The following is a 140,102-nucleotide window of genomic DNA, read 5'->3' on the forward strand; positions in this document are numbered from 1 at the left end:
GATCCTCGGATTGAACGTCAAGGCAGTGCAGGGAAAACAGGTTCCTCTGGAATGGACTGACACATCTGGGGGACTCTTGGAATGGTGGCACGACCCTGGAGTTCCTCTCGCCTTTCCTGAGGAGAGCGCCTCCTCTTGAGATGCGACGGGAACGCCGGGAATTCTTTCCCTTTGAAACAGGGAAAGGATCCCTCATCTCGAGCTAGGAGGCGGAAACGGGGCTCCCCTGGATGTGTGCGGGACCCACGTGCTTCCTCTCGAGTGCAGACGGGTATGTCGGGGAACTTCTTGAGTTGCAGCATGGGTGTGAAGCACCCTTTGGAAGTTCCAGTGGTTAGACGTGATTAGCCTCGAGAAGCCTCAGCGGAAATGGGCCTCATCTCGCCTGGAGGGCAAACCTCCTGGATTTTCTCGAGTTGCGGCAGGTGCTCTCGCCTTACGACGTGGACCACCGGGAACCGCTCTGGTGGCCTCAGAAAAGGCCAGTCCCCATGCGAGTTCCTCGGGGGCGTCTCAGGATTCCTCTCCCGTCGATGCCGGGGCCTAAGACCTTGTGTGGAGTCGGGGCCGGAACCTGAGGATTCCTCTCCAGTGCTGACATGGATCTTGGGGTACTTCTGGAGTCTCCCCAGGGGAGTCAGTCCTCGTCTCGAATGCGGGCATGCACTTGCGCTTTCCTCCAGAGCGGTAGCAGCAGTGTCACGCAGTCCGCCGCGTGGATCAAAGGATCTATGGTTTTCCCTCGAGTCTTTCCCACGAGGCTTTCACACGAGGCTTTCGCACAGGGCTGTCCCACGTGCACACGTGGTGGGAGTCAATCCTCGGCTTGAACGTCAAGGCAGTGCAGGGAAAACAGGTTCCTCTGAAATGGACTGACACATCTGGGGGACTCTTGGAATGGTGGCACGACCCTGGAGTTCCTCTCGCCTTTCCTGTGGAGAGCGCCTCCTCTTGAGATGCGACGGGAATGCCGGGAATTCTTTCCCTACGAAACAGGGAAAGGATCCCTCATCTCGAGCTAGGAGGCGGAAACGGGGCTCCCCTGGATGTGTGCGGGACCCACGTGCTTCCTCTCGGGTGCAGACGGGTATGTCGGGGAACTTCTTGAGTTGCAGCAAGGGTGTGAAGGACCCTTTGGAAGTTCCAGTGGTTAGACGTGATTAGCCTCGAGAAGCCTCAGCGGAAATGGGCCTCATCTCGCCTGGAGGGCAAAACCTCCTGCATTTTCTCGAGTTGCGGCAGGTGCTCTCGACTCACGACGGGGACCTCAGGGACCCGCTCTGGTGGCCTCAGGAAAGGCCAGTCCCCATGCGAGTTCCTCGGGGGCCTCTCGGGATTCCTCTCCCGTCAATCCCGGCGCCTAAGACCTTGTTTGGAATCAGGGCCGGAACCTGAGGATTCCTCTCCAGTGCTGACATGGATCTTGGGGTACTTCTGGAGTCTCCCCAGGGGAGTCAGTCCTCGTCTCGAATGCGGGCATGCACTTGCGCTTTCCTCCAGAGCGGTAGTAGCAGTGTCACCCAGTCCGCCTCGTGGTTCAAAGGATCTATGGTTTTCCCTCGAGTCTTTCCCACGAGGCTTTCCCACGAGTCTTACCCACAGGGCTGTCCCACGTGCACACGTGGTGGGAGTCGATCCTCGGCTTGAACGTCAAGGCAGTGCAGGGAAAACAGGTCCTCTGGAATGGACTGACACATCTGGGGGACTCTTGGAATGGCGGCACGACCCTGGAGTTCCTCTTGCCTTTCCTGTGGAGAACGCCTCCTCTTGAGATGCGACGGGAACGCCGGGAATTCTTTCCCTACGAAACAGGGAAAGGATCCCTCATCTCGAGCTAGGAGGCGGAAACGGGGCTCCCCTGGATGTGTGCGGGACCCCACGTGATTCCTCTCGAGTGGAGACGGGTATGTCTGGGACCTTCTTGAGTTGCAGCAAGGGTGTGAAGGACCCTTTGGAAGTTGCAGTGGTTAGATGTGATTAGCCTCGAGAAGCCTCAGCGGAAATGGGCCTCATCTCGCCTGGAGGGCAAAACCTCCTGGATTTTCTCGAGTTGCGGCAGGTGCTCTCGACTTACGACGGGGACCTCAGGGACCCGCTCTGGTGGCCTCAGGAAAGGCCAGTCCCCATGCGAGTTCCTCGGGGGCATCTCGGGATTCCTCTCCCGTCGATGCCGGGGCCTAAGACCTTGTGTGGAGTCGGAGCCGGAACCTGAGGATTCCTCTCCAGTGCTGACATGGATCTTGGGGTACTTCTGGAGTCTCCCCAGGGGAGTCAGTCCTCGTCTCGAATGCGGGCATGCACTTGCGCTTTCCTCCAGAGCGGTAGCAGCAGTGTCACGCAGTCCGCCGCGTGGATCAAAGGATCTATGGTTTTCCCTCGAGTCTTTCCCACGAGGCTTTCCCACGAGGCTTTCCCACAGGGCTGTCCCACGTGCACACGTGGTGGGAGTCGATCCTCGGCTTGAACGTCAAGGCACTGCAGGGAAAACAGGTTCCTCTGGAATGGACTGACACATCTGGGGGACTCTTGGAATGGTGTCACGACCCTGGAGTTCCTCTCGCCTTTCCTGTGGAGAGCGCCTCCTCTTGAGATGCGACTGGAACGCCGGGAATTCTTTCCCTACGAAACAGGGAAGGATCCCTCATCTCGAGCTAGGAGGCGGAAACGGGGCTCCCCTGGATGTGTGCGGGACCCACGGGCTTCCTCTCGAGTGGAGACGTGTATGTCGGGGAACTTCTTGAGTTGCAGTAAGGGTGTGAAGGACCCTATGGAAGTTCCAGTGGTTAGACGTGATTAGCCTCGAGAAGCCTCAGCGGAAATGGGCCTCATCTCGCCTGGAGGGCAAAACCTCCTGGATTTTCTCGAGTTGCGGCAGGTGCTCTCGACTTACGACGGGGACCTCATGGACCCGCTCTGGTGGCCTCAGGAAAGGCCAGTCCCCATGCGAGTTCCTCGGGGGCCTCTCGGGATTCCTCTCCCTTCGATGCCGGGGCCTAAGACCTTGTGTGGAGTTGGGGCCGGAACCTGAGGATTCGTCTCCAGTGCTGACATGGATCTTGGGGTACTTCTGGAGTCTCCCCAGGGGAGTCAGTCCTCGTCTCGAATGCGGGCATGCACTTGCGCTTTCCTCCAGAGCGGTAGCAGCAGTGTCACGCAGTCTGTCACGTGGATCAAAGGATCTATGGTTTTCCCTCGAGTCTTTCCCACGAGGTTTTCCCACGAGGCTTTCCCACAAGGCTGTCCCACGTGCACACGTGGTGGGAGTCGATCCTCGGCTTGAACGTCAAGGCAGTGCAGGGAAAACAGGTTCCTCTTGAATGGACTGACACATCTGGGGGACTCTTGGAATGGTGGCACGACCCTGGAGTTCCACTCGCCTTTCCTGTGGAGAACGCCTCCTCTTGAGATGCGACGGGAACGCCGGGAATTCTTTCCCTACGAAACAGGGAAAGGATCCCTCATCTCGAGCTAGGAGGCGGAAACGGGGCTCCCCTGGATGTGTGCGGGACCCACGTGCTTCCTCTCGAGTGGAGACGGGTATGTCGGGGAACTTCTTGAGTTGCAGCAAGGGTGTGAAGGACCCTTTGGAAGTTCCAGTGTTTAGACGTGATTAGCCTCGAGAAGCCTCAGCGGAAATGGGCCTCATCTCACCTGGAGGGCAAAACCTCCTGGATTTTCTCGAGTTGCGGCAGGTGCTCTCGACTTACGACGGGGACCTCAGGGACCCGCTCTGGTGGCCTCAGGAAAGGCCAGTCCCCATGCGAGTTCCTCGGGGGCCTCGCGGGAATCCTCTCCCGTTGATGCCGGGGCCTAAGACCTTGTGTGGAGTCGGGGCCGGAACCTGAGGATTCCTCTCCAGTGCTGACATGGATCTTGGGGTACTTCTGGAGTCTCCCCAGGGGAGTCAGTCCTCGTCTCGAATGCGGCATGCATTGCAATTTCCTCCAGAGCGGTAGCAGCAGTGTCACGCAGTCCGCCGCGTGGATCAAAGGATCTATGGTTTTCCCTCGAGTCTTTCCCACGAGGCTTTCCCACGAGGCTTTCCCACAGGGCTGTCCCAGGTGCACACGTGGTGTGAGTCGATCCTCGGCTTGAACGTCAAGGCAGTGCAGGGAAAACAGGTTCCTCGGGAATGGACTGACACATCTGGGGGACTCTTGGAATGGTGGCACGACCCTTCAGTTCCTCTCGCCTTTCCTGTGGAGAGCGCCTCCTCTTGAGATGCGACGGGAACGCCGGGAATTCTTTCCCTACGAAACAGGGAAAGGATCCCTCATCTCGAGCTAGGAGGCGGAAACGGGGCTCCCCTGGATGTGTGCGGGACACCACGTGCTTCCTCTCGAGTGGAGACGGGTATGTCGGGGAACTTCTTGAGTTGCAGCAAGGGTGTGAAGGACCCTTTGGAAGTTCAAGTGGTTAGATATGATTGGCCTCGAGAAGCCTCAGCGGAAATGGGCCTCATCTCACCTGGAGTGCAAAACCTCCTGGATTTTCTAGAGTAGCGGCAGGAGCTCTCGACTTACGACGGTGACCTCAGGAAACCGCTCTGGTGGCCTCAGGAAAGGCCAGTCCCTATGCGAGTTCCTCGGGGGCGTCTCGGGATTCCTCTCCCGTCGATGCCGGGGCCTAAGACCTTGTGTGGAGTCGGGGCCGGAACCTGAGGATTCCTCTCCAGTGCTAACATGGATCTTGGGGTACTTCTGGAGTCTCCCCAGGGGAGTCAGTCCTTGTCTCGAATGCGGGCATGCACTTGCGCTTTCCTCCAGAGCGGTAGCAGCAGTGTCACGCAGTCCGCCGCGTGGATCAAAGGATCTATGGTTTTCCCTCGAGTCTTTCCCACGAGGCTTTCCCACGAGGCTGTCCCACGTGCACACGTGGTGGGAGTCGATCCTCGGATTGAACGTCAAGGCAGTGCAGGGAAAACAGGTTCCTCTGGAATGGACTGACACATCTGGGGGACTCTTGGAATGGTGGCACGACCCTGGAGTTCCTCTCGCCTTTCCTGAGGAGAGCGCCTCCTCTTGAGATGCGACGGGAACGCCGGGAATTCTTTCCCTTTGAAACAGGGAAAGGATCCCTCATCTCGAGCTAGGAGGCGGAAACGGGGCTCCCCTGGATGTGTGCGGGACCCACGTGCTTCCTCTCGAGTGCAGACGGGTATGTCGGGGAACTTCTTGAGTTGCAGCATGGGTGTGAAGCACCCTTTGGAAGTTCCAGTGGTTAGACGTGATTAGCCTCGAGAAGCCTCAGCGGAAATGGGCCTCATCTCGCCTGGAGGGCAAACCTCCTGGATTTTCTCGAGTTGCGGCAGGTGCTCTCGCCTTACGACGTGGACCACAGGGAACCGCTCTGGTGGCCTCAGAAAAGGCCAGTCCCCATGCGAGTTCCTCGGGGGCGTCTCAGGATTCCTCTCCCGTCGATGCCGGGGCCTAAGACCTTGTGTGGAGTCGGGGCCGGAACCTGAGGATTCCTCTCCAGTGCTGACATGGATCTTGGGGTACTTCTGGAGTCTCCCCAGGGGAGTCAGTCCTCGTCTCGAATGCGGGCATGCACTTGCGCTTTCCTCCAGAGCGGTAGCAGCAGTGTCACGCAGTCCGCCGCGTGGATCAAAGGATCTATGGTTTTCCCTCGAGTCTTTCCCACGAGGCTTTCACACGAGGCTTTCCCACAGGGCTGTCCCACGTGCACACGTGGTGGGAGTCAATCCTCGGCTTGAACGTCAAGGCAGTGCAGGGAAAACAGGTTCCTCTGAAATGGACTGACACATCTGGGGGACTCTTGGAATGGTGGCACGACCCTGGAGTTCCTCTCGCCTTTCCTGTGGAGAGCGCCTCCTCTTGAGATGCGACGGGAACGCCGGGAATTCTTTCCCTACGAAACAGGGAAAGGATCCCTCATCTCGAGCTAGGAGGCGGAAACGGGGCTCCCCTGGATGTGTGCGGGACCCACGTGCTTCCTCTCGGGTGCAGACGGGTATGTCGGGGAACTTCTTGAGTTGCAGCAAGGGTGTGAAGGACCCTTTGGAAGTTCCAGTGGTTAGACGTGATTAGCCTCGAGAAGCCTCAGCGGAAATGGGCCTCATCTCGCCTGGAGGGCAAAACCTCCTGCATTTTCTCGAGTTGCGGCAGGTGCTCTCGACTCACGACGGGGACCTCAGGGACCCGCTCTGGTGGCCTCAGGAAAGGCCAGTCCCCATGCGAGTTCCTCGGGGGCCTCTCGGGATTCCTCTCCCGTCAATCCCGGCGCCTAAGACCTTGTTTGGAATCGGGGCCGGAACCTGAGGATTCCTCTCCAGTGCTGACATGGATCTTGGGGTACTTCTGGAGTCTCCCCAGGGGAGTCAGTCCTCGTCTCGAATGCGGGCATGCACTTGCGCTTTCCTCCAGAGCGGTAGTAGCAGTGTCACCCAGTCCGCCTCGTGGTTCAAAGGATCTATGGTTTTCCCTCGAGTCTTTCCCACGAGGCTTTCCCACGAGTCTTACCCACAGGGCTGTCCCACGTGCACACGTGGTGGGAGTCGATCCTCGGCTTGAACGTCAAGGCAGTGCAGGGAAAACAGGTCCTCTGGAATGGACTGACACATCTGGGGGACTCTTGGAATGGTGGCACGACCCTGGAGTTCCTCTTGCCTTTCCTGTGGAGAACGCCTCCTCTTGAGATGCGACGGGAACGCCGGGAATTCTTTCCCTACGAAACAGGGAAAGGATCCCTCATCTCGAGCTAGGAGGCGGAAACGGGGCTCCCCTGGATGTGTGCGGGACCCCACGTGATTCCTCTCGAGTGGAGACGGGTATGTCGGGGACCTTCTTGAGTTGCAGCAAGGGTGTGAAGGACCCTTTGGAAGTTCCAGTGGTTAGATGTGATTAGCCTCGAGAAGCTTCAGCGGAAATGGGCCTCATCTCGCCTGGAGGGCAAAACCTCCTGGATTTTCTCGAGTTGCGGCAGGTGCTCTCGACTTACGACGGGGACCTCAGGGACCCGCTCTGGTGGCCTCAGGAAAGGCCAGTCCCCATGCGAGTTCCTCGGGGGCGTCTCGGGATTCCTCTCCCGTCGATGCCGGGGCCTAAGACCTTGTGTGGAGTCGGAGCCGGAACCTGAGGATTCCTCTCCAGTGCTGACATGGATCTTGGGGTACTTCTGGAGTCTCCCCAGGGGAGTCAGTCCTCGTCTCGAATGCGGGCATGCACTTGCGCTTTCCTCCAGAGCGGTAGCAGCAGTGTCACGCAGTCCGCCGCGTGGATCAAAGGATCTATGGTTTTCCCTCGAGTCTTTCCCACGAGGCTTTCCCACGAGGCTTTCCCACAGGGCTGTCCCACGTGCACACGTGGTGGGAGTCGATCCTCGGCTTGAACGTCAAGGCACTGCAGGGAAAACAGCTTCCTCTGGAATGGACTGACACATCTGGGGGACTCTTGGAATGGTGTCACGACCCTGGAGTTCCTCTCGCCTTTCCTGTGGAGAGCGCCTCCTCTTGAGATGCGACTGGAACGCCGGGAATTCTTTCCCTACGAAACAGGGAAGGATCCCTCATCTCGAGCTAGGAGGCGGAAACGGGGCTCCCCTGGATGTGTGCGGGACCCACGGGCTTCCTCTCGAGTGGAGACGTGTATGTCGGGGAACTTCTTGAGTTGCAGTAAGGGTGTGAAGGACCCTATGGAAGTTCCAGTGGTTAGACGTGATTAGCCTCGAGAAGCCTCAGCGGAAATGGGCCTCATCTCGCCTGGAGGGCAAAACCTCCTGGATTTTCTCGAGTTGCGGCAGGTGCTCTCGACTTACGAAGGGGACCTCATGGACCCGCTCTGGTGGCCTCAGGAAAGGCCAGTCCCCATGCGAGTTCCTCGGGGGCCTCTCGGGATTCCTCTCCCTTCGATGCCGGGGCCTAAGACCTTGTGTGGAGTTGGGGCCGGAACCTGAGGATTCGTCTCCAGTGCTGACATGGATCTTGGGGTACTTCTGGAGTCTCCCCAGGGGAGTCAGTCCTCGTCTCGAATGCGGGCATGCACTTGCGCTTTCCTCCAGAGCGGTAGCAGCAGTGTCACGCAGTCTGCCACGTGGATCAAAGGATCTATGGTTTTCCCTCGAGTCTTTCCCACGAGGTTTTCCCACGAGGCTTTCCCACAAGGCTGTCCCACGTGCACACGTGGTGGGAGTCGATCCTCGGCTTGAACGTCAAGGCAGTGCAGGGAAAACAGGTTCCTCTTGAATGGACTGACACATCTGGGGGACTCTTGGAATGGTGGCACGACCCTGGAGTTCCACTCGCCTTTCCTGTGGAGAACGCCTCCTCTTGAGATGCGACGGGAACGCCGGGAATTCTTTCCCTACGAAACAGGGAAAGGATCCCTCATCTCGAGCTAGGAGGCGGAAACGGGGCTCCCCTGGATGTGTGCGGAACCCACGTGCTTCCTCTCGAGTGGAGACGGGTATGTCGGGGAACTTCTTGAGTTGCAGCAAGGGTGTGAAGGACCCTTTGGAAGTTCCAGTGTTTAGACGTGATTAGCCTCGAGAAGCCTCAGCGGAAATGGGCCTCATCTCACCTGGAGGGCAAAACCTCCTGGATTTTCTCGAGTTGCGGCAGGTGCTCTCGACTTACGACGGGGACCTCAGGGACCCGCTCTGGTGGCCTCAGGAAAGGCCAGTCCCCATGCGAGTTCCTCGGGGGCCTCGCGGGAATCCTCTCCCGTTGATGCCGGGGCCTAAGACCTTGTGTGGAGTCGGGGCCGGAACCTGAGGATTCCTCTCCAGTGCTGACATGGATCTTGGGGTACTTCTGGAGTCTCCCCAGGGGAGTCAGTCCTCGTCTCGAATGCGGGCATGCATTGCAATTTCCTCCAGAGCGGTAGCAGCAGTGTCACGCAGTCCGCCGCGTGGATCAAAGGATCTATGGTTTTCCCTCGAGTCTTTCCCACGAGGCTTTCCCACGAGGCTTTCCCACAGGGCTGTCCCACGTGCACACGTGGTGTGAGTCGATCCTCGGCTTGAACGTCAAGGCAGTGCAGGGAAAACAGGTTCCTCGGGAATGGACTGACACATCTGGGGGACTCTTGGAATGGTGGCACGACCCTTCAGTTCCTCTCGCCTTTCCTGTGGAGAGCGCCTCCTCTTGAGATGCGACGGGAACGCCGGGAATTCTTTCCCTACGAAACAGGGAAAGGATCCGTCATCTCGAGCTAGCAGGCGGAAACGGGGCTCCCCTGAATGTGTGCGTGACCCCACGTGCTTCCTCTCGAGTGGAGACGGGTATGTCGGGGAACTTCTTGAGTTGCAGCAAGGGTGTGAAGGACCCTTTGGAAGTTCCAGTGGTTAGACGTGATTAGCCTCGAGAAGCCTCAGCGGAAATGGGCCTCATGTCGCCTGGAGGGCAAAACCGCCTGGATTTTCTCGAGTTGCGGCAGGTGCTCTCGACTTACGACGGGGACCTCAGGGAACCGCTCTGGTGGCCTCAGGAAAGGCCAGTCCCCATGCGAGTTCCTCGGGGGCCTCTGGGGATTCCTCTCCCGTCGATGCCGGCGCCTAAGTCCTTGTGTTGAGTCGGGGTCGGAACCTGAGGATTCCTCTCCAGTGCTGACATGGATCTTGGGGTACTTCTGGAGTCTCCCCAGGGGAGTCAGTCTTCGTCTCGAATGCGGGCATGCACTTGCGCTTTCCTCCAGAGCGGTAGCAGCAGTGTCACGCAGTCCGCCGCGTGGATCAAAGGATCTATGGTTTTCCCTCGAGTCTTTCCCACGAGGCTTTCCCACGAGGCTTTCCCACAGGGCTGTCCCACGTGCACACGTGGTGGGAGTCGATCCTTGGCTTGAACGTCAAGGCAGTGCAGGGAAAACAGGTTCCTCTGGAATGGACTGACATGTCTGGGGGACTCTTGGAATGGTGGCACGACCCTGGAGTTCCTCTCGCCTTTCCTTTGGAGAGCGCCTCCTCTTGAGATGCGACGGGAACGCCGGGAATTCTTTCCCTACGAAACAGGGAAAGGATCCCTCATCTCGAGCTAGGCGGCGGAAACGGGGCTCCCCTGGATGTGTGCGGGACCCACGTGCTTCCTCTCGAGTGGAGACGGGTATGTCGGGGAAATTCTTGAGTTGCAGCAACGGTGTGAAGGACCCTTTGGAAGTTCCAGTGGTTAGACGTGATTAGCGTCGAGAAGCCTCAGCGGAAATGGGCCTCATCTCACCTGAAGGGCAAAACCTCCTGGATTTTCTCGAGTTGCGGCAGGTGCTCTCGACTTACGACGGGGACCTCAGGGACCCGCTCTGGTGGCCTCAGGAAAGGCCAGTCCACATGCGAGTTCCTCGGGGGCCTCTCGGGAATCCTCTCCCGTTGATGCCGGGGCCTAAGACCTTGTGTGGAGTCGGGGCCTGAACCTGAGGATTCCTCTCCAGTGCTGACATGGATCTTGGGGTACTTCTGGACTCTCCCCAGGGGAGTCAGTCCTCGTCTCGAATGCGGGCATGCATTGCGCTTTCCTCCAGAGCGGTAGCAGCAGTGTCACACAGTCCGCCGCGTGGATCAAAGGATCTATGGTTTTCCCTCGAGTCTTTCCCACGAGGCTTTCCCACGAGGCTTTCCCACAGGGATGTCCCACGTGCACACGTGTTGGGAGTCGATCCTCGGCTTGAACGTCAAGGCATTGCAGGGAAAACAGGTTCCTCTGGAATGGACTGACTCATCTGGGGGACTCTTGGAATGGTGGCACGACCCTGGAGTTCCTCTCGCCTTTCCTGTGGAGAGCGCCTCCTCTTGAGATGCGACGGGAACGCCGGGAATTCTTTCCCTACGAAACAGGGAAAGGATCCCTCATCTCGAGCTAGGAGGCGGAAACGGGGCTCCCCTGGATGTGTGCGGGACACCACGTGCTTCCTCTCGAGTGCAGACGGGTATGTCGGGGAATTTCTTGAGTTGCAGCAATGGTTTGAAGGACCCTTTGGAAGTTCCAGTGGTTAGATGTGATTGGCCTCGAGAATCCTCAGCGGAAATGGGCCTCATCTCGCCTGGAGGGCAAAACCTCCTGGATTTTCTCGAGTTGCGGCAGGTGCTCTCGACTTACGACGGGGACCTCAGGGAACCGCTCTGGTGGCCTCAGGAAAGGCCAGTCCCCATGCGAGTTCCTCGGGGGCATCTCGGGATTCCTCTCCCGTCGATGCCGGGGCCTAAGACCTTGTGTGGAGTCGGGGCCGGAACCTGAGGATTCCTCTCCAGTGTTGACATGGATCTTGGGGTACTTCTGGAGTCTCCCCAGGGGAATCAGTCCTCGTCTCGAATGCGGGCATGCACTTGCGCTTTCCTCCAGAGCGGTAGCAGCAGTGTCACGCAGTCTGCCGCGTGGATCAAAGGATCTATGGTTTTCCCTCGAGTCTTTCCCACGAGGCTTTCCCACGAGGCTTTCCCACAGGGCTGTCCCACGTGCACACGTGGTGGGAGTCGATCCTCGGCTTGAACGTCAAGGCAGTGCAGGGAAAACAGGTTCCTCTGGAATGGACTGACACATCTGGGGGACTCTTGGAATGGTGGCACGACCCTGGAGTTCCTCTCGCCTTTCCTGTGGAGAGCGCCTCCTCTTGAGATGCGACGGGAACGCCGGGAATTCTTTCCCTACGAAACAGGGAAAGGATCCCTCATCTCGAGCTAGGAGGCGGAAACGGGGCTCCCCTGGATGTGTGCGGGACACCACGTGCTTCCTCTCGAGTGCAGATGGGTATGTCGGGGAACTTCTTGAGTTGCAGCAAGGGTGTGAAGGACCCTTTGGAAGTTCCAGTGGTTAGATGTGATTGGCCTCGAGAAGCCTCAGCGGAAATGGGCCTCATCTCGCCTGGAGGGCAAAACCTCCTGGATTTTCTCGAGTTGCGGCAGGTGCTCTCGACTTACGACGGGGACCTCAGGGACCCGCTCTGGTGGCCTCAGGAAAGGCTAGTCCCCATGCGAGTTCCTCGGGGGCGTCTCGGGATTCCTCTCCCGTCGATGCCGGGGCCTAAGACCATGTGTGGAGTCGGGGCCGGAACCTGAGGATTCCTCTCCAGTGCTGACATGGATCTTGGGGTACTTCTGGAGTCTCCCCAGGGGAGTCAGTCCTCGTCTCGAATGCGGGCATGCACTTGCGCTTTCCTCGAGAGCGGTAGCAGCAGTTTCACGCAGTCCGCCGCGTGGATCAAAGGATCTATGGTTTTCCCTCGAGTCTTTCCCACGAGGCTTTCCCACGAGGCTTTCCCACAGGGCTGTCCCACGTGCACACGTGGTGGGACTCGATCCTCGGCTTGAACGTCAAGGCAGTGCAGGGAAAACAGGTTCCTCTGGAATGGACTGACACATCTGGGGGACTCTTGGAATGGTGGCACGACCCTGGAGTTCCTCTCGCCTTTCCTGTGGAGAGCGCCTCCTCTTGAGATGCGACGGGAACGCCGGGAATTCTTTCCCTACGAAACAGGGAAAGGATCCCTCATCTCGAGCTAGGAGGCGGAAACGGGGCTCCCCTGGATTTGTGCGTGACCCACGTGCTTCCTCTCGAGTGGAGACGGGTATGTCGGGGAACTTCTTGAGTTGCAGCAAGGGTGTGAAGGACCCTTTGGAAGTTCCAGTGGTTAGACGTGATTAGCCTCGAGAAGCCTCAGCGGAAATGGGCCTCATCTCGCCTGGAGGGCAAAACCTCCTGGATTTTCTCGAGTTGCGGCAGGTGCTCTCGACTTACGACGGGGACCTCAGGGACCCGCTCTGGTGGCCTCAGGAAAGGCCAGTCCCCATGCGAGTTCCTCGGGGGCGTCTCGGGATTCCTCTCCCGTCAATGCCGGGGCCTAAGACCTTGTGTGGAGTCGGGGCCGGAACCTGAGGATTCCTCTCCAGTGTTGACATGGATCTTGGGGTACTTCTGGAGTCTCCCCAGGGGAGGCAGACCTCGTCTCGAATGCGGGCATGCACTTGCGCTTTCCTCCAGAGCTGTAGCAGCAGGGTCATGCAGTCCGCCGCGTGGATCAAAGGATCTATGGTTTTCCCTCGAGTCTTTCCCACGAGGCTTTCCCACGAGGCTTTCCCACAGGGCTGTCCCACGTGCACACGTGGTGCGAGTCGATCCTCGGCTTGAACGTCAAGGCAGTCCAGGGAAAACAGGTTCCTCTTGAATGGACTGACACATCTGGGGGACTCTTGGAATGGTGGCACGACCCTGGAGTTCCTCTCGCCTTTCCTGTGGAGAGCGCCTCCTCTTGAGATGCGACGGGAACGCCGGGAATTCTTTCCCTACGAAACAGGGAAAGGATCCCTCATCTCGAGCTAGGAGGCGGAAACGGGGCTCCCCTGGATGTGTGCGGGACACCACGTGCTTCCTCTCGAGTGCAGACGGGTATGTCGGGGAACTTCTTGAGTTGCAGCAATGGTGTGAAGGACCCTTTGGAAGTTCAAGTGGTTAGATATGATTGGCCTCGAGAAGCCTCAGCGGAAATGGGCCTCATCTCACCTGGAGTGCAAAACCTCCTGGATTTTCTAGAGTTGCGGCAGGAGCTCTCGACTTACGACGGTGACCTCAGGAAACCGCTCTGGTGGCCTCAGGAAAGGCCAGTCCCTATGCGAGTTCCTCGGGGGCGTCTCGGGATTCCTCTCCCGTCAATGCCGGGGCCTAAGACCTTGTGTGGAGTCGGGGCCGGAACCTGAGGATTCCTCTCCAGTGCTAACATGGATCTTGGGGTACTTCTGGAGTCTCCCCAGGGGAGTCAGTCCTTGTCTCGAATGGGGGCATGCACTTGCGCTTTCCTCCAGAGCGGTAGCAGCAGTGTCACGCAGTCCGCCGCGTGGATCAAAGGATCTATGGTTTTCCCTCGAGTCTTTCCCACGAGGCCTTCCCACGAGGCTGTCCCACGTGCACACGTGGTGGGAGTCGATCCTCGGATTGAACGTCAAGGCAGTGCAGGGAAAACAGGTTCCTCTGGAATGGACTGACACATCTGGGGGACTCTTGGAATGGTGGCACGACCCTGGAGTTCCTCTCGCCTTTCCTGAGGAGAGCGCCTCCTCTTGAGATGCGACGGGAACGCCGGGAATTCTTTCCCTTTGAAACAGGGAAAGGATCCCTCATCTCGAGCTAGGAGGCGGAAACGGGGCTCCCCTGGATGTGTGCGGGACCCACGTGCTTCCTGTCGAGTGCAGACGGGTATGTCGGGGAACTTCTTGAGTTGCAGCATGGGTGTGAAGCACCCTTTGGAAGTTCCAGTGGTTAGACGTGATTAGCCTCGAGAAGCCTCAGCGGAAATGGGCCTCATCTCGCCTGGAGGGCAAACCTCCTGGATTTTCTCGAGTTGCGGCAGGTGCTCTCGCCTTACGACGTGGACCACAGGGAACCGCTCTGGTGGCCTCAGAAAAGGCCAGTCCCCATGCGAGTTCCTCGGGGGCGTCTCAGGATTCCTCTCCCGTCGATGCCGGGGCCTAAGACCTTGTGTGGAGTCGGGGCCGGAACCTGAGGATTCCTCTCCAGTGCTGACATGGATCTTGGGGTACTTCTGGAGTCTCCCCAGGGGAGTCAGTCCTCGTCTCGAATGCGGGCATGCACTTGCGCTTTCCTCCAGAGCGGTAGCAGCAGTGTCACGCAGTCCGCCGCGTGGATCAAAGGATCTATGGTTTTCCCTCGAGTCTTTCCCACGAGGCTTTCACACGAGGCTTTCCCACAGGGCTGTCCCACGTGCACACGTGGTGGGAGTCAATCCTCGGCTTGAACGTCAAGGCAGTGCAGGGAAAACAGGTTCCTCTGAAATGGACTGACACATCTGGGGGACTCTTGGAATGGTGGCACGACCCTGGAGTTCCTCTCGCCTTTCCTGTGGAGAGCGCCTCCTCTTGAGATGCGACGGGAACGCCGGGAATTCTTTCCCTACGAAACAGGGAAAGGATCCCTCATCTCGAGCTAGGAGGCGGAAACGGGGCTCCCCTGGATGTGTGCGGGACCCACGTGCTTCCTCTCGGGTGCAGACGGGTATGTCGGGGAACTTCTTGAGTTGCAGCAAGGGTGTGAAGGACCCTTTGGAAGTTCCAGTGGTTAGACGTGATTAGCCTCGAGAAGCCTCAGCGGAAATGGGCCTCATCTCGCCTGGAGGGCAAAACCTCCTGCATTTTCTCGAGTTGCGGCAGGTGCTCTCGACTCACGACGGGGACTTCAGGGACCCGCTCTGGTGGCCTCAGGAAAGGCCAGTCCCCATGCGAGTTCCTCGGGGGCCTCTCGGGATTCCTCTCCCGTCGATCCCGGCGCCTAAGACCTTGTTTGGAATCGGGGCCGGAACCTGAGGATTCCTCTCCAGTGCTGACATGGATCTTGGGGTACTTCTGGAGTCTCCCCAGGGGAGTCAGTCCTCGTCTCGAATGCGGGCATGCACTTGCGCTTTCCTCCAGAGCGGTAGTAGCAGTGTCACCCAGTCCGCCTCGTGGTTCAAAGGATCTATGGTTTTCCCTCGAGTCTTTCCCACGGGGCTTTCCCACGAGTCTTACCCACAGGGCTGTCCCACGTGCACACGTGGTGGGAGTCGATCCTCGGCTTGAACGTCAAGGCAGTGCAGGGAAAACAGGTCCTCTGGAATGGACTGACACATCTGGGGGACTCTTGGAATGGTGGCACGACCCTGGAGTTCCTCTTGCCTTTCCTGTGGAGAACGCCTCCTCTTGAGATGCGACGGGAACGCCGGGAATTCTTTCCCTACGAAACAGGGAAAGGATCCCTCATCTCGAGCTAGGAGGCGGAAACGGGGCTCCCCTGGATGTGTGCGGGACCCCACGTGATTCCTCTCGAGTGGAGACGGGTATGTCGGGGACCTTCTTGAGTTGCAGCAAGGGTGTGAAGGACCCTTTGGAAGTTCCAGTGGTTAGATGTGATTAGCCTCGAGAAGCCTCAGCGGAAATGGGCCTCATCTCGCCTGGAGGGCAAAACCTCCTGGATTTTCTCGAGTTGCGGCAGGTGCTCTCGACTTACGACGGGGACCTCAGGGACCCGCTCTGGTGGCCTCAGGAAAGGCCAGTCCCCATGCGAGTTCCTCGGGGGCGTCTCGGGATTCCTCTCCCGTCGATGCCGGGGCCTAAGACCTTGTGTGGAGTCGGAGCCGGAACCTGAGGATTCCTCTCCAGTGCTGACATGGATCTTGGGGTACTTCTGGAGTCTCCCCAGGGGAGTCAGTCCTCGTCTCGAATGCGGGCATGCACTTGCGCTTTCCTCCAGAGCGGTAGCAGCAGTGTCACGCAGTCCGCCGCGTGGATCAAAGGATCTATGGTTTTCCCTCGAGTCTTTCCCACGAGGCTTTCCCACGAGGCTTTCCCACAGGGCTGTCCCACGTGCACACGTGGTGGGAGTCGATCCTCGGCTTGAACGTCAAGGCAGTGCAGGGAAAACAGCTTCCTCTGGAATGGACTGACACATCTGGGGGACTCTTGGAATGGTGTCACGACCCTGGAGTTCCTCTCGCCTTTCCTGTGGAGAGCGCCTCCTCTTGAGATGCGACTGGAACGCCGGGAATTCTTTCCCTACGAAACAGGGAAGGATCCCTCATCTCGAGCTAGGAGGCGGAAACGGGGCTCCCCTGGATGTGTGCGGGACCCACGGGCTTCCTCTCGAGTGGAGACGTGTATGTCGGGGAACTTCTTGAGTTGCAGTAAGGGTGTGAAGGACCCTATGGAAGTTCCAGTGGTTAGACGTGATTAGCCTCGAGAAGCCTCAGCGGAAATGGGCCTCATCTCGCCTGGAGGGCAAAACCTCCTGGATTTTCTCGAGTTGCGGCAGGTGCTCTCGACTTACGAAGGGGACCTCATGGAACCGCTCTGGTGGCCTCAGGAAAGGCCAGTCCCCATGCGAGTTCCTCGGGGGCCTCTCGGGATTCCTCTCCCTTCGATGCCGGGGCCTAAGACCTTGTGTGGAGTTGGGGCCGGAACCTGAGTATTCGTCTCCAGTGCTGACATGGATCTTGGGGTACTTCTGGAGTCTCCCCAGGGGAGTCAGTCCTCGTCTCGAATGCGGGCATGCACTTGCGCTTTCCTCCAGAGCGGTAGCAGCAGTGTCACGCAGTCTGCCACGTGGATCAAAGGATCTATGGTTTTCCCTCGAGTCTTTCCCACGAGGTTTTCCCACGAGGCTTTCCCACAAGGCTGTCCCTCGTGCACACGTGGTGGGAGTCGATCCTCGGCTTGAACGTCAAGGCAGTGCAGGGAAAACAGGTTCCTCTTGAATGGACTGACACATCTGGGGGACTCTTGGAATGGTGGCACGACCCTGGAGTTCCACTCGCCTTTCCTGTGGAGAACGCCTCCTCTTGAGATGCGACGGGAACGCCGGGAATTCTTTCCCTACGAAACAGGGAAAGGATCCCTCATCTCGAGCTAGGAGGCGGAAACGGGGCTCCCCTGGATGTGTGCGGGACCCACGTGCTTCCTCTCGAGTGGAGACGGGTATGTCGGGGAACTTCTTGAGTTGCAGCAAGGGTGTGAAGGACCCTTTGGAAGTTCCAGTGTTTAGACGTGATTAGCCTCGAGAAGCCTCAGCGGAAATGGGCCTCATCTCACCTGGAGGGCAAAACCTCCTGGATTTTCTCGAGTTGCGGCAGGTGCTCTCGACTTACGACGGGGACCTCAGGGACCCGCTCTGGTGGCCTCAGGAAAGGCCAGTCCCCATGCGAGTTCCTCGGGGGCCTCGCGGGAATCCTCTCCCGTTGATGCCGGGGCCTAAGACCTTGTGTGGAGTCGGGGCCGGAACCTGAGGATTCCTCTCCAGTGCTGACATGGATCTTGGGGTACTTCTGGAGTCTCCCCAGGGGAGTCAGTCCTCGTCTCGAATGCGGGCATGCATTGCAATTTCCTCCAGAGCGGTAGCAGCAGTGTCACGCAGTCCGCCGCGTGGATCAAAGGATCTATGGTTTTCCCTCGAGTCTTTCCCACGAGGCTTTCCCACGAGGCTTTCCCACAGGGCTGTCCCACGTGCACACGTGGTGTGAGTCGATCCTCGGCTTGAACGTCAAGGCAGTGCAGGGAAAACAGGTTCCTCGGGAATGGACTGACACATCTGGGGGACTCTTGGAATGGTGGCACGACCCTTCAGTTCCTCTCGCCTTTCCTGTGGAGAGCGCCTCCTCTTGAGATGCGACGGGAACGCCGGGAATTCTTTCCCTACGAAACAGGGAAAGGATCCGTCATCTCGAGCTAGCAGGCGGAAACGGGGCTCCCCTGAATGTGTGCGTGACCCCACGTGCTTCCTCTCGAGTGGAGACGGGTATGTCGGGGAACTTCTTGAGTTGCAGCAAGGGTGTGAAGGACCCTTTGGAAGTTCCAGTGGTTAGACGTGATTAGCCTCGAGAAGCCTCAGCGGAAATGGGCCTCATGTCGCCTGGAGGGCAAAACCGCCTGGATTTTCTCGAGTTGCGGCAGGTGCTCTCGACTTACGACGGGGACCTCAGGGAACCGCTCTGGTGGCCTCAGGAAAGGCCAGTCCCCATGCGAGTTCCTCGGGGGCCTCTGGGGATTCCTCTCCCGTCGATGCCGGCGCCTAAGTCCTTGTGTGGAGTCGGGGTCGGAACCTGAGGATTCCTCTCCAGTGCTGACATGGATCTTGGGGTACTTCTGGAGTCTCCCCAGGGGAGTCAGTCTTCGTCTCGAATGCGGGCATGCACTTGCGCTTTCCTCCAGAGCGGTAGCAGCAGTGTCACGCAGTCCGCCGCGTGGATCAAAGGATCTATGGTTTTCCCTCGTGTCTTTTCCACGAGGCTTTCCCACGAGGCTTTCCCACAGGGCTGTCCCACGTGCACACGTGGTGGGAGTCGATCCTTGGCTTGAACGTCAAGGCAGTGCAGGGAAAACAGGTTCCTCTGGAATGGACTGACATGTCTGGGGGACTCTTGGAATGGTGGCACGACCCTGGAGTTCCTCTCGCCTTTCCTTTGGAGAGCGCCTCCTCTTGAGATGCGACGGGAACGCCGGGAATTCTTTCCCTACGAAACAGGGAAAGGATCCCTCATCTCGAGCTAGGAGTCGGAAACGGAGCTCCCCTTGATGTGGGCGGGACACCACGTGCTTCCTCTCGAGTGGAGACGGGTATGTCGGGGAACTTCTTGAGTTGTAGCAAGGGTGTGAAGGACCCTTTGGAAGTTCCAGTGGTTAGACGTGATTAGCCTCAAGAAGCCTCAGCTGAAATGGGCCTCATCTCGCCTGGAGGGCAAAACCTCCTGGATTTTCTCAAGTTGCGGCAGGTGCTCTCGACTTACGACGGGGACCTCAGGGACCCGCTCTGGTGGCCTCAGGAAAGGCCAGTCCCCATGCGAGTTCCTCGGGGGCGTCTCGGGATTCCTCTCCCGTCGATGCCGGGGCCTAAGACCTTGTGTGGAGTCGGGGCCGGAACCTGAGGATTCCTCTCCAGTGCTGACATGGATCTTGGGGTACGTCTGGAGTCTCCCCAGGGGAGTCAGTCCTCGTCTCGAATGCGGGCATGCACTTGCGTTTCCTCCAGAGCGGTAGCAGCAGTGTCACGCAGTCTGCCGCGTGGATCAAAGGATCTATGGTTTTCCCTCGAGTCTTTCCCACGAGGCTTTCCCACGAGGCTTTCCCACAGGGCTGTCCCACGTGCACACGTGGTGGGAGTCGATCCTCGGCTTGAACGTCAAGGCAGTGCAGGGAAAACAGGTTCCTCTGGAATGGACTGACACATCTGGGGGACTCTTGGAATGGTGGCATGACCCTGGAGTTCCTCTCGCCTTTCCTGAGGAGAGAGCCTCCTCTTGAGATGCGACGGGAACGCCGGGAATTCTTTCCCTACGAAACAGGGAAAGGATCCCTCATCTCGAGCTAGGAGGCGGAAACGGGGCTCCCCTGGATGTGTGCGGGACCCCACGTGCTTCCTCTCGAGTGCAGACGGGTATGTCGGGGAACTTCTTGAGTTGCAGCAAGGGTGTGAAGGACCCTTTGGAAGTTCCAGTGGTTAGATGTGATTGGCCTCGAGAAGCCTCAGCGGAAATGGGCCTCATCTCGCCTGGAGGGCAAAACCTCCTGGATTTTCTCGAGTTGCGGCAGGTGCTCTCGACTTACGACGGGGACCTCAGGGCCCCGCTCTGGTGGCCTCAGGAAAGGCCAATCCCCATGCGAGTTCCTCGGCGGCGTCTCGGGATTCCTCTCCCGTCGATACCGGGGTCTAAGACCTTGTGTGGAGTCGGGGCCGGAACCTGAGGATTCCTCTCCAGTGCTGACATGGATCTTGGGGTACTTCTGGAGTCTCCCCAGGGGAGTCAGTCCTCGTCTCGAATGCGGGCATGCATTGCGCTTTCCTCCAGAGCGGTAGCAGCAGTGTCACGCAGTCCGCCGCGTGGATCAAAGGATCTATAGTTTTCCCTCGAGTCTTTCCCACGAGGCTTTCCCACAGGGCTGTCCCACGTGCACACGTGGTGGGAGTCGATCCTCGGCTTGAACGTCAAGGCAGTTCAGGGAAATCAGGTTCCTCTGGAAAGGACTGACACATCTGGGGGACTCTTGGAATGGTGGCATCACCCTGGAATTCCTCTCGCCTTTCCTGTGGAGAGCGCCTCCTCTTGAGATGCGACGGGAACGCCGGGAATTCTTTCCCTACGAAACAGGGAAAGGATCCCTCATCTCGAGCTAGGAGGCGGAAACGGGGCTCCCCTGGATGTGTGCGAACCCACGTGCTTCCTCTCGAGTTGAGACGGGTATCTCGGGGAACTTCTTGAGTTGCAGCAAGGGTGTGAAGGACCCTTTGGAAGTTCCAGTGGTTAGACGTGATTAGCCTCGAGAAGCCTCAGCGGAAATGGGCCTCATCTCGCCTGGAGGGCAAAACCTCCTGGATTTTCTCGAGTTGGGGCAGGTGCTCTCGACTTACGACGGGGACCTCAGGCACCCGCTCTGGTGGCCTCAGGAAAGGCCAGTCCCCATGCGAGTTCCTCGGGGGCCTCTCGGGATTCCTCTCCCGTCGATGCCGGGGCCTAAGACCTTGTGTGGAGTCGGGGCCGGAAACTGAGGATTCTTCTCCAGTGCTGACATGGATCTTGGGGTACTTCTGAAGTCTCACCAGGGGAGTCAGTCCTCGTCTCGAATGCGGGCATGCACTTGCGCTTTCCTCCAGAGCGGTAGCAGCAGTGTCACGCAGTCCGCCGCGTGGATCAAAGGATCTATGGTTTTCCCTCGAGTCTTTCCCACGAGGCTTTCCCACGAGGCTTTCCCACAGGGCTGTCCCTCGTGCACACGTGGTGGGAGTCGATCCTCGGCTTGAAAGTCAAGGCAGTGCAGGGAAAACAGGTTCCTCTGGAATGGACTGACACATCTGGGGGACTCTTGGAATGGTGGCATGACCCTGGAGTTCCTCTCGCCTTTCCTGTGGAGAGCGTCTCCTCTTGAGATGCGACGGGAACGCCGGGAATTCTTTCCCTACGAAACAGGGAAAGGATCCCTCATCTCGAGCTAGGAGGCGGAAACGGGGCTCCCCTGGATGTTTGCGGGACCCCACGTGCTTCCTCTCGAGTGGAGACGGGTATGTCGGGGATCTTCTTGAGTTGCAGCAAGGGTGTGAAGGACCCTTTGGAAGTTCCAGTGGTTAGACGTGATTGGCCTCGAGAAGCCTCAGCGGAAATGGGCCTCATCTCGCCTGGAGGGCAAAACCTCCTGGATTTTCTCGAGTTGCGGCAGGTGCTCTCGACTTACGACGGGGACCTCAGGGACCCGCTCTGGTGGCCTCAGGAAAGGCCAGTCCCCATGCGAGTTCCTCGGGGGCCTCTCGGGTTTCCTCTCCCGTCGATGCCGGGGCCTAAGACCTTGTGTGGAGTCGGGGCAGGAACCTGAGGATTCCTCTCCAGTGCTGACATGGATCTTGGGGAATTTCTGGAGTCTCCCCAGGGGAGTCAGTCCTCGTCTCGAATGCGGGCATGCACTAGCGCTTTCCTCCAGAGCGGTAGCAGCAGTGTCACGCAGTCCGCCGCGTGGATCAAAGGATCTATGGTTTTCCCTCGAGTCTTTCCCACGAGGCTTTCCCACGAGGCTTTCCCACAGGGCTGTCCTACGTGCACACGTGGTGGGAGTCGATCCTCGGCGTGAACGTCAAGGCAGTGCAGGGAAAACAGGTTCCTCTGGAATGGACTGACACATCTGGGGGACTCTTGGAATGGTGGCACGACCCTGGAGTTCCTCTCGCCTTTCCTGTGGAGAGCGCCTCCTCTTGAGATGCGACGGGAACGCCGGGAATTCTTTCCTACGAAACAGGGAAAGGATCCCTCATCTCGAGCTAGGAGGTGGAAACGGGGCTCCCCTGGATGTGTGCGGGACCCCACGTGCTTCCTCTCGAGTGGAGACGGGTATGTCGGGGAACTTCTTGAGTTGCAGCAATGGTGTGAAGGACCCTTTGGAAGTTCCAGTGGTTAGATGTGATTGGCCTCGAGAAGCCTCAGCGGAAATGGGCCTCATCTCGCCTGGAGGGCAAAACCTCCTGGATTTTCTCGAGTTGCGGCAGGTGCTCTCGACTTACGACGGGGACCTCAGGGAACCGCTCTGGTGGCCTCAGGAAAGGCCAGTCCCCATGCGAGTTCCTCGGGGGCGTCTCGGGATCCCTCTCCCGTCGATGACGGGGCCTAAGACCTTGTGTGGAGTCGGGGCCGGAACCTGAGGATTCCTCTCCAGTGCTGACATGGATCTTGGGGTACTTCTGGAGTCTCCCCAGGGGAGTCAGTCCTCGTCTCGAATGCGGGCATGCACTTGCGCTTTCCTCCAGAGCGGTAGCAGCAGTGTCATGTAGTCCGCCGCGTGGATCAAAGGATCTATGGTTTTCCCTCGAGTCTTTCCCACGAGGCTTTCCCACGAGGCTTTCCCACAGGGCTGTTCCACGTGCACACGTTGTGGGAGTCGATCCTCGGCTTGAACGTCAAGGCAGTGCAGGGAAAACAGGTTCCTCTGGAATGGACTGACACATCTGGGGGACTCTTGGAATGGTGGCACTATCCTGGAGTTCCTCTCGCCTTTCCTGTGGAGAGCGCCTCCTCTTGAGATGCGACGGGAACGCCGGGAATTCTTTCCCTATGAAACAGGGAAAGGACCCCTCATCTCGAGCTAGGAGGCGGAAACGGGGCTCCCCTGGATGTGTGCGGGACCCCACGTGCTTCCTCTCGAGTGGAGACGGGTATGTCGGGGAACTTCTTGAGTTGCAGCAATGGTGTGAAGGACCCTTTGGAAGTTCCAGTGGTTAGATGTGATTGGCCTCGAGAAGCCTCAGCGGAAATGGGCCTCATCTCGCCTGGAGGGCAAAACCTCCTGGATTTTCTCGAGTTGCGGCAGGTGCTCTCGACTTACGACGGGGACCTCAGGGAACCGCTCTGGTGGCCTCAGGAAAGGCCAGTCCCCATGCGAGTTCCTCGGGGGCCTCTCGGGATTCCTCTCCCGTCGATGCCGGGGCCTAAGACCTTGTGTGGAGTCGGGGCCGGAACCTGAGGATTCCTCTCCAGTGCTGACATGGAACTTGGGGTACTTCTTGAGTCTCCCCAGGGGAGTCAGTCCTCGTCTCGAATGCGGGCATGCACTTGCGCTTTCCTCCAGAGCGGTAGCAGCAGTGTCACGCAGTCCGCCGCGTGGATCAAAGGATCTATGGTTTTCCCTCGAGTCTTTCCCACGAGGCTTTCCCACAGGGCTGTTCCACGTGCACACGTGGTGGGAGTCGATCCTCGGCTTGAACGTCAAGGCAGTGCAGGGAAAACAGGTTCCTCTGGAATGGACTGACACATCTGGGGGACTCTTGGAATGGTGGCACGACCCTGGAGTTCCTCTCGCCTTTCCTGTGGAGAGCGCCTCCTCTTGAGATGCGACGGGAACGCCGGGAATTCTTTCCCTACGAAACAGGGAAAGGATCCCTCATCTCGAGCTAGGAGGCGGAAACGGGGCTCCCCTGGATGTGTGCGGGACACCACGTGCTTCCTCTCGAGTGGAGACGGGTATGTCGGGGAACTTCTTGAGTTGCAGCAAGGGTGTGAAGGACCCTTTGGAAGTTCCAGTGGTTAGATGTGATTGGCCTCGAGAAGCCTCAGCGGAAATGGGCCTCATCTCGCCTGGAGGGCAAAACCTCCTGGATTTTCTCGAGTTGCGGCAGGTGCTCTCGACTTACGACGGGGACCTCAGGGACCCGCTCTGGTGGCCTCAGGAAAGGCCAGTCCCCATGCGAGTTCCTCGGGGGCCTCTCGGGTTTCCTCTCCCGTCGATGCCGGGGCCTAAGACCTTGTGTGGAGTCGGGGCAGGAACCTGAGGATTCCTCTCCAGTGCTGACATGGATCTTGGGGAATTTCTGGAGTCTCCCCAGGGGAGTCAGTCCTCGTCTCGAATGCGGGCATGCACTAGCGCTTTCCTCCAGAGCGGTAGCAGCAGTGTCACGCAGTCCGCCGCGTGGATCAAAGGATCTATGGTTTTCCCTCGAGTCTTTCCCACGAGGCTTTCCCACGAGGCTTTCCCACAGGGCTGTCCTACGTGCACACGTGGTGGGAGTCGATCCTCGGCGTGAACGTCAAGGCAGTGCAGGGAAAACAGGTTCCTCTGGAATGGACTGACACATCTGGGGGACTCTTGGAATGGTGGCACGACCCTGGAGTTCCTCTCGCCTTTCCTGTGGAGAGCGCCTCCTCTTGAGATGCGACGGGAACGCCGGGAATTCTTTCCTACGAAACAGGGAAAGGATCCCTCATCTCGAGCTAGGAGGTGGAAACGGGGCTCCCCTGGATGTGTGCGGGACCCCACGTGCTTCCTCTCGAGTGGAGACGGGTATGTCGGGGAACTTCTTGAGTTGCAGCAATGGTGTGAAGGACCCTTTGGAAGTTCCAGTGGTTAGATGTGATTGGCCTCGAGAAGCCTCAGCGGAAATGGGCCTCATCTCGCCTGGAGGGCAAAACCTCCTGGATTTTCTCGAGTTGCGGCAGGTGCTCTCGACTTACGACGGGGACCTCAGGGAACCGCTCTGGTGGCCTCAGGAAAGGCCAGTCCCCATGCGAGTTCCTCGGGGGCGTCTCGGGATCCCTCTCCCGTCGATGACGGGGCCTAAGACCTTGTGTGGAGTCGGGGCCGGAACCTGAGGATTCCTCTCCAGTGCTGACATGGATCTTGGGGTACTTCTGGAGTCTCCCCAGGGGAGTCAGTCCTCGTCTCGAATGCGGGCATGCACTTGCGCTTTCCTCCAGAGCGGTAGCAGCAGTGTCATGTAGTCCGCCGCGTGGATCAAAGGATCTATGGTTTTCCCTCGAGTCTTTCCCACGAGGCTTTCCCACGAGGCTTTCCCACAGGGCTGTTCCACGTGCACACGTTGTGGGAGTCGATCCTCGGCTTGAACGTCAAGGCAGTGCAGGGAAAACAGGTTCCTCTGGAATGGACTGACACATCTGGGGGACTCTTGGAATGGTGGCACTATCCTGGAGTTCCTCTCGCCTTTCCTGTGGAGAGCGCCTCCTCTTGAGATGCGACGGGAACGCCGGGAATTCTTTCCCTATGAAACAGGGAAAGGACCCCTCATCTCGAGCTAGGAGGCGGAAACGGGGCTCCCCTGGATGTGTGCGGGACCCCACGTGCTTCCTCTCGAGTGGAGACGGGTATGTCGGGGAACTTCTTGAGTTGCAGCAATGGTGTGAAGGACCCTTTGGAAGTTCCAGTGGTTAGATGTGATTGGCCTCGAGAAGCCTCAGCGGAAATGGGCCTCATCTCGCCTGGAGGGCAAAACCTCCTGGATTTTCTCGAGTTGCGGCAGGTGCTCTCGACTTACGACGGGGACCTCAGGGAACCGCTCTGGTGGCCTCAGGAAAGGCCAGTCCCCATGCGAGTTCCTCGGGGGCCTCTCGGGATTCCTCTCCCGTCGATGCCGGGGCCTAAGACCTTGTGTGGAGTCGGGGCCGGAACCTGAGGATTCCTCTCCAGTGCTGACATGGAACTTGGGGTACTTCTTGAGTCTCCCCAGGGGAGTCAGTCCTCGTCTCGAATGCGGGCATGCACTTGCGCTTTCCTCCAGAGCGGTAGCAGCAGTGTCACGCAGTCCGCCGCGTGGATCAAAGGATCTATGGTTTTCCCTCGAGTCTTTCCCACGAGGCTTTCCCACAGGGCTGTTCCACGTGCACACGTGGTGGGAGTCGATCCTCGGCTTGAACGTCAAGGCAGTGCAGGGAAAACAGGTTCCTCTGGAATGGACTGACACATCTGGGGGACTCTTGGAATGGTGGCACGACCCTGGAGTTCCTCTCGCCTTTCCTGTGGAGAGCGCCTCCTCTTGAGATGCGACGGGAACGCCGGGAATTCTTTCCCTACGAAACAGGGAAAGGATCCCTCATCTCGAGCTAGGAGGCGGAAACGGGGCTCCCCTGGATGTGTGCGGGACACCACGTGCTTCCTCTCGAGTGGAGACGGGTATGTCGGGGAACTTCTTGAGTTGCAGCAAGGGTGTGAAGGACCCTTTGGAAGTTCCAGTGGTTAGATGTGATTGGCCTCGAGAAGCCTCAGCGGAAATGGGCCTCATCTCGCCTGGAGGGCAAAACCTCCTGGATTTTCTCGAGTTGCGGCAGGTGCTCTCGACTTACGATGGGGACCTCAGGGAACCGCTCTGGTGGCCTCAGGAAAGGCCAGTCCCCATGCGAGTTCCTCGGGGGCCTCTCGGGATTCCTCTCCCGTCGATGCCGGGGCCTAAGACCTTGTTTGGAGTCGGGGCCGGAACCTGAGGATTCCTCTCCAGTGCTGACATGGATCTTGGGGTACTTCTGGAGTCTCCCCAGGGGAGTCAGTCCTCGTCTCGAATGCGGGCATGCACTTGCGCTTTCCTCCAGAGCGGTAGCAGCAGTGTCACGCAGTCCGCCGCGTGGATCAAAGGATCTATGGTTTTCCCTCGAGTCTTTCCCACGAGGCTTTCCCACGAGGCTTTCCCACAGGGCTGTCCCACGTGCACACGTGGTGGGAGTCGATCCTCGGCTTGAACGTCAAGGCAGTGCAGGGAAAACAGGTTCCTCTGGAATGGACTGACACATCTGGGGGACTCCTGGAATGGTGGCACGACCCTGGAGTTCCTCTCGCCTTTCCTGTGGAGAGCGCTTCCTCTTGAGATGCGACGGGAACGCCGGGAATTCTTTCCCTACGAAACAGGGAAAGGATCCCTCATCTCGAGCTAGGAGGCGGAAACGGGGCTCCCCTGGATGTTTGCGGGACCCACGTGCTTCCTCTCGAGTGGAGACGGGTATGTCGGGGAACTTCTTGAGTTGCAGCAAGGGTGTGAAGGACCCTTTGGAAGTTCCAGTGGTTAGATGTGATTAGCCTCGAGAAGCCTCAGCGGAAATGGGCCTCATCACGCCTGGAGGGCAAAACCTCCTGGATTTTCTCGAGTTGGGGCAGGTGCTCTCGACTTACGACGGGGACCTCAGGGACCCGCTCTGGTGGCCTCAGGAAAGGCCAGTCCCCATGCGAGTTCCTCGGGGGCATCTCGGGATTCCTCTCCCGTCGATGCCACGGCGTAAGACCTTGTGTGGAGTCGGGGCCGGAACCTGAGGATTCCTCTCCAGTGCTGACATGGATCTTGGGGTACTTCTGGAGTCTCCCCAGGGGAGTCAGTCCTCGTCTCGAATGCGGGCATGCACTTGCGCTTTCCTCCAGAGCGGTAGCAGCAGTGTCATGCAGTCCGCCGCGTGGATCAAAGGATCTATGGTTTTCCCTCGAGTCTTTCCCACGAGGCTTTCCCACGAGGCTTTCCCACAGGGCTGTCCCACGTGCACACGTGTTGGGAGTCGATCCTCGGCTTGAACGTCAAGGCAGTGCAGGGAAAACAGGTTCCTCTGGAATGGACTGACACATCTGGGGGACTCTTGGAATGGTGGCACGACCCTGGAGTTCCTCTCGCCTTTCCTGTGGAGAGCGCCTCCTCTTGAGATGCGACGGGAATGCCGGGAATTCTTTCCCTACGAAACAGGGAAAGGATCCCTCATCTCGAGCTAGGAGGAGGAAACGGGGCTCCGCTGGATGTGTGCGGGACACGACGTGCTTCCTCTCGAGTGGAGACGGGTATGTCGGTGAACTTCTTGAGTTGCAGCAAGGGTGTGAAGCACCCTTTGGAAGTTCCAGTGGTTAGATGTGATTGGCCTCGAGAAGCCTCAACGGAAATGGGCCTCATCTCGCTTGGTGGGCAAAACCTCCTGGATTTTCTCGAGTTGCGGCAGGTGCTCTCGACTTACGACGGGGACCTCAGGGAACCGCTCTGGTGGCCTCAGGAAAGGCCAGTCCCCATGCGAGTTCCTCGGGGGCCTCTCGGGATTCCTCTCCCGTCGATGCCGGGGCCTTAGACCTTGTGTGGAGTCGGGGCCGGAACCTGAGGATTCCTCTCCAGTGCTGACATGGATCTTGGGGTACTTCTGGAGTCTCCCCAGGGGAGTCAGTCCTCGTCTCGAATGCGGGCATGCACTTGTGCTTTCCTCCAGAGCGGTAGCAGCAGTGTCACGCAGTCCGCCGCGTGGATCAAAGGATCTATGGTTTTCCCTCGAATCTTTCCCACGAGGCTTTCCCACGAGGCTTTCCCACAGGGCTGTCCCACGTGTACACGTGGTGGGAGTCGATCCTCGGCTTGAACGTCAAGGCAGTGCAGGGAAAACAGGTTCCTCTGGAATGGACTGACACACCTGGGGGACTCTTGGAATGGTGGCACGACCCTGGAGTTCCTCTCGCCTTTCCTGTGGAGAGCGCCTCCTCTTGAGATGCTACGGGAACGCCGGGAATTCTTTCCCTACGAAACAGGGAAAGGATCCCTCATCTCGAGCTAGGAGGCGGAAACGGGGCTCCCCTGGATGTGTGCGGGACCCACGTGCTTCCTCTCGAGTGCAGACGGGTATGTCGGGGAACTTCTTGAGTTGCAGCAATGGTGTGAAGGACCCTTTGGAAGTTCCAGTGGTTAGATGTGATTGGCCTCGAGAAGCCTCAGCGGAAATGGGCCTCATCTCGCCTGGAGGGCAAAACCTCCTGGATTTTCTCGAGTTGCGGCAGGTGCTCTCGACTTACGACGGGGACCTCAGGGACCCGCTCTGGTGGCCTCAGGAAAGGCCAGTCCCCATGCGAGTTCCTCGGGGGCCTCTCCGGATTCCTCTCCCGTCGATGCCGGGGCCTAAGACCTTGTGTGGAGTCGGGGCCGGAACCTGAGGATTCCTCTCCAGTGGTGACATGGATCTTGGGGTACTTCTGGAGTCTCCCCAGGGGAGTCAGTCCTCGTCTCGAATGCGGGCATGCACTTGCGCTTTCCTCCAGAACGGTAGCAGCAGTGTCACGCAGTCCGCCGCGTGGATCAAAGGATCTATGGTTTTCCCTCGAGTCTTTCCCACGAGTCTTTCCCACGAGGCTTTCCCACAGGTCTGTCCCACGTGCACACGTGGTGGGAGTCGATCCTCGGCTTGAACGTCAAGGCAGTGCAGGGAAAACAGGTTCCTCTGGAATGGACTGACACATCTGGGGGACTCTTGGAATGGTGTCACGACCCTGGAGTTCCTCTCGCCTTTCCTGTGGAGAGCGCCTCCTCTTGAGATGCTACGGGAACGCCGGGAATTCTTTCCCTACGAAACAGGGAAAGGATCCCTCATCTCGAGCTAGGAGGCGGAAACGGGGCTCCCCTGGATGTGTGCGAGACCCACGTGCTTCCTCTCGAGTTGAGACGGGTATGTCGGGGAACTTCTTGAGTTGCAGCAAGGGTTTGAAGGACCCTTTGGAAGTTCCAGTGGTTAGACGTGATTAGCCTCGAGACGCCTCAGCGGAAATGGGCCTCATCTCGCCTGGAGGGCAAAACCTCCTGGATTTTCTCGAGTTGCAACAGGTGCTCTCGACTTACGACGGGGACCTCAGGGACCCGCTCTGGTGGCCTCAGGAAAGGCCAGTCCCCATGCGAGTTCCTCGGGGGCCTCTCGGGATTCCTCTCCCGTCGATGCCGGGGCCTAAGACCTTGTGTGGAGTCGGGGCCGGAACCTGAGGATTCCTCTCCAGTGCTGACATGGATCTTGGGGTACTTCTGGAGTCTCCCCAGGGGAGTCAGTCCTCGTCTCGAATGCGGGCATGCACTTGCGCTTTCCTCCAGAGCGGTAGCAGCAGTGTCACGCAGTCCGCCGCGTGGATCAAAGGATCTATGGTTTTCCCTCGAATCTTTCCCACGAGGCTTTCCCACGAGGCTTTCCCACAGGGATGTCCCACGTGCACACGTGGTGGGAGTCGATCCTCGGCTTGAACGTCAAGGCAGTGCAGGGAAAACAGGTTCCTCTGGAATGGACTGACACATCTTGGGGACTCTTGGAATGGTGTTACGACCCTGGAGTTCCTCTCGCCTTTCCTGTGGAGAGCGCCTCCTCTTGAGATGCGACGGAAACGCCGGGAATTCTTTCCCTACGAAACAGGGAAAGGATCCCTCATCTCGAGCTAGGAGGCGGAAACGGGGCTCCCCTGGATGTGTGCGGGACACCACGTGCTTCCTCTCGAGTGGAGACGGGTATGTCGGGGAACTTCTTGAGTTGCAGCAAGGGTGTGAAGGACCCTTTGAAAGTTCCAGTGGTTAGATGTGATTGGCCTCGAGAAGCCTCAGCGGAAATGGGCCTCATCTTGCCTGGAGGGCAAAACCTCCTGGATTTTTTCGAGTTGCGGCAGGTGCTCTCGGCTTACGACGGGGACCACAGGGAACCGCTCTGGTGGCCTCAGGAAAGGCCAGTCCCCATGCGAGTTCCTCGGGGGCCTCTCGGGATTCCTCTCCCGTCGATGCCGGGGCCTAAGACCTTGTGTGGAGTCGGGGCCGGAACCTGAGGATTCCTCTCCAGTGCTGACATGGATCTTGGGGTACTTCTGGAGTCTCCCCAGGGGAGTAAGTCCTCGTCTCAAATGCGGGCATGCACTTGCGCTTTCCTCCAGAGCGGTAGCAGAAGTGTCACGCAGTCCGCCGCGTGGATCAAAGGATCTATGGTTTTCCCTCGAGTCTTTCCCACGAGGCTTTCCCACGAGGCTTTCCCACAGGGCTGTCCCTCGTGCACACGTGGTGGGATTCGATCCTCGGCTTGAACGTCAAGGCAGTGCAGGAAAAACAGGTTCCTCTGGAATGGACTGACACATCTGGGGACTCTTGGAATGGTGGCACGACCCTGGAGTTCCTCTCGCCTTTCCTGTGGAGAGCGCTTCCTCTTGAGATGCGACGGGAACGCCGGGAATTCTTTCCCTACGAAACAGGGAAAGGATCCCTCATCTCGAGCTAGGAGGCGGAAACGGCGCTCCCCTGGATGTTTGCGGGACCCACGTGCTTCCTCTCGAGTGGAGACGGGTATGTCGGGGAACTTCTTGAGTTGCAGCAAGGGTGTGAAGGACCCTTTGGAAGTTCCAGTGGTTAGACGTGATTAGCCTCGAGAAGCCTCAGCGGAAATGGGCCTCATCGCGCCTGGAGGGCAAAACCTCCTGGATTTTCTCGAGTTGCAGCAGGTGCTCTCGACTTACGACGGGGACCTCAGGGACCCGCTCTGGTGGCCTCAGGAAAGGCCAGTCCCCATGCGAGTTCCTCGGGGGCATCTCGGGATTCCTCTCCCGTCGATGCCGGGGCCTAAGACCTTGTGTGGAGTGGGGGCCGGAACCTGAGGATTCCTCTCCAGTGCTGACATGGATCTTGGGGTACTTCTGGAGTCTCCCCAGGGGAGTCAGTCCTCGTCTCGAATGCGGGCATGCACTTGCGCTTTCCTCCAGAGCGGTAGCAGCAGTGTCACGCAGTCCGCCGCGTGGATCAAAGGATCTATGGTTTTCCCTCGAATCTTTCCCACGAGGCTTTCCCACGAGGCTTTCCCACAGGACTGTCCCACGTGCACACGTGGTGGGAGTCGATCCTCGGCTTGAACGTCAAGGCAGTGCAGGGAAAACAGGTTCCTCTGGAATGGACTGACACATCTGGGGGACTCTTGGAATGGTGTCACGACCCTGGAGTTCCTCTCGCCTTTCCTGTGGAGAGCGCCTCCTCTTGAGATGCGACGGGAACGCCGGGAATTCTTTCCCTACGAAACAGGGAAAGGATCCCTCATCTCGAGCTAGGAGGCGGAAACGGGGCTCCCCTGGATGTGTGCGGGACCCCACGTGCTTCCTCTCGAGTGGAGACGGGTATGTCGGGGAACTTCTTGAGTTGCAGCAAGGGTGTGAAGGACCCTTTGGAAGTTCCAGTGGTTAGATGTGATTGGCCTCGAGAAGCCTCAGCGGAAATGGGCCTCATCTTGCCTGGAGGGCAAAACCTCCTGGATTTTTTCGAGTTGCGGCAGGTGCTCTCGGCTTACGACGGGGACCTCAGGGACCCGCTCTGGTGGCCTCAGGAAAGGCCAGTCCCCATGCGAGTTCCTCGGGGGCCTCTCGGGATTCCTCTCCCGTCGATGCCGGGGCCTAAGACCTTGTGTGGAGTCGGGGCCGGAACCTGAGGATTCCTCTCCAGTGCTGACATGGATCTTGGGGTACTTCTGGAGTCTCCCCAGGGGAGTCAGTCCTCGTCTCGAATGCGGGCATGCACTTGCGCTTTCCTCCAGAGCGGTAGCAGAAGTGTCACGCAGTCCGCCGCGTGGATCAAAGGATCTATGGTTTTCCCTCGAGTCTTTCCCACGAGGCTTTCCCACGAGGCTTTCCCACAGGGCTGTCCCTCGTGCACACGTGGTGGGAGTCGATCCTCGGCTTGAACGTCAAGGCAGTGCAGGAAAAACAGGTTCCTCTGGAATGGACTGACACATCTGGGGGACTCTTGGAATGGTGGCACGACCCTGGAGTTCCTCTCGCCTTTCCTGTGGAGAGCGCTTCCTCTTGAGATGCGACGGGAATGCCGGGAATTCTTTCCCTACGAAACAGGGAAAGGATCCCTCATCTCGAGCTAGGAGGCGGAAACGGCGCTCCCCTGGATGTTTGCGGGACCCACGTGCTTCCTCTCGAGTGGAGACGGGTATGTCGGGGAACTTCTTGAGTTGCAGCAAGGGTGTGAAGGACCCTTTGGAAGTTCCAGTGGTTAGACGTGATTAGCCTCGAGAAGCCTCAGCGGAAATGGGCCTCATCTCGCCTGGAGGGCAAAACCTCCTGGATTTTCTCGAGTTGCAGCAGGTGCTCTCGACTTACGACGGGGACCTCAGGGACCCGCTCTGGTGGCCTCAGGAAAGGCCAGTCCCCATGCGAGTTCCTCGGGGGCATCTCGGGATTCCTCTCCCGTCGATGCCGGGGCCTAAGACCTTGTGTGGAGTGGGGGCCGGAACCTGAGGATTCCTCTCCAGTGCTGACATGGATCTTGGGGTACTTCTGGAGTCTCCCCAGGGGAGTCAGTCCTCGTCTCGAATGCGGGCATGCACTTGCGCTTTCCTCCAGAGCGGTAGCAGCAGTGTCACGCAGTCCGCCGCGTGGATCAAAGGATCTATGGTTTTCCCTCGAGTCTTTCCCACGAGGCTTTCCCACGAGGCTTTCCCACAGGGCTGTCCCATGTGCACACGTGGTGGGAGTCGATCCTCGGCTTGAACGTCAAGGCAGTGCAGGGAAAACAGTTTCCTCTGGAATGGACTGACACATCTGGGGGACTCTTGGAATGGTGGCACGACCCTGGAGTTCCTCTCGCCTTTCCTGTGGAGAGCGCCTCCTCTTGAGATGCGACGGGAACGCCGGGAATTCTTTCCCTACGAAACAGGGAAAGGATCCCTCATCTCGAGCTAGGAGGAGGAAACGGGCTCCCCTGGATGTGTGCGGGACACCACGTGCTTCCTCTCGAGTGGAGACGGGTATGTCGGGGAACTTCTTGAGTTGCAGCAAGGGTGTGAAGGACCCTTTGGAAGTTCCAGTGGTTAGATGTGATTGGCCTCGAGAAGCCTCAGCGGAAATGGGCCTCATCTCGCCTGGAGGGCAAAAACTTCTGGATTTTCTCGTGTTGCGGCAGGTGGTCTCGACTTACGACGGGGACCTCAGGGACCCGCTCTGGTGGCCTCAGGAAAGGCCAGTCCCCATGCGAGTTCCTCGGGGGCCTCTCGGGATTCCTCTCCCGTCGATGCCGGGGCCTAAGACCTTGTGTGGAGTCGGGGCCGGAACCTGAGGATTCCTCTCCAGTGCTGACATGGATCTTGGGGTACTTCTGGAGTCTCCCCAGGGGAGTCAGTCCTCGTCTCGAATGCGGGCATGCACTTGCGCTTTCCTCCAGAGCGGTAGCAGAAGTGTCACGCAGTCCGCCGCGTGGATCACAGGATCTATGGTTTTTCCTCGAGTCTTTCCCACGAGGCTTTCCCACGAGGCTTTCCCACAGGGCTGTCCCACGTGCACACGTGGTGGGAGTCGATCCTCGGCTTGAACGTCAAGGCAGTGCAGGGAAAACAGGTTCCTCTGGAATGGACTGACACATCTGGGGGACTCTTGGAATGGTGTCACGACCCTGGAGTTCCTCTAGCCTTTCCTGTGGTGAGCGCCTCCTCTTGAGATGCGACGGGAACGCCGGGAATTCTTTCCCTACGAAACAGGGAAAGGATCCCTCATCTCGAGCTAGGAGGCGGAAACGGGGCTCCCCTGGATGTGTGCGGGACACCACGTGCTTCCTCTCCAGTGGAGACGGGTATGTCGGGGAACTTCTTGAGTTGCAGCAAGGGTGTGAAGGACCCTTTGGAAGTTCCAGTGGTTAGATGTGATTGGCCTCGAGAAGCCTCAGCGGAAATGGGCCTCATCTCGCCTGGAGGGCAAAACCTCCTGGATTTTCTCGAGTTGCGGCAGGTGCTCTCGACTTACGACGGGGACCTCAGGAACCCGCTCTGGTGTCCTCAGGAAAGGCCAGTCCCCATGCGAGTTCCTCGGGGGCCTCTCGGGATTCCTCTCCCGTCGATGCCGGGGCCTAAGACCTTGTGTGGAGTCGGGGCCGGAACCTGAGGATTCCTCTCCAGTGCTGACATGGATCTTGGGGTACTTCTGGAGTCTCCCCATGGGAGTCATTCCGCGTCTCGAATGCGGGCATGCACTTGCGCTTTCCTCCAGAGCGGTAGCAGCAGTGTCACGCAGTCCGCCGCGTGGATCAAAGGATCTATGGTTTTCCCTCGAGTCTTTCCCACGAGGCTTTCCCACGAGGCTTTCCCACAGGGCTGTCCCACGTGCACACGTGGTGGGAGTCGATCCTCGGCTTGAACGTCAAGGCAGTGCAGGGAAAACAGGTTCCTCTGGAATGGACTGACACATCTGGGGGACTCTTGGAATGGTGTCACGACCCTGGAGTTCCTCTCGCCTTTCCTGTGGAGAGCGCCTCCTCTTAAGATGCGACGGGAACGCCGGGAATTCTTTCCCTACGAAACAGGGAAAGGATCCCTCATCTCGAGCTAGGAGGCGGAAACGGGGCTCCCCTGGATGTGTGCGGGACCCCACGTGCTTCCTCACGAGTGGAGACGGGTATGTCGGGGAACTTCTTGAGTTGCAGCAAGGGTGTGAAGGACCCTTTGGAAGTTCCAGTGGTTAGACGTGATTGGCCTCGAGAAGCCTCAGCGGAAATGGGCCTCATCTCGCCTGGAGGGCAAAACCTCCTGGATTTTCTCGAGTTGCGGCAGGTGCTCTCGACTTACGACGGGGACCTCAGGGACCCGCTCTGGTGGCCTCAGGAAAGGCCAGTCCCCATGCGAGTTCCTCGGGGGCCTCTCGGGATTCCTCTCCCGTCGATGCCGCGGCCTAAGACCTTGTGTGGAGTCGGGGCCTGAACCTGAGGATTCCTCTCCAGTGCTGACATGGATCTTGGGGTACTTCTGGAGTCTCCCCAGGGGAGTCAGTCCTCGTCTCGAATGCGGGCATGCACTTGCGCTTTCCTCCAGAGAGGTAGCAGCAGTGTCACGCAGTCCGCCGCGTGGATCAAAGGATCTATGGTTTTCCCTCGAGTCTTTCCCACGAGGCTTTCCCACAGGGCTGTCCCACGTGCACACGTGGTGGGAGTCGATCCTCGGCTTGAACGTCAAGGCAGTGCAGGGAAAACAGGTTCCTCTGGAATGGACTGACACATCTGGGGGACTCTTGGAATGGTGGCACGACCCTGGAGTTCCTCTCGCCTTTCCTGTGGAGAGCGCCTCCTCTTGAGATGCGACGGGAACGCCGGGAATTCTTTCCCTACGAAACAGGGAAAGGATCCCTCATCTGGAGCTAGGAGGAGGAAACGGGCTCCCCTGGATGTGTGCGGGACACCACGTGCTTCCTCTCGAGTGGAGACGGGTATGTCGGGGAACTTCTTGAGTTGCAGCAAGGGTGTGAAGGACCCTTTGGAAGTTCCAGTGGTTAGATGTGATTGGCCTCGAGAAGCCTCAGCGGAAATGGGCCTCATCTCGCCTGGAGGGCAAAACCTCCTGGATTTTCTCGAGTTGCGGCAGGTGCTCTCGTCTTACGACGGGGACCTCAGGGAACCGCTCTGGTGGCCTCAGGAAAGGCCAGTCCCCATGCGAGTTCCTCGGGGGCCTCTCGGGATTCCTCTCCCGTCGATGCCGGGGCCTAAGACCTTGTGTGGAGTCGGGGCCGGAACCTGAGGATTCCTCTCCAGTGCTGACATGGATCTTGGGGTACTTCTGGAGTCTCCCCAGGGGAGTCAGTCCTCGTCTCGAATGCGGGCATGCACTTGCGCTTTCCTCCTGAGCGGTAGCAGAAGTGTCACGCAGTCCGCCGCGTGGATCACAGGATCTATGGTTTTTCCTCGAGTCTTTCCCACGAGGCTTTCCCACGAGGCTTTCCCACAGGGCTGTCCCACGTGCACACGTGGTGGGAGTCGATCCTCGGCTTGAACGTCAAGGCAGTTCAGGGAAAACAGGTTCCTCTGGAATGGACTGACACATCTGGGGGACTCTTGGAATGGTGTCACGACCCTGGAGTTCCTCTAGCCTTTCCTGTGGTGAGCGCCTCCTCTTCAGATGCGACGGGAACGCCGGGAATTCTTTCCCTACGAAACAGGGAAAGGATCCCTCATCTCGAGCTAGGAGGCGGAAACGGGGCTCCCCTGGATGTGTGCGGGACACCACGTGCTTCCTCTCCAGTGGAGACGGGTATGTCGGGGAACTTCTTGAGTTGCAGCAAGGGTGTGAAGGACCCTTTGGAAGTTCCAGTGGTTAGATGTGATTGGCCTCGAGAAGCCTCAGCGGAAATGGGCCTCATCTCGCCTGGAGGGCAAAACCTCCTGGATTTTCTCGAGTTGCGGCAGGTGCTCTCGACTTACGACGGGGACCTCAGGGAACCGCTCTGGTGTCCTCAGGAAAGGCCAGTCCCCATGCGAGTTCCTCGGGGGCCTCTCGGGATTCCTCTCCCGTCGATGCCGGGGCCTAAGACCTTGTGTGGAGTCGGCGCCGGAACCTGAGGATTCCTCTCCAGTGCTGACATGGATCTTGGGGTACTTCTGGAGTCTCCCCAGGGGAGTCAGTCCTCGTCTCGAATGCGGGCATGCACTTGCGCTTTCCTCCAGAGCGGTAGCAGCATTGTCACGCAGTCCGCCGCGTGGATCAAAGGATCTATGGTTTTCCCTCGTGTTTTTCCCACGAGGCTTTCCCACGAGGCTTTCCCACAGGGCTGTCCCACGTGCACACGTGGTGGGAGTCGATCCTCGGCTTGAACGACAAGGCAGTGCAGGGAAAACAGGTTCCTCTGGAATGGACTGACACATCTGGGGGACTCTTGGAATGGTGTCACGACCCTGGAGTTCCTCTCGCCTTTCCTGAGGAGAGCGCCTCCTCTTGAGATGCGACGGGAACGCCGGGAATTCTTTCCCTACGAAACAGGGAAAGGATCCCTCATCTCGAGCTAGGAGGCGGAAACGGGGCTCCCCTGGATGTGTGCGGGACCCCACGTGCTTCCTCTCGAGTGCAGACGGGTATGTCGGGGAACTTCTTGAGTTGCAGCAATGGTGTGAAGGACCCTTTGGAAGTTCCAGTGGTTAGATGTGATTGGCCTCGAGAAGCCTCAGCGGAAATGGGCCTCATCTCGCCTGGAGGGCAAAACCTCCTGGATTTTCTCGAGTTGCGGCAGGTGCTCTCGACTTACGACGGGGACCTCAGGGAACCGCTCTGGTGGCCTCAGGAAAGGCCAGTCGCCATACGAGTTCCTCGGGGGCGTCTCGGGATTCCACTCCCGTCGATGCCGGGGCCTAAGACCTTGTGTGAGGTCGGGGCCGGAACCTGAGGATTCCTCTCCAGTTCTGACATGGATCTTGGGGTACTTCTGGAGTCTCCCCAGGGGAGTCAGTCCTCGTCTGGAATGCGGGCATGCACTTGCGCTTTCCTCCAGAGCGGTAGCAGCAGTGTCACGCAGTCCGCCGCGTGGATCAAAGGATCTATGGTTTTCCCTCGAGTCTTTCCCACGAGGCTTTCCCACGAGGCTTTCCCACAGGGCTGTCCCACGTGCACACGTGGTGGGAGTCGATCCTCGGCTTGAACGTCAAGGCAGTGCAGGGAAAACAGGTTCCTCTGGAATGGACTGACACATCCGGGGGACTCTTGGAATGGTGGCACGACCCTGGAGTTCCTCTCGCCTTTCCTGTGGAGAGCGCCTCCTCTTGAGATGCGACGGGAACGCCGGGAATTCTTTCCCTACGAAACAGGGAAAGGATCCCTCATCTCGAGCTAGGAGGCGAAACGGGGCTCCCCTGGATGTGTGCGGGACACCACGTGCTTCCTCTCGAGTGCAGACGGGTATGTCGGGGAACTTCTTGAGTTGCAGCAAGGGTGTGAAGGACCCTTTGGAAGTTCCAGTGGTTAGACGTGATTAGCCTCGAGAAGCCTCAGCGGAAATGGGCCTCATCTCGCCTGGAGGGCAAAACCTCCTGGATTTTCTCGAGTTGCGGCAGGTGCTCTCGACTTACGACGGGGACCTCAGGGACCCGCTCTGGTGGCCTCAGGAAAGGCCAGTCCCCATGCGAGTTCCTCGGGGGCGTCTCGGGATTCCTCTCCCGTCAATGCCGGGGCCTAAGACCTTGTGTGGAGTCGGGGCCGGAACCTGAGGATTCCTCTCCAGTGTTGACATGGATCTTGGGGTACTTCTGGAGTCTCCCCAGGGGAGGCAGACCTCGTCTCGAATGCGGGCATGCACTTGCGCTTTCCTCCAGAGCTGTAGCAGCAGGGTCATGCAGTCCGCCGCGTGGATCAAAGGATCTATGGTTTTCCCTCGAGTCTTTCCCACGAGGCTTTCCCACGAGGCTTTCCCACAGGGCTGTCCCACGTGCACACGTGGTGCGAGTCGATCCTCGGCTTGAACGTCAAGGCAGTGCAGGGAAAACAGGTTCCTCTTGAATGGACTGACACATCTGGGGGACTCTTGGAATGGTGGCACGACCCTGGAGTTCCTCTCGCCTTTCCTGTGGAGAGCGCCTCCTCTTGAGATGCGACGGGAACGCCGGGAATTCTTTCCCTACGAAACAGGGAAAGGATCCCTCATCTCGAGCTAGGAGGCGGAAACGGGGCTCCCCTGGATGTGTGCGGGACACCACGTGCTTCCTCTCGAGTGCAGACGGGTATGTCGGGGAACTTCTTGAGTTGCAGCAATGGTGTGAAGGACCATTTGGAAGTTCAAGTGGTTAGATATGATTGGCCTCGAGAAGCCTCAGCGGAAATGGGCCTCATCTCACCTGGAGTGCAAAACCTCCTGGATTTTCTAGAGTTGCGGCAGGAGCTCTCGACTTACGACGGTGACCTCAGGAAACCGCTCTGGTGGCCTCAGGAAAGGCCAGTCCCTATGCGAGTTCCTCGGGGGCGTCTCGGGATTCCTCTCCCGTCAATGCCGGGGCCTAAGACCTTGTGTGGAGTCGGGGCCGGAACCTGAGGATTCCTCTCCAGTGCTAACATGGATCTTGCGTACTTCTGGAGTCTCCCCAGGGGAGTCAGTCCTTGTCTCGAATGGGGGCATGCACTTGCGCTTTCCTCCAGAGCGGTAGCAGCAGTGTCACGCAGTCCGCCGCGTGGATCAAAGGATCTATGGTTTTCCCTCGAGTCTTTCCCACGAGGCCTTCCCACGAGGCTGTCCCACGTGCACACGTGGTGGGAGTCGATCCTCGGATTGAACGTCAAGGCAGTGCAGGGAAAACAGGTTCCTCTGGAATGGACTGACACATCTGGGGGACTCTTGGAATGGGGGCACGACCCTGGAGTTCCTCTCGCCTTTCCTGAGGAGAGCGCCTCCTCTTGAGATGCGACGGGAACGCCGGGAATTCTTTCCCTTTGAAACAGGGAAAGGATCCCTCATCTCGAGCTAGGAGGCGGAAACGGGGCTCCCCTGGATGTGTGCGGGACCCACGTGCTTCCTGTCGAGTGCAGACGGGTATGTCGGGGAACTTCTTGAGTTGCAGCATGGGTGTGAAGCACCCTTTGGAAGTTCCAGTGGTTAGACGTGATTAGCCTCGAGAAGCCTCAGCGGAAATGGGCCTCATCTCGCCTGGAGGGCAAACCTCCTGGATTTTCTCGAGTTGCGGCAGGTGCTCTCGCCTTACGACGTGGACCACAGGGAACCGCTCTGGTGGCCTCAGAAAAGGCCAGTCCCCATGCGAGTTCCTCGGGGGCGTCTCAGGATTCCTCTCCCGTCGATGCCGGGGCCTAAGACCTTGTGTGGAGTCGGGGCCGGAACCTGAGGATTCCTCTCCAGTGCTGACATGGATCTTGGGGTACTTCTGGAGTCTCCCCAGGGGAGTCAGTCCTCGTCTCGAATGCGGGCATGCACTTGCGCTTTCCTCCAGAGCGGTAGCAGCAGTGTCACGCAGTCCGCCGCGTGGATCAAAGGATCTATGGTTTTCCCTCGAGTCTTTCCCACGAGGCTTTCACACGAGGCTTTCCCACAGGGCTGTCCCACGTGCACACGTGGTGGGAGTCAATCCTCGGCTTGAACGTCAAGGCAGTGCAGGGAAAACAGGTTCCTCTGAAATGGACTGACACATCTGGGGGACTCTTGGAATGGTGGCACGACCCTGGAGTTCCTCTCGCCTTTCCTGTGGAGAGCGCCTCCTCTTGAGATGCGACGGGAACGCCGGGAATTCTTTCCCTACGAAACAGGGAAAGGATCCCTCATCTCGAGCTAGGAGGCGGAAACGGGGCTCCCCTGGATGTGTGCGGGACCCACGTGCTTCCTCTCGGGTGCAGACGGGTATGTCGGGGAACTTCTTGAGTTGCAGCAAGGGTGTGAAGGACCCTTTGGAAGTTCCAGTGGTTAGACGTGATTAGCCTCGAGAAGCCTCAGCGGAAATGGGCCTCATCTCGCCTGGAGGGCAAAACCTCCTGCATTTTCTCGAGTTGCGGCAGGTGCTCTCGACTCACGACGGGGACTTCAGGGACCCGCTCTGGTGGCCTCAGGAAAGGCCAGTCCCCATGCGAGTTCCTCGGGGGCCTCTCGGGATTCCTCTCCCGTCGATCCCGGCGCCTAAGACCTTGTTTGGAATCGGGGCCGGAACCTGAGGATTCCTCTCCAGTGCTGACATGGATCTTGGGGTACTTCTGGAGTCTCCCCAGGGGAGTCAGTCCTCGTCTCGAATGCGGGCATGCACTTGCGCTTTCCTCCAGAGCGGTAGCAGCAGTGTCACGCAGTCCGCCGCGTGGATCAAAGGATCTATGGTTTTCCCTCGAGTCTTTCCCACGAGGCTTTCCCACGAGGCTTTCCCACAGGGCTGTCCCACGTGCACACGTGGTGGGAGTCGATCCTCGGCTTGAACGTCAAGGCAGTGCAGGGAAAACAGCTTCCTCTGGAATGGACTGACACATCTGGGGGACTCTTGGAATGGTGTCACGACCCTGGAGTTCCTCTCGCCTTTCCTGTGGAGAGCGCCTCCTCTTGAGATGCGACTGGAACGCCGGGAATTCTTTCCCTACGAAACAGGGAAGGATCCCTCATCTCGAGCTAGGAGGCGGAAACGGGGCTCCCCTGGATGTGTGCGGGACCCACGGGCTTCCTCTCGAGTGGAGACGTGTATGTCGGGGAACTTCTTGAGTTGCAGTAAGGGTGTGAAGGACCCTATGGAAGTTCCAGTGGTTAGACGTGATTAGCCTCGAGAAGCCTCAGAGGAAATGGGCCTCATCTCGCCTGGAGGGCAAAACCTCCTGGATTTTCTCGAGTTGCGGCAGGTGCTCTCGACTTACGAAGGGGACCTCATGGAACCGCTCTGGTGGCCTCAGGAAAGGCCAGTCCCCATGCGAGTTCCTCGGGGGCCTCTCGGGATTCCTCTCCCTTCGATGCCGGGGCCTAAGACCTTGTGTGGAGTTGGGGCCGGAACCTGAGTATTCGTCTCCAGTGCTGACATGGATCTTGGGGTACTTCTGGAGTCTCCCCAGGGGAGTCAGTCCTCGTCTCGAATGCGGGCATGCACTTGCGCTTTCCTCCAGAGCGGTAGCAGCAGTGTCACGCAGTCCGCCGCGTGGATCAAAGGATCTATGGTTTTCCCTCGAGTCTTTCCCACGAGGTTTTCCCACGAGGCTTTCCCACAAGGCTGTCCCACGTGCACACGTGGTGGGAGTCGATCCTCGGCGTGAACGTCAAGGCAGTGCAGGGAAAACAGGTTCCTCTTGAATGGACTGACACATCTGGGGGACTCTTGGAATGGTGGCACGACCCTGGAGTTCCACTCGCCTTTCCTGTGGAGAACGCCTCCTCTTGAGATGCGACGGGAACGCCGGGAATTCTTTCCCTACGAAACAGGGAAAGGATCCCTCATCTCGAGCTAGGAGGCGGAAACGGGGCTCCCCTGGATGTGTGCGGGACCCACGTGCTTCCTCTCGAGTGGAGACGGGTATGTCGGGGAACTTCTTGAGTTGCAGCAAGGGTGTGAAGGACCCTTTGGAAGTTCCAGTGTTTAGACGTGATTAGCCTCGAGAAGCCTCAGCGGAAATGGGCCTCATCTCACCTGGAGGGCAAAACCTCCTGGATTTTCTCGAGTTGCGGCAGGTGCTCTCGACTTACGACGGGGACCTCAGGGACCCGCTCTGGTGGCCTCAGGAAAGGCCAGTCCCCATGCGAGTTCCTCGGGGGCCTCGCGGGAATCCTCTCCCGTTGATGCCGGGGCCTAAGACCTTGTGTGGAGTCGGGGCCGGAACCTGAGGATTCCTCTCCAGTGCTGACATGGATCTTGGGGTACTTCTGGAGTCTCCCCAGGGGAGTCAGTCCTCGTCTCGAATGCGGGCATGCATTGCAATTTCCTCCAGAGCGGTAGCAGCAGTGTCACGCAGTCCGCCGCGTGGATCAAAGGATCTATGGTTTTCCCTCGAGTCTTTCCCACGAGGCTTTCCCACGAGGCTTTCCCACAGGGCTGTCCCACGTGCACACGTGGTGTGAGTCGATCCTCGGCTTGAACGTCAAGGCAGTGCAGGGAAAACAGGTTCCTCGGGAATGGACTGACACATCTGGGGGACTCTTGGAATGGTGGCACGACCCTTCAGTTCCTCTCGCCTTTCCTGTGGAGAGCGCCTCCTCTTGAGATGCGACGGGAACGCCGGGAATTCTTTCCCTACGAAACAGGGAAAGGATCCGTCATCTCGAGCTAGCAGGCGGAAACGGGGCTCCCCTGAATGTGTGCGTGACCCCACGTGCTTCCTCTCGAGTGGAGACGGGTATGTCGGGGAACTTCTTGAGTTGCAGCAAGGGTGTGAAGGACCCTTTGGAAGTTCCAGTGGTTAGACGTGATTAGCCTCGAGAAGCCTCAGCGGAAATGGGCCTCATGTCGCCTGGAGGGCAAAACCGCCTGGATTTTCTCGAGTTGCGGCAGGTGCTCTCGACTTACGACGGGGACCTCAGGGAACCGCTCTGGTGGCCTCAGGAAAGGCCAGTCCCCATGCGAGTTCCTCGGGGGCCTCTGGGGATTCCTCTCCCGTCGATGCCGGCGCCTAAGTCCTTGTGTGGAGTCGGGGTCGGAACCTGAGGATTCCTCTCCAGTGCTGACATGGATCTTGGGGTACTTCTGGAGTCTCCCCAGGGGAGTCAGTCTTCGTCTCGAATGCGGGCATGCACTTGCGCTTTCCTCCAGAGCGGTAGCAGCAGTGTCACGCAGTCCGCCGCGTGGATCAAAGGATCTATGGTTTTCCCTCGTGTCTTTTCCACGAGGCTTTCCCACGAGGCTTTCCCACAGGGCTGTCCCACGTGCACACGTGGTGGGAGTCGATCCTTGGCTTGAACGTCAAGGCAGTGCAGGGAAAACAGGTTCCTCTGGAATGGACTGACATGTCTGGGGGACTCTTGGAATGGTGGCACGACCCTGGAGTTCCTCTCGCCTTTCCTTTGGAGAGCGCCTCCTCTTGAGATGCGACGGGAACGCCGGGAATTCTTTCCCTACGAAACAGGGAAAGGATCCCTCATCTCGAGCTAGGAGTCGGAAACGGAGCTCCCCTTGATGTGGGCGGGACACCACGTGCTTCCTCTCGAGTGGAGACGGGTATGTCGGGGAACTTCTTGAGTTGTAGCAAGGGTGTGAAGGACCCTTTGGAAGTTCCAGTGGTTAGACGTGATTAGCCTCAAGAAGCCTCAGCTGAAATGGGCCTCATCTCGCCTGGAGGGCAAAACCTCCTGGATTTTCTCAAGTTGCGGCAGGTGCTCTCGACTTACGACGGGGACCTCAGGGACCCGCTCTGGTGGCCTCAGGAAAGGCCAGTCCCCATGCGAGTTCCTCGGGGGCGTCTCGGGATTCCTCTCCCGTCGATGCCGGGGCCTAAGACCTTGTGTGGAGTCGGGGCCGGAACCTGAGGATTCCTCTCCAGTGCTGACATGGATCTTGGGGTACGTCTGGAGTCTCCCCAGGGGAGTCAGTCCTCGTCTCGAATGCGGGCATGCACTTGCGTTTCCTCCAGAGCGGTAGCAGCAGTGTCACGCAGTCTGCCGCGTGGATCAAAGGATCTATGGTTTTCCCTCGAGTCTTTCCCACGAGGCTTTCCCACGAGGCTTTCCCACAGGGCTGTCCCACGTGCACACGTGGTGGGAGTCGATCCTCGGCTTGAACGTCAAGGCAGTGCAGGGAAAACAGGTTCCTCTGGAATGGACTGACACATCTGGGGGACTCTTGGAATGGTGGCATGACCCTGGAGTTCCTCTCGCCTTTCCTGAGGAGAGAGCCTCCTCTTGAGATGCGACGGGAACGCCGGGAATTCTTTCCCTACGAAACAGGGAAAGGATCCCTCATCTCGAGCTAGGAGGCGGAAACGGGGCTCCCCTGGATGTGTGCGGGACCCCACGTGCTTCCTCTCGAGTGCAGACGGGTATGTCGGGGAACTTCTTGAGTTGCAGCAAGGGTGTGAAGGACCCTTTGGAAGTTCCAGTGGTTAGATGTGATTGGCCTCGAGAAGCCTCAGCGGAAATGGGCCTCATCTCGCCTGGAGGGCAAAACCTCCTGGATTTTCTCGAGTTGCGGCAGGTGCTCTCGACTTACGACGGGGACCTCAGGGCCCCGCTCTGGTGGCCTCAGGAAAGGCCAATCCCCATGCGAGTTCCTCGGCGGCGTCTCGGGATTCCTCTCCCGTCGATACCGGGGTCTAAGACCTTGTGTGGAGTCGGGGCCGGAACCTGAGGATTCCTCTCCAGTGCTGACATGGATCTTGGGGTACTTCTGGAGTCTCCCCAGGGGAGTCAGTCCTCGTCTCGAATGCGGGCATGCATTGCGCTTTCCTCCAGAGCGGTAGCAGCAGTGTCACGCAGTCCGCCGCGTGGATCAAAGGATCTATAGTTTTCCCTCGAGTCTTTCCCACGAGGCTTTCCCACAGGGCTGTCCCACGTGCACACGTGGTGGGAGTCGATCCTCGGCTTGAACGTCAAGGCAGTTCAGGGAAATCAGGTTCCTCTGGAAAGGACTGACACATCTGGGGGACTCTTGGAATGGTGGCATCACCCTGGAATTCCTCTCGCCTTTCCTGTGGAGAGCGCCTCCTCTTGAGATGCGACGGGAACGCCGGGAATTCTTTCCCTACGAAACAGGGAAAGGATCCCTCATCTCGAGCTAGGAGGCGGAAACGGGGCTCCCCTGGATGTGTGCGAACCCACGTGCTTCCTCTCGAGTTGAGACGGGTATCTCGGGGAACTTCTTGAGTTGCAGCAAGGGTGTGAAGGACCCTTTGGAAGTTCCAGTGGTTAGACGTGATTAGCCTCGAGAAGCCTCAGCGGAAATGGGCCTCATCTCGCCTGGAGGGCAAAACCTCCTGGATTTTCTCGAGTTGGGGCAGGTGCTCTCGACTTACGACGGGGACCTCAGGCACCCGCTCTGGTGGCCTCAGGAAAGGCCAGTCCCCATGCGAGTTCCTCGGGGGCCTCTCGGGATTCCTCTCCCGTCGATGCCGGGGCCTAAGACCTTGTGTGGAGTCGGGGCCGGAAACTGAGGATTCTTCTCCAGTGCTGACATGGATCTTGGGGTACTTCTGAAGTCTCACCAGGGGAGTCAGTCCTCGTCTCGAATGCGGGCATGCACTTGCGCTTTCCTCCAGAGCGGTAGCAGCAGTGTCACGCAGTCCGCCGCGTGGATCAAAGGATCTATGGTTTTCCCTCGAGTCTTTCCCACGAGGCTTTCCCACGAGGCTTTCCCACAGGGCTGTCCCTCGTGCACACGTGGTGGGAGTCGATCCTCGGCTTGAAAGTCAAGGCAGTGCAGGGAAAACAGGTTCCTCTGGAATGGACTGACACATCTGGGGGACTCTTGGAATGGTGGCATGACCCTGGAGTTCCTCTCGCCTTTCCTGTGGAGAGCGTCTCCTCTTGAGATGCGACGGGAACGCCGGGAATTCTTTCCCTACGAAACAGGGAAAGGATCCCTCATCTCGAGCTAGGAGGCGGAAACGGGGCTCCCCTGGATGTTTGCGGGACCCCACGTGCTTCCTCTCGAGTGGAGACGGGTATGTCGGGGATCTTCTTGAGTTGCAGCAAGGGTGTGAAGGACCCTTTGGAAGTTCCAGTGGTTAGACGTGATTGGCCTCGAGAAGCCTCAGCGGAAATGGGCCTCATCTCGCCTGGAGGGCAAAACCTCCTGGATTTTCTCGAGTTGCGGCAGGTGCTCTCGACTTACGACGGGGACCTCAGGGACCCGCTCTGGTGGCCTCAGGAAAGGCCAGTCCCCATGCGAGTTCCTCGGGGGCCTCTCGGGTTTCCTCTCCCGTCGATGCCGGGGCCTAAGACCTTGTGTGGAGTCGGGGCAGGAACCTGAGGATTCCTCTCCAGTGCTGACATGGATCTTGGGGAATTTCTGGAGTCTCCCCAGGGGAGTCAGTCCTCGTCTCGAATGCGGGCATGCACTAGCGCTTTCCTCCAGAGCGGTAGCAGCAGTGTCACGCAGTCCGCCGCGTGGATCAAAGGATCTATGGTTTTCCCTCGAGTCTTTCCCACGAGGCTTTCCCACGAGGCTTTCCCACAGGGCTGTCCTACGTGCACACGTGGTGGGAGTCGATCCTCGGCGTGAACGTCAAGGCAGTGCAGGGAAAACAGGTTCCTCTGGAATGGACTGACACATCTGGGGGACTCTTGGAATGGTGGCACGACCCTGGAGTTCCTCTCGCCTTTCCTGTGGAGAGCGCCTCCTCTTGAGATGCGACGGGAACGCCGGGAATTCTTTCCTACGAAACAGGGAAAGGATCCCTCATCTCGAGCTAGGAGGTGGAAACGGGGCTCCCCTGGATGTGTGCGGGACCCCACGTGCTTCCTCTCGAGTGGAGACGGGTATGTCGGGGAACTTCTTGAGTTGCAGCAATGGTGTGAAGGACCCTTTGGAAGTTCCAGTGGTTAGATGTGATTGGCCTCGAGAAGCCTCAGCGGAAATGGGCCTCATCTCGCCTGGAGGGCAAAACCTCCTGGATTTTCTCGAGTTGCGGCAGGTGCTCTCGACTTACGACGGGGACCTCAGGGAACCGCTCTGGTGGCCTCAGGAAAGGCCAGTCCCCATGCGAGTTCCTCGGGGGCGTCTCGGGATCCCTCTCCCGTCGATGACGGGGCCTAAGACCTTGTGTGGAGTCGGGGCCGGAACCTGAGGATTCCTCTCCAGTGCTGACATGGATCTTGGGGTACTTCTGGAGTCTCCCCAGGGGAGTCAGTCCTCGTCTCGAATGCGGGCATGCACTTGCGCTTTCCTCCAGAGCGGTAGCAGCAGTGTCATGTAGTCCGCCGCGTGGATCAAAGGATCTATGGTTTTCCCTCGAGTCTTTCCCACGAGGCTTTCCCACGAGGCTTTCCCACAGGGCTGTTCCACGTGCACACGTTGTGGGAGTCGATCCTCGGCTTGAACGTCAAGGCAGTGCAGGGAAAACAGGTTCCTCTGGAATGGACTGACACATCTGGGGGACTCTTGGAATGGTGGCACTATCCTGGAGTTCCTCTCGCCTTTCCTGTGGAGAGCGCCTCCTCTTGAGATGCGACGGGAACGCCGGGAATTCTTTCCCTATGAAACAGGGAAAGGACCCCTCATCTCGAGCTAGGAGGCGGAAACGGGGCTCCCCTGGATGTGTGCGGGACCCCACGTGCTTCCTCTCGAGTGGAGACGGGTATGTCGGGGAACTTCTTGAGTTGCAGCAATGGTGTGAAGGACCCTTTGGAAGTTCCAGTGGTTAGATGTGATTGGCCTCGAGAAGCCTCAGCGGAAATGGGCCTCATCTCGCCTGGAGGGCAAAACCTCCTGGATTTTCTCGAGTTGCGGCAGGTGCTCTCGACTTACGACGGGGACCTCAGGGAACCGCTCTGGTGGCCTCAGGAAAGGCCAGTCCCCATGCGAGTTCCTCGGGGGCCTCTCGGGATTCCTCTCCCGTCGATGCCGGGGCCTAAGACCTTGTGTGGAGTCGGGGCCGGAACCTGAGGATTCCTCTCCAGTGCTGACATGGAACTTGGGGTACTTCTTGAGTCTCCCCAGGGGAGTCAGTCCTCGTCTCGAATGCGGGCATGCACTTGCGCTTTCCTCCAGAGCGGTAGCAGCAGTGTCACGCAGTCCGCCGCGTGGATCAAAGGATCTATGGTTTTCCCTCGAGTCTTTCCCACGAGGCTTTCCCACAGGGCTGTTCCACGTGCACACGTGGTGGGAGTCGATCCTCGGCTTGAACGTCAAGGCAGTGCAGGGAAAACAGGTTCCTCTGGAATGGACTGACACATCTGGGGGACTCTTGGAATGGTGGCACGACCCTGGAGTTCCTCTCGCCTTTCCTGTGGAGAGCGCCTCCTCTTGAGATGCGACGGGAACGCCGGGAATTCTTTCCCTACGAAACAGGGAAAGGATCCCTCATCTCGAGCTAGGAGGCGGAAACGGGGCTCCCCTGGATGTGTGCGGGACACCACGTGCTTCCTCTCGAGTGGAGACGGGTATGTCGGGGAACTTCTTGAGTTGCAGCAAGGGTGTGAAGGACCCTTTGGAAGTTCCAGTGGTTAGATGTGATTGGCCTCGAGAAGCCTCAGCGGAAATGGGCCTCATCTCGCCTGGAGGGCAAAACCTCCTGGATTTTCTCGAGTTGCGGCAGGTGCTCTCGACTTACGACGGGGACCTCAGGGACCCGCTCTGGTGGCCTCAGGAAAGGCCAGTCCCCATGCGAGTTCCTCGGGGGCCTCTCGGGTTTCCTCTCCCGTCGATGCCGGGGCCTAAGACCTTGTGTGGAGTCGGGGCAGGAACCTGAGGATTCCTCTCCAGTGCTGACATGGATCTTGGGGAATTTCTGGAGTCTCCCCAGGGGAGTCAGTCCTCGTCTCGAATGCGGGCATGCACTAGCGCTTTCCTCCAGAGCGGTAGCAGCAGTGTCACGCAGTCCGCCGCGTGGATCAAAGGATCTATGGTTTTCCCTCGAGTCTTTCCCACGAGGCTTTCCCACGAGGCTTTCCCACAGGGCTGTCCTACGTGCACACGTGGTGGGAGTCGATCCTCGGCGTGAACGTCAAGGCAGTGCAGGGAAAACAGGTTCCTCTGGAATGGACTGACACATCTGGGGGACTCTTGGAATGGTGGCACGACCCTGGAGTTCCTCTCGCCTTTCCTGTGGAGAGCGCCTCCTCTTGAGATGCGACGGGAACGCCGGGAATTCTTTCCTACGAAACAGGGAAAGGATCCCTCATCTCGAGCTAGGAGGTGGAAACGGGGCTCCCCTGGATGTGTGCGGGACCCCACGTGCTTCCTCTCGAGTGGAGACGGGTATGTCGGGGAACTTCTTGAGTTGCAGCAATGGTGTGAAGGACCCTTTGGAAGTTCCAGTGGTTAGATGTGATTGGCCTCGAGAAGCCTCAGCGGAAATGGGCCTCATCTCGCCTGGAGGGCAAAACCTCCTGGATTTTCTCGAGTTGCGGCAGGTGCTCTCGACTTACGACGGGGACCTCAGGGAACCGCTCTGGTGGCCTCAGGAAAGGCCAGTCCCCATGCGAGTTCCTCGGGGGCGTCTCGGGATCCCTCTCCCGTCGATGACGGGGCCTAAGACCTTGTGTGGAGTCGGGGCCGGAACCTGAGGATTCCTCTCCAGTGCTGACATGGATCTTGGGGTACTTCTGGAGTCTCCCCAGGGGAGTCAGTCCTCGTCTCGAATGCGGGCATGCACTTGCGCTTTCCTCCAGAGCGGTAGCAGCAGTGTCATGTAGTCCGCCGCGTGGATCAAAGGATCTATGGTTTTCCCTCGAGTCTTTCCCACGAGGCTTTCCCACGAGGCTTTCCCACAGGGCTGTTCCACGTGCACACGTTGTGGGAGTCGATCCTCGGCTTGAACGTCAAGGCAGTGCAGGGAAAACAGGTTCCTCTGGAATGGACTGACACATCTGGGGGACTCTTGGAATGGTGGCACTATCCTGGAGTTCCTCTCGCCTTTCCTGTGGAGAGCGCCTCCTCTTGAGATGCGACGGGAACGCCGGGAATTCTTTCCCTCTGAAACAGGGAAAGGACCCCTCATCTCGAGCTAGGAGGCGGAAACGGGGCTCCCCTGGATGTGTGCGGGACCCCACGTGCTTCCTCTCGAGTGGAGACGGGTATGTCGGGGAACTTCTTGAGTTGCAGCAATGGTGTGAAGGACCCTTTGGAAGTTCCAGTGGTTAGATGTGATTGGCCTCGAGAAGCCTCAGCGGAAATGGGCCTCATCTCGCCTGGAGGGCAAAACCTCCTGGATTTTCTCGAGTTGCGGCAGGTGCTCTCGACTTACGACGGGGACCTCAGGGAACCGCTCTGGTGGCCTCAGGAAAGGCCAGTCCCCATGCGAGTTCCTCGGGGGCCTCTCGGGATTCCTCTCCCGTCGATGCCGGGGCCTAAGACCTTGTGTGGAGTCGGGGCCGGAACCTGAGGATTCCTCTCCAGTGCTGACATGGAACTTGGGGTACTTCTTGAGTCTCCCCAGGGGAGTCAGTCCTCGTCTCGAATGCGGGCATGCACTTGCGCTTTCCTCCAGAGCGGTAGCAGCAGTGTCACGCAGTCCGCCGCGTGGATCAAAGGATCTATGGTTTTCCCTCGAGTCTTTCCCACGAGGCTTTCCCACAGGGCTGTTCCACGTGCACACGTGGTGGGAGTCGATCCTCGGCTTGAACGTCAAGGCAGTGCAGGGAAAACAGGTTCCTCTGGAATGGACTGACACATCTGGGGGACTCTTGGAATGGTGGCACGACCCTGGAGTTCCTCTCGCCTTTCCTGTGGAGAGCGCCTCCTCTTGAGATGCGACGGGAACGCCGGGAATTCTTTCCCTACGAAACAGGGAAAGGATCCCTCATCTCGAGCTAGGAGGCGGAAACGGGGCTCCCCTGGATGTGTGCGGGACACCACGTGCTTCCTCTCGAGTGGAGACGGGTATGTCGGGGAACTTCTTGAGTTGCAGCAAGGGTGTGAAGGACCCTTTGGAAGTTCCAGTGGTTAGATGTGATTGGCCTCGAGAAGCCTCAGCGGAAATGGGCCTCATCTCGCCTGGAGGGCAAAACCTCCTGGATTTTCTCGAGTTGCGGCAGGTGCTCTCGACTTACGATGGGGACCTCAGGGAACCGCTCTGGTGGCCTCAGGAAAGGCCAGTCCCCATGCGAGTTCCTCGGGGGCCTCTCGGGATTCCTCTCCCGTCGATGCCGGGGCCTAAGACCTTGTTTGGAGTCGGGGCCGGAACCTGAGGATTCCTCTCCAGTGCTGACATGGATCTTGGGGTACTTCTGGAGTCTCCCCAGGGGAGTCAGTCCTCGTCTCGAATGCGGGCATGCACTTGCGCTTTCCTCCAGAGCGGTAGCAGCAGTGTCACGCAGTCCGCCGCGTGGATCAAAGGATCTATGGTTTTCCCTCGAGTCTTTCCCACGAGGCTTTCCCACGAGGCTTTCCCACAGGGCTGTCCCACGTGCACACGTGGTGGGAGTCGATCCTCGGCTTGAACGTCAAGGCAGTGCAGGGAAAACAGGTTCCTCTGGAATGGACTGACACATCTGGGGGACTCCTGGAATGGTGGCACGACCCTGGAGTTCCTCTCGCCTTTCCTGTGGAGAGCGCTTCCTCTTGAGATGCGACGGGAACGCCGGGAATTCTTTCCCTACGAAACAGGGAAAGGATCCCTCATCTCGAGCTAGGAGGCGGAAACGGGGCTCCCCTGGATGTTTGCGGGACCCACGTGCTTCCTCTCGAGTGGAGACGGGTATGTCGGGGAACTTCTTGAGTTGCAGCAAGGGTGTGAAGGACCCTTTGGAAGTTCCAGTGGTTAGATGTGATTAGCCTCGAGAAGCCTCAGCGGAAATGGGCCTCATCACGCCTGGAGGGCAAAACCTCCTGGATTTTCTCGAGTTGGGGCAGGTGCTCTCGACTTACGACGGGGACCTCAGGGACCCGCTCTGGTGGCCTCAGGAAAGGCCAGTCCCCATGCGAGTTCCTCGGGGGCATCTCGGGATTCCTCTCCCGTCGATGCCACGGCGTAAGACCTTGTGTGGAGTCGGGGCCGGAACCTGAGGATTCCTCTCCAGTGCTGACATGGATCTTGGGGTACTTCTGGAGTCTCCCCAGGGGAGTCAGTCCTCGTCTCGAATGCGGGCATGCACTTGCGCTTTCCTCCAGAGCGGTAGCAGCAGTGTCATGCAGTCCGCCGCGTGGATCAAAGGATCTATGGTTTTCCCTCGAGTCTTTCCCACGAGGCTTTCCCACGAGGCTTTCCCACAGGGCTGTCCCACGTGCACACGTGTTGGGAGTCGATCCTCGGCTTGAACGTCAAGGCAGTGCAGGGAAAACAGGTTCCTCTGGAATGGACTGACACATCTGGGGGACTCTTGGAATGGTGGCACGACCCTGGAGTTCCTCTCGCCTTTCCTGTGGAGAGCGCCTCCTCTTGAGATGCGACGGGAATGCCGGGAATTCTTTCCCTACGAAACAGGGAAAGGATCCCTCATCTCGAGCTAGGAGGAGGAAACGGGGCTCCGCTGGATGTGTGCGGGACACGACGTGCTTCCTCTCGAGTGGAGACGGGTATGTCGGTGAACTTCTTGAGTTGCAGCAAGGGTGTGAAGCACCCTTTGGAAGTTCCAGTGGTTAGATGTGATTGGCCTCGAGAAGCCTCAACGGAAATGGGCCTCATCTCGCTTGGTGGGCAAAACCTCCTGGATTTTCTCGAGTTGCGGCAGGTGCTCTCGACTTACGACGGGGACCTCAGGGAACCGCTCTGGTGGCCTCAGGAAAGGCCAGTCCCCATGCGAGTTCCTCGGGGGCCTCTCGGGATTCCTCTCCCGTCGATGCCGGGGCCTTAGACCTTGTGTGGAGTCGGGGCCGGAACCTGAGGATTCCTCTCCAGTGCTGACATGGATCTTGGGGTACTTCTGGAGTCTCCCCAGGGGAGTCAGTCCTCGTCTCGAATGCGGGCATGCACTTGTGCTTTCCTCCAGAGCGGTAGCAGCAGTGTCACGCAGTCCGCCGCGTGGATCAAAGGATCTATGGTTTTCCCTCGAATCTTTCCCACGAGGCTTTCCCACGAGGCTTTCCCACAGGGCTGTCCCACGTGTACACGTGGTGGGAGTCGATCCTCGGCTTGAACGTCAAGGCAGTGCAGGGAAAACAGGTTCCTCTGGAATGGACTGACACACCTGGGGGACTCTTGGAATGGTGGCACGACCCTGGAGTTCCTCTCGCCTTTCCTGTGGAGAGCGCCTCCTCTTGAGATGCTACGGGAACGCCGGGAATTCTTTCCCTACGAAACAGGGAAAGGATCCCTCATCTCGAGCTAGGAGGCGGAAACGGGGCTCCCCTGGATGTGTGCGGGACCCACGTGCTTCCTCTCGAGTGCAGACGGGTATGTCGGGGAACTTCTTGAGTTGCAGCAATGGTGTGAAGGACCCTTTGGAAGTTCCAGTGGTTAGATGTGATTGGCCTCGAGAAGCCTCAGCGGAAATGGGCCTCATCTCGCCTGGAGGGCAAAACCTCCTGGATTTTCTCGAGTTGCGGCAGGTGCTCTCGACTTACGACGGGGACCTCAGGGACCCGCTCTGGTGGCCTCAGGAAAGGCCAGTCCCCATGCGAGTTCCTCGGGGGCCTCTCCGGATTCCTCTCCCGTCGATGCCGGGGCCTAAGACCTTGTGTGGAGTCGGGGCCGGAACCTGAGGATTCCTCTCCAGTGGTGACATGGATCTTGGGGTACTTCTGGAGTCTCCCCAGGGGAGTCAGTCCTCGTCTCGAATGCGGGCATGCACTTGCGCTTTCCTCCAGAACGGTAGCAGCAGTGTCACGCAGTCCGCCGCGTGGATCAAAGGATCTATGGTTTTCCCTCGAGTCTTTCCCACGAGTCTTTCCCACGAGGCTTTCCCACAGGTCTGTCCCACGTGCACACGTGGTGGGAGTCGATCCTCGGCTTGAACGTCAAGGCAGTGCAGGGAAAACAGGTTCCTCTGGAATGGACTGACACATCTGGGGGACTCTTGGAATGGTGTCACGACCCTGGAGTTCCTCTCGCCTTTCCTGTGGAGAGCGCCTCCTCTTGAGATGCTACGGGAACGCCGGGAATTCTTTCCCTACGAAACAGGGAAAGGATCCCTCATCTCGAGCTAGGAGGCGGAAACGGGGCTCCCCTGGATGTGTGCGAGACCCACGTGCTTCCTCTCGAGTTGAGACGGGTATGTCGGGGAACTTCTTGAGTTGCAGCAAGGGTTTGAAGGACCCTTTGGAAGTTCCAGTGGTTAGACGTGATTAGCCTCGAGACGCCTCAGCGGAAATGGGCCTCATCTCGCCTGGAGGGCAAAACCTCCTGGATTTTCTCGAGTTGCAACAGGTGCTCTCGACTTACGACGGGGACCTCAGGGACCCGCTCTGGTGGCCTCAGGAAAGGCCAGTCCCCATGCGAGTTCCTCGGGGGCCTCTCGGGATTCCTCTCCCGTCGATGCCGGGGCCTAAGACCTTGTGTGGAGTCGGGGCCGGAACCTGAGGATTCCTCTCCAGTGCTGACATGGATCTTGGGGTACTTCTGGAGTCTCCCCAGGGGAGTCAGTCCTCGTCTCGAATGCGGGCATGCACTTGCGCTTTCCTCCAGAGCGGTAGCAGCAGTGTCACGCAGTCCGCCGCGTGGATCAAAGGATCTATGGTTTTCCCTCGAATCTTTCCCACGAGGCTTTCCCACGAGGCTTTCCCACAGGGATGTCCCACGTGCACACGTGGTGGGAGTCGATCCTCGGCTTGAACGTCAAGGCAGTGCAGGGAAAACAGGTTCCTCTGGAATGGACTGACACATCTTGGGGACTCTTGGAATGGTGTTACGACCCTGGAGTTCCTCTCGCCTTTCCTGTGGAGAGCGCCTCCTCTTGAGATGCGACGGAAACGCCGGGAATTCTTTCCCTACGAAACAGGGAAAGGATCCCTCATCTCGAGCTAGGAGGCGGAAACGGGGCTCCCCTGGATGTGTGCGGGACACCACGTGCTTCCTCTCGAGTGGAGACGGGTATGTCGGGGAACTTCTTGAGTTGCAGCAAGGGTGTGAAGGACCCTTTGAAAGTTCCAGTGGTTAGATGTGATTGGCCTCGAGAAGCCTCAGCGGAAATGGGCCTCATCTTGCCTGGAGGGCAAAACCTCCTGGATTTTTTCGAGTTGCGGCAGGTGCTCTCGGCTTACGACGGGGACCACAGGGAACCGCTCTGGTGGCCTCAGGAAAGGCCAGTCCCCATGCGAGTTCCTCGGGGGCCTCTCGGGATTCCTCTCCCGTCGATGCCGGGGCCTAAGACCTTGTGTGGAGTCGGGGCCGGAACCTGAGGATTCCTCTCCAGTGCTGACATGGATCTTGGGGTACTTCTGGAGTCTCCCCAGGGGAGTAAGTCCTCGTCTCAAATGCGGGCATGCACTTGCGCTTTCCTCCAGAGCGGTAGCAGAAGTGTCACGCAGTCCGCCGCGTGGATCAAAGGATCTATGGTTTTCCCTCGAGTCTTTCCCACGAGGCTTTCCCACGAGGCTTTCCCACAGGGCTGTCCCTCGTGCACACGTGGTGGGATTCGATCCTCGGCTTGAACGTCAAGGCAGTGCAGGAAAAACAGGTTCCTCTTGAATGGACTGACACATCTGGGGGACTCTTGGAATGGTGGCACGACCCTGGAGTTCCACTCGCCTTTCCTGTGGAGAACGCCTCCTCTTGAGATGCGACGGGAACGCCGGGAATTCTTTCCCTACGAAACAGGGAAAGGATCCCTCATCTCGAGCTAGGAGGCGGAAACGGGGCTCCCCTGGATGTGTGCGGGACCCACGTGCTTCCTCTCGAGTGGAGACGGGTATGTCGGGGAACTTCTTGAGTTGCAGCAAGGGTGTGAAGGACCCTTTGGAAGTTCCAGTGTTTAGACGTGATTAGCCTCGAGAAGCCTCAGCGGAAATGGGCCTCATCTCACCTGGAGGGCAAAACCTCCTGGATTTTCTCGAGTTGCGGCAGGTGCTCTCGACTTACGACGGGGACCTCAGGGACCCGCTCTGGTGGCCTCAGGAAAGGCCAGTCCCCATGCGAGTTCCTCGGGGGCCTCGCGGGAATCCTCTCCCGTTGATGCCGGGGCCTAAGACCTTGTGTGGAGTCGGGGCCGGAACCTGAGGATTCCTCTCCAGTGCTGACATGGATCTTGGGGTACTTCTGGAGTCTCCCCAGGGGAGTCAGTCCTCGTCTCGAATGCGGGCATGCATTGCAATTTCCTCCAGAGCGGTAGCAGCAGTGTCACGCAGTCCGCCGCGTGGATCAAAGGATCTATGGTTTTCCCTCGAGTCTTTCCCACGAGGCTTTCCCACGAGGCTTTCCCACAGGGCTGTCCCACGTGCACACGTGGTGTGAGTCGATCCTCGGCTTGAACGTCAAGGCAGTGCAGGGAAAACAGGTTCCTCGGGAATGGACTGACACATCTGGGGGACTCTTGGAATGGTGGCACGACCCGTCAGTTCCTCTCGCCTTTCCTGTGGAGAGCGCCTCCTCTTGAGATGCGACGGGAACGCCGGGAATTCTTTCCCTACGAAACAGGGAAAGGATCCGTCATCTCGAGCTAGCAGGCGGAAACGGGGCTCCCCTGAATGTGTGCGTGACCCCACGTGCTTCCTCTCGAGTGGAGACGGGTATGTCGGGGAACTTCTTGAGTTGCAGCAAGGGTGTGAAGGACCCTTTGGAAGTTCCAGTGGTTAGACGTGATTAGCCTCGAGAAGCCTCAGCGGAAATGGGCCTCATGTCGCCTGGAGGGCAAAACCGCCTGGATTTTCTCGAGTTGCGGCAGGTGCTCTCGACTTACGACGGGGACCTCAGGGAACCGCTCTGGTGGCCTCAGGAAAGGCCAGTCCCCATGCGAGTTCCTCGGGGGCCTCTGGGGATTCCTCTCCCGTCGATGCCGGCGCCTAAGTCCTTGTGTGGAGTCGGGGTCGGAACCTGAGGATTCCTCTCCAGTGCTGACATGGATCTTGGGGTACTTCTGGAGTCTCCCCAGGGGAGTCAGTCTTCGTCTCGAATGCGGGCATGCACTTGCGCTTTCCTCCAGAGCGGTAGCAGCAGTGTCACGCAGTCCGCCGCGTGGATCAAAGGATCTATGGTTTTCCCTCGTGTCTTTTCCACGAGGCTTTCCCACGAGGCTTTCCCACAGGGCTGTCCCACGTGCACACGTGGTGGGAGTCGATCCTTGGCTTGAACGTCAAGGCAGTGCAGGGAAAACAGGTTCCTCTGGAATGGACTGACATGTCTGGGGGACTCTTGGAATGGTGGCACGACCCTGGAGTTCCTCTCGCCTTTCCTTTGGAGAGCGCCTCCTCTTGAGATGCGACGGGAACGCCGGGAATTCTTTCCCTACGAAACAGGGAAAGGATCCCTCATCTCGAGCTAGGAGTCGGAAACGGAGCTCCCCTTGATGTGGGCGGGACACCACGTGCTTCCTCTCGAGTGGAGACGGGTATGTCGGGGAACTTCTTGAGTTGTAGCAAGGGTGTGAAGGACCCTTTGGAAGTTCCAGTGGTTAGACGTGATTAGCCTCAAGAAGCCTCAGCTGAAATGGGCCTCATCTCGCCTGGAGGGCAAAACCTCCTGGATTTTCTCAAGTTGCGGCAGGTGCTCTCGACTTACGACGGGGACCTCAGGGACCCGCTCTGGTGGCCTCAGGAAAGGCCAGTCCCCATGCGAGTTCCTCGGGGGCGTCTCGGGATTCCTCTCCCGTCGATGCCGGGGCCTAAGACCTTGTGTGGAGTCGGGGCCGGAACCTGAGGATTCCTCTCCAGTGCTGACATGGATCTTGGGGTACGTCTGGAGTCTCCCCAGGGGAGTCAGTCCTCGTCTCGAATGCGGGCATGCACTTGCGTTTCCTCCAGAGCGGTAGCAGCAGTGTCACGCAGTCTGCCGCGTGGATCAAAGGATCTATGGTTTTCCCTCGAGTCTTTCCCACGAGGCTTTCCCACGAGGCTTTCCCACAGGGCTGTCCCACGTGCACACGTGGTGGGAGTCGATCCTCGGCTTGAACGTCAAGGCAGTGCAGGGAAAACAGGTTCCTCTGGAATGGACTGACACATCTGGGGGACTCTTGGAATGGTGGCATGACCCTGGAGTTCCTCTCGCCTTTCCTGAGGAGAGAGCCTCCTCTTGAGATGCGACGGGAACGCCGGGAATTCTTTCCCTACGAAACAGGGAAAGGATCCCTCATCTCGAGCTAGGAGGCGGAAACGGGGCTCCCCTGGATGTGTGCGGGACCCCACGTGCTTCCTCTCGAGTGCAGACGGGTATGTCGGGGAACTTCTTGAGTTGCAGCAAGGGTGTGAAGGACCCTTTGGAAGTTCCAGTGGTTAGATGTGATTGGCCTCGAGAAGCCTCAGCGGAAATGGGCCTCATCTCGCCTGGAGGGCAAAACCTCCTGGATTTTCTCGAGTTGCGGCAGGTGCTCTCGACTTACGACGGGGACCTCAGGGCCCCGCTCTGGTGGCCTCAGGAAAGGCCAATCCCCATGCGAGTTCCTCGGCGGCGTCTCGGGATTCCTCTCCCGTCGATACCGGGGTCTAAGACCTTGTGTGGAGTCGGGGCCGGAACCTGAGGATTCCTCTCCAGTGCTGACATGGATCTTGGGGTACTTCTGGAGTCTCCCCAGGGGAGTCAGTCCTCGTCTCGAATGCGGGCATGCATTGCGCTTTCCTCCAGAGCGGTAGCAGCAGTGTCACGCAGTCCGCCGCGTGGATCAAAGGATCTATAGTTTTCCCTCGAGTCTTTCCCACGAGGCTTTCCCACAGGGCTGTCCCACGTGCACACGTGGTGGGAGTCGATCCTCGGCTTGAACGTCAAGGCAGTTCAGGGAAATCAGGTTCCTCTGGAAAGGACTGACACATCTGGGGGACTCTTGGAATGGTGGCATCACCCTGGAATTCCTCTCGCCTTTCCTGTGGAGAGCGCCTCCTCTTGAGATGCGACGGGAACGCCGGGAATTCTTTCCCTACGAAACAGGGAAAGGATCCCTCATCTCGAGCTAGGAGGCGGAAACGGGGCTCCCCTGGATGTGTGCGAACCCACGTGCTTCCTCTCGAGTTGAGACGGGTATCTCGGGGAACTTCTTGAGTTGCAGCAAGGGTGTGAAGGACCCTTTGGAAGTTCCAGTGGTTAGACGTGATTAGCCTCGAGAAGCCTCAGCGGAAATGGGCCTCATCTCGCCTGGAGGGCAAAACCTCCTGGATTTTCTCGAGTTGGGGCAGGTGCTCTCGACTTACGACGGGGACCTCAGGCACCCGCTCTGGTGGCCTCAGGAAAGGCCAGTCCCCATGCGAGTTCCTCGGGGGCCTCTCGGGATTCCTCTCCCGTCGATGCCGGGGCCTAAGACCTTGTGTGGAGTCGGGGCCGGAAACTGAGGATTCTTCTCCAGTGCTGACATGGATCTTGGGGTACTTCTGAAGTCTCACCAGGGGAGTCAGTCCTCGTCTCGAATGCGGGCATGCACTTGCGCTTTCCTCCAGAGCGGTAGCAGCAGTGTCACGCAGTCCGCCGCGTGGATCAAAGGATCTATGGTTTTCCCTCGAGTCTTTCCCACGAGGCTTTCCCACGAGGCTTTCCCACAGGGCTGTCCCTCGTGCACACGTGGTGGGAGTCGATCCTCGGCTTGAAAGTCAAGGCAGTGCAGGGAAAACAGGTTCCTCTGGAATGGACTGACACATCTGGGGGACTCTTGGAATGGTGGCATGACCCTGGAGTTCCTCTCGCCTTTCCTGTGGAGAGCGTCTCCTCTTGAGATGCGACGGGAACGCCGGGAATTCTTTCCCTACGAAACAGGGAAAGGATCCCTCATCTCGAGCTAGGAGGCGGAAACGGGGCTCCCCTGGATGTTTGCGGGACCCCACGTGCTTCCTCTCGAGTGGAGACGGGTATGTCGGGGATCTTCTTGAGTTGCAGCAAGGGTGTGAAGGACCCTTTGGAAGTTCCAGTGGTTAGACGTGATTGGCCTCGAGAAGCCTCAGCGGAAATGGGCCTCATCTCGCCTGGAGGGCAAAACCTCCTGGATTTTCTCGAGTTGCGGCAGGTGCTCTCGACTTACGACGGGGACCTCAGGGACCCGCTCTGGTGGCCTCAGGAAAGGCCAGTCCCCATGCGAGTTCCTCGGGGGCCTCTCGGGTTTCCTCTCCCGTCGATGCCGGGGCCTAAGACCTTGTGTGGAGTCGGGGCAGGAACCTGAGGATTCCTCTCCAGTGCTGACATGGATCTTGGGGAATTTCTGGAGTCTCCCCAGGGGAGTCAGTCCTCGTCTCGAATGCGGGCATGCACTAGCGCTTTCCTCCAGAGCGGTAGCAGCAGTGTCACGCAGTCCGCCGCGTGGATCAAAGGATCTATGGTTTTCCCTCGAGTCTTTCCCACGAGGCTTTCCCACGAGGCTTTCCCACAGGGCTGTCCTACGTGCACACGTGGTGGGAGTCGATCCTCGGCGTGAACGTCAAGGCAGTGCAGGGAAAACAGGTTCCTCTGGAATGGACTGACACATCTGGGGGACTCTTGGAATGGTGGCACGACCCTGGAGTTCCTCTCGCCTTTCCTGTGGAGAGCGCCTCCTCTTGAGATGCGACGGGAACGCCGGGAATTCTTTCCTACGAAACAGGGAAAGGATCCCTCATCTCGAGCTAGGAGGTGGAAACGGGGCTCCCCTGGATGTGTGCGGGACCCCACGTGCTTCCTCTCGAGTGGAGACGGGTATGTCGGGGAACTTCTTGAGTTGCAGCAATGGTGTGAAGGACCCTTTGGAAGTTCCAGTGGTTAGATGTGATTGGCCTCGAGAAGCCTCAGCGGAAATGGGCCTCATCTCGCCTGGAGGGCAAAACCTCCTGGATTTTCTCGAGTTGCGGCAGGTGCTCTCGACTTACGACGGGGACCTCAGGGAACCGCTCTGGTGGCCTCAGGAAAGGCCAGTCCCCATGCGAGTTCCTCGGGGGCGTCTCGGGATCCCTCTCCCGTCGATGACGGGGCCTAAGACCTTGTGTGGAGTCGGGGCCGGAACCTGAGGATTCCTCTCCAGTGCTGACATGGATCTTGGGGTACTTCTGGAGTCTCCCCAGGGGAGTCAGTCCTCGTCTCGAATGCGGGCATGCACTTGCGCTTTCCTCCAGAGCGGTAGCAGCAGTGTCATGTAGTCCGCCGCGTGGATCAAAGGATCTATGGTTTTCCCTCGAGTCTTTCCCACGAGGCTTTCCCACGAGGCTTTCCCACAGGGCTGTTCCACGTGCACACGTTGTGGGAGTCGATCCTCGGCTTGAACGTCAAGGCAGTGCAGGGAAAACAGGTTCCTCTGGAATGGACTGACACATCTGGGGGACTCTTGGAATGGTGGCACTATCCTGGAGTTCCTCTCGCCTTTCCTGTGGAGAGCGCCTCCTCTTGAGATGCGACGGGAACGCCGGGAATTCTTTCCCTATGAAACAGGGAAAGGACCCCTCATCTCGAGCTAGGAGGCGGAAACGGGGCTCCCCTGGATGTGTGCGGGACCCCACGTGCTTCCTCTCGAGTGGAGACGGGTATGTCGGGGAACTTCTTGAGTTGCAGCAATGGTGTGAAGGACCCTTTGGAAGTTCCAGTGGTTAGATGTGATTGGCCTCGAGAAGCCTCAGCGGAAATGGGCCTCATCTCGCCTGGAGGGCAAAACCTCCTGGATTTTCTCGAGTTGCGGCAGGTGCTCTCGACTTACGACGGGGACCTCAGGGAACCGCTCTGGTGGCCTCAGGAAAGGCCAGTCCCCATGCGAGTTCCTCGGGGGCCTCTCGGGATTCCTCTCCCGTCGATGCCGGGGCCTAAGACCTTGTGTGGAGTCGGGGCCGGAACCTGAGGATTCCTCTCCAGTGCTGACATGGAACTTGGGGTACTTCTTGAGTCTCCCCAGGGGAGTCAGTCCTCGTCTCGAATGCGGGCATGCACTTGCGCTTTCCTCCAGAGCGGTAGCAGCAGTGTCACGCAGTCCGCCGCGTGGATCAAAGGATCTATGGTTTTCCCTCGAGTCTTTCCCACGAGGCTTTCCCACAGGGCTGTTCCACGTGCACACGTGGTGGGAGTCGATCCTCGGCTTGAACGTCAAGGCAGTGCAGGGAAAACAGGTTCCTCTGGAATGGACTGACACATCTGGGGGACTCTTGGAATGGTGGCACGACCCTGGAGTTCCTCTCGCCTTTCCTGTGGAGAGCGCCTCCTCTTGAGATGCGACGGGAACGCCGGGAATTCTTTCCCTACGAAACAGGGAAAGGATCCCTCATCTCGAGCTAGGAGGCGGAAACGGGGCTCCCCTGGATGTGTGCGGGACACCACGTGCTTCCTCTCGAGTGGAGACGGGTATGTCGGGGAACTTCTTGAGTTGCAGCAAGGGTGTGAAGGACCCTTTGGAAGTTCCAGTGGTTAGATGTGATTGGCCTCGAGAAGCCTCAGCGGAAATGGGCCTCATCTCGCCTGGAGGGCAAAACCTCCTGGATTTTCTCGAGTTGCGGCAGGTGCTCTCGACTTACGACGGGGACCTCAGGGACCCGCTCTGGTGGCCTCAGGAAAGGCCAGTCCCCATGCGAGTTCCTCGGGGGCCTCTCGGGTTTCCTCTCCCGTCGATGCCGGGGCCTAAGACCTTGTGTGGAGTCGGGGCAGGAACCTGAGGATTCCTCTCCAGTGCTGACATGGATCTTGGGGAATTTCTGGAGTCTCCCCAGGGGAGTCAGTCCTCGTCTCGAATGCGGGCATGCACTAGCGCTTTCCTCCAGAGCGGTAGCAGCAGTGTCACGCAGTCCGCCGCGTGGATCAAAGGATCTATGGTTTTCCCTCGAGTCTTTCCCACGAGGCTTTCCCACGAGGCTTTCCCACAGGGCTGTCCTACGTGCACACGTGGTGGGAGTCGATCCTCGGCGTGAACGTCAAGGCAGTGCAGGGAAAACAGGTTCCTCTGGAATGGACTGACACATCTGGGGGACTCTTGGAATGGTGGCACGACCCTGGAGTTCCTCTCGCCTTTCCTGTGGAGAGCGCCTCCTCTTGAGATGCGACGGGAACGCCGGGAATTCTTTCCTACGAAACAGGGAAAGGATCCCTCATCTCGAGCTAGGAGGTGGAAACGGGGCTCCCCTGGATGTGTGCGGGACCCCACGTGCTTCCTCTCGAGTGGAGACGGGTATGTCGGGGAACTTCTTGAGTTGCAGCAATGGTGTGAAGGACCCTTTGGAAGTTCCAGTGGTTAGATGTGATTGGCCTCGAGAAGCCTCAGCGGAAATGGGCCTCATCTCGCCTGGAGGGCAAAACCTCCTGGATTTTCTCGAGTTGCGGCAGGTGCTCTCGACTTACGACGGGGACCTCAGGGACCCGCTCTGGTGGCCTCAGGAAAGGCCAGTCCCCATGCGAGTTCCTCGGGGGCGTCTCGGGATCCCTCTCCCGTCGATGACGGGGCCTAAGACCTTGTGTGGAGTCGGGGCCGGAACCTGAGGATTCCTCTCCAGTGCTGACATGGATCTTGGGGTACTTCTGGAGTCTCCCCAGGGGAGTCAGTCCTCGTCTCGAATGCGGGCATGCACTTGCGCTTTCCTCCAGAGCGGTAGCAGCAGTGTCATGTAGTCCGCCGCGTGGATCAAAGGATCTATGGTTTTCCCTCGAGTCTTTCCCACGAGGCTTTCCCACGAGGCTTTCCCACAGGGCTGTTCCACGTGCACACGTTGTGGGAGTCGATCCTCGGCTTGAACGTCTAGGCAGTGCAGGGAAATCAGGTTCCTCTGGAATGGACTGACACATCTGGGGGACTCTTGGAATGGTGGCACTATCCTGGAGTTCCTCTCGCCTTTCCTGTGGAGAGCGCCTCCTCTTGAGATGCGACGGGAACGCCGGGAATTCTTTCCCTATGAAACAGGGAAAGGACCCCTCATCTCGAGCTAGGAGGCGGAAACGGGGCTCCCCTGGATGTGTGCGGGACCCCACGTGCTTCCTCTCGAGTGGAGACGGGTATGTCGGGGAACTTCTTGAGTTGCAGCAATGGTGTGAAGGACCCTTTGGAAGTTCCAGTGGTTAGATGTGATTGGCCTCGAGAAGCCTCAGCGGAAATGGGCCTCATCTCGCCTGGAGGGCAAAACCTCCTGGATTTTCTCGAGTTGCGGCAGGTGCTCTCGACTTACGACGGGGACCTCAGGGAACCGCTCTGGTGGCCTCAGGAAAGGCCAGTCCCCATGCGAGTTCCTCGGGGGCCTCTCGGGATTCCTCTCCCGTCGATGCCGGGGCCTAAGACCTTGTGTGGAGTCGGGGCCGGAACCTGAGGATTCCTCTCCAGTGCTGACATGGAACTTGGGGTACTTCTTGAGTCTCCCCAGGGGAGTCAGTCCTCGTCTCGAATGCGGGCATGCACTTGCGCTTTCCTCCAGAGCGGTAGCAGCAGTGTCACGCAGTCCGCCGCGTGGATCAAAGGATCTATGGTTTTCCCTCGAGTCTTTCCCACGAGGCTTTCCCACAGGGCTGTTCCACGTGCACACGTGGTGGGAGTCGATCCTCGGCTTGAACGTCAAGGCAGTGCAGGGAAAACAGGTTCCTCTGGAATGGACTGACACATCTGGGGGACTCTTGGAATGGTGGCACGACCCTGGAGTTCCTCTCGCCTTTCCTGTGGAGAGCGCCTCCTCTTGAGATGCGACGGGAACGCCGGGAATTCTTTCCCTACGAAACAGGGAAAGGATCCCTCATCTCGAGCTAGGAGGCGGAAACGGGGCTCCCCTGGATGTGTGCGGGACACCACGTGCTTCCTCTCGAGTGGAGACGGGTATGTCGGGGAACTTCTTGAGTTGCAGCAAGGGTGTGAAGGACCCTTTGGAAGTTCCAGTGGTTAGATGTGATTGGCCTCGAGAAGCCTCAGCGGAAATGGGCCTCATCTCGCCTGGAGGGCAAAACCTCCTGGATTTTCTCGAGTTGCGGCAGGTGCTCTCGACTTACGATGGGGACCTCAGGGAACCGCTCTGGTGGCCTCAGGAAAGGCCAGTCCCCATGCGAGTTCCTCGGGGGCCTCTCGGGATTCCTCTCCCGTCGATGCCGGGGCCTAAGACCTTGTTTGGAGTCGGGGCCGGAACCTGAGGATTCCTCTCCAGTGCTGACATGGATCTTGGGGTACTTCTGGAGTCTCCCCAGGGGAGTCAGTCCTCGTCTCGAATGCGGGCATGCACTTGCGCTTTCCTCCAGAGCGGTAGCAGCAGTGTCACGCAGTCCGCCGCGTGGATCAAAGGATCTATGGTTTTCCCTCGAGTCTTTCCCACGAGGCTTTCCCACGAGGCTTTCCCACAGGGCTGTCCCACGTGCACACGTGGTGGGAGTCGATCCTCGGCTTGAACGTCAAGGCAGTGCAGGGAAAACAGGTTCCTCTGGAATGGACTGACACATCTGGGGGACTCCTGGAATGGTGGCACGACCCTGGAGTTCCTCTCGCCTTTCCTGTGGAGAGCGCTTCCTCTTGAGATGCGACGGGAACGCCGGGAATTCTTTCCCTACGAAACAGGGAAAGGATCCCTCATCTCGAGCTAGGAGGCGGAAACGGGGCTCCCCTGGATGTTTGCGGGACCCACGTGCTTCCTCTCGAGTGGAGACGGGTATGTCGGGGAACTTCTTGAGTTGCAGCAAGGGTGTGAAGGACCCTTTGGAAGTTCCAGTGGTTAGATGTGATTAGCCTCGAGAAGCCTCAGCGGAAATGGGCCTCATCACGCCTGGAGGGCAAAACCTCCTGGATTTTCTCGAGTTGGGGCAGGTGCTCTCGACTTACGACGGGGACCTCAGGGACCCGCTCTGGTGGCCTCAGGAAAGGCCAGTCCCCATGCGAGTTCCTCGGGGGCATCTCGGGATTCCTCTCCCGTCGATGCCACGGCGTAAGACCTTGTGTGGAGTCGGGGCCGGAACCTGAGGATTCCTCTCCAGTGCTGACATGGATCTTGGGGTACTTCTGGAGTCTCCCCAGGGGAGTCAGTCCTCGTCTCGAATGCGGGCATGCACTTGCGCTTTCCTCCAGAGCGGTAGCAGCAGTGTCATGCAGTCCGCCGCGTGGATCAAAGGATCTATGGTTTTCCCTCGAGTCTTTCCCACGAGGCTTTCCCACGAGGCTTTCCCACAGGGCTGTCCCACGTGCACACGTGTTGGGAGTCGATCCTCGGCTTGAACGTCAAGGCAGTGCAGGGAAAACAGGTTCCTCTGGAATGGACTGACACATCTGGGGGACTCTTGGAATGGTGGCACGACCCTGGAGTTCCTCTCGCCTTTCCTGTGGAGAGCGCCTCCTCTTGAGATGCGACGGGAATGCCGGGAATTCTTTCCCTACGAAACAGGGAAAGGATCCCTCATCTCGAGCTAGGAGGAGGAAACGGGGCTCCGCTGGATGTGTGCGGGACACGACGTGCTTCCTCTCGAGTGGAGACGGGTATGTCGGTGAACTTCTTGAGTTGCAGCAAGGGTGTGAAGCACCCTTTGGAAGTTCCAGTGGTTAGATGTGATTGGCCTCGAGAAGCCTCAACGGAAATGGGCCTCATCTCGCTTGGTGGGCAAAACCTCCTGGATTTTCTCGAGTTGCGGCAGGTGCTCTCGACTTACGACGGGGACCTCAGGGAACCGCTCTGGTGGCCTCAGGAAAGGCCAGTCCCCATGCGAGTTCCTCGGGGGCCTCTCGGGATTCCTCTCCCGTCGATGCCGGGGCCTTAGACCTTGTGTGGAGTCGGGGCCGGAACCTGAGGATTCCTCTCCAGTGCTGACATGGATCTTGGGGTACTTCTGGAGTCTCCCCAGGGGAGTCAGTCCTCGTCTCGAATGCGGGCATGCACTTGTGCTTTCCTCCAGAGCGGTAGCAGCAGTGTCACGCAGTCCGCCGCGTGGATCAAAGGATCTATGGTTTTCCCTCGAATCTTTCCCACGAGGCTTTCCCACGAGGCTTTCCCACAGGGCTGTCCCACGTGTACACGTGGTGGGAGTCGATCCTCGGCTTGAACGTCAAGGCAGTGCAGGGAAAACAGGTTCCTCTGGAATGGACTGACACACCTGGGGGACTCTTGGAATGGTGGCACGACCCTGGAGTTCCTCTCGCCTTTCCTGTGGAGAGCGCCTCCTCTTGAGATGCTACGGGAACGCCGGGAATTCTTTCCCTACGAAACAGGGAAAGGATCCCTCATCTCGAGCTAGGAGGCGGAAACGGGGCTCCCCTGGATGTGTGCGGGACCCACGTGCTTCCTCTCGAGTGCAGACGGGTATGTCGGGGAACTTCTTGAGTTGCAGCAATGGTGTGAAGGACCCTTTGGAAGTTCCAGTGGTTAGATGTGATTGGCCTCGAGAAGCCTCAGCGGAAATGGGCCTCATCTCGCCTGGAGGGCAAAACCTCCTGGATTTTCTCGAGTTGCGGCAGGTGCTCTCGACTTACGACGGGGACCTCAGGGACCCGCTCTGGTGGCCTCAGGAAAGGCCAGTCCCCATGCGAGTTCCTCGGGGGCCTCTCCGGATTCCTCTCCCGTCGATGCCGGGGCCTAAGACCTTGTGTGGAGTCGGGGCCGGAACCTGAGGATTCCTCTCCAGTGGTGACATGGATCTTGGGGTACTTCTGGAGTCTCCCCAGGGGAGTCAGTCCTCGTCTCGAATGCGGGCATGCACTTGCGCTTTCCTCCAGAACGGTAGCAGCAGTGTCACGCAGTCCGCCGCGTGGATCAAAGGATCTATGGTTTTCCCTCGAGTCTTTCCCACGAGTCTTTCCCACGAGGCTTTCCCACAGGTCTGTCCCACGTGCACACGTGGTGGGAGTCGATCCTCGGCTTGAACGTCAAGGCAGTGCAGGGAAAACAGGTTCCTCTGGAATGGACTGACACATCTGGGGGACTCTTGGAATGGTGTCACGACCCTGGAGTTCCTCTCGCCTTTCCTGTGGAGAGCGCCTCCTCTTGAGATGCTACGGGAACGCCGGGAATTCTTTCCCTACGAAACAGGGAAAGGATCCCTCATCTCGAGCTAGGAGGCGGAAACGGGGCTCCCCTGGATGTGTGCGAGACCCACGTGCTTCCTCTCGAGTTGAGACGGGTATGTCGGGGAACTTCTTGAGTTGCAGCAAGGGTTTGAAGGACCCTTTGGAAGTTCCAGTGGTTAGACGTGATTAGCCTCGAGACGCCTCAGCGGAAATGGGCCTCATCTCGCCTGGAGGGCAAAACCTCCTGGATTTTCTCGAGTTGCAACAGGTGCTCTCGACTTACGACGGGGACCTCAGGGACCCGCTCTGGTGGCCTCAGGAAAGGCCAGTCCCCATGCGAGTTCCTCGGGGGCCTCTCGGGATTCCTCTCCCGTCGATGCCGGGGCCTAAGACCTTGTGTGGAGTCGGGGCCGGAACCTGAGGATTCCTCTCCAGTGCTGACATGGATCTTGGGGTACTTCTGGAGTCTCCCCAGGGGAGTCAGTCCTCGTCTCGAATGCGGGCATGCACTTGCGCTTTCCTCCAGAGCGGTAGCAGCAGTGTCACGCAGTCCGCCGCGTGGATCAAAGGATCTATGGTTTTCCCTCGAATCTTTCCCACGAGGCTTTCCCACGAGGCTTTCCCACAGGGATGTCCCACGTGCACACGTGGTGGGAGTCGATCCTCGGCTTGAACGTCAAGGCAGTGCAGGGAAAACAGGTTCCTCTGGAATGGACTGACACATCTTGGGGACTCTTGGAATGGTGTTACGACCCTGGAGTTCCTCTCGCCTTTCCTGTGGAGAGCGCCTCCTCTTGAGATGCGACGGAAACGCCGGGAATTCTTTCCCTACGAAACAGGGAAAGGATCCCTCATCTCGAGCTAGGAGGCGGAAACGGGGCTCCCCTGGATGTGTGCGGGACACCACGTGCTTCCTCTCGAGTGGAGACGGGTATGTCGGGGAACTTCTTGAGTTGCAGCAAGGGTGTGAAGGACCCTTTGAAAGTTCCAGTGGTTAGATGTGATTGGCCTCGAGAAGCCTCAGCGGAAATGGGCCTCATCTTGCCTGGAGGGCAAAACCTCCTGGATTTTTTCGAGTTGCGGCAGGTGCTCTCGGCTTACGACGGGGACCACAGGGAACCGCTCTGGTGGCCTCAGGAAAGGCCAGTCCCCATGCGAGTTCCTCGGGGGCCTCTCGGGATTCCTCTCCCGTCGATGCCGGGGCCTAAGACCTTGTGTGGAGTCGGGGCCGGAACCTGAGGATTCCTCTCCAGTGCTGACATGGATCTTGGGGTACTTCTGGAGTCTCCCCAGGGGAGTAAGTCCTCGTCTCAAATGCGGGCATGCACTTGCGCTTTCCTCCAGAGCGGTAGCAGAAGTGTCACGCAGTCCGCCGCGTGGATCAAAGGATCTATGGTTTTCCCTCGAGTCTTTCCCACGAGGCTTTCCCACGAGGCTTTCCCACAGGGCTGTCCCTCGTGCACACGTGGTGGGATTCGATCCTCGGCTTGAACGTCAAGGCAGTGCAGGAAAAACAGGTTCCTCTGGAATGGACTGACACATCTGGGGACTCTTGGAATGGTGGCACGACCCTGGAGTTCCTCTCGCCTTTCCTGTGGAGAGCGCTTCCTCTTGAGATGCGACGGGAACGCCGGGAATTCTTTCCCTACGAAACAGGGAAAGGATCCCTCATCTCGAGCTAGGAGGCGGAAACGGCGCTCCCCTGGATGTTTGCGGGACCCACGTGCTTCCTCTCGAGTGGAGACGGGTATGTCGGGGAACTTCTTGAGTTGCAGCAAGGGTGTGAAGGACCCTTTGGAAGTTCCAGTGGTTAGACGTGATTAGCCTCGAGAAGCCTCAGCGGAAATGGGCCTCATCGCGCCTGGAGGGCAAAACCTCCTGGATTTTCTCGAGTTGCAGCAGGTGCTCTCGACTTACGACGGGGACCTCAGGGACCCGCTCTGGTGGCCTCAGGAAAGGCCAGTCCCCATGCGAGTTCCTCGGGGGCATCTCGGGATTCCTCTCCCGTCGATGCCGGGGCCTAAGACCTTGTGTGGAGTGGGGGCCGGAACCTGAGGATTCCTCTCCAGTGCTGACATGGATCTTGGGGTACTTCTGGAGTCTCCCCAGGGGAGTCAGTCCTCGTCTCGAATGCGGGCATGCACTTGCGCTTTCCTCCAGAGCGGTAGCAGCAGTGTCACGCAGTCCGCCGCGTGGATCAAAGGATCTATGGTTTTCCCTCGAGTCTTTCCCACGAGGCTTTCCCACGAGGCTTTCCCACAGGACTGTCCCACGTGCACACGTGGTGGGAGTCGATCCTCGGCTTGAACGTCAAGGCAGTGCAGGGAAAACAGGTTCCTCTGGAATGGACTGACACATCTGGGGGACTCTTGGAATGGTGTCACGACCCTGGAGTTCCTCTCGCCTTTCCTGTGGAGAGCGCCTCCTCTTGAGATGCGACGGGAACGCCGGGAATTCTTTCCCTACGAAACAGGGAAAGGATCCCTCATCTCGAGCTAGGAGGCGGAAACGGGGCTCCCCTGGATGTGTGCGGGACCCCACGTGCTTCCTCTCGAGTGGAGACGGGTATGTCGGGGAACTTCTTGAGTTGCAGCAAGGGTGTGAAGGACCCTTTGGAAGTTCCAGTGGTTAGATGTGATTGGCCTCGAGAAGCCTCAGCGGAAATGGGCCTCATCTTGCCTGGAGGGCAAAACCTCCTGGATTTTTTCGAGTTGCGGCAGGTGCTCTCGGCTTACGACGGGGACCTCAGGGACCCGCTCTGGTGGCCTCAGGAAAGGCCAGTCCCCATGCGAGTTCCTCGGGGGCCTCTCGGGATTCCTCTCCCGTCGATGCCGGGGCCTAAGACCTTGTGTGGAGTCGGGGCCGGAACCTGAGGATTCCTCTCCAGTGCTGACATGGATCTTGGGGTACTTCTGGAGTCTCCCCAGGGGAGTCAGTCCTCGTCTCGAATGCGGGCATGCACTTGCGCTTTCCTCCAGAGCGGTAGCAGAAGTGTCACGCAGTCCGCCGCGTGGATCAAAGGATCTATGGTTTTCCCTCGAGTCTTTCCCACGAGGCTTTCCCACGAGGCTTTCCCACAGGGCTGTCCCTCGTGCACACGTGGTGGGAGTCGATCCTCGGCTTGAACGTCAAGGCAGTGCAGGAAAAACAGGTTCCTCTGGAATGGACTGACACATCTGGGGGACTCTTGGAATGGTGGCACGACCCTGGAGTTCCTCTCGCCTTTCCTGTGGAGAGCGCTTCCTCTTGAGATGCGACGGGAATGCCGGGAATTCTTTCCCTACGAAACAGGGAAAGGATCCCTCATCTCGAGCTAGGAGGCGGAAACGGCGCTCCCCTGGATGTTTGCGGGACCCACGTGCTTCCTCTCGAGTGGAGACGGGTATGTCGGGGAACTTCTTGAGTTGCAGCAAGGGTGTGAAGGACCCTTTGGAAGTTCCAGTGGTTAGACGTGATTAGCCTCGAGAAGCCTCAGCGGAAATGGGCCTCATCTCGCCTGGAGGGCAAAACCTCCTGGATTTTCTCGAGTTGCAGCAGGTGCTCTCGACTTACGACGGGGACCTCAGGGACCCGCTCTGGTGGCCTCAGGAAAGGCCAGTCCCCATGCGAGTTCCTCGGGGGCATCTCGGGATTCCTCTCCCGTCGATGCCGGGGCCTAAGACCTTGTGTGGAGTGGGGGCCGGAACCTGAGGATTCCTCTCCAGTGCTGACATGGATCTTGGGGTACTTCTGGAGTCTCCCCAGGGGAGTCAGTCCTCGTCTCGAATGCGGGCATGCACTTGCGCTTTCCTCCAGAGCGGTAGCAGCAGTGTCACGCAGTCCGCCGCGTGGATCAAAGGATCTATGGTTTTCCCTCGAGTCTTTCCCACGAGGCTTTCCCACGAGGCTTTCCCACAGGGCTGTCCCATGTGCACACGTGGTGGGAGTCGATCCTCGGCTTGAACGTCAAGGCAGTGCAGGGAAAACAGTTTCCTCTGGAATGGACTGACACATCTGGGGGACTCTTGGAATGGTGGCACGACCCTGGAGTTCGTCTCGCCTTTCCTGTGGAGAGCGCCTCCTCTTGAGATGCGACGGGAACGCCGGGAATTCTTTCCCTACGAAACAGGGAAAGGATCCCTCATCTCGAGCTAGGAGGAGGAAACGGGCTCCCCTGGATGTGTGCGGGACACCACGTGCTTCCTCTCGAGTGGAGACGGGTATGTCGGGGAACTTCTTGAGTTGCAGCAAGGGTGTGAAGGACCCTTTGGAAGTTCCAGTGGTTAGATGTGATTGGCCTCGAGAAGCCTCAGCGGAAATGGGCCTCATCTCGCCTGGAGGGCAAAAACTTCTGGATTTTCTCGTGTTGCGGCAGGTGGTCTCGACTTACGACGGGGACCTCAGGGACCCGCTCTGGTGGCCTCAGGAAAGGCCAGTCCCCATGCGAGTTCCTCGGGGGCCTCTCGGGATTCCTCTCCCGTCGATGCCGGGGCCTAAGACCTTGTGTGGAGTCGGGGCCGGAACCTGAGGATTCCTCTCCAGTGCTGACATGGATCTTGGGGTACTTCTGGAGTCTCCCCAGGGGAGTCAGTCCTCGTCTCGAATGCGGGCATGCACTTGCGCTTTCCTCCAGAGCGGTAGCAGAAGTGTCACGCAGTCCGCCGCGTGGATCACAGGATCTATGGTTTTTCCTCGAGTCTTTCCCACGAGGCTTTCCCACGAGGCTTTCCCACAGGGCTGTCCCACGTGCACACGTGGTGGGAGTCGATCCTCGGCTTGAACGTCAAGGCAGTGCAGGGAAAACAGGTTCCTCTGGAATGGACTGACACATCTGGGGGACTCTTGGAATGGTGTCACGACCCTGGAGTTCCTCTAGCCTTTCCTGTGGTGAGCGCCTCCTCTTGAGATGCGACGGGAACGCCGGGAATTCTTTCCCTACGAAACAGGGAAAGGATCCCTCATCTCGAGCTAGGAGGCGGAAACGGGGCTCCCCTGGATGTGTGCGGGACACCACGTGCTTCCTCTCCAGTGGAGACGGGTATGTCGGGGAACTTCTTGAGTTGCAGCAAGGGTGTGAAGGACCCTTTGGAAGTTCCAGTGGTTAGATGTGATTGGCCTCGAGAAGCCTCAGCGGAAATGGGCCTCATCTCGCCTGGAGGGCAAAACCTCCTGGATTTTCTCGAGTTGCGGCAGGTGCTCTCGACTTACGACGGGGACCTCAGGAACCCGCTCTGGTGTCCTCAGGAAAGGCCAGTCCCCATGCGAGTTCCTCGGGGGCCTCTCGGGATTCCTCTCCCGTCGATGCCGGGGCCTAAGACCTTGTGTGGAGTCGGGGCCGGAACCTGAGGATTCCTCTCCAGTGCTGACATGGATCTTGGGGTACTTCTGGAGTCTCCCCATGGGAGTCATTCCGCGTCTCGAATGCGGGCATGCACTTGCGCTTTCCTCCAGAGCGGTAGCAGCAGTGTCACGCAGTCCGCCGCGTGGATCAAAGGATCTATGGTTTTCCCTCGAGTCTTTCCCACGAGGCTTTCCCACGAGGCTTTCCCACAGGGCTGTCCCACGTGCACACGTGGTGGGAGTCGATCCTCGGCTTGAACGTCAAGGCAGTGCAGGGAAAACAGGTTCCTCTGGAATGGACTGACACATCTGGGGGACTCTTGGAATGGTGTCACGACCCTGGAGTTCCTCTCGCCTTTCCTGTGGAGAGCGCCTCCTCTTAAGATGCGACGGGAACGCCGGGAATTCTTTCCCTACGAAACAGGGAAAGGATCCCTCATCTCGAGCTAGGAGGCGGAAACGGGGCTCCCCTGGATGTGTGCGGGACCCCACGTGCTTCCTCACGAGTGGAGACGGGTATGTCGGGGAACTTCTTGAGTTGCAGCAAGGGTGTGAAGGACCCTTTGGAAGTTCCAGTGGTTAGACGTGATTGGCCTCGAGAAGCCTCAGCGGAAATGGGCCTCATCTCGCCTGGAGGGCAAAACCTCCTGGATTTTCTCGAGTTGCGGCAGGTGCTCTCGACTTACGACGGGGACCTCAGGGACCCGCTCTGGTGGCCTCAGGAAAGGCCAGTCCCCATGCGAGTTCCTCGGGGGCCTCTCGGGATTCCTCTCCCGTCGATGCCGCGGCCTAAGACCTTGTGTGGAGTCGGGGCCTGAACCTGAGGATTCCTCTCCAGTGCTGACATGGATCTTGGGGTACTTCTGGAGTCTCCCCAGGGGAGTCAGTCCTCGTCTCGAATGCGGGCATGCACTTGCGCTTTCCTCCAGAGAGGTAGCAGCAGTGTCACGCAGTCCGCCGCGTGGATCAAAGGATCTATGGTTTTCCCTCGAGTCTTTCCCACGAGGCTTTCCCACAGGGCTGTCCCACGTGCACACGTGGTGGGAGTCGATCCTCGGCTTGAACGTCAAGGCAGTGCAGGGAAAACAGGTTCCTCTGGAATGGACTGACACATCTGGGGGACTCTTGGAATGGTGGCACGACCCTGGAGTTCCTCTCGCCTTTCCTGTGGAGAGCGCCTCCTCTTGAGATGCGACGGGAACGCCGGGAATTCTTTCCCTACGAAACAGGGAAAGGATCCCTCATCTGGAGCTAGGAGGAGGAAACGGGCTCCCCTGGATGTGTGCGGGACACCACGTGCTTCCTCTCGAGTGGAGACGGGTATGTCGGGGAACTTCTTGAGTTGCAGCAAGGGTGTGAAGGACCCTTTGGAAGTTCCAGTGGTTAGATGTGATTGGCCTCGAGAAGCCTCAGCGGAAATGGGCCTCATCTCGCCTGGAGGGCAAAACCTCCTGGATTTTCTCGAGTTGCGGCAGGTGCTCTCGTCTTACGACGGGGACCTCAGGGAACCGCTCTGGTGGCCTCAGGAAAGGCCAGTCCCCATGCGAGTTCCTCGGGGGCCTCTCGGGATTCCTCTCCCGTCGATGCCGGGGCCTAAGACCTTGTGTGGAGTCGGGGCCGGAACCTGAGGATTCCTCTCCAGTGCTGACATGGATCTTGGGGTACTTCTGGAGTCTCCCCAGGGGAGTCAGTCCTCGTCTCGAATGCGGGCATGCACTTGCGCTTTCCTCCTGAGCGGTAGCAGAAGTGTCACGCAGTCCGCCGCGTGGATCACAGGATCTATGGTTTTTCCTCGAGTCTTTCCCACGAGGCTTTCCCACGAGGCTTTCCCACAGGGCTGTCCCACGTGCACACGTGGTGGGAGTCGATCCTCGGCTTGAACGTCAAGGCAGTTCAGGGAAAACAGGTTCCTCTGGAATGGACTGACACATCTGGGGGACTCTTGGAATGGTGTCACGACCCTGGAGTTCCTCTAGCCTTTCCTGTGGTGAGCGCCTCCTCTTCAGATGCGACGGGAACGCCGGGAATTCTTTCCCTACGAAACAGGGAAAGGATCCCTCATCTCGAGCTAGGAGGCGGAAACGGGGCTCCCCTGGATGTGTGCGGGACACCACGTGCTTCCTCTCCAGTGGAGACGGGTATGTCGGGGAACTTCTTGAGTTGCAGCAAGGGTGTGAAGGACCCTTTGGAAGTTCCAGTGGTTAGATGTGATTGGCCTCGAGAAGCCTCAGCGGAAATGGGCCTCATCTCGCCTGGAGGGCAAAACCTCCTGGATTTTCTCGAGTTGCGGCAGGTGCTCTCGACTTACGACGGGGACCTCAGGGAACCGCTCTGGTGTCCTCAGGAAAGGCCAGTCCCCATGCGAGTTCCTCGGGGGCCTCTCGGGATTCCTCTCCCGTCGATGCCGGGGCCTAAGACCTTGTGTGGAGTCGGCGCCGGAACCTGAGGATTCCTCTCCAGTGCTGACATGGATCTTGGGGTACTTCTGGAGTCTCCCCAGGGGAGTCAGTCCTCGTCTCGAATGCGGGCATGCACTTGCGCTTTCCTCCAGAGCGGTAGCAGCATTGTCACGCAGTCCGCCGCGTGGATCAAAGGATCTATGGTTTTCCCTCGTGTTTTTCCCACGAGGCTTTCCCACGAGGCTTTCCCACAGGGCTGTCCCACGTGCACACGTGGTGGGAGTCGATCCTCGGCTTGAACGACAAGGCAGTGCAGGGAAAACAGGTTCCTCTGGAATGGACTGACACATCTGGGGGACTCTTGGAATGGTGTCACGACCCTGGAGTTCCTCTCGCCTTTCCTGAGGAGAGCGCCTCCTCTTGAGATGCGACGGGAACGCCGGGAATTCTTTCCCTACGAAACAGGGAAAGGATCCCTCATCTCGAGCTAGGAGGCGGAAACGGGGCTCCCCTGGATGTGTGCGGGACCCCACGTGCTTCCTCTCGAGTGCAGACGGGTATGTCGGGGAACTTCTTGAGTTGCAGCAATGGTGTGAAGGACCCTTTGGAAGTTCCAGTGGTTAGATGTGATTGGCCTCGAGAAGCCTCAGCGGAAATGGGCCTCATCTCGCCTGGAGGGCAAAACCTCCTGGATTTTCTCGAGTTGCGGCAGGTGCTCTCGACTTACGACGGGGACCTCAGGGAACCGCTCTGGTGGCCTCAGGAAAGGCCATTCGCCATACGAGTTCCTCGGGGGCGTCTCGGGATTCCACTCCCGTCGATGCCGGGGCCTAAGACCTTGTGTGAGGTCGGGGCCGGAACCTGAGGATTCCTCTCCAGTTCTGACATGGATCTTGGGGTACTTCTGGAGTCTCCCCAGGGGAGTCAGTCCTCGTCTGGAATGCGGGCATGCACTTGCGCTTTCCTCCAGAGCGGTAGCAGCAGTGTCACGCAGTCCGCCGCGTGGATCAAAGGATCTATGGTTTTCCCTCGAGTCTTTCCCACGAGGCTTTCCCACGAGGCTTTCCCACAGGGCTGTCCCACGTGCACACGTGGTGGGAGTCGATCCTCGGCTTGAACGTCAAGGCAGTGCAGGGAAAACAGGTTCCTCTGGAATGGACTGACACATCCGGGGGACTCTTGGAATGGTGGCACGACCCTGGAGTTCCTCTCGCCTTTCCTGTGGAGAGCGCCTCCTCTTGAGATGCGACGGGAACGCCGGGAATTCTTTCCCTACGAAACAGGGAAAGGATCCCTCATCTCGAGCTAGGAGGCGAAACGGGGCTCCCCTGGATGTGTGCGGGACACCACGTGCTTCCTCTCGAGTGCAGACGGGTATGTCGGGGAACTTCTTGAGTTGCAGCAAGGGTGTGAAGGACCCTTTGGATGATCCAGCGGTTAGATGTGATTGGCCTCGAGAAGCCTCAGCGGAAATGGGCCTCATCTCGCCTGGAGGGCAAAACCTCATGGATTTTCTCGAGTTGCGGCAGGTGCTCTCGACTTACGACGAGGACCTCAGGGACCCCCTCTGGTGGCCTCAGGAAAGGCCAGTCCCCATGCGAGTTCCTCGGGGGCGTCTCGGGATTCCTCTCCCGTCGATGCCGGGGCCTAAGTCCTTGTGTGGAGGCGGGGCCGGAACCTGAGGATTCCTCTCCAGTGCTGACATGGATCTTGGGGTACTTCTGGAGTCTCCCCAGGGGAGTCAGTCCTCGTCTCGAATGCGGTCATGCACTTGCCCTTTCCTCCAGAGCGGTAGCAGCAGTGTCACGCAGTCCGCCGCGTGGATCAAAGGATCTATGGTTTTCCCTCGAGACTTTCCCACGAGGCTTTCCCACGAGGCTTTCCCACAGGGCTGTCCCACGTGCACACGTGGTGGGAGTCGATCCTCGGCTTGAACGTCAAGGCAGTGCAGGGAAAACAGGTTCGTCTGGAATGGACTGACACATCTGGGGGACTCTTGGAATGGTGTCACGACCCTGGAGTTCCTCTCGCCTTTCCTGAGGAGAGCGCCTCCTCTTGAGATGCGACGGGAACGCCGGGAATTCTTTCCCTACGAAACAGGGAAAGGATCCCTCATCTCGAGCTAGGAGGAGGAAACGGGCTCCCCTGGATGTGTGCGGGACTCCACATGCTTCCTCTCGAGTGGAGACGGGTATGTCGGCGAACTTCTTGAGTTGCAGCAAGGGTGTGAAGGACCCTTTGGAAGTTCCAGTGGTTAGACGTGATTGGCCTCGAGAAGCCTCAGCGGAAATGGGCCTCATCTCGCCTGGACGGCAAAACCTCCTGGATTTTCTCGAGTTGCGGCAGGTGCTCTCGACTTACGACGGGGACCTCAGGGACCCGCTCTGGTGGCCTCAGGAAAGGCCAGTCCCCATGCGAGTTCCTCGGGGGCGTCTCGGGATTCCTCTCCCGTCTATGCCGGGGCCTAAGACCTTGTGTGGAGTCGGGGCCGGAACCTGAGGATTCCTCTCCAGTGCTGACATGGATCTTGGGGTACTTCTGGAGTCTCCCCAGGGGAGTCAGTCCTCGTCTCGAATGCGGGCATGCACTTACGCTTTCCTCCAGAGAGGTAGCAGCAGTGTCACGCAGTCCGCCCCGTGGATCAAAGGATCTATGGTTTTCCCTCGAGTCTTTCCCACGAGACTTTCCCACGAGGCTTTCCCACAGGGCTGTCCCACGTGCACACGTGGTGGGAGTCGATCCTCGGCTTGAACGTCAAGGCAGTGCAGGGAAAACAGGTTCCTCTGGAATGGACTGACACATCTGGGGGACTCTTGGAATGGTGTCACGACCCTGGAGTTCCTCTCGCCTTTCCTGTGGAGAGCGCCTCCTCTTGAGATGCGACGGGAACGCCGGGAATTCTTTCCCTATGAAACAGGGAAAGGATCCCTCATCTCGAGCTAGGAGGCGGAAACGGGGCTCCCCTGGATGTGTGCGGGACCCCACGTGCTTCCTCTCGAGTGGAGACGGGTATGTCGGGGAACTTCTTGATTTGCAGCAATGGTGTGAAGGACCCTTTGGAAGTTCCAGTGGTTAGATGTGATTGGCCTCGAGAAGCCGCAGCGGAAATGGGCCTCATCTCGCCTGGAGGGCAAAACCTCCTGGATTTTCTTGAGTTGCGGCAGGTGCTCTCGACTTACGACGGGGACCTCAGGGACCCGCTCTGGTGGCCTCAGGAAAGGCCAGTCCCCATGCGAGTTCCTAGGGAGCCTCTCGGGATTCCTCTCCCGTCGATGCCGGGGCCTAAGACCTTGTGTGGAGTCGGGGTCGGAACCTGAGGATTCCTCTCCAGTGCTGACATGGATCTAGGGGTACTTCTGGAGTCTCCCCAGGGGAGTCAGTCCTCGTCTCGAATGCGGGCAGGCACTTGCGCTTTCCTCCAGAGCGGTAGCAGTAGTGTCATGCAGTCCGCCGCGTGGATCAAAGGATCTATGGTTTTCCCTCGAGTCTTTCCCACGAGGCTTTCCCACGAGGCTTTCCCACAGGGCTGTCCCACGTGCACACGTGGTGAGAGTCGATCCTCGGCTTGAACGTCAAGGCAGTTCAGGGAAATCAGGTTCTTCTGGAAAGGACTGACACATCTGGGGGACTCTTGGAATGGTGGCATGACCCTGGAGTTCCTCTCGCCTTTCCTGTGGAGAGCGCCTCCTCTTGAGATGCGACGGGAACGCCGGGAATTCTTTCCCTACGAAACAGGGAAAGGATCCCTCATCTCGAGATAGGAGGCAGAAACGGGCCTCCCCTGGATGTGTGCGGGACACCACGTGCTTCCTCTCGAGTGCAGACAGGTATGTCGGGGAACTTCTTGAGTTGCAGCAAGGGTGTGAAGGACCCTTTCGAAGTTCCCGTGGTTAGATGTGATTGGCCTCGAGAAGCCTCAGCGGAAATGGGCCTCATCTCGCCTGGAGGGCAAAACCTCCTGGATTTTCTCGAGTTGCGGCAGGTGCTCTCGACTTACGACGGGGACCTCAGGGAACCGCTCTGGTGGCCTCAGGAAAGGTCAGTCCCCATGCGAGTTCCTCGGGGGCCTCTCGGGATTCCTCTCCCGTCGATGCCGGGGCCTAAGACCTTGTGTGGAGTCGGGGCCGGAACCTGAGGATTCCTCTCCAGTGCTGACATGGATCTTGGGGTACTTCTGGAGTCTCCCCAGGGGAGTCAGTCCTCGTCTCGAATGCGGGCATGCACGTGCGCTTTCCTCCAGAGGGGTAGCAGCAGTGTCACGCATTCCGCCGCGTGGATCAAAGGATATATGATTTTCCCTCGAGTCTTTCCCACGAGGCTTTCCCACGTGGCTTTCCCACAGGGCTGTCCCACGTGCACACGTGGTGGGAGTCGATCCTCGGCTTGAACGTCAAGGCAGTGCAGGGAAAACAGGTTCCTCTGGAATGGACTGACACATCTGGGGGACTCTTGGAATGGTGGCACGACCCTGGAGTTCCTCTCGCCTTTCCTGTGGAGAGCGCCTCCTCTTGAGATGCGACGGGAACGCCGGGAATTCTTTCCCTACGAAACAGGGAAAGGATCCCTCATCTCGAGCTAGGAGGCGGAAACGGGGATCCCCTGGATGTGTGCGGGACCCCACGTGCTTCCTCTCGAGTGGAGACGGGTATGTCGGGGAACTTCTTGAGTTGCAGCAATGGTGTGAAGGACCCTTTTGAAGTTCCAGTGGTTAGATGTGATTGTCCTCGAGAAGCCTCAGCGGAAATGGGCCTCATCTCGCCTGGAGGGCAAAACCTCCTGGATTTTCTCGAGTTGCGGCAGGTGCTCTCGACTTACGACGGGGACCTCTGGGACCCGCTCTGGTGGCCTCAGGAAAGGCCAGTCCAAATGCGAGTTCCTCGGGGGCCTCTCGGGATTCCTCTCCCGTCGATGCTGGGGCCTAAGACCTTGTGTGGAGTCGGGGCCGGAACCTGAGGATTCCTCTCCAGTGCTGACATTGATCTTGGGGTACTTCTGGAGTCTCCCCAGGGGAGTCAGTCCTCGTCTCGAATGCGGGCATGCACTTGCGCTTTCCTCCAGAGCGGGAGCAGCAGTGTCACGCAGTCCGCCGCGTGGATCAAAGGATCTATGGTTTTCCCTCGAGTCTTTCCCTCGAGGCTTTCCCACGAGGCTTTCCCACAGGGCTGTCCCACGTGCACACGTGGTGGGAGTCGATCCTCGGCTTGAACGTCAAGGCAGTGCAGGGAAAACAGGTTCCTCTGGAATGGACTGACACATCTGGGGGACTCTTGGAATGGTGGCACGACCCTGGAGTTCCTCTCGCCTTTCCTGTGGAGAGCGCCTCCTCTTGAGATGCGACGGGAACGCCGGGAATTCTTTCCCTACGAAACAGGGAAAGGATCCCTCATCTCGAGCTAGGAGGCGGAAACGGGGCTCCCCTGGATGTGTGCGGGACACCACTTGCTTCCTCTCGAGTGGAGACGGGTATGTCGGGGAACTTCTTGAGTTGCAGCAAGGGTGTGAAGGACCCTTTGGAAGTTCCAGTGGTTAGATGTGATTGGCCTCGAGAAGCCTCAGCGGAAATGGGCCTCATCTCGCCTGGAGGGCAAAACCTCCTGGATTTTCTCGAGTTGCGGCAGGTGCTCTCGACTTACGACGGGGACCTCAGGGACCCGCTCTGGTGGCCTCAGGAAAGGCCAGTCCCCATGCGAGTTCCTCGGGGGCGTCTCGGGATTCCTCTCCCGTCGATGCCGGGGCCTAAGACCTTGTTTGGAGTCGGGGCCGGAACCTGAGGATTCCTCTCCAGTGCTGACATGGATCTTGGGGTACTTCTGGAGTCTCCCCAGGGAAGTCAGTCCTCGTCTCGAATGCGGGCATGCACTTGCGCTTTCCTCCAGAGCGGTAGTAGCAGTGTCACGCAGTCCGCCGCGTGGATCAAAGGATCTATGGTTTTCCCTCGAGTCTTTCCCACGAGGCTTTCCCACGAGGCTTTCCCACAGGGCTGTCCCACGTGCACACGTGGTGGGAGTCGATCCTCGGCTTGAACGTCAAGGCAGTGCAGGGAAAACAGGTTCCTCTGGAATGGACTGACACATCTGGGGGACTCTTGGAATGGTGGCACGACCCTGGAGTTCCTCTCGCCTTTCCTGTGGAGAGCGCCTCCTCTTGAGATGCGACGGGAACGCCGGGAATTCTTTCCCTACGAAACAGGGAAAGGATCCCTCATCTCGAGCTAGGAGGCGGAAACGGGGATCCCCTGGATGTGTGCGGGACCCCACGTGCTTCCTCTCGAGTGGAGACGGGTATGTCGGGGAACTTCTTGAGTTGCAGCAATGGTGTGAAGGACCCTTTGGAAGTTCCAGTGGTTAGATGTGATTGTCCTCGAGAAGCCTCAGCGGAAATGGGCCTCATCTCGCCTGGAGGGCAAAACCTCCTGGATTTTCTCGAGTTGCGGCAGGTGCTCTCGACTTACGACGGGGACCTCAGGGACCCGCTCTGGTGGCCTCAGGAAAGGCCAGTCCAAATGCGAGTTCCTCGGGGGCCTCTCGGGATTCCTCTCCCGTCGATGCTGGGGCCTAAGACCTTGTGTGGAGTCGGGGCCGGAACCTGAGGTTTCCTCTCCAGTGCTGACATTGATCTTGGGGTACTTCTGGAGTCTCCCCAGGGGATTCAGTCCTCGTCTCGAATGCGGGCATGCACTTGCGCTTTCCTCCAGAGCGGGAGCAGCAGTGTCACGCAGTCCGCCGCGTGGATCAAAGGATCTATGGTTTTCCCTCGAGTCTTTCCCTCGAGTCTTTCCCACGAGGCTTTCCCACAGGGCTGTCCCACGTGCACACGTGGTGGGAGTCGATCCTCGGCTTGAACGTCAAGGCAGTGCAGGGAAAACAGGTTCCTCTGGAATGGACTGACACATCTGGGGGACTCTTGGAATGGTGGCACGACCCTGGAGTTCCTCTCGCCTTTCCTGTGGAGAGCGCCTCCTCTTGAGATGCGACGGGAACGCCGGGAATTCTTTCCCTACGAAACAGGGAAAGGATCCCTCATCTCGAGCTAGGAGGCGGAAACGGGGCTCCCCTGGATGTGTGCGGGACACCACTTGCTTCCTCTCGAGTGGAGACGGGTATGTCGGGGAACTTCTTGAGTTGCAGCAAGGGTGTGAAGGACCCTTTGGAAGTTCCAGTGGTTAGATGTGATTGGCCTCGAGAAGCCTCAGCGGAAATGGGCCTCATCTCGCCTGGAGGGCAAAACCTCCTGGATTTTCTCGAGTTGCGGCAGGTGCTCTCGACTTACGACGGGGACCTCAGGGACCCGCTCTGGTGGCCTCAGGAAAGGCCAGTCCCCATGCGAGTTCCTCGGGGGCCTCTCGGGATTCCTCTCCCGTCCATGCCGAGCCTAAGACCTTGCGTGGAGTCGGGGCCGGAACCTGAGGATTCCTCTCCAGTGCTGACATGGATCTTGGGGTACTTCTGGAGTCTCCCCAGGGAAGTCAGTCCTCGTCTCGAATGCGGGCATGCACTTGCGCTTTCCTCCAGAGCGGTAGCAGCAGTGTCACGCAGTCCGCCGCGTGGATCAAAGGATCTATGGTTTTCCCTCGAGTCTTTCCCACAAGGCTTTCCCACGAGGCTTTCCCACAGGGCTGTCCCACGTGCACACGTGGTGGGAGTCGATCCTCGGCTTGAACGTCAAGGCAGTGCAGGGAAAACAGGTTCCTCTGGAATGGACTGACACATCTGGGGGACTCTTGGAATGGTGGCACGACCCTGGAGTTCCTCTCGCCTTTCCTGTGGAGAGCGCTTCCTCTTGAGATGCGACGGGAACGCCGGGAATTCTTTCCCTACGAAACAGGGAAAGGATCCCTCATCTCGAGCTAGGAGGCGGAAACGGGGCTCCCCTGGATGTGTGCGGGACCCACGTGCTTCCTCTCGAGTGCAGACGGGTATGTCGGGGAACTTCTTGAGTTGCAGCAAGGGTGTGAAGGACCCTTTGAAAGTTCCAGTGGTTAGACGTGATTAGCCTCGAGAAGCCTCAGCGGAAATGGGCCTCATCGCGCCTGGAGGGCAAAACCTCCTGGATTTTCTCGAGTTGCGGCAGGTGCTCTCGACTTACGACGGGGACCTCAGGGACCCGCTCTGGTGGCCTCAGGAAAGGCCAGTCCCCATGCGAGTTCCTCGGGGGCATCTCGGGATTCCTCTCCCGTCGATGCCGGGGCCTAAGACCTTGTGTGGAGTCGGGGCCGGAACCTGAGGATTCCTCTCCAGTGCTGACATGGATCTTGGGGTACTTCTGGAGTCTCCCCAGGGGATTCAGTCCTCGTCTCGAATGCGGGCATGCACTTGCGCTTTCCTCCAGAGCGGTAGCAGCAGTGTCATGCAGTCCGCCGCGTGGATCAAAGGATCTATGGTTTTCCCTCGAGTCTTTCCCACGAGGCTTTCCCACGAGGCTTTCCCACAGGGCTGTCCCACGTGCACACGTGGTGGGAGTCGATCCTCGGCTTGAACGTCAAGGCAGTGCAGGGAAAACAGGTTCCTCTGGAATGGACTGACCCATCTGGGGGACTCTTTGAATGGTGGCACGACCCTGGAGTTCCTCTCGCCTTTCCTGTGGAGAGCGCCTCCTCTTGAGATGCGACGGGAACGCCGGAATTCTTTCCCTACGAAACAAGGAAAGGATACCTCATCTCGAGCTAGGAGGCGGAAACGGGGCTCCCTTGGATGTGTGCGGGACACCACGTGCTTCCTCTTGAGTGGAGACGGGTATGTCGGGGAACTTCTTGAGTTGCAGCAAGGGTGTGAAGGACCCTTTGGAAGTTCCAGTGGTTAGATGTGATTGGCCTCGAGAAGCCTCAGCGGAAATGGGCCTCATCTCGCCTGGAGGGCAAAACCTCCTGGATTTTCTCGAGTTGCGGCAGGTGCTCTCGACTAACGACGGGGACCTCAGGGACCCGCTCTGGTGGCCTCAGGAAAGGCCAGTCCCCATGCGAGTTCCTCGGGGGCGTCTCGGGATTCCTCTCCCGTCGATGCCGGGGCCTAAGACCTTGTGTGGAGTCGGGGCCGGAACCTGAGGATTCCTCTCCAGTGCTGACATGGATCTTGGGGTACTTCTGGAGTCTCCCCAGGGGAGTCAGTCCTCGTCTCGAATGCGGGCATGCACTTGCGCTTTCCTCCAGAGCGGTAGCAGCAGTGTCACGCAGTCCGCCGCGTGGATCAAAGGATCTATGGTTTTCCCTCGAGTCTTTCCCACGAGGCTTTCCCACGAGGCTTTCCCACAGGGCTGTCCCACGTGCACACGTGGTGGGAGTCGATCCTCGGCTTGAACGTCAAGGCAGTGCAGGGAAAACAGGTTCCTCTGGAATGGACTGACACATCTGGGGGACTCTTGGAATGGTGGCACGACCCTGGAGTTCCTCTCGCCTTTCCTGTGGAGAGCGCCTCCTCTTGAGATGCGACGGGAACGCCGGGAATTCTTTCCCTACGAAACAGGGAAAGGATCCCTCATCTCGAGCTAGGAGGAGGAAACGGGGCTCCCCTGGATGTGTGCGGGACACCACGTGCTTCCTCTCGAGTGGAGACGGGTATGTCGGGGAACTTCTTGAGTTGCAGCAAGGGTGTGAAGGACCCTTTGGAAGTTCCAGTAGTTAGATGTGATTGGCCTCGAGAAGCCTCAGCGGAAATGGGCCTCATCTCGCCTGGAGGGCAAAACCTCCTGGATTTTCTCGAGTTGCGCAGGTGCTCTCGACTTACGACGGGGACCTCAGGGACCCGCTCTGGTGGCCTCAGGAAAGGCCAGTCCCCATGCGAGTTCCTCGGGGGCCTCTCGGGATTCCTCTCCCGTCGATGCCGGGGCCTAAGACCTTGTGTGGAGTCGGGGCCGGAACCTGAGGATTCCTCTCCAGTGCTGACATGGATCTTGGGGTACTTCTGGAGTCTCCCTAGGGGAGTCAGTCCTCGTCTCGAATGCGGGCATGCACTTGCGCTTTCCTCCAGAACGGTAGCAGCAGTATCACGCAGTCCGCCGCGTGGATCAAAGGATCTATGGTTTTCCCTCGAGGCTTTCCCACGAGGCTCTCCCACGAGGCTTTCCCACAGGGCTGTCCCACGTGCACACGTGGTGGGACTCGATCCTCGGCTTGAACGTCAAGGCAGTGCAGGGAAAACAGCTTCCTCTGGAATGGACTGACACATCTGGGGGACTCTTGGAATGGTGTCACGACCCTGGAGTTCCTCTCGCCTTTCCTGTGGAGAGCGCCTCCTCTTGAGATGCGACGGGAACGCCGGGAATTCTTTCCCTACGAAACAGGGAAAGGATCCCTCATCTCGAGCTAGGAGGCGGAAACGGGGCTCCCCTGGATGTGTGCGGGACACCACGTGCTTCCTCTCGATTGGAGACGGGTATGTCGGGGAACTTCTTGAGTTGCAGCAAGGGTGTGAAGGACCCTTTGGAAGTTCCAGTGTTTAGATGTGATTGGCCTCGAGAAGCCTCAGCGGAAATGGGCCTCATCTCGCCTGGAGGGCAAAACCTCCTGGATTTTCTCGAGTTGCGGCAGGTGCTCTCGGCTTACGACGGGGACCTAAGGGACGCGCTCTGGTGGCCTCAGGAAAGGCCAGTCCCCATGCGAGTTCCTCGGGGGCCTCTCGGGATTCCTCTCCCGTCGATGCCGGGGCCTAAGACCTTGTGTGGAGTCGGGGCCGGATCCTGAGGATTCCTCTCCAGTGCTGACATGGATCTTGGGGTACTTCTGGAGTCTCCCCAGGGGAGTCAGTCCTCGTCTCGAATGCGGGCATGCACTTGCGCTTTCCTCCAGAGCGGTAGCAGTAGTGTCACGCAGTCCGCCGCGTGGATCACAGGATCTATGGTTTTCCCTCGAGTCTTTCCCATGAGGCTTTCCCACGAGGCTTTCCCACAGGGCTGTCCCACGTGCACACGTGGTGGGAGTCGATCCTCGGCTTGAACGTCAAGGCAGTGCAGGGAAAACAGGTTCCTCTGGAATGGACTGACACATCTGGGGGACTCTTGGAATGGTGTCACGACCCTGGAGTTCCTCTCGCCTTTCCTGTGGTGAGCGCCTCCTCTTGAGATGCGACGGGAACGCCGGGAATTCTTTCCCTACGAAACAGGGAAAGGATCCCTCATCTCGAGCTAGGAGGCGGAAACGGGGCTCCCCTGGATGTGTGCGAGACCCACGTGCTTCCTCTCGAGTTGAGACGGGTATCTCGGGGAACTTCTTGAGTTGCAGCAAGGGTGTGAAAGACCCTTTGGAAGTTCCAGTGGTTAGACGTGATTAGCCTCGAGAAGCGTCAGCGGAAATGGGCCTCATCTCGCCTGGAGGGCAAAACCTCCTGGATTTTCTCGAGTTGCGGCAGGTGCTCTCGACTTACGACGGGGACCTCAGGGACCCGCTCTGGTGGCCTCAGGAAAGGCCAGTCGCCATGCGAGTTCCTCGGGGGCCTCTCGGGATTCCTCTCCCGTCGATGCCGGGGCCTAAGACCTTGTGTGGAGTCGGGGCCGGAAACTGAGCATTCCTCTCCAGTGCTGACATGGATCTTGGGGTACTTGTGGAGTCTCCCCAGGGGAGTCAGTCCTCGTCTCGAATGCGGGCATGCACTTGCGCTTTCCTCCAGAGCGGTAGCAGCAGTGTCACTCAGTCCGCCGCGTGGATCAAAGGATCTATGGTTTTCCCTCGAGTCTTTCCCACGAGGCTTTCCCACGAGGCTTTCCCACAGGGCTGTCCCACGTGCACACGTGGTGGGAGTCGATCCTCGGCTTGAACGTCAAGGCAGTGCAGGGAAAACAGGTTCCTCTGGAATGGACTGACAACTCTGGGAGACTCTTGGAATGGTGGCACGACCCTGGAGTTCCTCTTGCCTTTCCTGTGGAGAGCGCCTCCTCTTGAGATGCGACGGGAACGCCGGGAATTCTTTCCCTACGAAACAGGGAAAGGATCCCTCATCTCGAGCTAGGAGGAGGAAACGGGGCTCCCCTGGATGTGTGCGGGACACCACGTGCTTCCTCTCGAGTGGAGACGGGTATGTCGGGGAACTTCTTGAGTTGCAGCAAGGGTGTGAAGGACCCTTTGGAAGTTCCAGTGGTTAGATGTGATTGGCCTCGAGAAGCCTCAGCGGAAATGGGCCTCATCTCGCCTGGAGGGAAAAACCTCCTGGATTTTCTCGAGTTGCGGCAGGTGCTCTCGACTTACGACGGGGACCTCAGGGACCAGCTCTGGTGGCCTCAGGAAAGGCCAGTCCCCATGCGAGTTCCTCGGGGGCCTCTCGGGATTCCTCTCCCGTCGATTCCGGGGCTTAAGACCTTGTGTGGAGTCGGGGCCGGAACCTGAGGATTCCTCTCCAGTGCTGACATGGATCTTGGGGTACTTCTGGAGTCTCCCCAGGGGTGTCAGTCCTCGTCTCGAATGCGGGCATGCACTTGCGCTTTCCTCCAGAGCGGTAGCAGCAGTGTCACGCAGTCCGCCGCGTGGATCAAAGGATCTATGGTTTTCCCTCGAGTCTTTCCCACGAGGCTTTCCCACGAGGCTTTCCCACAAGGCTGTCCCACGTGCACACGTGGTGGGAGTCGATCCTCGGCTTGAACGTCAAGGCAGTGCAGGGAAAACAGGTTCCTCTGGAATGGACTGACACATCTGGGGGACTCTTGGAATGGTGGCCCGACCCTGGAGTTCCTCTCGCCTTTCCTGTGGAGACCGCCTCCTCTTGAGATGCGACGGGAACGCCGGGAATTCTTTCCCTACGAAACAGGGAAAGGATCCCTCATCTCGAGCTAGGAGGCGGAAACGGGGCTCCCCTGGATGTGTGCGGGACACCACGTGCTTCCTTTCGAGTGGAGACTGGTATGTCGGGGAACTTCTTGAGTTGCAGCAAGGGTGTGAAGGACCCTTTGGAAGTTCCAGTGGTTAGACGTGATTGGCCTCGAGAAGCCTCAGCGGAAATGGACCTCATCTCGCCTGGAGGGCAAAACCTCCTGGATTTTCTCGAGTTGCGGCAGGTGGTCTCGGCTTACGACGGGGACCTCAGGGACCCGCTCTGGTGGCCTCAGGAAAGGCCAGTCCCCATGCGAGTTCCTCGGGGGCCTCTCGGGATTCCTCTCCCGTCGATGCCGGGGCCTAAGACCTTGTGTGGAGTCGGGGCCGGAACCTGAGGATTCCTCTCCAGTGCTGACATGGATCTTGGGGTACTTCTGGAGTCTCCCCAGGGGAGTCAGTCCTCGTCTCGAATGCGGGCATGCACTTGCGCTTTCCTCCAGAGCGGTAGCAGCAGTGTCACGCAGTCCGCCGCGTGCATCAAAGGATCTATGGTTTTCCCTCGAGTCTTTCCCACGAGGCTTTCCCACGAGGCTTTCCCACAGGGCTGTCCCACGTGCACACGTGGTGGGAGTCGATCCTCGGCTTGAACGTCAAGGCAGTGCAGGGAAAACAGGTTCCTCTGGAATGGACTGACACATCTGGGGGACTCTTGGAATGGTGGCACGACCCTGGAGTTCCTCTCGCCGTTCCTTTGGAGAGCGCCTCCTCTTGAGATGCGACGGGAACGCCGGGAATTCTTTCCCTACGAAACAGGGAAAGGATCCCTCATCTCGAGCTAGGAGGCGGAAACGGGGCTCCCCTGGATGTGTGCGGGACCCACGTGCTTCCTCTCGAGTGGAGACGGGTATGTCGGGGAACTTCTTGAGTTGCAGCAAGGGTGTGAAGGACCCTTTGGAAGTTCCAGTGGTTAGACGTGATTGGCCTCGAGAAGCCTCAGCGGAAATGGGCCTCATCTCGCCTGGAGGGCAAAACCTCCTGGATTTTCTCGAGTTGCGGCAGGTGCTCTCGACTTAAGACGGGGACCTCAGGGAACCGCTCTGGTGGCCTCAGGAATGGCCAGTCCCCATGCGAGTTCCTCAGGGGCGTCTCGGGATTCCTCTCCCGTCGATACCGGGGCCTAAGACCTTGTGTGGAGTCGGGGCCGGAACCTGAGGATTCCGCTCCAGTGCTGACATGGATCTTGGGGTACTTCTGGAGTCTCCCCAGGGGAGTCAGTCCTCGTCTCGAATGTGGGCATGCACTTGCGCTTTCCTCCAGAGCAGTAGCAGCAGTGTCACGCAGTCCGCCGCGTGGATCACAGGATCTATGGTTTTTCCTCGAGTCTTTCCCAAGAGGCTTTCCCACGAGGCTTTCCCACAGGGCTGTCCCACGTGCACACGTCGTGGGAGTCGATCCTCGGCTTGAACGTCAAGGCAGTGCAGGTCAAACAGGTTCCTCTGGAATGGACTGACACATCTGGGGGACTCTTGGAATGGTGTCACGACCCTGGAGTTCCTCTCGCCTTTCCTTTGGAGAGCGCCTCCTCTTGAGATGCGACGGGAACGCCGGGAATTCTTTCCTTACGAAACAGGGAAACGATCCCTCATCTCGAGCTAGGAGGCGGAAACGGGGCTCCCCTGGATGTGTGCGGGACCCCACGTGCTTCCTCTCGAGTGGAGACGGGTATGTCGGGGAACTTCTTGAGTTGCAGCAATGGTGTGAAGGACCCTATGGAAGTTCCAGTGGTTAGATGTGATTGGCCTCGAGAAGCCTCAGCGGAAATGGGCCTCATCTCGCCTGGAGGGCAAAACCTCCTGGATTTTCTCGAGTTGCGGCAGGTGCTCTCGACTTACGACGGGGACCTCAGGGAACCGCTCTGGTGGTCTCAGGAATGGCCAGTCCCCATGCGAGTTCCTCGGGGGCCTCTCGGGATTCCTCTCCCGTCGATGCCGGGGCCTAAGACCTTGTGTGGAGTCGGGGCCGGAACCTGAGGATTCCTCTCCAGTGCTGACATGGATCTTGGGGTACTTCTGGAGTCTCCGCAGGGGAGTCAGTCCTCGTCTCGAATGCGGGCATGCACTTGCGCTTTCCTCCAGAGCGGTAGCAGCAGTGTCACGCAGTCCGCCGCGTGGATCAAAGGATCTATGGTTTTCCCTCGAGTCTTTCCCACGAGGCTTTCCCACGAGTCTTTCCCACAGGGCTATCCCACGTGCACACGTTGCTGGGAGTCGATCCTCGGCTTGAACGTCAAGGCAGTGGAGGGAAAACAGGTTCCTCTGGAATGGACTGACACATCTGGGGGACTCTTGGAATGGTGGCACGACCCTGGAGTTCCTCTCGCCTTTCCTGTGTAGAGCGCCTCCTCTTGAGATGTGACGGGAACGCCGGGAATTCTTTCCCTACGAAACAGGGAAAGGATCCCTCATCTCGAGCTAGGAGGCGGAAACGGGGCTCCCCTGGATGTGTGCGGGACCCACGTGCTTCCTCTCGAGTGCAGACGGGTATGTCGGGGAACTTCTTGAGTTGCAGCAAGGGTGTGAAGGACCCTTTGGAAGTTCCAGTGGTTAGACGTGATTGGCCTCGAGAAGCCTCAGCGGAAATGGGCCTCATCTCGCCTGGAGGGCAAAACCTCCTGGATTTTCTAGAGTTGCGGCAGGTGCTCTCGACTTAGACGGGGACCTCAGGAACCCGCTCTGGTAGCCTCAGGAAAGGCCGTCCCCATGCGAGTTCCTCGGGGGCCTCTCGGGATTCCTCTCCCGTCGATGCCGGGGCCTAAGACCTTGTGTGGAGTCGGGGCCCGAACCTGAGGATTCCTCTCCAGTGCTGACATGGATCTTGGGGTACTTCTGGAGTCTCCCCAGGGGAGTCAGTCCTCGTCTCGAATGCGGGCATGCACTTGCGCTTTCCTCCAGAGCGGTAGCAGCAGTGTCACGCAGTCCGCCGCGTGGATCAAAGGATCTATGGTTTTCCCTTGAGTCTTTCCCACGAGGCTTTCCCACGAGGCTTTCCCACAGGGCTGTCCCACGTGCACACGTGGTGGGAGTCGATCCTCGGCTTGAACGTCAAGGCAGTGCACGGAAAACAGGTTCCTCTGGAATGGACTGACACATCTGGCGGACTCTTGGAATGGTGGCACGACCCTGGAGTTCCTCTCGCCTTTCCTTTGGAGAGCGCCTCCTCTTGAGATGCGACGGGAACGCCGGGAATTCTTTCCTTACGAAACAGGGAAAGGATCCCTCATCTCGAGCTAGGAGGCGGAAACAGGGCTCCCCTGGATGTGTGCGGGACCCCACGTGCTTCCTCTCGAGTGGAGACGGGTATGTCGGGGAACTTCTTGAGTTGCCGCAATGGTGTGAAGGACTCTATGGAAGTTCCAGTGGTTAGATGTGATTGGCCTCGAGAAGCCTCAGCGGAAATGGGCCTCATCTCGCCTGGAGGGCAAAACCTCCTGGATTTTCTCGAGTTGCGGCAGGTGCTCTCGACTTACCACGGGGACCTCAGGGAACCGCTCTGGTGGCCTCAGGAATGGCCAGTCCCCATGCGAGTTCCTCGGGGGCGTCTCGGGATTCCTCTCCCGTCGATGCCGGGGCCTAAGACTTTGTGTGGAGTCGGGGCCGGAACCTGAGGATTCCTCTCCAGTGCTGACATGGATCTTGGGGTACTTCTGGAGTCTCCCCAGGGGAGTCAGTCCTCGTCTCGAATGCGGGCATGCACTTGCGCTTTCCTCCAGAGCGGTAGCAGCAGTGTCACGCAGTCCGCCGCGTGGATCAAAGGATCTATGGTTTTCCCTCGAGTCTTTCCCACGAGGCTTTCCCACGAGGCTTTCCCACAGGGCTGTCCCACGTGCACACGTGGTGGGAGTCGATCCTCGGTTTGAACGTCAAGGCACTGCAGGGAAAACAGGTTCCTCTGGAATGGACTGACACATCTGGGGGACTCTTGGAATGGTGTCACGACCCTGGAGTTCCTCTCGCCTTTCCTTTGGAGAGCGCCTCCTCTTGAGATGCGACGGGAACGCCGGGAATTCTTTCCCTACGAAACAGGGAAAGGATCCCTCATCTCGAGCTAGGAGGCGGAAACGGGGCTCCCCTAGATGTGTGCGGGACCCCACGTGCTTCCTCTCGAGTGGAGACGGGTATGTCGGGGAACTTCTTGAGTTGCAGCAATGGTGTGAAGGACCCTTTGGAAGTTCCAGTGGTTAGATGTGATTGGCCTCGAGAAGCCTCAGCGGAAATGGGCCTCATCTCGCCTGGAGTGCAAAACCTCCTGGATTTTCTCGAGTTGCGGCAGGTGCTCTCGACTTACGACGGGGACCTCAGGGACCCGCTCTGGTGGCCTCAGGAAAGGCCAGTCCCCATGCGAGTTCCTCGGGGGCCTCTCGGGATTCCTCTCCCGTCGTTGCCGGGGCCTAAGACCTTGTGTGGAGTCGGGGCCGGAACCTGAGGATTCCTCTCCAGTGCTGACATTGATCTTGGGGTACTTCTGGAGTCTCCCCAGGGGAGTCAGTCCTCGTCTCGAATGCGGGCATGCACTTGCGCTTTCCTCCAGAGCGGTAGCAGCAGTGTCACGCAGTCCGCCGCGTGGATCAAAGGATCTATGGTTTTCCCTCGAGTCTTTCCCACGAGGCTTTCCCACGAGGCTTTCCCACAGGGCTGTCCCACGTGCACACGTGGTGGGAGTCGATCCTCGGCTTGAACGTCAAGGCAGTGCAGGGAAAACAGGTTCCTCTGGAATGGACTGACACATCTGGGGGACTCTTGGAATGGTGGCACGACCCTGGAGTTCCTCTCGCCTTTCCTGTGGAGAGCGCCTCCTCTTGAGATGTGACGGGAACGCCGGGAATTCTTTCCCTACGAAACAGGGAAAGGATCCCTCATCTCGAGCTTGGAGGCGGAAACGGGTCTCCCCTGGATGTGTGCGGGACCCACGTGCTTCCTCTCGAGTGGATACGGGTATGTCGGGGAACTTCTTGAGTTGCAGCAAGGGTGTGAAGGACCCTTTGGAAGTTCCAGTGGTTAGACGTGATTAGCCTCGAGAAGCCTCAGCGGAAATGGGCCTCATCTCGCCTGGAGGGCAAAACCTCCTGGATTTTCTCGAGTTGCGGCAGGTGCTCTCGACTTACAACGGGGACCTCAGGGACCCGCTCTGGTGGCCTCAGGAAAGGCCAGTCCCCATGCGAGTTCCTCGGGGTCCTCTCGGGATTCCTCTCCCGTCGATGCCGGGGCCTAAGACCTTGTGTGGAGTCGGGGCCGGAACCTGAGGATTCCTCTCCAGTGCTGACATGGATCTTGGGGTACTTCTGGAGTCTCCCCAGGGGAGTCAGTCCTCGTCTCGAATGCGGGCATGCACTTGCGCTTTCCTCCAGAGCGGTAGCAGCAGTGTCACGCAGTCCGCCGCGTGGATCAAAGGATCTATGGTTTTCCCTCGAGTCTTTCCCACGAGGCTTTCCCACGAGGCTTTCCCACAGGGCTGTCCCACGTGCACACGTGGTGGGAGTCGATCCTCGGCTTGAACGTCAAGGCAGTGCAGGGAAAACAGGTTCCTCTGGAATGGACTGACACATCTGGGGGACTCTTGGAATGGTGGCACGACCCTGGAGTTCCTCTCGCCTTTCCTTTGGAGAGCGCCTCCTCTTGAGATGCGACGGGAACGCCGGGAATTCTTTCCTTACGAAACAGGGAAAGGATCCCTCATCTCGAGCTAGGAGGCGGAAACGGGGCTCCCCTGGATGTGTGCGGGACCCCACGTGCTTCCTCTCGAGTGGAGACGGGTATGTCGGGGAACTTCTTGAGTTGCAGCAATGGTGTGAAGGACCATATGGAAGTTCCAGTGGTTAGATGTGATTGGCCTCGAGAAGCCTCAGCGGAAATGGGCCTCATCTCGCCTGGAGGGCAAAACCTCCTGGATTTCCTCGAGTTGCGGCAGGTGCTCTCGCCTTACGACGGGGACCTCAGGGAACCGCTCTGGTGGCCTCAGGAATGGCCAGTCCCCATGCGAGTTCCTCGGGGGCGTCTCGGGATTCCTCTCCCGTCGATGCCGGGGCCTAAGACCTTGTGTGGAGTCGGGGCCGGAACCTGAGGATTCCTCTCCAGTGCTGACATGGATCTTGGGGTACTTCTGGAGTCTCCCCAGGGGAGTCAGTCCTCGTCTCGAATGCGGGCATGCACTTGCGCTTTCCTCCAGAGCGGTAGCAGCAGTGTCACGCAGTCCGCCGCGTAGATCAAAGGATCTATGGTTTTCCCTCGAGTCTTTCCCACGAGGCTTTCCCACGAGTCTTTCCCACAGGGCTATCCCACGTGCACACGTTGCTGGGAGTCGATCCTCGGCTTGAACGTCAAGGCAGTGCAGGGAAAACAGGTTCCTCTGGAATGGACTGACACATCTGGGGGACTCTTGGAATGGTGGCACGACCCTGGAGTTCCTCTCGCCTTTCCTGTGGAGAGCGCCTCCTCTTGAGATGTGACGGGAACGCCGCGAATTCTTTCCCTAAGAAACAGGGAAAGGATCCCTCATCTCGAGCTAGGAGGCGGAAACGGGGCTCCCCTGGATGTGTGCGGGACCCACGTGCTTCCTCTCGAGTGGAGACGGGTATGTCGGCGAACTTCTTGAGTTGCAGCAAGGGTGTGAATGACCCTTTCGAAGTTCCAGTGGTTAGACGTGATTGGCCTCGAGAAGCCTCAGCGGAAATGGGCCTCATCTCGCCTGGAGGGCAAAACCTCCTGGATTTTCTCGAGTTGCGGTAGGTGCTCTCGACTTACGACGGGGACCTCAGGAACCCGCTCTGGTGGCCTCAGGAAAGGCCAGTCCCCATGCGAGTTCCTCGGGGGCCTCTCGGGATTCCTCTCCCGTCGATGCCGGGGCCTAAGACCTTGTGTGGAGTCGGGGCCGGAACCTGAGGATTCCTCTCCAGTGCTGACATGGATCTTGGGGTACTTCTGGAGTCTCCCCAGGGGAGTCAGTCCTCGTCTCGAATGCGGGCATGCACTTGCGCTTTCCTCCAGAGCGGTAGCAGCAGTGTCACGCAGTCCGCCGCGTGGATCAAAGGATCTATGGTTTTCCCTCGAGTCTTTCCCACGAGGCTTTCCCACGAGTCTTTCCCACAGGGCTATCCCACGTGCACACGTGGTGGGAGTCGATCCTCGGCTTGAAAGTCAAGGCAGTGCAGGGAAAACAGGTTCCTCTGGAATGGACTGACACATCTGGGGGACTCTTGGAATGGTGGCACGACCCTGGAGTTCCTCTCGCCTTTCCTGTGGAGAGCGCCTCCTCTTGAGATGCGACGGGAACGCCGGGAATTCTTTCCCTACGAAACAGGGAAAGGATCCCTCATCTCGAGCTAGGAGGCGGAAACAGGGCTCCCCTGGATGTGTGCGGGACCCCACGTGCTTCCTCTCGAGTGGAGACGGGTATGTCGGGGAACTTCTTGAGTTGCAGCAATGGTGTGAAGGACCCTTTGGAAGTTCCAGTGGTTAGATGTGATTGGCCTCGAGAAGCCTCAGCGGAAATGGGCCTCATCTCGCCTGGAGGGCAAAACCTCCTGGATTTTCTCGAGTTGCGGCAGGTGCTCTCGACTTACGACGGGGACCTCAGGGAACCGCTCTGGTGGCCTCAGGAATGGCCAGTCCCCATGCGAGTTCCTCGGGGGCCTCTCGGGATTCCTCTCCCGTCGATGCCTGGGCCTAAGACCTTGTGTGGAGTCGGGGCCGGAACCTGAGGATTCCTCTCCAGTGCTGACATGGATCTTGGGGTACTTCTGGAGTCTCCCCAGGGGAGTCAGTCCTCGTCTCGAATGCGGGCATGCACTTGCGCTTTCCTCCAGAGCGGTAGCAGCAGTGTCACGCAGTCCGCCGCGTGGATCAAAGGATCTATGGTTTTCCCTCGAGTCTTTCCCACGAGGCTTTCCCACGAGGCTTTCCCACAGGGCTGTCCCACGTGCACACGTGGTGGGAGTCGATCCTCGGCTTGAACGTCAAGGCAGTGCAGGGAAAACAGGTTCCTCTGGAATGGACTGACACATCTGGGGGACTCTTGGAATGGTGGCACGACCCTGGAGTTCCTCTCGCCTTTCCTTTGGAGAGCGCCTCCTCTTGAGATGCGACGGGAACGCCGGGAATTCTTTCCTTACGAAACAGGGAAAGGATCCCTCATCTCGAGCTAGGAGGCGGAAACGGGGCTCCCCTGGATGTGTGCGGGACCCCACGTGCTTCCTCTCGAGTGGAGACGGGTATGTCGGGGAACTTCTTGAGTTGCAGCAATGGTGTGAAGGACCATATGGAAGTTCCAGTGGTTACATGTGATTGGCCTCGAGAAGCCTCAGCGGAAATGGGCCTCATCTCACCTGGAGGGCAAAACCTCCTGGATTTCCTCGAGTTGCGGCAGGTGCTCTCGCCTTACGACGGGGACCTCAGGGAACCGCTCTGGTGGCCTCAGGAATGGCCAGTCCCCATGCGAGTTCCTCGGGGGCGTCTCGGGATTCCTCTCCCGTCGATGCCGGGGCCTAAGACCTTGTGTGGAGTCGGGGCCGGAACCTGAGGATTCCTCTCCAGTGCTGACATGGATCTTGGGGTACTTCTGGAGTCTCCCCAGGGGAGTCAGTCCTCGTCTCGAATGCGGGCATGCACTTGCGCTTTCCTCCAGAGCGGTAGCAGCAGTGTCACGCAGTCCGCCGCGTAGATCAAAGGATCTATGGTTTTCCCTCGAGTCTTTCCCACGAGGCTTTCCCTCGAGTCTTTCCCACAGGGCTATCCCACGTGCACACGTTGCTGGGAGTCGATCCTCGGCTTGAACGTCAAGGCAGTGCAGGGAAAACAGGTTCCTCTGGAATGGACTGACACATCTGGGGGACTCTTGGAATGGTGGCACGACCCTGGAGTTCCTCTCGCCTTTCCTGTGGAGAGCGCCTCCTCTTGAGATGTGACGAGAACGCCGCGAATTCTTTCCCTAAGAAACAGGGAAAGGATCCCTCATCTCGAGCTAGGAGGCGGAAACGGGGCTCCCCTGGATGTGTGCGGGACCCACGTGCTTCCTCTCGAGTGGAGACGGGTATGTCGGCGAACTTCTTGAGTTGCAGCAAGGGTGTGAAGGACCCTTTCGAAGTTCCAGTGGTTAGACGTGATTGGCCTCGAGAAGCCTCAGCGGAAATGGGCCTCATCTCGCCTGGAGGGCAAAACCTCCTGGATTTTCTCGAGTTGCGGTAGGTGCTCTCGACTTACGACGGGGACCTCAGGAACCCGCTCTGGTGGCCTCAGGAAAGGCCAATCCCCATGCGAGTTCCTCGGGGGCCTCTCGGGATTCCTCTCCCGTCGATGCCGGGGCCTAAGACCTTGTGTGGAGTCGGGGCCGGAACCTGAGGATTCCTCTCCAGTGCTGACATGGATCTTGGGGTACTTCTGGAGTCTCCCCAGGGGAGTCAGTCCTCGTCTCGAATGCGGGCATGCACTTGCGCTTTCCTCCAGAGCGGTAGCAGCAGTGTCACGCAGTCCGCCGCGTGGATCAAAGGATCTATGGTTTTCCCTCGAGTCTTTCCCACGAGGCTTTCCCACGAGTCTTTCCCACAGGGCTATCCCACGTGCACACGTGGTGGGAGTCGATCCTCGGCTTGAAAGTCAAGGCAGTGCAGGGAAAACAGGTTCCTCTGGAATGGACTGACACATCTGGGGGACTCTTGGAATGGTGGCACGACCCTGGAGTTCCTCTCGCCTTTCCTGTGGAGAGCGCCTCCTCTTGAGATGCGACGGGAACGCCGGGAATTCTTTCCCTACGAAACAGGGAAAGGATCCCTCATCTCGAGCTAGGAGGCGGAAACAGGGCTCCCCTGGATGTGTGCGGGACCCCACGTGCTTCCTCTCGAGTGGAGACGGGTATGTCGGGGAACTTCTTGAGTTGCAGCAATGGTGTGAAGGACCCTTTGGAAGTTCCAGTGGTTAGATGTGATTGGCCTCGAGAAGCCTCAGCGGAAATGGGCCTCATCTCGCCTGGAGGGCAAAACCTCCTGGATTTTCTCGAGTTGCGGCAGGTGCTCTCGACTTACGACGGGGACCTCAGGGAACCGCTGTGGTGGCCTCAGGAATGGCCAGTCCCCATGCGAGTTCCTCGGGGGCCTCTCGGGATTCCTCTCCCGTCGATGCCGGGGCCTAAGACCTTGTGTGGAGTCGGAGCCGGAACCTGAGGATTCCTCTCCAGTGCTGACATGGATCTTGGGGTACTTCTGGAGTCTCCGCAGGGGAATCAGTCCTCGTCTCGAATGCGGGCATGCACTTGCGCTTTCCTCCAGAGCGGTAGCAGCAGTGTCACGCAGTCCGCCGCGTGCATCAAAGGATCTATGATTTTCCCTCGAGTCTTTCCCACGCGGCTTTCCCACGAGGCTTTCCCACAGGGCTGTCCCACGTGCACACGTGGTGGGAGTCGATCCTCGGCTTGAACGTCAAGGCAGTGCAGGGAAAACAGGTTCCTCTGGAATGGACTGACACATCTGGGGGACTCTTGGAATGGTGGCATGACCCTGGAGTTCCTCTCGCCTTTCCTGTGGAGAGCGCCTCCTCTTGAGATGCGACGGGAACGCCGGGAATTCTTTCCCTACGAAACAGGGAAAGGATCCGTCATCTCGTGCTAGGAGGCGGAAACGGGTCTCCCCTGGACGTGTGCGGGACACCACGTGCTTCCTCTCGAGTGGAGACGGGTATGTCGGGGAACTTCTTGAGTTGCAGCAAGGGTGTGAAGGACCCTTTGGAAGGTCCAGTGTTTAGATGTGATTGGCCTCGAGAAGCCTCAGCGGAAATGAGCCTCATCTCGCCTGGAGGGCAAAACCTCCTGGATTTTCTCGAGTTGCGGCAGGTGCTCTCGACTTACGACGGGGACCTCAGGGACCCGCTCTGGTGGCCTCAGGAAAGGCCAGTCCCCATGCGAGTTCCTCGGGGGCCTCTCGGGATTCCTCTCCCGTCGATGCCGGGGCCTAAGACCTTGTGTGGAGTCGGGGCCGGAACCTGAGGATTCCTCTCCAGTGCTGACATGGATCTTGGGGTAATTCTGGAGTCTCCCCAGGGGAGTCAGTCCTCGTCTCGAATGCGGGCATGCACTTGCACTTTCCTCCAGAGCGGTAGCAGCAGTGTCACGCAGTCCGCCGCGTGGATCAAAGGATCTATGGTTTTCCCTCGAGTCTTTCCCACGAGGCTTTCCCACGAGGCTTTCCCACAGGGCTGTCCCACGTGCACACGTGGTGGGACTCGATCCTCGGCTTGAACGACAAGGCAGTGCAGGGAAAACAGGTTCCTCTGGAATGGACTGACACATCTGGGGGACTCTTGGAATGGTGGCACGACCCTGGAGTTCCTCTCGCCTTTCCTGTGGAGAGCGCCTCCTCTTGAGATGCGACGGGAACGCCGGGAATTCTTTCCCTACGAAACAGGGAAATGATCCCTCATCTCGAGCTAGGAGGCGGAAACGGGGCTCCCCTGGATGTGTGCGGGACCCCACGTGTTTCCTCTCGAGTGGAGACGGTTATGTCGGGGAACTTCTTGAGTTGCAGCAAGGGTGTGAAGGACCCTTTGGAAGTTCCAGTGGTTAGATGTGATTGGCCTCGAGAAGCCTCAGCGGAAATGGGCCTCATCTCGCCTGGAGAGCAAAACCTCCTGGATTTTCTCGAGTTGCGGCAGGTGCTCTCGACTTACGACGGGGACCTCAGGGACCCGCTCTGGTGGCCTCAGGAAAGGCCAGTCCCCATGCGAGTTCCTCGGGGGCCTCTCGGGATTCCTCTTCCGTCGATGCCGGGGCCTAAGACCTTGTGTGGAGTCGGGGCCAGAACCTGAGGATTCCTCTCCAGTGCTTACATGGATCTTGGGGTACTTCTGGAGTCTCCCCAGGGGAGTCAGTCCTCGTCTCGAATGCGGGCATGCACTTGCGCTTTCCTCCAGAGCGGTAGCAGCAGTGTCACGCAGTCCGCCGCGTGGATCAAAGGATCTATGGTTTCCCCTCAAGTCTTTCCCATGAGGCTTTCCCACGAGGCTTTCCCACAGGGCTGTCCCACGTGCACACGTGGTGGGAGTCGATCCTCGGCTTGAACGTCAAGGCAGTGCAGGGAAAACAGGTTCCTCTGGAATGGACTGACACATCTGGGGGACTCTTGGAATGGTGGCACGACCCTGGAGTTCCTCTCGCCTTTCCTGTGGAGAGCGCCTCGTCTTGCGATGCGACGGGAACGCCGGGAATTCTTTCCCTACGAAACAGGGAAAGGATCCCTCATCTCGAGCTAGGAGGCGGAAACGGGGCTCCCCTGGATGTGTGCGGGACACCACGTGCTTCCTCTCGAGTGGAGACGGGTATGTCGGGGAACTTCTTGAGTTGCAGCAATGGTGTGAAGGACCCTTTGGAAGTTCCAGTGGTTAGATGTGATTGGCTTCGAGAAGCCTCAGCGGAAATGGGCCTCATGTCGCCTGGAGGGCAAAACCTCCTGGATTTTCTCGAGTTGCGGCAGGTTCTCTCGACTTACGACGGGGACCTCAGGGACCCGCTCTGGTGGCCTCAGGAAAGGCCAGTCCCCATGCGAGTTCCTCGGGGGCCTCTCGGGATTCCTCTCCCGTCGATGCCGGGGCCTAAGACCTTGTGTGGAGTCGGGGCCGGAACCTGAGGATTCCTCTCCAGTGCTGACATGGATCTTGGGGTACTTCTGGAGTCTCCCCAGGGGACTCAGTCCTCATCTCGAATGCGGGCATTCACTTGCGCTTTCCTCCAGAGCGGTAGCAGCAGTGTCACGCAGTCCGCCGCGTGGATCAAAGGATCTATGGTTTTCCCTCGAGTCTTTCCCACGAGGCTTTCCCACGAGGCTTTCCCACAGGGCTGTCCCACGTGCACACGTGGTGGAACTCGATCCTCGGCTTGAACGTCAAGGCAGTGCAGGGAAAACAGGTTCCTCTGGAATGGACTGACACATCTGGGGGACTCTTGGAATGGTGGCACGACCCTGGAGTTCCTCTCGCCTTTCCTGTGGAGAGCGCCTCCTCTTGAGATGCGACGGGAACGCCGGGAATTCTTTCCCTACGAAACAGGGAAAGGATCCCTCATCTCGAGCTAGGAGGCGGAAACGGGGCTCCCCTGGATGTGTGCGGGACCCCACGTGCTTCCTCTCGAGTGGAGACGGGTATGTCGGGGAACTTCTTGAGTTGCAGCAAGGGTGTGAAGGACCCTTTGGAAGTTCCAGTGGTTAGATGTGATTGGCCTCGAGAAGCCTCAGCGGAAATGGGCCTCATCTCGCCTGGAGAGCAAAACCTCCTGGATTTTCTCGAGTTGTTGCAGGTGCTCTCGACTTACGACGGGGACCTCAGAGAACCGCTCTGGTGGCCTCAGGAAAGGCCAGTCCCCATGCGAGTTCCTCGGGGGCGTCTCAGGATTCCACTCCCGTCGATGCCGGGGCCTAAGACCTTGTGTGGAGTCGGGGCCGGAAACTGAGGATTCCTCTCCAGTGCTGACATGGATCTTGGGGTACTTCTGGAGTCTCCCCAGGGGAGTCAGTCCTCGTCTCGAATGCGTGCATTCACTTGCGCTTTCCTCCAGAGCGGTAGCAGCAGTGTCACGCCGTCCGCCGCGTGGATCAAAGGATCTATGGTTTTCCCTCAAGTCTTTCCCACGAGGCTTTCCCACGAGGCTTTCCCACAGGGCTGTCCCACGTGCACACGTGGTGGGAGTCGATCCTCGGCTTGAACGTCAAGGCAGTGCAGGGAAAACAGGTTCCTCTGGAATGGACTGACACATCTGGGGGACTCTTGGAATGGTGGCACGACCCTGGAGTTCCTCTCGCCTTTCCTGTGGAGAGCGCCTCCTCTTGAGATGCGACGGGAACGCCGGGAATTCTTTCCCTACGAAACAGGGAAAGGGTCCCTCATCTCGAGCTAGGAGGCGGAAGCGGGGCTCCCCTGGATGTGTGCGGGACACCACGTGCTTCCTCTCGAGTGGAGACGGGTATGTCGGGGAACTTCTTGAGTTGCAGCAAGGGTGTGAAGGACCATTTGGAAGTTCCAGTGGTTAGATGTGATTGGCCTCGAGAAGCCTCAGCGGAAATGGGCCTCATCGCGCCTGGAGGGCAAAACCTCCTGGATTTTCTCGAGTTGCGGCAGGTGCTCTCGACTTACGACGGGGACCTCAGGGACCTGCTCTGGTGTCCTCAGGAAAGGCCAGTCCCCATGCGAGTTCCTCGGGGGCCTCTCGGGATTCCTCTCCCGTCGATGCCGGGGCCTAAGACCCTGTGTGGAGTCGGGGCCGGAACCTGAGGATTCCTCTCCAGTGCTGACATGGATCTTGGGGTACTTCTGGAGTCTCCCCAGGGGAGTCAGTCCTCGTCTCGAATGCGGGCATGCACTTGCGCTTTCCTCCAGAGCGGTAGCAGCAGTGTCACGCAGTCCGCCGCGTGGATCAAAGGATGTATGTTTTTCCCTCGAGTCTTTCCCACGAGGCTTTCCCACGAGGCTTTCCCACAGGGTTGTCCCACGTGCACACGTGGTGGGAGTCGATCCTCGGCTTGAACGTCAAGGCAGTGCAGGGAAAACCGGTTCCTCTGGAATGGACTGACACATCTGGGGGACTCTTGGAATGGTGGCACGACCCTGGAGTTCCTCTCGCCTTTCCTGTGGAGAGCGCCTCCTCTTGAGATGCGACGGGAACGCCGGGAATTCTTTCCCTACGAAACAGGGAAAGGATCCCTCATCTCGAGCTAGGAGGCGAAAACGGGGCTCCCCTGGATGTGTGCGGGACCCCACGTGCTTCCTCTCGACTGGAGACGAATATGTCGGGGAACTTCTTGAGTTGCAGCAAGGGTGTGAAGGACCCTTTGGAAGTTCCAGTGGTTAGATGTGATTGGCCTCGAGAAGCCTCAGCGGAAATGGGCCTCATCTCGCCTGGAGAGCAAAACCTCCTGGATTTTCTCGAGTTGCGGCAGGTGCTCTCGACTTACGACGGGGACCTCAGGGAACCGCTCTGGTGGCCTCAGGAAAGGCCAGTCCCCATCGAGTTCCTCGGGGGCCTCTCGGGATTCCTCTCCCGTCGATTCCGGGGCCTAAGACCTTGTGTGGAGTCGGGGCCAGAACCTGAGGATTCCTCTCCAGTGCTGACATGGATCTTGGGGTACTTCTGGAGTCTCCCCAGGGGAGTCAGTCCTCGTCTCGAATGCGGGCATGCACTTGCGCTTTCCTCCAGAGCGGTAGCAGCAGTGTCACGCAGTCCGCCGCGTGGATCAAAGGATCTATGGTTTTCCCTCAAGTCTTTCCCACGAGGCTTTCCCACGAGGCTTTCCCACAGGGCTGTCCCACGTGCACACGTGGTGGGAGTCGATCCTCGGCTTGAACGTCAAGGCAGTGCAGGGAAAACAGGTTCCTCTGGAATGGACTGACACATCTGGGGGACTCTTGGAATGGTGGCACGACCCTGGAGTTCCTCTCGCCTTTCCTGTGGAGAGCGCCTCCTCTTGAGATGCGACGCGAACGCCGGGAATTCTTTCCCTACGAAACAGGGAAAGGATCCCTCATCTCGAGCTAGGAGGCGGAAACGTGGCTCCCCTGGATGTGTGCGGGACCCCACGTGCTTCCTCTCGACTGGAGACGGGTATGTCGGGGAACTTCTTGAGTTGCAGCAAGGGTGTGAAGGACCCTTTGGAAGTTCCAGTGGTTAGATGTGATTGGCCTCGAGAAGCCTCAGCGGAAATGGGCCTCATATCGCCTGGAGAGCAAAACCTCCTGGATTTTCTCGAGTTGTGGCAGGTGCTCTGGACTTACGACGGGGACCTCAGGGACCCGCTCTGGTGGCCTCAGGAAAGGCCAGTCCCCATGCGAGTTCCTCGGGGGCCTCTCGGGATTCCTCTCCCGTCGATGCCGGGGCCTAAGACCTTGTGTGGAGTCGGGGCCAGAACCTGAGGATTCCTCTCCAGTGCTTACATGGATCTTGGGGTACTTCTGGAGTCTCCCCAGGGGAGTCAGGCCTCGTCTCGAATGCCGGCATGCACTTGCGCTTTCCTCCAGAGCGGTAGCAGCAGTGTCACGCAGTCCGCCGCGTGGATCAAAGGGTCTATGTTTTCCCTCGATTCTTTCCCACGAGGCTTTCCCACGAGGCTTTCCCACAGGGCTGTTCCACGTGCACACGTGGTGGGAGTCAATCCTCGGGTGGAACGTCAATGCAGTGCAGGGAAAACAGGTTCCTCTGGAATGGACTGACACATCTGGGGGACTCTTGGAACGGTGGCACGACCCTGGAGTTCCTCTCGCCTTTCCTGTGGAGAGCGCCTCCTCTTGAGATGCGACGGGAACGCCGGGAATTCTTTCCCTACGAAACAGGGAAAGGATCCCTCATCTCGAGCTAGGAGGCGGAAACGGGGCTCCCCTGGATGTGTGCGGGACCCCACGTGCTTTCTCTCGAGTGGAGACGGGTATGTCGGGGAACTTCTTGAGTTGCAGCAATGGTGTGAAGGACCCTTTGGAAGTTCCAGTGGTTACATGTGATTGGCCTCGAGAAGCCTCAGCGGAAATGGGCCTCATCTCGCCTGGAGGGCAAAACCTCCTGGATTTTCTCGAGTTGCGGCAGGTGCTCTCGACTTACGACGGGGACCTCAGGGACCCGCTCTGGTGGCCTCAGGAAAGGCCAGTCCCCATGCGAGTTCCTCGGGGGCCTCTCGGGATTCCTCTCCCGTCGATGCCGGGGCCTAAGACCTTGTGTGGAGTCGGGGCCGGAACCTGAGGATTCCTCTCCAGTGCTGACATGGATCTTGGGGTACTTCTGGAGTCTCCCCAGGGGAGTCAGTCCTCGTCTCGAATGCGGGCATGCACTTGCGCTTTCCTCCAGAGCGGTAGCAGCAGTGTCACGCAGTCCGCCGCGTGGATTAAAGGATCTATGGTTTTCCCTCGAGTCTTTCCCACGAGGCTTTCCCACGAGGCTTTCCCACAGGGCTGTCCCACGTGCACACGTGGTGGGACTCGATCCTCGGCTTGAACGTCAAGGCAGTGCAGGGAAAACAGGTTCCTCTGGAATGGACTGACACATCTGGGGGACTCTTGGAATGGTGGCACGACCCTGGAGTTCCTCTCGCCTTTCCTGTGGAGAGCGCCTCCTCTTGAGATGCGACGGGAACGCCGGGAATTCTTTCCCTACGAAACAGGGAAAGGATCCCTCATCTCGAGCTAGGAGGCGGAAACGGGGCTCCCCTGGATGTGTGCGGGACCCCACGTGCTTCATCTCGAGTGGAGACGGGTATGTCGGGGAACTTCTTGAGTTGCAGCAAGGGTGTGAAGGACCCTTTGGAAGTTCCAGTGGTTAGATGTGATTGGCCTCGAGAAGCCTCAGCGGAAATGGGCCTCATCTCGCCTGGAGAGCAAAACCTCCTGGATTTTCTCGAGTTGCGGCAGGTGCTCTCGACTTTCGATGGGGACCTCAGGGAACCGCTCTGGTGGCCTCAGGAAAGGCCAGTCTCCATGCGAGTTCCTCGGGGGCGTCTCGGGATTCCTCTCCCGTCGATGCCGGGGCCTAAGACCTTGTGTGGAGTCGGGGCCGGAACCTGAGGATTCCTCTCCAGTGCTGACATGGATCTTGGGGTACTTCTGGAGTCTCCCCAGGGGAGTCAGTCCTCGTCTCGAATGCGGGCATGCACTTGCGCTTTCCTCCAGAGCGGTAGCAGCAGTGTCACGCAGTCCGCCGCGTGGATCAAGGGATCTATGGTTTTCCCTCAAGTCTTTCCCACGAGGCTTTCCCACGAGGCTTTCCCACAGGGTTGTCCCACGTGCACACGTGGTGGGAGTCGATCCTCGGCTTGAACGTCAAGGCAGTGCAGGGAAAACCGGTTCCTCTGGAATGGACTGACACATCTGGGGGACTCTTGGAATGGTGGCACGACCCTGGCATTCCTCTCGCCTTTCCTGTGGAGAGCGCCTCCTCTTGAGATGCGACGGGAACGCCGGGAATTCTTTCCCTACGAAACAGGGAAAGGATCCCTCATCTCGAGCTAGGAGGCGGAAACGGGGCTCCCCTGGATGTGTGCGGGACCCACGTGCTTCCTCTCGAGTGGAGACGGGTATGTCGGGGAACTTCTTGAGTTGCAGCAAGGGTGTGAAGGACCCTTTGGAAGTTCCAGTGGTTAGACGTGATTGGCCTCGAGAAGCCTCAGCGGAAATGGGCCTCATCTCGCCTGGAGGTGAAAACTTCCTGAATTTTCTCGAGGTGCGGCAGGTGCTCTGGACTTACGACGGGGACCTCAGGGACCCGCTCTGGTGGCATCAGGAAAGGCCAGTCCCCATGCGAGTTGCTCGCGGGCCTCTCGGGATTCCTCTCCCGTCGATGCCGGGGCCTAAGACCTTGTGTGGAGTCGGGGCCGGAACCTGAGGATTCCTCTCCAGTGCTGACATGGATCTTGGGGTACTTCTGAAGTCTCCCCAGGGGAGTCAGTCCTCGTCTCGAATGTGGGCATGCACTTGCGCTTTCCTCCAGAGCGGTAGCAGCAGTGTCACGCAGTCCGCCGCGTGGATCAAAGGATCTATGGTTTTCCCTCGAGTCTTTCCCACGAGGCTTTCCCACGAGGCTTTCCCACAGGGCGGTCCCACGTGCACACGTGGTGGGAGTCGATCCTCGGCTTGAACTTCAAGGCAGTGCAGGGAAAACAGGTTCCTCTGGAATTGACTGACACATCAGGGGGACTGTTGGAATGGTGGCACGACCCTGGAGTTCCTCTCGCCTTTCCTGTGGAGAGCGCCTCCTCTTGAGATGCGACGGGAACGCCGGGATTTCTTTCCCTACGAAACAGGGAAAGGATCCCTCATCTCGAGCTAGGAGGCGGAAACGGGGCTCCCCTGGATGTGTGCGGGACACCACCTGCTTCATTTCGATAGGAGACGGGTATGTCGGGGAACTTCTTGAGTTGCAGCAAGGGTGTGAAGGACCCTTTGGAAGTTCCAGTGGTTAGATGTGATTGGCCTCGAGAAGCCTCAGCGGAAATGGGCCTCGTCTCGCCTGGAGGGCAAAACCTCCTGGATTTTCTCGAGTTGCGGCAGGTTCTCTCGACTTAGACGGGGACCTCAGGGACCCGCTCTGGTGGCCTCAGGAAAGGCCAGTCCCCATGCGAGTTCCTCCGGGGCCTCTCGGGATTCCTCTCCCGTCGATGCCGGGGCCTAAGACCTTGTGTGGATTCGGGGCCGGAACCTGAGGATTCCTCTCCAGTGCTGACATGGATCTTGGGGTACTTCTGGAGTCTCCCCAGGGGAGTCAGTCCTCGTCTCGAATGCGGGCATGCACTTGCGCTTTCCTCCAGAGCGGTAGCAGCAGTGTCACGCAGTCCGCCGCGTGGATCAAAGGATGTATGTTTTTCCCTCGAGTCTTTCCCACGAGGCTTTCCCACGAGGCTTTCCCACAGGGTTGTCCCACGTGCACACGTGGTGGGAGTCGATCCTCGGCTTGAACGTCAAGGCAGTGCAGGGAAAACCGGTTCCTCTGGAATGGACTGACACATCTGGGGGACTCTTGGAATGGTGGCACGACCCTGGAGTTCCTCTCGCCTTTCCTGTGGAGAGCGCCTCCTCTTGAGATGCGACGGGAACGCCGGGAATTCTTTCCCTACGAAACAGGGAAAGGATCCCTCATCTCGAGCTAGGAGGCGGAAACGGGGCTCCCCTGGATGTGTGCGGGACCCCACGTGCTTTCTCTCGAGTGGAGACGGGTATGTCGGGGAACTTCTTGAGTTGCAGCAATGGTGTGAAGGACCCTTTGGAAGTTCCAGTGGTTACATGTGATTGGCCTCGAGAAGCCTCAGCGGAAATGGGCCTCATCTCGCCTGGAGGGCAAAACCTCCTGGATTTTCTCGAGTTGCGGCAGGTGCTCTCGACTTACGACGGGGACCTCAGGGACCCGCTCTGGTGGCCTCAGGAAAGGCCAGTCCCCATGCGAGTTCCTCGGGGGCCTCTCGGGATTCCTCTCCCGTCGATGCCGGGGCCTAAGACCTTGTGTGGAGTCGGGGCCGGAACCTGAGGATTCCTCTCCAGTGCTGACATGGATCTTGGGGTACTTCTGGAGTCTCCCCAGGGGAGTCAGTCCTCGTCTCGAATGCGGGCATGCACTTGCGCTTTCCTCCAGAGCGGTAGCAGCAGTGTCACGCAGTCCGCCGCGTGGATTAAAGGATCTATGGTTTTCCCTCGAGTCTTTCCCACGAGGCTTTCCCACGAGGCTTTCCCACAGGGCTGTCCCACGTGCACACGTGGTGGGACTCGATCCTCGGCTTGAACGTCAAGGCAGTGCAGGGAAAACAGGTTCCTCTGGAATGGACTGACACATCTGGGGGACTCTTGGAATGGTGGCACGACCCTGGAGTTCCTCTCGCCTTTCCTGTGGAGAGCGCCTCCTCTTGAGATGCGACGGGAACTCCGGGAATTCTTTCCCTACGAAACAGGGAAAGGATCCCTCATCTCGAGCTAGGAGGCGGAAACGGGGCTCCCCTGGATGTGTGCGGGACCCCACGTGCTTCCTCTCGAGTGGAGACGGGTATGTCGGGGAACTTCTTGAGTTGCAGCAAGGGTGTGAAGGACCCTTTGGAAGTTCCAGTGGTTAGATGTGATTGGCCTCGAGAAGCCTCAGCGGAAATGGGCCTCATCTCGCCTGGAGAGCAAAACCTCCTGGATTTTCTCGAGTTGCGGCAGGTGCTCTCGACTTTCGATGGGGACCTCAGGGAACCGCTCTGGTGGCCTCAGGAAAGGCCAGTCTCCATGCGAGTTCCTCGGGGGCGTCTCGGGATTCCTCTCCCGTCGATGCCGGGGCCTAAGACCTTGTGTGGAGTCGGGGCCGGAACCTGAGGATTCCTCTCCAGTGCTGACATGGATCTTGGGGTACTTCTGGAGTCTCCCCAGGGGAGTCAGTCCTCGTCTCGAATGCGGGCATGCACTTGCGCTTTCCTCCAGAGCGGTAGCAGCAGTGTCACGCAGTCCGCCGCGTGGATCAAGGGATCTATGGTTTTCCCTCAAGTCTTTCCCACGAGGCTTTCCCACGAGGCTTTCCCACAGGGTTGTCCCACGTGCACACGTGGTGGGAGTCGATCCTCGGCTTGAACGTCAAGGCAGTGCAGGGAAAACCGGTTCCTCTGGAATGGACTGACACATCTGGGGGACTCTTGGAATGGTGGCACGACCCTGGCATTCCTCTCGCCTTTCCTGTGGAGAGCGCCTCCTCTTGAGATGCGACGGGAACGCCGGGAATTCTTTCCCTACGAAACAGGGAAAGGATCCCTCATCTCGAGCTAGGAGGCGGAAACGGGGCTCCCCTGGATGTGTGCGGGACCCACGTGCTTCCTCTCGAGTGGAGACGGGTATGTCGGGGAACTTCTTGAGTTGCAGCAAGGGTGTGAAGGACCCTTTGGAAGTTCCAGTGGTTAGACGTGATTGGCCTCAAGAAGCCTCAGCGGAAATGGGCCTCATCTCGCCTGGAGGTGAAAACTTCCTGAATTTTCTCGAGGTGCGGCAGGTGCTCTGGACTTACGACGGGGACCTCAGGGACCCGCTCTGGTGGCCTCAGGAAAGGCCAGTCCCCATGCGAGTTGCTCGCGGGCCTCTCGGGATTCCTCTCCCGTCGATGCCGGGGCCTAAGACCTTGTGTGGAGACGGGGCCGGAACCTGAGGATTCCTCTCCAGTGCTGACATGGATCTTGGGGTACTTCTGAAGTCTCCCCAGGGGAGTCAGTCCTCGTCTCGAATGTGGGCATGCACTTGCGCTTTCCTCCAGAGCGGTAGCAGCAGTGTCACGCAGTCCGCCGCGTGGATCAAAGGATCTATGGTTTTCCCTCGAGTCTTTCCCACGAGGCTTTCCCACGAGGCTTTCCCACAGGGCGGTCCCACGTGCACACGTGATGGGAGTCGATCCTCGGCTTGAACTTCAAGGCAGTGCAGGGAAAACAGGTTCCTCTGGAATTGACTGACACATCAGGGGGACTGTTGGAATGGTGGCACGACCCTGGAGTTCCTCTCGCCTTTCCTGTGGAGAGCGCCTCCTCTTGAGATGCGACGGGAACGCCGGGATTTCTTTCCCTACGAAACAGGGAAAGGATCCCTCATCTCGAGCTAGGAGGCGGAAACGGGGCTCCCCTGGATGTGTGCGGGACACCACGTGCTTCATCTCGATAGGAGACGGGTATGTCGGGGAACTTCTTGAGTTGCAGCAAGGGTGTGAAGGACCCTTTGGAAGTTCCAGTGGTTAGACGTGATTGGCCTCGAGAAGCCTCAGCGGAAATGGGCCTCGTCTCGCCTGGAGGGCAAAACCTCCTGGATTTTCTCGAGTTGCGGCAGGTGCTCTCGACTTAGACGGGGACCTCAGGGACCCGCTCTGGTGGCCTCAGGAAAGGCCAGTCCCCATGCGAGTTCCTCCGGGGCCTCTCGGGATTCCTCTCCCGTCGATGCCGGGGCCTAAGACCTTGTGTGGAGTCGGGGCCGGAACCTGAGGATTCCTCTCCAGTGCTGACATGGATCTTGGGGTACTTCTGGAGTCTCCCCAGGGGAGTCAGTCCTCGTCTCGAATGCGGGCATGCACTTGCGCTTTCCTCCAGAGCGGTAGCAGTAGTGTCACGCAGTCCGATGCGTGGAGCAAAGGATCTATGGTTTTCCCTCGAGTCTTTCCCACGAGGCTTTCCCACGAGGCTTTCCCACAGGGCTGTCCCACGTGCACACGTGGTGGGAGTCGATCCTCGGCTTGAACGTCAAGGCAGTGCAGGGAAAACAGGTTCCTCTGGAATGGACTGACAAATCTGGGGGACTCTTGGAATGGTGGCACGACCCTGGAGTTCCTCTCGCCTTTCCTGTAGAGCGCCTCCTCTTGAGATGCGACGGGAACGCCGGGAATTCTTTCCCTACGAAACAGGGAAAGGATCCCTCATCTCGAGCAAGGAGGCGGAAATGGGGCTCCCCTGGATGTGTGCGGGACCCCACGTGATTCCTCTCGAGTGGAGACGGGTATGTCGGGGAACTTCTTGAGTTGCAGCAAGGGTGTGAAGGACCCTTTGGAAGGTCCAGTGGTTAGATGTGATTGGCCTCGAGAAGCCTCAGCGGAAATGGGCCTCATCTCGCCTGGAGGGCAAAACCTCCTGGATTTTCTCGAGTTGCGGCAGGTGCTCTCGACTTACGACGGGGACCTCAGGGACCCGCTCTGGTGGCCTCAGGAAAGGCCAGTCCCCATGCGATTTCCACGGGGGCCGCTCGAGATTCCTCTTCCGTCGATGCCGTGGCCTAAGACCTTGTGTGGAGTCGGGGCCGGAACCTGAGGATTTCTCTCCAGTGCTGACATGGATCTTGGGGTACTTCTGGAGTCTCCCCAGGGGAGTCAGTCCTCGTCTCGAATGCGGGCATGCACTTGCGCTTTCCTCCAGAGCGGTAGCAGCAGTGTCACGCAGTCCGCCGCGTGGATCAAAGGATCTATGGTTTTCCCTCGACTCTTTCCCACGAGGCTTTCCCACGAGGCTTTCCCACAGGGCTGTCCCACGTGCACACGTGGTGGGAGTCGATCCTCGGCTTGAACGTCAAGGCAGTGCAGGGAAAACAGGTTCCTCTGGAATGGACTGACACATCTGGGGGACTCTTGGAATGGTGGCACGACCCTGGAGTTCCTCTCGCCTTTCCTGTGGAGAGCGCCTCCTCTTGAGATGCGACGGGAACGCCGGGAATTCTTTCCCTACGAAACAGGGAAAGGATCCCTCATCTCGAGCTAGGAGGCGGAAAAGGGGCTCCCCTGGATGTGTGCGGGACCCACGTGCTTCCTCTCGAGTGGAGACGGGTATGTCGGGGAACTTCTTGAGTTGCAGCAAGGGTGTGAAGGACCCTTTGGAAGTTCCAGTGGTTAGACGTGATTAGCCTCGAGAAGCCTCAGCGAAAATGGGCCTCATCTCGCCTGGAGGGCAAAACCTCCTGGATTTTCTCGAGTTGCGGCAGGTGCTCTCGACTTACGACGGGGACCTCAGGGAACCGCTCTGGTGGCCTCAGGAAAGGCCAGTCCCCATGCGAGTTCCTCGGGGGCCTCTCGGGATTCCTCTCCCTTCGAAGCCGGGGCCTAAGACCTTGTGTGGAGTCGGGGCCGGAACTTGAGGATTCCTCTCCAGTGCTGACATGGATCTTGGGGTACTTCTGGAGTCTCCCCAGGGGAGTCAGTCCTCGTCTCGAATGCGGGCATGCACTTGCGCTTTCCTCCAGAGTGGTAGCAGTAGTGTCACGCAGTCCGCCGCGTGGATCAAAGGATCTATGGTTTTCCCTCGAGTCTTTCCCACGAGGCTTTCCCACGAGGCTTTCCCACAGGGCTGTCCCACGTGCACACGTGGTGGGAGTCGATCCTCGGCTTGAACGTCAAGGCAGTGCAGGGAAAACAGGTTCCTCTGGAATGGACTGACACATCTGGGGGACTCTTGGAATGGTGGCACGACCCTGGAGTTCCTCTCGCCTTTCCTGTGGAGAGCGCCTCCTCTTGAGATGCGACGGGAACGCCGGGAATTCTTTCCCTACGAAACAGGGAAAGGATCCCTCATCTCGAGCTAGGAGGCGGAAACGGGGCTCCCCTGGATGTGTGCGGGACCCACGTGCTTCCTCTCGAGTGGAGATGGGTATGTCGGGGAACTTCTTGAGTTGCAGCAAGGGTGTGAAGGACCCTTTGGAAGTTCCAGTGGTTAGATGTGATTGGCCTCGAGAAGCCTCAGCGGAAATGAGCCTCATCTCGCCTGGAGGGCAAAACCTCCTGGATTTTCTCGAGTTGCGGCAGGTGCTCTCGAGTTACGATGGGGACCTCAGGGAACCGCTCTGGTGGCCTCAGGAAAAGCCAGTCCCCATGCGAGTTCCTCGGGGGCGTCTCGGGATTCCTCTCCCGGCGATGCCGGGGCCTAAGACCTTGTGTGGAGTTGGGGCCGGAACCTGAGGATTCCTCTCCAGTGCTGACATGGATCTTGGGGTACTTCTGGAGTCTCCCCAGGGGAGTCAGTCCTCGTCTCGAATGCGGGCATGCACTTGCGCTTTCCTCCAGAGCGGTAGCAGCAGTGTCACGCAGTCCGCCGCGTGGATCAAAGGATCTATGGTTTTCCCTCGAGTCTTTCCCAAGAGGCTTTCCCACGAGGCTTTCCCACAGGGCTGTCCCACGTGCACACGTGGTGGGAGTCGATCCTCGGCTTGAACGTCAAGGCAGTGCAGGGAAAACAGGTTCCTCTGGAATGGACTGACACATCTGGGGGACTCTTGGAATGGTGGCACGACCCTGGAGTTCCTCTCGCCTTTCCTGTGGAGAGCGCCTCCTCTTGAGATGCGACGGGAACACCGGGAATTCTTTCCCTACGAAACAGGGAAAGGATCCCTCATCTCGAGCTAGGCGGCGGAAACGGGGCTCCCCTGGATGTGTGCGTGACCCACGTGCTTCCTCTCGAGTGGAGATGGGTATGTCGGGGAACTTCTTGAGTTGCTGCAAGGGTGTGAAGGACCCTTTGGAAGTTCCAGTGGTTAGACGTGATTAGCCTCGAGAAGCCTCAGCGAAAATGGGCCTCATCTCGCCTGGAGGGCAAAACCTCCTGGATTTTCTCGAGTTGCTGCAGGTGCTCTCGACTTACGACGGGGACCTCAGGTACCCGCTCTGGTGGCCTCAGGAAAGGCCAGTCCCCATGCGAGTTGCTCGCGGGCCTCTCGGGATTCCTCTCCCGTCGATGCCGGGGCCTAAGACCTTGTGTGGAGTCGGGGCCGGAACCTGAGGATTCCTCTCCAGTGCTGACATGGATCTTGGGGTACTTCTGGAGTCTCCCCAGGGGAGTCAGTCCTCGTCTCGAATGCGGGCATGCACTTGCGCTTTCCTCCAGAGCGGTAGCAGCAGTGTCACGCAGTCCGCCGCGTGGATTAAAGGATCTATGGTTTTCCCTCGAGTCTTTCCCACGAGGCTTTCCCACGAGGCTTTCCCACAGGGCTGTCCCACGTGCACACGTGGTGGGACTCGATCCTCGGCTTGAACGTCAAGGCAGTGCAGGGAAAACAGGTTCCTCTGGAATGGACTGACACATCTGGGGGACTCTTGGAATGGTGGCACGACCCTGGAGTTCCTCTCGCCTTTCCTGTGGAGAGCGCCTCCTCTTGAGATGCGACGGGAACTCCGGGAATTCTTTCCCTACGAAACAGGGAAAGGATCCCTCATCTCGAGCTAGGAGGCGGAAACGGGGCTCCCCTGGATGTGTGCGGGACCCCACGTGCTTCCTCTCGAGTGGAGACGGGTATGTCGGGGAACTTCTTGAGTTGCAGCAAGGGTGTGAAGGACCCTTTGGAAGTTCCAGTGGTTAGATGTGATTGGCCTCGAGAAGCCTCAGCGGAAATGGGCCTCATCTCGCCTGGAGAGCAAAACCTCCTGGATTTTCTCGAGTTGCGGCAGGTGCTCTCGACTTTCGATGGGGACCTCAGGGAACCGCTCTGGTGGCCTCAGGAAAGGCCAGTCTCCATGCGAGTTCCTCGGGGGCGTCTCGGGATTCCTCTCCCGTCGATGCCGGGGCCTAAGACCTTGTGTGGAGTCGGGGCCGGAACCTGAGGATTCCTCTCCAGTGCTGACATGGATCTTGGGGTACTTCTGGAGTCTCCCCAGGGGAGTCAGTCCTCGTCTCGAATGCGGGCATGCACTTGCGCTTTCCTCCAGAGCGGTAGCAGCAGTGTCACGCAGTCCGCCGCGTGGATCAAGGGATCTATGGTTTTCCCTCAAGTCTTTCCCACGAGGCTTTCCCACGAGGCTTTCCCACAGGGTTGTCCCACGTGCACACGTGGTGGGAGTCGATCCTCGGCTTGAACGTCAAGGCAGTGCAGGGAAAACCGGTTCCTCTGGAATGGACTGACACATCTGGGGGACTCTTGGAATGGTGGCACGACCCTGGCATTCCTCTCGCCTTTCCTGTGGAGAGCGCCTCCTCTTGAGATGCGACGGGAACGCCGGGAATTCTTTCCCTACGAAACAGGGAAAGGATCCCTCATCTCGAGCTAGGAGGCGGAAACGGGGCTCCCCTGGATGTGTGCGGGACCCACGTGCTTCCTCTCGAGTGGAGACGGGTATGTCGGGGACCTTCTTGAGTTGCAGCAAGGGTGTGAAGGACCCTTTGGAAGTTCCAGTGGTTAGACGTGATTGGCCTCGAGAAGCCTCAGCGGAAATGGGCCTCATCTCGCCTGGAGGTGAAAACTTCCTGAATTTTCTCGAGGTGCGGCAGGTGCTCTGGACTTACGACGGGGACCTCAGGGACCCGCTCTGGTGGCCTCAGGAAAGGCCAGTCCCCATGCGAGTTGCTCGCGGGCCTCTCGGGATTCCTCTCCCGTCGATGCCGGGGCCTAAGACCTTGTGTGGAGACGGGGCCGGAACCTGAGGATTCCTCTCCAGTGCTGACATGGATCTTGGGGTACTTCTGAAGTCTCCCCAGGGGAGTCAGTCCTCGTCTCGAATGTGGGCATGCACTTGCGCTTTCCTCCAGAGCGGTAGCAGCAGTGTCACGCAGTCCGCCGCGTGGATCAAAGGATCTATGGTTTTCCCTCGAGTCTTTCCCACGAGGCTTTCCCACGAGGCTTTCCCACAGGGCGGTCCCACGTGCACACGTGATGGGAGTCGATCCTCGGCTTGAACTTCAAGGCAGTGCAGGGAAAACAGGTTCCTCTGGAATTGACTGACACATCAGGGGGACTGTTGGAATGGTGGCACGACCCTGGAGTTCCTCTCGCCTTTCCTGTGGAGAGCGCCTCCTCTTGAGATGCGACGGGAACGCCGGGATTTCTTTCCCTACGAAACAGGGAAAGGATCCCTCATCTCGAGCTAGGAGGCGGAAACGGGGCTCCCCTGGATGTGTGCGGGACACCACGTGCTTCATCTCGATAGGAGACGGGTATGTCGGGGAACTTCTTGAGTTGCAGCAAGGGTGTGAAGGACCCTTTGGAAGTTCCAGTGGTTAGACGTGATTGGCCTCGAGAAGCCTCAGCGGAAATGGGCCTCGTCTCGCCTGGAGGGCAAAACCTCCTGGATTTTCTCGAGTTGCGGCAGGTGCTCTCGACTTAGACGGGGACCTCAGGGACCCGCTCTGGTGGCCTCAGGAAAGGCCAGTCCCCATGCGAGTTCCTCCGGGGCCTCTCGGGATTCCTCTCCCGTCGATGCCGGGGCCTAAGACCTTGTGTGGAGTCGGGGCCGGAACCTGAGGATTCCTCTCCAGTGCTGACATGGATCTTGGGGTACTTCTGGAGTCTCCCCAGGGGAGTCAGTCCTCGTCTCGAATGCGGGCATGCACTTGCGCTTTCCTCCAGAGCGGTAGCAGTAGTGTCACGCAGTCCGATGCGTGGAGCAAAGGATCTATGGTTTTCCCTCGAGTCTTTCCCACGAGGCTTTCCCACGAGGCTTTCCCACAGGGCTGTCCCACGTGCACACGTGGTGGGAGTCGATCCTCGGCTTGAACGTCAAGGCAGTGCAGGGAAAACAGGTTCCTCTGGAATGGACTGACACATCTGGGGGACTCTTGGAATGGTGGCACGACCCTGGAGTTCCTCTCGCCTTTCCTGTAGAGCGCCTCCTCTTGAGATGCGACGGGAACGCCGGGAATTCTTTCCCTACGAAACAGGGAAAGGATCCCTCATCTCGAGCAAGGAGGCGGAAATGGGGCTCCCCTGGATGTGTGCGGGACCCCACGTGATTCCTCTCGAGTGGAGACGGGTATGTCGGGGAACTTCTTGAGTTGCAGCAAGGGTGTGAAGGACCCTTTGGAAGGTCCAGTGGTTAGATGTGATTGGCCTCGAGAAGCCTCAGCGGAAATGGGCCTCATCTCGCCTGGAGGGCAAAACCTCCTGGATTTTCTCGAGTTGCGGCAGGTGCTCTCGACTTACGACGGGGACCTCAGGGACCCGCTCTGGTGGCCTCAGGAAAGGCCAGTCCCCATGCGATTTCCTCGGGGGCCGCTCGAGATTCCTCTTCCGTCGATGCCGTGGCCTAAGACCTTGTGTGGAGTCGGGGCCGGAACCTGAGGATTTCTCTCCAGTGCTGACATGGATCTTGGGGTACTTCTGGAGTCTCCCCAGGGGAGTCAGTCCTCGTCTCGAATGCGGGCATGCACTTGCGCTTTCCTCCAGAGCGGTAGCAGCAGTGTCACGCAGTCCGCCGCGTGGATCAAAGGATCTATGGTTTTCCCTCGACTCTTTCCCACGAGGCTTTCCCACGAGGCTTTCCCACAGGGCTGTCCCACGTGCACACGTGGTGGGAGTCGATCCTCGGCTTGAACGTCAAGGCAGTGCAGGGAAAACAGGTTCCTCTGGAATGGACTGACACATCTGGGGGACTCTTGGAATGGTGGCACGACCCTGGAGTTCCTCTCGCCTTTCCTGTGGAGAGCGCCTCCTCTTGAGATGCGACGGGAACGCCGGGAATTCTTTCCCTACGAAACAGGGAAAGGATCCCTCATCTCGAGCTAGGAGGCGGAAAAGGGGCTCCCCTGGATGTGTGCGGGACCCACGTGCTTCCTCTCGAGTGGAGACGGGTATGTCGGGGAACTTCTTGAGTTGCAGCAAGGGTGTGAAGGACCCTTTGGAAGTTCCAGTGGTTAGACGTGATTAGCCTCGAGAAGCCTCAGCGAAAATGGGCCTCATCTCGCCTGGAGGGCAAAACCTCCTGGATTTTCTCGAGTTGCGGCAGGTGCTCTCGACTTACGACGGGGACCTCAGGGAACCGCTCTGGTGGCCTCAGGAAAGGCCAGTCCCCATGCGAGTTCCTCGGGGGCCTCTCGGGATTCCTCTCCCTTCGAAGCCGGGGCCTAAGACCTTGTGTGGAGTCGGGGCCGGAACTTGAGGATTCCTCTCCAGTGCTGACATGGATCTTGGGGTACTTCTGGAGTCTCCCCAGGGGAGTCAGTCCTCGTCTCGAATGCGGGCATGCACTTGCGCTTTCCTCCAGAGTGGTAGCAGTAGTGTCACGCAGTCCGCCGCGTGGATCAAAGGATCTATGGTTTTCCCTCGAGTCTTTCCCACGAGGCTTTCCCACGAGGCTTTCCCACAGGGCTGTCCCACGTGCACACGTGGTGGGAGTCGATCCTCGGCTTGAACGTCAAGGCAGTGCAGGGAAAACAGGTTCCTCTGGAATGGACTGACACATCTGGGGGACTCTTGGAATGGTGGCACGACCCTGGAGTTCCTCTCGCCTTTCCTGTGGAGAGCGCCTCCTCTTGAGATGCGACGGGAACGCCGGGAATTCTTTCCCTACGAAACAGGGAAAGGATCCCTCATCTCGAGCTAGGAGGCGGAAACGGGGCTCCCCTGGATGTGTGCGGGACCCACGTGCTTCCTCTCGAGTGGAGATGGGTATGTCGGGGAACTTCTTGAGTTGCAGCAAGGGTGTGAAGGACCCTTTGGAAGTTCCAGTGGTTAGATGTGATTGGCCTCGAGAAGCCTCAGCGGAAATGAGCCTCATCTCGCCTGGAGGGCAAAACCTCCTGGATTTTCTCGAGTTGCGGCAGGTGCTCTCGAGTTACGATGGGGACCTCAGGGAACCGCTCTGGTGGCCTCAGGAAAAGCCAGTCCCCATGCGAGTTCCTCGGGGGCGTCTCGGGATTCCTCTCCCGGCGATGCCGGGGCCTAAGACCTTGTGTGGAGTTGGGGCCGGAACCTGAGGATTCCTCTCCAGTGCTGACATGGATCTTGGGGTACTTCTGGAGTCTCCCCAGGGGAGTCAGTCCTCGTCTCGAATGCGGGCATGCACTTGCGCTTTCCTCCAGAGCGGTAGCAGCAGTGTCACGCAGTCCGCCGCGTGGATCAAAGGATCTATGGTTTTCCCTCGAGTCTTTCCCAAGAGGCTTTCCCACGAGGCTTTCCCACAGGGCTGTCCCACGTGCACACGTGGTGGGAGTCGATCCTCGGCTTGAACGTCAAGGCAGTGCAGGGAAAACAGGTTCCTCTGGAATGGACTGACACATCTGGGGGACTCTTGGAATGGTGGCACGACCCTGGAGTTCCTCTCGCCTTTCCTGTGGAGAGCGCCTCCTCTTGAGATGCGACGGGAACACCGGGAATTCTTTCCCTACGAAACAGGGAAAGGATCCCTCATCTCGAGCTAGGCGGCGGAAACGGGGCTCCCCTGGATGTGTGCGTGACCCACGTGCTTCCTCTCGAGTGGAGATGGGTATGTCGGGGAACTTCTTGAGTTGCTGCAAGGGTGTGAAGGACCCTTTGGAAGTTCCAGTGGTTAGACGTGATTAGCCTCGAGAAGCCTCAGCGAAAATGGGCCTCATCTCGCCTGGAGGGCAAAACCTCCTGGATTTTCTCGAGTTGCTGCAGGTGCTCTCGACTTACGACGGGGACCTCAGGTACCCGCTCTGGTGGCCTCAGGAAAGGCCAGTCCCCATGCGAGTTGCTCGCGGGCCTCTCGGGATTCCTCTCCCGTCGATGCCGGGGCCTAAGACCTTGTGTGGAGTCGGGGCCGGAACCTGAGGATTCCTCTCCAGTGCTGACATGGATCTTGGGGTACTTCTGGAGTCTCCCCAGGGGAGTCAGTCCTCGTCTCGAATGCGGGCATGCACTTGCGCTTTCCTCCAGAGCGGTAGCAGCAGTGTCACGCAGTCCGCCGCGTGGATTAAAGGATCTATGGTTTTCCCTCGAGTCTTTCCCACGAGGCTTTCCCACGAGGCTTTCCCACAGGGCTGTCCCACGTGCACACGTGGTGGGACTCGATCCTCGGCTTGAACGTCAAGGCAGTGCAGGGAAAACAGGTTCCTCTGGAATGGACTGACACATCTGGGGGACTCTTGGAATGGTGGCACGACCCTGGAGTTCCTCTCGCCTTTCCTGTGGAGAGCGCCTCCTCTTGAGATGCGACGGGAACTCCGGGAATTCTTTCCCTACGAAACAGGGAAAGGATCCCTCATCTCGAGCTAGGAGGCGGAAACGGGGCTCCCCTGGATGTGTGCGGGACCCCACGTGCTTCCTCTCGAGTGGAGACGGGTATGTCGGGGAACTTCTTGAGTTGCAGCAAGGGTGTGAAGGACCCTTTGGAAGTTCCAGTGGTTAGATGTGATTGGCCTCGAGAAGCCTCAGCGGAAATGGGCCTCATCTCGCCTGGAGAGCAAAACCTCCTGGATTTTCTCGAGTTGCGGCAGGTGCTCTCGACTTTCGATGGGGACCTCAGGGAACCGCTCTGGTGGCCTCAGGAAAGGCCAGTCTCCATGCGAGTTCCTCGGGGGCGTCTCGGGATTCCTCTCCCGTCGATGCCGGGGCCTAAGACCTTGTGTGGAGTCGGGGCCGGAACCTGAGGATTCCTCTCCAGTGCTGACATGGATCTTGGGGTACTTCTGGAGTCTCCCCAGGGGAGTCAGTCCTCGTCTCGAATGCGGGCATGCACTTGCGCTTTCCTCCAGAGCGGTAGCAGCAGTGTCACGCAGTCCGCCGCGTGGATCAAGGGATCTATGGTTTTCCCTCAAGTCTTTCCCACGAGGCTTTCCCACGAGGCTTTCCCACAGGGTTGTCCCACGTGCACACGTGGTGGGAGTCGATCCTCGGCTTGAACGTCAAGGCAGTGCAGGGAAAACCGGTTCCTCTGGAATGGACTGACACATCTGGGGGACTCTTGGAATGGTGGCACGACCCTGGCATTCCTCTCGCCTTTCCTGTGGAGAGCGCCTCCTCTTGAGATGCGACGGGAACGCCGGGAATTCTTTCCCTACGAAACAGGGAAAGGATCCCTCATCTCGAGCTAGGAGGCGGAAACGGGGCTCCCCTGGATGTGTGCGGGACCCACGTGCTTCCTCTCGAGTGGAGACGGGTATGTCGGGGAACTTCTTGAGTTGCAGCAAGGGTGTGAAGGACCCTTTGGAAGTTCCAGTGGTTAGACGTGATTGGCCTCGAGAAGCCTCAGCGGAAATGGGCCTCATCTCGCCTGGAGGTGAAAACTTCCTGAATTTTCTCGAGGTGCGGCAGGTGCTCTGGACTTACGACGGGGACCTCAGGGACCCGCTCTGGTGGCCTCAGGAAAGGCCAGTCCCCATGCGAGTTGCTCGCGGGCCTCTCGGGATTCCTCTCCCGTCGATGCCGGGGCCTAAGACCTTGTGTGGAGACGGGGCCGGAACCTGAGGATTCCTCTCCAGTGCTGACATGGATCTTGGGGTACTTCTGAAGTCTCCCCAGGGGAGTCAGTCCTCGTCTCGAATGTGGGCATGCACTTGCGCTTTCCTCCAGAGCGGTAGCAGCAGTGTCACGCAGTCCGCCGCGTGGATCAAAGGATCTATGGTTTTCCCTCGAGTCTTTCCCACGAGGCTTTCCCACGAGGCTTTCCCACAGGGCGGTCCCACGTGCACACGTGATGGGAGTCGATCCTCGGCTTGAACTTCAAGGCAGTGCAGGGAAAACAGGTTCCTCTGGAATTGACTGACACATCAGGGGGACTGTTGGAATGGTGGCACGACCCTGGAGTTCCTCTCGCCTTTCCTGTGGAGAGCGCCTCCTCTTGAGATGCGACGGGAACGCCGGGATTTCTTTCCCTACGAAACAGGGAAAGGATCCCTCATCTCGAGCTAGGAGGCGGAAACGGGGCTCCCCTGGATGTGTGCGGGACACCACGTGCTTCATCTCGATAGGAGACGGGTATGTCGGGGAACTTCTTGAGTTGCAGCAAGGGTGTGAAGGACCCTTTGGAAGTTCCAGTGGTTAGACGTGATTGGCCTCGAGAAGCCTCAGCGGAAATGGGCCTCGTCTCGCCTGGAGGGCAAAACCTCCTGGATTTTCTCGAGTTGCGGCAGGTGCTCTCGACTTAGACGGGGACCTCAGGGACCCGCTCTGGTGGCCTCAGGAAAGGCCAGTCCCCATGCGAGTTCCTCCGGGGCCTCTCGGGATTCCTCTCCCGTCGATGCCGGGGCCTAAGACCTTGTGTGGAGTCGGGGCCGGAACCTGAGGATTCCTCTCCAGTGCTGACATGGATCTTGGGGTACTTCTGGAGTCTCCCCAGGGGAGTCAGTCCTCGTCTCGAATGCGGGCATGCACTTGCGCTTTCCTCCAGAGCGGTAGCAGTAGTGTCACGCAGTCCGATGCGTGGAGCAAAGGATCTATGGTTTTCCCTCTAGTCTTTCACACGAGGCTTTCCCACGAGGCTTTCCCACAGGGCTGTCCCACGTGCACACGTGGTGGGAGTCGATCCTCGGCTTGAACGTCAAGGCAGTGCAGGGAAAACAGGTTCCTCTGGAATGGACTGACACATCTGGGGGACTCTTGGAATGGTGGCACGACCCTGGAGTTCCTCTCGCCTTTCCTGTAGAGCGCCTCCTCTTGAGATGCGACGGGAACGCCGGGAATTCTTTCCCTACGAAACAGGGAAAGGATCCCTCATCTCGAGCAAGGAGGCGGAAATGGGGCTCCCCTGGATGTGTGCGGGACCCCACGTGATTCCTCTCGAGTGGAGACGGGTATGTCGGGGAACTTCTTGAGTTGCAGCAAGGGTGTGAAGGACCCTTTGGAAGGTCCAGTGGTTAGATGTGATTGGCCTCGAGAAGCCTCAGCGGAAATGGGCCTCATCTCGCCTGGAGGGCAAAACCTCCTGGATTTTCTCGAGTTGCGGCAGGTGCTCTCGACTTACGACGGGGACCTCAGGGACCCGCTCTGGTGGCCTCAGGAAAGGCCAGTCCCCATGCGATTTCCTCGGGGGCCGCTCGAGATTCCTCTTCCGTCGATGCCGTGGCCTAAGACCTTGTGTGGAGTCGGGGCCGGAACCTGAGGATTTCTCTCCAGTGCTGACATGGATCTTGGGGTACTTCTGGAGTCTCCCCAGGGGAGTCAGTCCTCGTCTCGAATGCGGGCATGCACTTGCGCTTTCCTCCAGAGCGGTAGCAGCAGTGTCACGCAGTCCGCCGCGTGGATCAAAGGATCTATGGTTTTCCCTCGACTCTTTCCCACGAGGCTTTCCCACGAGGCTTTCCCACAGGGCTGTCCCACGTGCACACGTGGTGGGAGTCGATCCTCGGCTTGAACGTCAAGGCAGTGCAGGGAAAACAGGTTCCTCTGGAATGGACTGACACATCTGGGGGACTCTTGGAATGGTGGCACGACCCTGGAGTTCCTCTCGCCTTTCCTGTGGAGAGCGCCTCCTCTTGAGATGCGACGGGAACGCCGGGAATTCTTTCCCTACGAAACAGGGAAAGGATCCCTCATCTCGAGCTAGGAGGCGGAAAAGGGGCTCCCCTGGATGTGTGCGGGACCCACGTGCTTCCTCTCGAGTGGAGACGGGTATGTCGGGGAACTTCTTGAGTTGCAGCAAGGGTGTGAAGGACCCTTTGGAAGTTCCAGTGGTTAGACGTGATTAGCCTCGAGAAGCCTCAGCGAAAATGGGCCTCATCTCGCCTGGAGGGCAAAACCTCCTGGATTTTCTCGAGTTGCGGCAGGTGCTCTCGACTTACGACGGGGACCTCAGGGAACCGCTCTGGTGGCCTCAGGAAAGGCCAGTCCCCATGCGAGTTCCTCGGGGGCCTCTCGGGATTCCTCTCCCTTCGAAGCCGGGGCCTAAGACCTTGTGTGGAGTCGGGGCCGGAACTTGAGGATTCCTCTCCAGTGCTGACATGGATCTTGGGGTACTTCTGGAGTCTCCCCAGGGGAGTCAGTCCTCGTCTCGAATGCGGGCATGCACTTGCGCTTTCCTCCAGAGTGGTAGCAGTAGTGTCACGCAGTCCGCCGCGTGGATCAAAGGATCTATGGTTTTCCCTCGAGTCTTTCCCACGAGGCTTTCCCACGAGGCTTTCCCACAGGGCTGTCCCACGTGCACACGTGGTGGGAGTCGATCCTCGGCTTGAACGTCAAGGCAGTGCAGGGAAAACAGGTTCCTCTGGAATGGACTGACACATCTGGGGGACTCTTGGAATGGTGGCACGACCCTGGAGTTCCTCTCGCCTTTCCTGTGGAGAGCGCCTCCTCTTGAGATGCGACGGGAACGCCGGGAATTCTTTCCCTACGAAACAGGGAAAGGATCCCTCATCTCGAGCTAGGAGGCGGAAACGGGGCTCCCCTGGATGTGTGCGGGACCCACGTGCTTCCTCTCGAGTGGAGATGGGTATGTCGGGGAACTTCTTGAGTTGCAGCAAGGGTGTGAAGGACCCTTTGGAAGTTCCAGTGGTTAGATGTGATTGGCCTCGAGAAGCCTCAGCGGAAATGAGCCTCATCTCGCCTGGAGGGCAAAACCTCCTGGATTTTCTCGAGTTGCGGCAGGTGCTCTCGAGTTACGATGGGGACCTCAGGGAACCGCTCTGGTGGCCTCAGGAAAAGCCAGTCCCCATGCGAGTTCCTCGGGGGCGTCTCGGGATTCCTCTCCCGGCGATGCCGGGGCCTAAGACCTTGTGTGGAGTTGGGGCCGGAACCTGAGGATTCCTCTCCAGTGCTGACATGGATCTTGGGGTACTTCTGGAGTCTCCCCAGGGGAGTCAGTCCTCGTCTCGAATGCGGGCATGCACTTGCGCTTTCCTCCAGAGCGGTAGCAGCAGTGTCACGCAGTCCGCCGCGTGGATCAAAGGATCTATGGTTTTCCCTCGAGTCTTTCCCAAGAGGCTTTCCCACGAGGCTTTCCCACAGGGCTGTCCCACGTGCACACGTGGTGGGAGTCGATCCTCGGCTTGAACGTCAAGGCAGTGCAGGGAAAACAGGTTCCTCTGGAATGGACTGACACATCTGGGGGACTCTTGGAATGGTGGCACGACCCTGGAGTTCCTCTCGCCTTTCCTGTGGAGAGCGCCTCCTCTTGAGATGCGACGGGAACACCGGGAATTCTTTCCCTACGAAACAGGGAAAGGATCCCTCATCTCGAGCTAGGCGGCGGAAACGGGGCTCCCCTGGATGTGTGCGTGACCCACGTGCTTCCTCTCGAGTGGAGATGGGTATGTCGGGGAACTTCTTGAGTTGCTGCAAGGGTGTGAAGGACCCTTTGGAAGTTCCAGTGGTTAGACGTGATTAGCCTCGAGAAGCCTCAGCGAAAATGGGCCTCATCTCGCCTGGAGGGCAAAACCTCCTGGATTTTCTCGAGTTGCGGCAGGTGCTCTCGACTTACGACGGGGACCTCAGGTACCCGCTCTGGTGGCCTCAGGAAAGGCCAGTCCCCATGCGAGTTGCTCGCGGGCCTCTCGGGATTCCTCTCCCGTCGATGCCGGGGCCTAAGACCTTGTGTGGAGTCGGGGCCGGAACCTGAGGATTCCTCTCCAGTGCTGACATGGATCTTGGGGTACTTCTGGAGTCTCCCCAGGGGAGTCAGTCCTCGTCTCGAATGTGGGCATGCACTTGCGCTTTCCTCCAGAGCGGTAGCAGCAGTGTCACGCAGTCCGCCGCGTGGATCAAAGGATCTATGGTTTTCCCTCGAGTCTTTCCCACGAGGCTTTCCCACGAGGCTTTCCCACAGGGCGGTCCCACGTGCACACGTGATGGGAGTCGATCCTCGGCTTGAACTTCAAGGCAGTGCAGGGAAAACAGGTTCCTCTGGAATTGACTGACACATCAGGGGGACTGTTGGAATGGTGGCACGACCCTGGAGTTCCTCTCGCCTTTACTGTGGAGAGCGCCTCCTCTTGAGATGCGACGGGAACGCCGGGATTTCTTTCCCTACGAAACAGGGAAAGGATCCCTCATCTCGAGCTAGGAGGCGGAAATGGGGCTCCCCTGGATGTGTGCGGGACCCCACGTGATTCCTCTCGAGTGGAGACGGGTATGTCGGGGAACTTCTTGAGTTGCAGCAAGGGTGTGAAGGACCCTTTGGAAGGTCCAGTGGTTAGATGTGATTGGCCTCGAGAAGCCTCAGCGGAAATGGGCCTCATCTCGCCTGGAGGGCAAAACCTCCTGGATTTTCTCGAGTTGCGGCAGGTGCTCTCGACTTACGACGGGGACCTCAGGGACCCGCTCTGGTGGCCTCAGGAAAGGCCAGTCCCCATGCGATTTCCTCGGGGGCCGCTCGAGATTCCTCTTCCGTCGATGCCGTGGCCTAAGACCTTGTGTGGAGTCGGGGCCGGAACCTGAGGATTTCTCTCCAGTGCTGACATGGATCTTGGGGTACTTCTGGAGTCTCCCCAGGGGAGTCAGTCCTCGTCTCGAATGCGGGCATGCACTTGCGCTTTCCTCCAGAGCGGTAGCAGCAGTGTCACGCAGTCCGCCGCGTGGATCAAAGGATCTATGGTTTTCCCTCGACTCTTTCCCACGAGGCTTTCCCACGAGGCTTTCCCACAGGGCTGTCCCACGTGCACACGTGGTGGGAGTCGATCCTCGGCTTGAACGTCAAGGCAGTGCAGGGAAAACAGGTTCCTCTGGAATGGACTGACACATCTGGGGGACTCTTGGAATGGTGGCACGACCCTGGAGTTCCTCTCGCCTTTCCTGTGGAGAGCGCCTCCTCTTGAGATGCGACGGGAACGCCGGGAATTCTTTCCCTACGAAACAGGGAAAGGATCCCTCATCTCGAGCTAGGAGGCGGAAAAGGGGCTCCCCTGGATGTGTGCGGGACCCACGTGCTTCCTCTCGAGTGGAGATGGGTATGTCGGGGAACTTCTTGAGTTGCAGCAAGGGTGTGAAGGACCCTTTGGAAGTTCCAGTGGTTAGACGTGATTAGCCTCGAGAAGCCTCAGCGAAAATGGGCCTCATCTCGCCTGGAGGGCAAAACCTCCTGGATTTTCTCGAGTTGCGGCAGGTGCTCTCGACTTACGACGGGGACCTCAGGGACCCACTCTGGTGGCCTCAGGAAAGGCCAGTCCCCATGCGAGTTCCTCGGGGGCCTCTCGGGATTCCTCTCCCTTCGAAGCCGGGGCCTAAGACCTTGTGTGGAGTCGGGGCCGGAACTTGAGGATTCCTCTCCAGTGCTGACATGGATCTTGGGGTACTTCTGGAGTCTCCCCAGGGGAGTCAGTCCTCGTCTCGAATGCGGGCATGCACTTGCGCTTTCCTCCAGAGTGGTAGCAGCAGTGTCATGCAGTCCGCCGCGTGGATCAAAGGATCTATGGTTTTCCCTCGAGTCTTTCCCACGAGGCTTTCCCACGAGGCTTTCCCACAGGGCTGTCCCACGTGCACACGTGGTGGGAGTCGATCCTCGGCTTGAACGTCAAGGCAGTGCAGGGAAAACAGGTTCCTCTGGAATGGACTGACACATCTGGGGGACTCTTGGAATGGTGGCACGACCCTGGAGTTCCTCTCGCCTTTCCTGTGGAGAGCGCCTCCTCTTGAGATGCGACGGGAACGCCGGGAATTCTTTCCCTACGAAACAGGGAAAGGATCCCTCATCTCGAGCTAGGAGGCGGAAAAGGGGCTCCCCTGGATGTGTGCGGGACCCACGTGCTTCCTCTCGAGTGGAGATGGGTATGTCGGGGAACTTCTTGAGTTGCAGCAAGGGTGTGAAGGACCCTTTGGAAGTTCCAGTGGTTAGACGTGATTAGCCTCGAGAAGCCTCAGCGAAAATGGGCCTCATCTCGCCTGGAGGGCAAAACCTCCTGGATTTTCTCGAGTTGCGGCAGGTGCTCTCGACTTACGACGGGGACCTCAGGGACCCGCTCTGGTGGCCTCAGGAAAGGCCAGTCCCCATGCGAGTTCCTCGGGGGCCTCTCGGGATTCCTCTCCCTTCGAAGCCGGGGCCTAAGACCTTGTGTGGAGTCGGGGCCGGAACTTGAGGATTCCTCTCCAGTGCTGACATGGATCTTGGGGTACTTCTGGAGTCTCCCCAGGGGAGTCAGTCCTCGTCTCGAATGCGGGCATGCACTTGCGCTTTCCTCCAGAGTGGTAGCAGCAGTGTCACGCAGTCCGCCGCGTGGATCAAAGGATCTATGGTTTTCCCTCGAGTCTTTCCCACGAGGCTTTCCCACGAGGCTTTCCCACAGGGCTGTCCCACGTGCACACGTGGTGGGAGTCGATCCTCGGCTTGAACGTCAAGGCAGTGCAGGGAAAACAGGTTCCTCTGGAATGGACTGACACATCTGGGGGACTCTTGGAATGGTGGCACGACCCTGGAGTTCCTCTCGCCTTTCCTGTGGAGAGCGCCTCCTCTTGAGATGCGACGGGAACGCCGGGAATTCTTTCCCTACGAAACAGGGAAAGGATCCCTCATCTCGAGCTAGGAGGCGGAAACGGGGCTCCCCTGGATGTGTGCGGGACCCACGTGCTTCCTCTCGAGTGGAGATGGGTATGTCGGGGAACTTCTTGAGTTGCAGCAAGGGTGTGAAGGACCCTTTGGAAGTTCCAGTGGTTAGATGTGATTGGCCTCGAGAAGCCTCAGCGGAAATGAGCCTCATCTCGCCTGGAGGGCAAAACCTCCTGGATTTTCTCGAGTTGCGGCAGGTGCTCTCGAGTTACGATGGGGACCTCAGGGAACCGCTCTGGTGGCCTCAGGAAAAGCCAGTCCCCATGCGAGTTCCTCGGGGGCGTCTCGGGATTCCTCTCCCGGCGATGCCGGGGCCTAAGACCTTGTGTGGAGTCGGGGCCGGAACCTGAGGATTCCTCTCCAGTGCTGACATGGATCTTGGGGTACTTCTGGAGTCTCCCCAGGGGAGTCAGTCCTCGTCTCGAATGCGGGCATGCACTTGCGCTTTCCTCCAGAGCGGTAGCAGCAGTGTCACGCAGTCCGCCGCGTGGATCAAAGGATCTATGGTTTTCCCTCGAGTCTTTCCCAAGAGGCTTTCCCACGAGGCTTTCCCACAGGGCTGTCCCACGTGCACACGTGGTGGGAGTCGATCCTCGGCTTGAACGTCAAGGCAGTGCAGGGAAAACAGGTTCCTCTGGAATGGACTGACACATCTGGGGGACTCTTGGAATGGTGGCACGACCCTGGAGTTCCTCTCGCCTTTCCTGTGGAGAGCGTCTCCTCTTGAGATGCGACGGGAACGCCGGGAATTCTTTCCCTACGAAACAGGGAAAGGATCCCTCATCTCGAGCTAGGAGGCGGAAACGGGGCTCCCCTGGATGTGTGCGGGACACCACGTGCTTCCTCTCGAGTGGAGACGGGTATGTCGGGGAACGTCTTGAGTTGCAGCAATGGTGTGAAGGACGCTTTGGAAGTTCCAGTGGTTAGATGTGATTGGCCTCGAGAAGCCTCAGAGGAAATGGGCCTCATCTCGCCTGGAGGGCAAAACCTCCTGGATTTTCTCGAGTTGCGCAGGTGCTCTCGACTTACGACGGGGACCTCAGGGAACCGCTCTGGTGGCCTCAGGAAAGCCAGTCCCCATGCGAGTTCCTCGGGGGCCTCTCCGGATTCCTCTCCCGTCGATGCCGGGGCCTAAGACCTTGTGTGGAGTCGGGGCCGGAACCTGAGGATTCCTCTCCAGTGCTTACATGGATCTTGGTGTACTTCTGGAGTCTCCCCAGGGGAGTCAGTCCTCGTCTCGAATGCGGGCATGCACTTGCGCTTTTCTCCAGAGCCGTAGCAGCAGTGTCACGCAGTCCGCCGCGTGGATCAAAGGATCTATGGTTTTCCGTGGAGTCTTTCCCACGAGGCTTTCCCACGAGGCTTTCCCACAGGGCTGTCCCACGTGCACACGTGGTGGGAGTCGATCCTCGGCTTGAACGTCAAGGCAGTGCAGTGAAAACAGGTTCCTCTGGAATGGACTGACACATCTGGGGGACTCTTGGAATGGTGGCATGACCCTGGAGTTCCTCTCGCCTTTCCTGTGGAGAGCGCCTCCTCTTGAGATGCGACAGGAACGCCCGGAATTCTTTCCCTACGAAACAGGGAAAGGATCCCTCATCTCGAGCTAGGAGGCGGAAACAGGGCTCCCCTGGATGTGTGCGGGACCCCACGTGCTTCCTCTCGAGTGGAGACGGGTATGTCGGGGAACTTCTTGAGTTGCAGCAATGGTGTGAAGGACCCTTTGGAAGTTCCAGTGGTTAGATGTGATTGGCCTCGAGAAGCCTCAGCGGAAATGGGCCTCATCTCGCCTGGAGGGCAAAACCTCCTGGATTTTCTCGAGTTGCGGCAGGTGCTCTCGACTTACGACGGGGACCTCAGGGACCCGCTCTGGTGGCGTCAGGAAAGGCCAGTCCCCATGCGAGTTCCTCGGGGGCCTCTCGGGATTCCTCTCCCGTCGATGCCGGGGCCTAAGACCTTGTGTGGAGTCGGGGCCGGAACCTGAGGATTCCTCTCCAGTGCTGACATGCATCTTGGGGTACTTCTGAGGTCTCCCCAGGGGACTCAGTCCTCATCTCGAATGCGGGCATTCACTTGCGCTTTCCTCCAGAGCGGTAGCAGCAGTGTCACGCAGTCCGCCGCGTGGATCAAAGGATCTATGGTTTTCCCTCGAGTCTTTCCCACGAGGTTTTCCCACGAGGCTTTCCCACAGGGCTGTCCCACGTGCACACGTGGTGGAACTCGATCCTCGGCTTGAACGTCAAGGCAGTGCAGGGAAAACAGGTTCCTCTGGAATGGACTGACACATCTGGGGGACTCTTGGAATGGTGGCACGACCCTGGAGTTCCTCTCGCCTTTCCTGTGGAGAGCGCCTCCTCTTGAGATGCGACGGGAACGCCGGGAATTCTTTCCCTACGAAACAGGGAAAGGATCCCTCATCTCGAGCTAGGAGGCGGAAACGGGGCTCCCCTGGATGTGTGCGGGACCCCACGTGCTTCCTCTCGAGTGGAGACGGGTATGTCGGGGAACTTCTTGAGTTGCAGCAAGGGTGTGAAGGACCCTTTGGAAGTTCCAGTGGTTAGATGTGATTGGCCTCGAGAAGCCTCAGCGGAAATGGGCCTCATCTCGCCTGGAGATCAAAACCTCCTGGATTTTCTCGAGTTGTTGCAGGTGCTCTCGACTTACGACGGGGACCTCAGAGAACCGCTCTGGTGGCCTCAGGAAAGGCCAGTCCCCATGCGAGTTCCTCGGGGGCGTCTCAGGATTCCTCTCCCGTCGATGCCGGGGCCTAAGACCTTGTGTGGAGTCGGGGCCGGAACCTGAGGATTCCTCTCCAGTGCTGACATGGATCTTGGGGTACTTCTGGAGTCTCCCCAGGGGAGTCAGTCCTCGTCTCGAATGCGGGCATTCACTTGCGCTTTCCTCCAGAGCGGTAGCAGCAGTGTCACGCAGTCCGCCGCGTGGATCAAAGGATCTATGGTTTTCCCTCAAGTCTTTCCCACGAGGCTTTCCCACGAGGCTTTCCCACAGGGCTGTCCCACGTGCACACGTGGTGGGAGTCGATCCTCGGCTTGAACGTCAAGGCAGTGCAGGGAAAACAGGTTCCTCTGGAATGGACTGACACATCTGGGGGACTCTTGGAATGGTGGCACGACCCTGGAGTTCCTCTCGCCTTTCCTGTGGAGAGCGCCTCCTCTTGAGATGCGACGGGAACGCCGGGAATTCTTTCCCTATGAAACAGGGAAAGGGTCCCTCATCTCGAGCTAGGAGGCGGAAGCGGGGCTCCCCTGGATGTGTGCGGGACACCACGTGATTCCTCTCGAGTGGAGACGGGTATGACGGGGAACTTCTTGAGTTGCAGCAAGGGTGTGAAGGACCATTTGGAAGTTCCAGTGGTTAGACGTGATTGGCCTCGAGAAGCCTCAGCGGAAATGGGCCTCATCTCGCCTGGAGGGCAAAACCTCCTGGATTTTCTCGAGTTGCGGCAGGTGCTCTCGACTTACGACGGGGACCTCAGGGACCTGCTCTGGTGTCCTCAGGAAAGGCCAGTCCCCATGCGAGTTCCTCGGGGGCCTCTCGGGATTCCTCTCCCGTCGATGCCGGGGCCTAAGACCTTGTGTGGAGTTGGGGCCGGAACCTGAGGATTCCTCTCCAGTGCTGACATGGATCTTGGGGTACTTCTGGAGTCTCCCCAGGGGAGTCAGTCCTCGTCTCGAATGCGGGCATGCACTTGCACTTTCCTCCAGAGCGGTAGCAGCAGTGTCACGCAGTCCGCCGCGTGGATCAAAGGATCTATGGTTTTCCCTCGAGTCTTTCCCACGAGGCTTTCCCACGAGGCTTTCCCACAGGGCTGTCCCACGTGCACACGTGGTGGGAGTCAATCCTCGGCTGGAACGTCAATGCAGTGCAGGGAAAACAGGTTCCTCTGGAATGGACTGACACATCTGGGGCACTCTTGGAATGGTGGCACGACCCTGGAGTTCCTCTCGCCATTCCTGTGGAGAGCGCCTCCTCTTGAGATGCGACGGGAACGCCGGGAATTCTTTCCGTACGAAACAGGGAAAGGATCCCTCATCTCGAGCAAGGAGGCGGAAATGGGGCTCCCCTGGATGTGTGCGGGACCCCACGTGATTCCTCTCGAGTGGAGACGGGTATGTCGGGGAACTTCTTGAGTTGCAGCAAGGGTGTGAAGGACCCTTTGGAAGGTCCAGTGGTTAGATGTGATTGGCCTCGAGAAGCCTCAGCGGAAATGGGCCTCATCTCGCCTGGAGGGCAAAACCTCCTGGATTTTCTCGAGTTGCGGCAGGTGCTCTCGACTTACGACGGGGACCTCAGGGACCCGCTCTGGTGGCCTCAGGAAAGGCCAGTCCCCATGCGATTTCCTCGGGGGCCGCTCGAGATTCCTCTTCCGTCGATGCCGTGGCCTAAGACCTTGTGTGGAGTCGGGGCCGGAACCTGAGGATTTCTCTCCAGTGCTGACATGGATCTTGGGGTACTTCTGGAGTCTCCCCAGGGGAGTCAGTCCTCGTCTCGAATGCGGGCATGCACTTGCGCTTTCCTCCAGAGCGGTAGCAGCAGTGTCACGCAGTCCGCCGCGTGGATCAAAGGATCTATGGTTTTCCCTCGACTCTTTCCCACGAGGCTTTCCCACGAGGCTTTCCCACAGGGCTGTCCCACGTGCACACGTGGTGGGAGTCGATCCTCGGCTTGAACGTCAAGGCAGTGCAGGGAAAACAGGTTCCTCTGGAATGGACTGACACATCTGGGGACTCTTGGAATGGTGGCACGACCCTGGAGTTCCTCTCGCCTTTCCTGTGGAGAGCGCCTCCTCTTGAGATGCGACGGGAACGCCGGGAATTCTTTCCCTACGAAACAGGGAAAGGATCCCTCATCTCGAGCTAGGAGGCGGAAACGGGGCTCCCCTGGATGTGTGCGGGACCCACGTGCTTCCTCTCGAGTGGAGATGGGTATGTCGGGGAACTTCTTGAGTTGCAGCAAGGGTGTGAAGGACCCTTTGGAAGTTCCAGTGGTTAGATGTGATTGGCCTCGAGAAGCCTCAGCGGAAATGAGCCTCATCTCGCCTGGAGGGCAAAACCTCCTGGATTTTCTCGAGTTGCGGCAGGTGCTCTCGAGTTACGATGGGGACCTCAGGGAACCGCTCTGGTGGCCTCAGGAAAAGCCAGTCCCCATGCGAGTTCCTCGGGGGCGTCTCGGGATTCCTCTCCCGGCGATGCCGGGGCCTAAGACCTTGTGTGGAGTCGGGGCCGGAACCTGAGGATTCCTCTCCAGTGCTGACATGGATCTTGGGGTACTTCTGGAGTCTCCCCAGGGGAGTCAGTCCTCGTCTCGAATGCGGGCATGCACTTGCGCTTTCCTCCAGAGCGGTAGCAGCAGTGTCACGCAGTCCGCCGCGTGGATCAAAGGATCTATGGTTTTCCCTCGAGTCTTTCCCAAGAGGCTTTCCCACGAGGCTTTCCCACAGGGCTGTCCCACGTGCACACGTGGTGGGAGTCGATCCTCGGCTTGAACGTCAAGGCAGTGCAGGGAAAACAGGTTCCTCTGGAATGGACTGACACATCTGGGGGACTCTTGGAATGGTGGCACGACCCTGGAGTTCCTCTCGCCTTTCCTGTGGAGAGCGTCTCCTCTTGAGATGCGACGGGAACGCCGGGAATTCTTTCCCTACGAAACAGGGAAAGGATCCCTCATCTCGAGCTAGGAGGCGGAAACGGGGCTCCCCTGGATGTGTGCGGGACACCACGTGCTTCCTCTCGAGTGGAGACGGGTATGTCGGGGAACGTCTTGAGTTGCAGCAATGGTGTGAAGGACGCTTTGGAAGTTCCAGTGGTTAGATGTGATTGGCCTCGAGAAGCCTCAGAGGAAATGGGCCTCATCTCGCCTGGAGGGCAAAACCTCCTGGATTTTCTCGAGTTGCGCAGGTGCTCTCGACTTACGACGGGGACCTCAGGGAACCGCTCTGGTGGCCTCAGGAAAGCCAGTCCCCATGCGAGTTCCTCGGGGGCCTCTCCGGATTCCTCTTCCGTCGATGCCGGGGCCTAAGACCTTGTGTGGAGTCGGGGCCGGAACCTGAGGATTCCTCTCCAGTGCTGACATGGATCTTGGTGTACTTCTGGAGTCTCCCCAGGGGAGTCAGTCCTCGTCTCGAATGCGGGCATGCACTTGCGCTTTTCTCCAGAGCCGTAGCAGCAGTGTCACGCAGTCCGCCGCGTGGATCAAAGGATCTATGGTTTTCCGTGGAGTCTTTCCCACGAGGCTTTCCCACGAGGCTTTCCCACAGGGCTGTCCCACGTGCACACGTGGTGGGAGTCGATCCTCGGCTTGAACGTCAAGGCAGTGCAGTGAAAACAGGTTCCTCTGGAATGGACTGACACATCTGGGGGACTCTTGGAATGGTGGCATGACCCTGGAGTTCCTCTCGCCTTTCCTGTGGAGAGCGCCTCCTCTTGAGATGCGACAGGAACGCCCGGAATTCTTTCCCTACGAAACAGGGAAAGGATCCCTCATCTCGAGCTAGGAGGCGGAAACAGGGCTCCCCTGGATGTGTGCGGGACCCCACGTGCTTCCTCTCGAGTGGAGACGGGTATGTCGGGGAACTTCTTGAGTTGCAGCAATGGTGTGAAGGACCCTTTGGAAGTTCCAGTGGTTAGATGTGATTGGCCTCGAGAAGCCTCAGCGGAAATGGGCCTCATCTCGCCTGGAGGGCAAAACCTCCTGGATTTTCTCGAGTTGCGGCAGGTGCTCTCGACTTACGACGGGGACCTCAGGGACCCGCTCTGGTGGCGTCAGGAAAGGCCAGTCCCCATGGGAGTTCCTCGGGGGCGTCTCGGGATTCCTCTCCCGTCGATGCCGGGGCCTAAGACCTTGTGTGGAGTCGGGGCCGGAACCTGAGGATTCCTCTCCTGTGCTGAGATGGATCTTGGGGTACTTCTGGAGTCTCCCCAGGGGAGTCAGTCCTCGTCTCGAATGCGGGCATGCACTTGCGCTTTCCTCCAGAGCGGTAGCAGCAGTGTCACGCAGTCCGCCGCGTGGATCAAAGGATCTATGGTTTTCCCTCGAGTCTTTCCCAAGAGGCTTTCCCACGAGGCTTTCCCACAGGGCTGTCCCACGTGCACACGTGGTGGGAGTCGATCCTCGGCTTGAACGTCAAGGCAGTGCAGGGAAAACAGGTTCCTCTGGAATGGACTGACACATCTGGGGGACTCTTGGAATGGTGGCACGACCCTGGAGTTCCTCTCGCCTTTCCTGTGGAGAGCGCCTCCTCTTGAGATGCGACGGGAACGCCGGGAATTCTTTCCCTACGAAACAGGGAAAGGATCCCTCATCTCGAGCTAGGAGGCGGAAACGGGGCTCCCCTGGATGTGTGCGGGACACCACGTGCTTCCTCTCGAGTGGAGACGGGTATGTCGGGGAACTTCTTGAGTTGCAGCAAGGGTGTGAAGGACCCTTGGGAAGTTCCAGTGGTTAGATATGATTGGCTTCGAGAAGCCTCAGCGGAAATGGGCCTCATCTCGCCTGGAGGGCAAAACCTCCTGGATTTTCTCGAGTTGCGGCAGGTTCTCTCGACTTACAACGGGGACCTCAGGGACCCGCTCTGGTGGCCTCAGGAAAGGCCAGTCCCCATGCGAGTTCCTCGGGGGCCTCTCGGGATTCCTCTCCCGTCGATGCCGGGGCCTAAGACCTTGTGTGGAGTCGGGGCCGGAACCTGAGGATTCCTCTCCAGTGCTGACATGGATCTTGGGGTACTTCTGAGGTCTCCCCAGGGGACTCAGTCCTCATCTCGTATGCGGGTATTCACTTGCGCTTTCCTCCAGAGCGGTAGCAGCAGTGTCACGCAGTCCGCCGCGTGGATCAAAGGATCTATGGTTTTCCCTCGAGTCTTTCCCACGAGGCTTTCCCACGAGGCTTTCCCTCAGGGCTGTCCCACGTGCACACGTGGTGGAACTCGATCCTCGGCTTGAACGTCAAGGCAGTGCAGGGAAAACAGGTTCCTCTGGAATGGACTGACACATCTGGGGGACTCTTGGAATGGTGGCACGACCCTGGAGTTCCTCTCGCCTTTCCTGTGGAGAGCTCCTCCTCTTGAGATGCGACGGGAACGCCGGGAATTCTTTCCCTACGAAACAGGGAAAGGATCCTCATCTCGAGCTAGGAGGCGGAAACGGGGCTCCCCTGGATGTGTGCGGGACCCCACGTGCTTCCTCTCGAGTGGAGACGGGTATGTCGGGGAACTTCTTGAGTTGCAGCAAGGGTGTGAAGGACCCTTTGGAAGTTCCAGTGGTTAGATGTGATTGGCCTCGAGAAGCCTCAGCGGAAATGGGCCTCATCTCGCCTGGAGATCAAAACCTCCTGGATTTTCTCGAGTTGTTGCAGGTGCTCTCGACTTACGACGGGGACCTCAGAGAACCGCTCTGGTGGCCTCAGGAAAGGCCAGTCCCCATGCGAGTTCCCCGGGGGCGTCTCAGGATTCCTCTCCCGTCGATGCCGGGGCCTAAGACCTTGTGTGGAGTCGGGGCCGGAACCTGAGGATTCCTCTCCAGTGCTGACATGGATCTTGGGGTACTTCTGGAGTCTCCCCAGGGGAGTCAGTCCTCGTCTCGAATGCGGGCATTCACTTGCGCTTTCCTCCAGAGCGGTAGCAGCAGTGTCACGCAGTCCGCCGCGTGGATCAAAGGATCTATGGTTTTCCCTCAAGTCTTTCCCACGAGGCTTTCCCACGAGGCTTTTCCACAGGGCTGTCCCACGTGCACACGTGGTGGGAGTCGATCCTCGGCTTGAACGTCAAGGCAGTGCAGGGAAAACAGGTTCCTCTGGAATGGACTGACACATCTAGGGGACTCTTGGAATGGTGGCACGACCCTGGAGTTCCTCTCGCCTTTCCTGTGGAGAGCGCCTCCTCTTGAGATGCGACGGGAACGCCGGGAATTCTTTCCCTACGAAACAGGGAAAGGGTCCCTCATCTCGAGCTAGGAGGCGGAAGCGGGGCTCCCCTGGATGTGTGCGGGACACCACGTGATTCCTCTCGAGTGGAGACGGGTATGTCGGGGAACTTCTTGAGTTGCAGCAAGGGTGTGAAGGACCATTTGGAAGTTCCAGTGGTTAGACGTGATTGGCCTCGAGAAGCCTCAGCGGAAATGGGCCTCATCTCGCCTGGAGGGCAAAACCTCCTGGATTTTCTCGAGTTGCGGCAGGTGCTCTCGACTTACGACGGGGACCTCAGGGACCTGCTCTGGTGTCCTCAGGAAAGGCCAGTCCCCATGCGAGTTCCTCGGGGGCCTCTCGGGATTCCTCTCCCGTCGATGCCGGGGCCTAAGACCTTGTGTGGAGTTGGGGCCGGAACCTGAGGATTCCTCTCCAGTGCTGACATGGATCTTGGGGTACTTCTGGAGTCTCCCCAGGGGAGTCAGTCCTCGTCTCGAATGCGGGCATGCACTTGCGCTTTCCTCCAGAGCGGTAGCAGCAGTGTCACGCAGTCCGCCGCGTGGATCAAAGGATCTATGGTTTTCCCTCGACTCTTTCCCACGAGGCTTTCCCACGAGGCTTTCCCACAGGGCTGTCCCACGTGCACACGTGGTGGGAGTCGATCCTCGGCTTGAACGTCAAGGCAGTGCAGGGAAAACAGGTTCCTCTGGAATGGACTGACACATCTGGGGGACTCTTGGAATGGTGGCACGACCCTGGAGTTCCTCTCGCCTTTCCTGTGGAGAGCGCCTCCTCTTGAGATGCGACGGGAACGCCGGGAATTCTTTCCCTACGAAACAGGGAAAGGATCCCTCATCTCGAGCTAGGAGGCGGAAAAGGGGCTCCCCTGGATGTGTGCGGGACCCACGTGCTTCCTCTCGAGTGGAGATGGGTATGTCGGGGAACTTCTTGAGTTGCAGCAAGGGTGTGAAGGACCCTTTGGAAGTTCCAGTGGTTAGACGTGATTAGCCTCGAGAAGCCTCAGCGAAAATGGGCCTCATCTCGCCTGGAGGGCAAAACCTCCTGGATTTTCTCGAGTTGCGGCAGGTGCTCTCGACTTACGACGGGGACCTCAGGGACCCGCTCTGGTGGCCTCAGGAAAGGCCAGTCCCCATGCGAGTTCCTCGGGGGCCTCTCGGGATTCCTCTCCCTTCGAAGCCGGGGCCTAAGACCTTGTGTGGAGTCGGGGCCGGAACTTGAGGATTCCTCTCCAGTGCTGACATGGATCTTGGGGTACTTCTGGAGTCTCCCCAGGGGAGTCAGTCCTCGTCTCGAATGCGGGCATGCACTTGCGCTTTCCTCCAGAGTGGTAGCAGCAGTGTCACGCAGTCCGCCGCGTGGATCAAAGGATCTATGGTTTTCCCTCGAGTCTTTCCCACGAGGCTTTCCCACGAGGCTTTCCCACAGGGCTGTCCCACGTGCACACGTGGTGGGAGTCGATCCTCGGCTTGAACGTCAAGGCAGTGCAGGGAAAACAGGTTCCTCTGGAATGGACTGACACATCTGGGGGACTCTTGGAATGGTGGCACGACCCTGGAGTTCCTCTCGCCTTTCCTGTGGAGAGCGCCTCCTCTTGAGATGCGACGGGAACGCCGGGAATTCTTTCCCTACGAAACAGGGAAAGGATCCCTCATCTCGAGCTAGGAGGCGGAAACGGGGCTCCCCTGGATGTGTGCGGGACCCACGTGCTTCCTCTCGAGTGGAGATGGGTATGTCGGGGAACTTCTTGAGTTGCAGCAAGGGTGTGAAGGACCCTTTGGAAGTTCCAGTGGTTAGATGTGATTGGCCTCGAGAAGCCTCAGCGGAAATGAGCCTCATCTCGCCTGGAGGGCAAAACCTCCTGGATTTTCTCGAGTTGCGGCAGGTGCTCTCGAGTTACGATGGGGACCTCAGGGAACCGCTCTGGTGGCCTCAGGAAAAGCCAGTCCCCATGCGAGTTCCTCGGGGGCGTCTCGGGATTCCTCTCC

This window comes from Ovis canadensis, chromosome 4 (assembly GCF_042477335.2).
Source record: "Ovis canadensis isolate MfBH-ARS-UI-01 breed Bighorn chromosome 4, ARS-UI_OviCan_v2, whole genome shotgun sequence".
Classification (NCBI taxonomy): Eukaryota; Metazoa; Chordata; class Mammalia; order Artiodactyla; family Bovidae; genus Ovis; species Ovis canadensis.